Source organism: Scyliorhinus canicula, chromosome 7, assembly GCF_902713615.1.
Source record: "Scyliorhinus canicula chromosome 7, sScyCan1.1, whole genome shotgun sequence".
NCBI classification, from domain to species: Eukaryota; Metazoa; Chordata; class Chondrichthyes; order Carcharhiniformes; family Scyliorhinidae; genus Scyliorhinus; species Scyliorhinus canicula.
Genome location: NC_052152.1, coordinates 195,158,808 through 195,281,763, shown reverse-complemented (window position 1 = coordinate 195,281,763; position 122,956 = coordinate 195,158,808). Strand labels below are relative to the sequence as shown.

The 122,956-nt window shown below is 46.0% G+C and overlaps 1 pseudogene; it reads right to left on the bottom strand.

The window, feature by feature from the left end:
- Positions 1-1,651: 1,651 nt before the first annotated feature.
- LOC119969160 lies at positions 1,652-112,945 on the bottom strand (annotated as a pseudogene).
- Positions 112,946-122,956: the final 10,011 nt, after the last annotated feature.

The following is a 122,956-nucleotide window of genomic DNA, read 5'->3' as shown; positions in this document are numbered from 1 at the left end:
CACAGGGAGAGGGAGGGACACACACAGGGAGAGGGAGGGACACACACAGGGAGAGGGAGGGACACACACAGGGAGAGGGAGGGACACACAGGGAGAGGGGGGGACACACAGGGAGAGGGGGGGACACACAGGGAGAGGGGGGACACACAGGGAGAGGGGGGGGACACACAGGGAGAGGGGGGACACACACAGGGAGAGGGGGGACACACAGGGAGGAGGGGGGGGACACACAGGGAGAGGGGGGGACACACGGAGAGGGGGGGGACACAGGGAGAGGGGGGGGACACAGGGAGAGGGGGGACACAGGGAGAGGGGGGGACACAGGGAGAGGGGGGGACACAGGGAGAGGGGGGGGACACAGGGAGAGAGGGACACACAGGGAGAGAGAGGGACACACACACAGGGCGAGAGGGGGACACACATGGAGAGAGAATGACACACACACACACACACACGGCGAGAGAATGACACACACACACACACACACAGGGCGAGAGAATGACACACCCACAGGACGAGAGAATGACACACCCACAGGGCGAGAGAAGGACGCACCCACAGGGCGAGAGAAGGACGCACCCACAGGGCAAGAGAAGGACACACACACAGGGCAAGAGAAGGACACACACACAGGGCAAGAGAAGGACACACACACAGGGAGAGAGAATGACACACACACACACACAGGACGAGAGAATGACACACACACAGGGAGAATGTCACACACACAGGGAGAATGTCACACACACAGGGAGAGAGAATGTCACACACACGGAGAGAGAATGTCACACACACAGGGAGAGAGAATGTCACACACACAGGGAGAGAGAATGTCACACACACAGGGAGAGAGAATGTCACACACACAGGGAGAGAGAATGTCACACACACAGGAGAGAGAGACCATAAGATATAGGAGCAGAATTAGGCGACTCGGCCCATCGAGCCTGCACTGCCATTCAATCATGGCTGAGAGACACAGACAGAGAGAGAGAGACAGAGTTCCATTACTCCAGCTGAGTTGTTAGGGAAGGTGTCCTAGAGATTGGGACAACAGTGGCACAGGCAGAAATTGCAGAGCAGGGCAGCAATCCCCACTGCAGATGCATTTATTTCGTAAACAGAGAACTTCCTAATAGTCATGATGCTGTCAAATGCACTCCTGTATCCCTCCCACCACATTTCTGTTCATAAGAGTGGATGTTGATTTAATACACCAGCTTTTTAAACACACAATGTACAAGGGAACAATTTGTACCACATGGCAGACAGCCTCAATCCCCGCCCCCCCCCCCCCCCCCCCCCCCCCCCCACAAAAGGATGCTACTGCTTCAGGGGTTCTCAAGCAATGGGCCATTGTTCTCAATTAAAACCTCAGTAAATAAACTGGATTTATCCCCATAGCATCAGAACACAACCAAGAGCTGTACCCCAGAATGAGTTGTCACCTATGAAGAATGGTGGGGGTGATGGGTTGTCAGGAGGTGAAGAACATCTAGACCTCCATTTGTAATTTGACTACTTACATTTTACGCTAAGTCACACGAGGTTAGAGGGTGTTAACTACCTCTTGATAAGCAAACACGTGGTTTTGAAGCAATGTGGTGTGGACAGCGCTGATATACATTAGCAAGGCCCACACATTTTCTACTTTTTTTTTGTCGCGGTTCAAAATTGCATGATAATCCAGAGTCTTGGTCCTGAGCAATTAACACTTTCCCATCCAGTGTCAGCTTCAAGTATCATTAGTTCATATAGAGCACGAGTTAAAATGCAAACTACAGCTTTCTCTACAGTACTCCAAAATAATCGCGCTTCATCCCAAACCTATAAGATCATTAACACCCCCCCCCCCAGAAGCTCTCTGCATGCCCTTCAAGTGAAGCTAGCTCACCATGCAGAATTATGAGTAATTTGGTACTGTGAATGTATATCCAGCAGAGGTTTAGCCTGTCCCAAACTTACTTCACGTGTGGTTCTCAGCAATAGAGAGGAATCTTTCATCCCCTCAGTCCAGGACAGGTAACGGCCATCATCCTAATCACCATGCCTGTCCGGTCGCCATTCCTTCTCCCCCAGTTAATTTCTCCTCAACTCACTCCTCTCTCAGCCACCGTGCGCAATTCTGTATATAAAGTTGGCAAACTTAAATTTAAAAAAAAAATCCTAAAAGGCTCAATAGTCAAAGATAGGCATTAAACAAGAACCAGTATTCTTAAATTGGACAGATAGGAAAACATTTTTAAAATGTTATGAAATATGAAACAGTCAGAATGCAATACCATTTAAGATTACTCACGGATGTGACACCACACTTGCTACCAGACATCAGGAAGCCATTTTGGTAGAAAGCACACACGAAGTGACAGTGAACACTCACCAAAGGTGTATGGAGAGCTGGGTGACCAAATGCAAGAAATCTACAGAGCATGTGCTTGGCTAAATTAGCTAGCTAGTTAGCAGATAAAAGTTCTCCCCCCCCTTCTGTTGATCTCAAATTGAAAAAGCACCACCGTACACAAACCATTTAAAAAAAACCTTCTGGCTCTGACCAATCCTCCCTGGCCAATCAAAGAAAAATTACACTGCCAAAGTTTGAAAGAAAATAAATAAGGACCTCAATCACTTCTGTTTCAGATTACTGGGTCAGCTGTCCAGTTAGGCTACAATGATGTAGAGTTTTAATGGAAAAGTCACAAATACTGGAATTGTAGGCAAGTTCGTTCTGGTACCCTTACTCTCTCGCGCGCACTCTAACCTGAGTTGAAGCATTAAAAAGTTGCATGTCTCATAAAAACAAAAAGGAAAACCATTCACAGTTAAAAAGAAAAAAAATTCAACTTAAACCAGTGGACAAATTTAAATCAAGTCCCCTTACTCTTTGGTGACAGGGCCTCTACACTCAAGTTAACTTGTCTACTTCTGTTTCCCCAAGTCAAGCTGAAATGTTTTTTTTTTAATTTTATAAATACAACAAAATACATATTCACAGCAATAAAGGCCTCTTAAGTTGTCCTTTTCTCAAAATGGTTCCAAAGATCCGATATAATTATTTCGAGACAATTCAAATATTTATTCGATGGAGTGCAAGGAGCCTTTAAAATGCACGACGAGGAAGAAAGTACTAATTTAACAGCACACCGTTTAAATTAATTACAACTGTTAAGTAAATCAAACCTCCCAGCTGCAGATACTTCCCCATTGACCAAAAAGTCCAAAAGAAAATTAAACCTACAGCTTACAACGATGTGAGCCCCAATGGGCTTGAAGTTGCTGTTGGATGTTAGTTACTATCCAATAACTCTGTCTAAAAAGGATTTCATCTCAGTCACAGAAAAGGAAACCACTTTTTCTTCTTTAAAAAAAAAGGGTCAAGAAACAAGCACACAGCAGACTAAAAGGTCACTGCTTACCAAATGCTCTGGAAGCTACATCCACTTACTTTGACTGCTAGCTACTCTAGCGTGGGAGGTGTAGAAAATCACGTGACAGGTATCAGTACAGTTTCACAGTTTTTAAAATAGTGCTTTGGGGGTTGCTTCCCCTCCCTCAAAAAAAGGAATGTCGTTTTTAAAATTTCTTGATGGTCCATTTATGTACGTTGCAAAATTCAAGTGGAAAGGTTAACATCCCAAAATCGTTTTTGACCAATTAAACACTAAGAAACCAAATGGAACCACGCCAATAGTAGCCATTACAATACATCTCCCTCTTACTACTCCCCATTCTGTTAAAATAAATCCCATTTAAAACTCCCAGAGCAATATTTGGAGATTGAAAGACCACAACTGTTCGAACACATGGCTCGCAAGGCACTAGTCATACAGCACTCATTCCATCGTCCCCATCTCCAACACCACCCCCCCACCCCCACCCCAACTACTTCCTACTGGAGTTTAAAATCAAAAGGCCGTTGAATTTTAGCCAATCTTCCTGGCTAGAATGATCCAAAGTTTATTCCAATGTGATTTCTTGTAGGCCCAGTGAGGAAGGTTTCCTTAATCCCCTTCTGACAACTTTTTATTACCTGTAAGTAAAGTAGGAACCATTCCAAACAGTTAATTAAGAAAATGAATTTTAAAAACAAATTTCAGCATAGGTATTTAAATAGATCACAATCCATTTAAAACAAATGTAAAAGCAATTTATATTGGTGTGGGAAAGAATGCAATTCTCATTGCTAGCAGCAGAGCAAGATAGGTGAGGAATATGGCCGTAACTATCCCATCCAAGCTACGGAGTGTCGACCAATGCAACAGTGGAGAACAGATTTGGCCCGTTCCCATCTTTGGCCTGCAAATTTGTGCAGTCCCTGCGTTTCAGACCAGGCTCAGACAGCATTCCCTGGCTTGGTCCTCAAACTGCAGCACTCCCCAGACCCCACCCAGTTGCCAACTGCTCTCCAGATGCTCTGTGCCTAGAGAACATGCTGGGCGGTGTGCCCCCCTTAGAAACACAGGCAAGAGGGGTAGAATTGCTGCCTGAGAGCACCACATAGATGGAGTCTGCCAAATATGGCATTCAACCCAATCCACCCTTCCCCAAACAATTAATGCCAGCTCTGCCACTGCACATTCCAAATAAATCACATTCTTGTACAAATCACCCTTTTGGTGGAATTAAAACCTTCCCTTCTCACGTTAAATCCATGTATACAATCATTTTTGCAGAGTTAAAATTCAAACCATAACCAAATGCTCGACCTCGATTTGCGTTCCAGTTAGGTGGTTTAGGGCATAGGTCAGTGACAAATGTTAAAAGGTGAAAGCAAAATAAAAACCTCAAGAGAAACCACAGGATAGTGAACATTCAGTCTCCAGTTCAGGCCGAACAGTCACCGATTCTTCCCCAAGGTTCAGCAGTGACCAGTTTTAAGCAGGTGTACTTTGATTTTATTTTTAAAACAGGACTGCAGTTCTCAATTTAAAAAAAGTTATTGCAAGGTTCTAACAGTATAAATGCACCAATCTAATCAGTGCGAATATATATATATATATATATTTTTGTTTTGCTTTTCTTCCTCTTAAAACAGTAGCTACGGAACCACAGAGTTTTTCCTCGTTAGATAAAAATGTTTCTCCTCCTGCTCAGAGTGGCTTAGGCCGGGTCTCACTCAGCTTCAGCCACATCAATAGTTAAAATTCATAGTCTTCATCAGCCATATCAATGGCCCAGGCAAACTTCTCACGCTGGGTTTTGTTGTAGATCTTCTCGACCGGGATCTCCCACTTCTTACACCTATTAAAAACAAGGGGCGAGGCAGTGGGGATGGGGAGGGAGGGTGGAAACACAGGCAGAAATGGTCAACAAGACATTGGAGGGGCCTCAGGCTCTAAGTTCCAAAAAGTCCTTGTATTTTTTTTGTTGCAGTTAACACCTTGCAACGCAGCCAATAAGAGTTTTGAAAACACTTGAGTGAGTGCGCGAGCATTATGAGTATGTCCAAATTTCCTCTGCTATAAGCTATCGTTTCCCCACATCCCCTGTTCAATAAAAAGCCTCAAACTGTGACATTTTAGTCAAAATAAAGTCCTACCCAGGGACAAAGGTCAGCCGCCCTCCCACCCTGCCTAATAAAAATGTTGGCTCTTTGCATATCTGATAAGCCCCACATCTGGACCAAGTAGTAATTTAGTACAGTACCAGAAGTGCCACATGATCAAATGTCTAGATTTTGATTGAAATATTAAAATCAAATATCTCCTGCTCTGGAGCTCTGATCTAAGGCTTTATGGAGTGACATCCACAGCAACCATGATTACCCACAGGAATCTGGAGACCAGTGGCAAAGAAGGTGCAGTAGCAATGTTATTAAAGGAGGATGCGCAGGCATGATGGTGGTAACATTATTCCTTTGGTGGTGGTGGTTGGGGGAGGTACTTCTCAGCGGGGGCAGCCACCGACCCTCAGTATAGGGCTGCCCGCTCAAAATGGCAGCCCGATAAGCAGCAAGTCTGAGGAATGGGGACATTTTAGAATTTAACAAAAAAAAGGACACAAAATTTGATCAAGAGGTTGAAAAGAGTACAAGTGTAAAAGTGCAGGGAACGTAGAAACTGACCGTCAAAGCTTCTATAAATAGGTGAAGAAACAAAAGATTAGTAAAGATAAATGTAGGTCCCTTACAGTCAGAAGCCATGGAAATTATAATGGGAAACAAAGAACTGACAGAATAATTGAACACATACTTCGGGCTGCACAAAAGAGAGCACAAATAACCTGAGAGGGCGGAAATGAGGGAAATCAGTATTAGTAAGAAAATGATCCTGGGGAAATCAATAGGGTTAAAGGCTGACAAATCACTAGGGACTGAAAATGTACACCCTAGAGTATTAAAGGAAATGGCCCTGGAAACATTGGTAGCGTTAGTGGCCAGCTTCCAAAATTCCATTGACTCTGGAGCAGTTCCTAAAGATTGGAAGGTGGCAAATGAAACCCCACTTTTTAAAAAAAGGGAAGGAGGGAAATAAAGGGACAAGTTAAGACCAGTTAACCTGACATCAGTAGTGAGGAAGACACGAGAGTCTATTATAAAAGACGTGATAACAGAACATTTGGAAAGCGTTAATGGGACTGGACAAAGCCAGTATGTGTTCACGAAGGCAAATCCCACTTAACAAATCTACTGGAGTTTAATGCGGATGTGACTTGTTGAATAGAGTAGGGATAATCAGTGGATGGGGTGTATATGGACTTTCAGGCTTTTGAGAAGGCCCCTCATAAGAGGTTAGTGGACAACATTAAAGCACATGGGATTCAATGTTTTTGCATGGATCGAGAATTGGCCAAAATACAGGAATAAATGGGTCTTTATCCAAATGGCAGGCAGTGACTAGTGGGATAGCAGGGATCAGTGCTTGGGCACCAGCTGTTTACAACACGAGGGAACCAAATGTAACATTTCCAAGTTTGCTGATGACACAAAACTGAGCGGAATTGTGAGTTTGTAAAGTTGATGCAAGGAGGCTTCAAGGTGATTTAGACAAGTTAAGTGAGCGGGCAAACACATGACAGATGCAGAACAACATGGCTAAATGTGAAGTTATACTCTTTGGTGTGAAAAACACACAAGAGTATTTATTGAAATGGTGATCTATTGGGAAATATGGATTTACAAAGGGCCTTGGGTGAGACCACATCTGGAGTATTGCATGCAGATTTGGTCTCCCTTCCCAAGAAAGGATACACTTGCCATAGAGGAAGTGCAATGAAGTTCACTAGGCTAATACCAGAGTTGGCGGGACTGTCTTATGAGAGATTGCACTAGAGTTTTGAAGGATGAGAGGAGATTTGATTGAAATGAAAAAATGCTAACGGGGCTGCACTGACGAGATGCAGGGCGGAGGTTTTCCCTGGTTGATGCATCTAGAACCAGGAGACGCAGTCTCAGGATATGGGGTAGAGCATTTAGGATGGAAACAAGGAAACATTTCTTCAGTCAAATAGGGCAGTGACCCTCTTGAATTCTCTACCACTGAAGGCTGTGGAGGCCACTAAATGTATTCAATGAAGAGATGGATAATTTTAAAAGATTTTATTGGCATTGAGGGGTATGGGAGAAAGCGGGAACATGGCATTGAGATCAAGGTTCAGTCATGATCATATTGAATGGCGGAGCTGGCTCGAAGGATCGAATGGCCTACTCCCAGTAATATGTCTTTATGTAAGGAAGAACGTTTTGAGAGTCCCATCATGTTATATATGACAAAGAACTGAAAAAATTCTAATTTCCCTCCTTTAACCCCTCAGAGGAACCATCTAGAGATTTACCTCCCAGCTTAGGTCAAGAGACAGGTGATGACCAACTCATAGAATTTACAGTGCAGGAGGCCATTCGGTCTGCACCAGCTCTTGGAAAGAGCACCCTACTTAAGCCCACATCTTCACACTATCCCCGTAACCCAACAACCCCACTTAACCCAAGGGCAATTTAAATAGCCAATCCACCTCACCTGCACCCAAAGGAAACCCATGCAGACACGGGAGAACCTGACAGTGACCCAGGCCTGGAATCGAACCTGGGACCCTGGAGCGGTGAAGCAACTGTGCTAACCACTGTGCTACCGTGCCACCCGGTCACCAAACCCTCTACGCACCGATTTCGATCAAAATGAAGTTATTTTGTGCTTGATTAACTTACCCAGTAACTTGAGGATAAGCTAAACTAACACCTGCTGATCATCAAGGGAGAAGTTAGCGTTGACTGGTCTATTAGTTAGAACCCACAATTTTTAAATTAAATACATGAAAGCCATACATATACAAATATAATCAGTAAGCTAGCAACTGTGCAGCAAACCAATAATGGCCAAAGTAACTTACTAAATAGCAAGTGATAAGATGGGGGCAAATCAGTGCATCACTAATTTGGTGCCAACAGGATTATTAACTATATCAGTATCACAATCCTCAAGTTCTAACTTGGCCAAACTGCACAATGTTTTAAGTAGCTAACAAAATGAATAGCTTCAAAATAGTTTATCCAGAAGCCCATTTGGCCACATGAGTGGTGCGATTTGGGTCCCTGGGGCACAGTCATAGCTTCTGGGATATGGGGTTGATAAAACCCTGCCTTTATAGCAGGGTTATCAATCTCACTTGGATCTTTAGCTCCAATTGAACTCACCTTGCATACAAACCATAAAACCCAGGCCGACTTCCATCTCATTGTTCCTCAACATGGAACACACAGTGCAGGAGGCCATTCGGCCCATCGAGTCTGCACCAACCCACTTGAAGCGCTCACTTCCACCCTATCCCCATAACCCAATAATCCCATCTCACCTTTTTGGTCACTAAGGACAATTTAGCATGGCCAATCCACCTAATCTGCACGTCTTTGGACTGTGGGAGGAAACCGGAGCACCCGGAGGAAGCCCACGCAAACACGGGGTGTCTGAACATGCAGACTCCGCACTGGGAGTGACCCAGCGGGAAATCGACCCTGGCACTGTGAAGCCACGGTGCTATCCACCTGTGCTACCGTGCTGCCCATACTAACCGTCTTACCTCTACTTGGAAACCTACTACACCTGCTAAGAGTTCCAAACAAAAAAAAGAGGAAATCAAAATCACCTGATTAAGCACACAGGACAATTTAAAAAATATGCTACTTTTACAAAATACAAGACAGGCCGGTGTCAAAAAAATCTCTCTTGCGTGTCAATTTTAGCTAACAAGTACTGAAGCATTACGGATAGGCAAGCTCTGCTTTTACAGCCACCTCTTGCATTCAAGAGATATCTAGACAAATTCAAAGGATCATGTCCCGCTTAAGATCTTCCAGTGTTTCTTCTCTGGACCCAAGCCACAGAGTTGAACTCCTTTCTATGTGGAAATTCTGATGCAATTTACATGGCATTTCCTTTGAAGGCCATGCAATTTTACAGGTAATGCTCCAAATATTGGTGAGCTACACAACCTTATAGAACAGTACAGCACAGAACAGGCCCTTCGGCCCTCGATGTTGTGCCGAACAATGATCACCCTACTTAAACCCACGTAATCCGTATACCCATAACCCAACAATCCCCCCCATTAACCTTACACTACGGGCAATTTAGCATGGCCAATCCACCTAACCCGCACATCTTTTGGACTTTGCATTCAGACATTTCTCCTCACCCACAAACAAAGCCCAACAATTTCATAGCCAAGTCAATTTCTGATCTACTGACCACGCTTTGAACTAATGAATGAATGTTTGGTCCCAGCCAAACGGAACCATTACAAATGACTATAATGTTGTGTGCAAATAGTACGTTTTGCAATTGTGAAAATGCTCACACCCCAAGAACAATTTTTTTTAAAAAAGGACAATAATTAATGATATAACGCCGATGGAAAATGGAAAAGCACATGGCGCAGATAGTCTGATATTTTAAAAGCTGCCCAATCATTCATTCAGTCCGATACGCGCTCTACACTTTCCATAAAAACAATGTTGGGAAGCCACAGTTTGGAAGCAGTCACCTGTAGTATAGTCAAAGCCCAAGGGAAATAAAAAGCAAAATGATTTGAATTTGAAGACAGCATCCAAGCGGTTTCAGTCCTTTGATCTGAAAAAAAAAAAGGCCTACAAGCCCACCCACCAATGCCCACCCCACTTCCTGGTTGTTAAATCGATTTGGGGTTTCCATCTCCACTAGTCTTCTTGGGAACCCATTCGGTCATTGGCACCATAAGACAAATCCCTGATATGCTTTTGTTACCTCCAGACACAACTATTCCACTGTTTGCCTGGTAAGCTTCCCAATATCGACCCTTCCAAAACTTGAATTAATTGAAGAATTAATTGAAAACTTTGCTGCCTGTGGCTTTACTTACACCAAAGGTTCAATTCTCCCTGTGCTCGCTGAGCTACACTGGCCCCTGGTCTAACACTTAAAATGATCTTTAATTCAAATCCCTCTGCAGTCTCTCCCCTCTGACTCAAACCTTCTCCAATCCCGATTTTTCTGTCCTTTAATTCTTGTTTCCCCAATTTTCTGCATTCCACCCCAGTTGACTCTGCCTTCAGCTGCCTAGGCTCTCCACTTCACTCGTGTCCCGCTAGATCATTGCCATTTTGATCAAGCTTTTGATCCTCTTCCCAATTTTTAGTTTGGTGGCTGGGTGTCAAATTCTGTTTGTAACACTCCTGTGAAATGCTATGGGACATTTTACGTTAAAGGAGTTTATAAAAATGAGTGTCATCATTTATTTATTTTAATTTTATTTTTTTTTTTAAATTTAGAGTACCCAATTAATTTTTTCCAATTAAGGGGCAATTTAGCATGGCCAATCCACCTACCCTGCACATCTTTGGGTTGTGGGGGTGAAACCCACGCAAAGACGGGGAGTGTGTGCAAACTCCACATGGACAGTGACCCAGAGCCGGGATCGAACCTGGGACCTCGGTGCCGTGAGACTACAGGGCTAACCCACTGCGCCGCCCGAGTGTCATCATTTATGATAGATTTTCCCAAGTTGGTCCTTCAGAATCAACTTTTCTTCTGGATCAGTTGCTGCGCAGTCTCAAAAAGCTGGCATTCTATTGGCCCACTGCAGTCTTTTTAAAAGCAGATGCAGACAACTCCACAATAATTACAAATGTGGTTCCCATCACAAAATGGTATGGAACAACAGATGGCAAAATAAACCCATTCCAGGCGTACGCTCACCACCAAGGACACATATCAAACTTTTTCTCCCTTAAATCTAAAGTACCCAATTGTTTTTTTTGCCCCAATTAAGGGGCAATTTAGTATGGCCAATCGACCTAGCCTGCATGTCTTTGGGTTGTGGGGGTGAGACAGATAGTGACCCGGCGCCATGAGGCAGCAGTGCTAACCACTGTGCCATCCTCAGATACCAAACTGAATCATATTGGCATCTGGCATGAGAAGGTCGCATCAGGTTTCCTTCTAACCTAAACGTACTTGCTTTTCATAGCAATGACAATAACAATGCGTGTGACAACGGTGTAAATGACATGGCACAAGGCTGTTAGTTATTTAACCGAGCACAAAGCAGTTCTGAAAGAAAAGCATAAAATTCAGGGTCTCAGAAAAATCTTAATTTAAGAAAGCGACTGGTTGGCACAGCGCATGAAGATAATTAAGATCCTTGGCTGTGAGATTTCCATTTAGAAAGGATCCAAAAAATTATTTTCCTCAAATCTGGATCTGTGAATGTTCCATGACAGTAGGAAAACTAGGAAAATCCTTCAGGGACACAAAAAAAATCTAAAGTTGCAGGAAAGAGCTATTTGGGGCATTTCAAGTTTCAGATCTCCAATATGGAGCTGCTGACTCCCACCAGCTGACAACAGGTTTCCTTCAGTCCCTTTCTCATCAAAATGCCACCAGGAGAGGGTGCTGATCAACACCTGTACGGAGGAGCTGCATCCATCCTTCGATACATACTTCACCATGCCCATAAATCCTATTACTGGTTTACTCTTTATTCTGGTTACTGTTCTATACTTTCCTCCAGAAGAGCAAACACTCCAGTGTCCCCTGCAGTTGTTTATATGCCAAAACATCAGCTGGGAGGACCCGAGTGAATCAAACAAAAATAAGAGGCTTGCTTACCAGGCAATGCTGATCCGAGGATCCAGGTAGTTGAGTTTGGAAGTTCCAAGAGCTATCTGCTTATTCTCTTCCCGGTCGGTGGCCTGAACTTCCAATTTCATCAACTGATCTTCAAGCCGCTCAAGAGCTTTCTTCTTACTTTCCACAGATCTGAGTGGAAAAATAAGGAGACACGACTCATTATGAGGAGCTCTCTATCAAGAGCTCATTAATCACAATGAACAGCCCAGTTATGCTATCACTGTAACAAAGGACCAGAATGTTATTCACATCTTAGTGGGATCGGCCATACTATAGAAGCAGCAATGTTCATATAATCAGAAGTTATGTGAGTAAATTATAGCTAGTTAAGGATGGGTTGTCCAAATTGACCGCAGGGCCCATAACAAGCCCACAAAGGCCACAGTGAAACACAAATCTGCATTGTCTCGGTGTTTCATAGTTCACAAGATGGAACTCAAGATCCAGCTATTTTAAAAAAGATGGAAACAATTTAAATCCATCTGTGGCTTAATAAAAGGGTGCCTGGATGGGAATTGAATTGTACAATGTTAGTTGGTTGTTTTCCAATAAAGTAGTTTGAAACATTCTGAGATTGTGAAAGAACTTGCCTTTATACACAGCCTTTTTTTTAGCTCTGGCCTTCTAGGTACTATGGACTATAAATAACTCTGCGACCCAGAGAACAGAAGACATTTGGATACTTGAATTAACGAGCACGTCCATTGCAATGGCAGTGGGGAATTGTGCATTTGGGACTCCAATTCATTTACAAATGTTATGAGATCTTTATAGATCCTCGAAGGTGATAGGACAAACACAGCAGTTAGCAAAGCACATGGAATCTTGGGCGTCATAAATAGACGTTGGAGTACAAAAGAAGGGAAGTTGTGCTGAACTTGTACAAAGCCCTGGGTAGGCCACTATTGTGGCAAACTGGAAGAACTCACCTTCCGATTAGGACTTCTGGACTCAACATGGGTTCAACAACTTTAGACAATAAACCCCACTCCCCACTTTTGTAGTTTGTTGTCTTTCAGCTCCCTGGCCTGCCCCAACTATGCCACCTCTCCCCCACATGGCCACCTGTCCCTTGCTGTTCAGTTGTTCCCATTAACACCTCCTGCTAGCTCACCATAGGCACCCTTCATGGCACCATTAAAACACCCCGTTGTCTCATATCCATGACAAATTTGTCAACATCTCCTTTGCCCCAACCTCTTCCCCCTTTCCAACTACATAATTCTTTACATTTCGATCTCTCTTCAATTCTGTAGGAGGGTAGAGACCCGAAACCTTAACACTGTTTCTCGCCACAGATGCTGTCAGATCTACAGAGTGTATCAGCACTTTGTTTTTATTTCAGATTTCTAGCATCAGCAGTATTTTTCTTTTATTATTGTAGAACTGCGTTCATTACTGTCAGGGGGGGAAGAGTCCTTGAGAATTTGCAACGGAGATTTACTAGGATGGGCACAGGAATAAAGGATTTTGGCTGCAAGGTTAGGCTACAGAAGCTGGGATCTGTTCCCTTTGGGGCAAAGGGGCTTGAAGGGAGATTTGATACAGGTGTACAAGATTATGGAAGTTTTAGATAACAAAGAACAGTACAGCACAGAACAGGCCCTCGACCCTCCCAGCCTGTACCGATCATGATACCAACCTTGGCCAAAACCGTCAGCACTTCCTTGTACCATATCGCTCTATACCCACCCTATCCATGTGTTTGTCAAGATGCCTTTTGAATGGGCAGCACGGTGGCGCAGTGGGTTAGCCCTGTGCCTCACGGCGCCGAGGTCCCAGGTTTAATCCCGGCTCTTGGTCACTGTCCGTGTGGGGTTTGCACATTCTCCCCGTGTTTGTGTGGGTTTCGCCCCCACAATCCAAAGATGTGCAGGCTAGGCGGACTGGCCACGCTAAAATTGCCCCTTAATTGGAAAAAATTAATTGGGTACTCTAAAGTTTTTTTTTAAAAAAAGATGCCTTTTGAATGCCATTAATGTATATGCTTCCACAACCTTCCCTGGAAACACGTTCCAGGCACTTACCCTCTGCGTACAAAACAGCAAGGTAGACACAGAAAGGCTGTACCCAATAGGTGGTACAAGGGATAGAGCGTGTTGTTTGGGGGGGGGGGGGGGGGGGGGGGGAAGGAGGAGCAAAAGCGAGAGAGAGGGAAATAAAGAGAGAAATGGGACGGTTTAGATTTTTCTGCAGAAAGCTGGCATGGACCCAATGAGCTGAATGGCCTCATTCTGTGCCATTAAGACTTAAACGGCCAATCTGACCTTAATGCAGTGAATAGAGCAGTAGCTTGGCAATGGATGTTCATCAGCTTTGCCCTTTATAGGCCACTTACTTTCTACATCTTTCATCTCTTTTAACTTTATAGTCAGCTTTGGCACCCTTCAGCTCTCTCCTGGCTAGTCCGATTTGGTCTTTCTTTGCATCAATCTAGAGACAAAAGGAGAAAATATATGAATTCGTAAACAGAAAGCTCAGATCTTAAAAATAAATCAAAGGATGTTATCCAAAGTTCTCTCAGAGATGGAGTTAGGAGGAGGATGTCCAAAACCCATCATACTGGGGGGTAGGCCCAACAAGAATACTGCATATTCTCCTGGTCTCAAGAACATAAACTATAATTTCAATTTTCTTAAATTAAACAGCAAATATAAATTATTTTCAATGGTAACAGTGTATACTTCTAACTGTTCTCTGCAATATTTTAAACAAATCGGACATTAGTTACATGAGAAAAGCATTGGCAGTGCAGGAAGTAAGGCAACCAATGAACCAGGAAATGCATCAAATTTCCAGCTTATCAAGCAGGGTCTGATTAGGAGCCATCATAGAGGCTTCAAAATATACTATGGACATGTCCTCAGAACCAGTTTCCATCTTCAAGGTCAGCTGTAGGTTAAATATCCAAGTCCTCCTTCCATTAAGGTAACTAGCGGCACGTCGATTGATTAGTAGGCCAGCAAATTAAATAAGACTGCTATTCAGTTTATTAGCGCTGTTTAAATATATTTTAGGATTGGAGACCGCACACATTTCTGGTTACAAGCACTGTAACTGGCTTTGTTGCCCCGCTTGCTACTTCCCACCAATATGACTAAAGCTCAAACCACACTTTGTGGCGAACCTCAGTCATGGACCTGCTTCGTCTCATTTTGCAGTATACTTTTCACAATATCAAATAGAACCACCGAAGACTGACCATGCAATAGATTGCACTTATAACACAATAACAATCCCAAGATGCTTCACAGAACCAATCATCAATGAGCACAAGGATATTAAGACAGGTGATCAAATGTTTGGTCAAACAGGTGGGCTTAAGGAGAGGCAGAGGAGTAGATATGTTTAGGGAGGGAATTCCAGAGCTTGGTATAAGGCAGCCGATAGCCAATAGTGGTGCAATTAAAATTGGGATGTGTGAAAAGACCAAAAAAGTTGGAAAAGCACAGATTCCTCATAACTTGTAAAGAGATAGAGGAGTGGGGTCATGGAATTATAACAAACATGAAAATTTAAAAATGGAGGTGTTGCTGAACTGGTAGTGAAATTAAATCAACGAGCACAGGCGAGGTGTGAAAAGGAATGGGAGAGTTATAGTCCAGTTTTGGATGAATTCAAGTTTGCAACGGGTGCAAGGTTGGCCAGGAGAGTATTTGTGTTGTCAAGGCTAGAGGTAACAAAGGCTTGGATGAGGGCATCAACTGCAGGTGAGTAAGTCTTCTGGCCGATATTTCCTTTCCAAAATTCCTCCCATTTTTTTTTAAATCGGAGGTTCTTGCTGGGGTACAGTATCAGGAGCATCAGGCAGATCACTCTGGTGGCCATTCTTCACATGCCCGTCAATGAATGCTAACAGGCTACTTGACTACCAAGGGTATCATAACTGACAATATCCAATTCTCACCAAACATCCACATGGGGCATTATTGAACATTGGATGATAGCTGGAGAATTGACAGTGGTGCCAACTGAGATCACTTAACAGTGAAGCAGGAATACGAACTCGAGGTGAAAAGTAACAGATTATTTTAACAGCTACTTATTTTGCATAGGGTTTACGGGTGAGGAGGAAAAGGTCACACTTACTTTGGTCTGCAGGGTTTGCATCGACTTCTCAAATGTTTTTGGAGGTGCTCTCTGATGGTTACAAAGGATTGCGACTGCTCGGTTGGCACGATTGTAAGAAAGTATTTTTGCTGCAACATTTTCATCCGCTATAAATAAACAAGTCAGGTTATAAGCTGCTGTGCATCACAATAAAGTGCAGAAGCAAGATTGGTGCAAATACAGGACAACACAAATCAGTCTGCAGCCATGTTCATAACAGTAGACAGGGGAGTAGTGATATTGTTGCTGGACTAGTAATCCAGAGGCCTAGTGTAATAATGCTCTGGGGATTAGGGTTCGAATCCCACCATAGCAGATGGAAAAATGTGAATTCAATAAAAAGAAAATCTGGATTCAAAACTCTAATGATGACCATGAAATAATTGTCAATTGCCATAAAAACCCATCTGGTTCACTAATGTACTTTAGGGAGGGAACCCTGTTCTTCTTACCTGGTCTGGCCATGTTACTCCAGATCCACAGCAATGTGGTTGCCCTCAGGCATGGGCATAAATTCTGGCCCAGCCAGCGACACCCACATCCCATGAATGAATAAAAGGTAGAACATTAGAGTATGGTCCCCCCACTCTGCAGAATGGGTCCCCCATAAAAAATGTTGTAGTATGGACACCTCTTCCAAGTTTTAATGTTAATTATTATACAAATATCATTTACACCAAACATTGAATAAAAATACCATGCAGTGACTAAGGCACAGAGGCCACATCCCCAAGCTCTTATTTCTGTTTAATTGAATCATGGCTTGAATTGGGTGGGGAGGGGCCAAAAACAAAAGGATCTGAAATTCTTTTGAGAAAGAATTACATATTTGGTTTTTAAAATATTTTTTATTCCTCCTCCTTTTTCACATTTTCTCCCAAATTTACCCCCACCAACAATAATCAGCAACAAATATGTCAATCCCCATATCAATAACGATCCCACCAAACCCTAAACTTAGCCTGCATGTTCACATAAACAAATGACAGAAAGGAATCAGGGATTACCCATAGTCACCCTTAATACACACAGCCCCCCTCCCCCAACCCTTCCACCCACCCACTCCCCCCCCTCCCCCCAACTAATCACATTCATATGTTTTGGTCCTGTCCAAAGCTAGAGGATTACTGGAAGGAGGTTTTTAGGGTAATTTCTAAAGTGGTGCACGTGAAACTGGACCCGGGCCCCCGGGTGGCCATATTCGGGGTGTGGGACCAGCCAGGATTGGAAACTGGTGCGGAGGCAGATGTAGCCTTCGCCTCATTGAACGCCCGAAGGCGGATCCTGATGGATTGAAGAGCAGCCTCTCCACCCCCCCCCCCCCCCCACAACGTTCACACACATCTTCCACTCCCTCAAAGAATTGGCTCATCCTCGCCCTTGTGAGGTGTGCTCTGTATACCACCTTCAGCTGTATCAGCCCCAACCTCGCGCACGAGGTGTAGGCATTCACTTTCCGGAGCACCTCACACCAGAACCCCTCCTCCATATCCTCTCCCAACTCTTCCTCCCACTTTGCTTTGATCCCTTCCAGTGGTGCCTTCTCCTCTTCCAAAATAGCTCCATAAACCGCTGACACTACCCGCTTCTCCAGTTCCCCCTGTCACCAGCACCTCTTCCAGCAATGTGGAGGCCGGCTCCCCCGGCAAGCTCTATCTACTTTCTGGCAAAATATCGAACCTGCATCTAAATATCTAAATATTTCCCTCTGCTCCAGCCCATACTTCGCTTCCAGCTCCTTCAGTCCTGCAAATTGACCCCTAAGAAACAAATCTTTTAGTGTCTTAATCCCCTTCTCCTCCCATTTCCAAAAATTTACATCCCACCTCCCTGGCTCAAATATGTGGTTCCCCCGAATCGGCATTTCCCTTGACCCTGCCCCCAACCTGGTGTTGGCGAAACTGCCTCCAAATTCTCAATGAAGCTATTATTACTGGACTCCCTGAGTATTTCCCCGGGGCTATCAGGAGCAGTGCTGTTGCTAGTGCTTTCAGCCCCGACCCCCTGCAAAAACTCTCCTCCATTCTGACCCACTGGGAATCAACCCCTCTGACCCACCTCCGCACCTGCTCCACATTCGCCGCCAAGTAGTAATACATCAGATTCGGAAGACCCAAACCCCCTGCCTGCCTTCCCCTCTGTAGCAGCACTTTTCTAACTCTGGCCACCTTCCCTCCCCATATAAATGACGTAATCCTTCCATCAATCTCTCTGAAAAAAGCAGTTGGCAGGAAAATTGGCAGGCATTGAAAGATAAACAGAAATCGCGACAACACGTTCATTTTAACTGCCTATAACCGACCCGCCAGTGACAGGAAGACCATCTCACCTTGCCAGATCAGCCTTCACTCTCCCCGCCAAACTAGAAATGTTGTACCTGCGGAGCCCCCCCCCCCCCCCCCCCCCCCGGGCAACCTGCACCCCCAGATATCTAAAGTGAGTCCCTGCTCTATGAAAAGGCAACCCGTCCCCCGGTTGGCCGAGATACCACAAAATACTCAACTCGTGTGCAGATTTAGTTTGTACCCCGAGAAAGGCCCAAACACTCGAAGCATCTCCAATACTCCCCCTATCGACACACTCGGTTCTGACACGTAAAACAGCAAGTCATCAGATTATAAGGACACTATGCTGTATCCCCACCCCGCACTATTCCTTTCCATACCCCCAAACTTCTTAATGCGGTGGCCAACGGCTCAATTGTGAGTGCAAACAGCAGGTAGGACATAGGACATCCCTGCCTAGTCCCATGGTGGAGAGAAAAGTATCTCGAGCGGATGTTGTTTGTGCGGACACTCGCCCTCGGCTCCTTATATAGTAGTTTTACACAGTTCACAAATTTTGGTCCAATCCCAAACCGCTCCACTGCCATCAAGTACCCCATTCTACCCGGTCGAACGCCTTCTCAGCGTCCAATGCCACAACCAACTGTTTCCTTCCCCTCTGCTGGTGCCATAACAACATTCAATACCCTTCTAACGTTTGAAAAGAGCTGCCTCCCTCTCAAGAACCCTGTCTGCTCTTCACCTATCACCTTCGGGAGGCATTCCTCCAGCCTTCCCGCCAGCACCTTCGCCAATACTTTTGCGTCCACATTCAGAAGCGATATGGGCCTATACAACCCAAACTCCATCGGATCCTTATCTTTTTTTTAGCAACAGGGAAATCGACGCCTGCCCCAAAGCTTGTGGCAGCTCCCCCTTCCCTATCACCTCTTCAAATATCCCCACCATCAGGGGTGTCAGCTTGTCCGTGAAATTTTTATAATATTCCACCGGAAACCCATCCGGTCCTGCTACCTTCCCCGACTGCATCCTTGCAATTGCATCCTTTATCTCCTGTTCCACTATTACTCCTTCTAATGTAGCCCTGTCCCCCTCCCCTAACCTCGGGTACTCCAACCCATCTAAAAATTCCAGCATCTCACGGTCTCCACCAGGTGGCTCTGACCTGTACAACCTCTCATAAAATTTCTCAAAAACCTTGTTATCAGATCCAGAGCCACCACCAACTTCCCTGCCCTATCCCTCGCCTGAACAATTTCCCTTGCCCTGGCTTCCCTCCGGAGCTGACCTGCTAACATACCTGCCTTACATACCTGACCTGCCTTATCTCTATGTTTGTAAACTGCCCCCCTCAGTTGGCGCACCGTCTTCCTGGTAGTTAGTCGGTCAAAGCTCACTGTAGTTCCTTCCTCTTTTCCAGCTTTGCTGGGTCTCCAACTTCTGCATAACTCCTATCTACCTCCAACATCTCATCTATTACCCTCTGCCGTTTCAACCTCTCCCTTCCACCCTGGCCTTAAACGAAATCACCTCCCCCCTCATCACCGCCTTTAGAGCCTCCCAGACAACTGCCTTCGACACCTCACCCGTACAGCTGAAACCGACATATTCATCAATTACCTTTTCAATTTTGTCATTGAACACTTGGTCCCCCAAAAGTCCCACATCTAATTTCCATCCCAGCCTCTGCGCTACCTCCTTCTCCAGTACCATATCCACCCAATGCGGAGCATGATCTGACACTGCAATTGCCAAGTATTCCGACCCCTTAACCCCAGCCAGCAATGCCTTCCCCACCACAAAAAAGTCGATCCGCGAGTATACCTTATGGGACTGCTGAGGAAAAACAAGTACTCCCGTTCCCTCGGGTGCAGAAACCTCCAAGGGTCCACCCCTCCCATTTCCACCATTAGCCCAGCCAATGCCTCCGCCTGCCCCCCCCCCCCCCCCCCCACCCACCCGATGGGAACAGCGAGCGTGGCCGTGACCTGTCCTACCTTTGCTCCTGCACCAAGTTCCAGTCATCCCCCTCGATCAGTTCGTGTGTGTCCAAGTCGGGGATGGCCCCAAACGCCTTCTTCACGAATCCCACATCGTCCCAATTGGGGCTATATACACTTAACAACACCACTAACCTCCCCTCCAGTGCCCCTGTCACAATCACACATGTACCCCCCTGATCTGCCACCACCTTCTCCATCTGGAAGCATACTCTTTTGCTGACCATTATCACTACCTCTCGAGCCCGTCGTCAAATCCAGAGTGAAATACCTGATTAACCCAGCCCTGTTTAAGTCTCACCTGGTCCTTCACCCTCAAGTGAGTCTCCTGCAGCATTGCTACATTGGCTTTCAAACTTTCAAGATGCGCAAGCACCCTTGACCGGATCTCCTAAACCCTCACGTACCACGTGACTATTCTAACTGGGGGTCTCTCACCTCCCCCCACCGTTCTTATCCACCATCACCATACCACCGGACCCTGCCCAGTGAGTCTGACCTGCCCCTATCCACTATTAACATTGAACCCCATCCCCCCTCCCAAACCCCCTGCCCACATTTCCTCTCAGCATCAATCCCCCCCCCCCGCCGAAACCTGCTACCCAGGCTCCAATGTCCGCAGCCCTCCTCTCACCTCACCTCCGTTCACTAGCCGGCTTTAGTTAGCTAGTGCGGGTGGTCTCACCCACCAAGATATACCATCCTCTCCCGCCCAGTCCCTGAGAATCCAACCCATACAATTCACTAAACTAAGATATAACCGTCGCAACAAAGAATGGCAATCAACTCAACCAATAACTTGAACTCTGTAACAATGTGAAGAGAAGTAAATTACAATACACGTTGGTAGAAAGAAAGTTGTAGCATTTATACATTTTCCAGCTCCCCAATCACAGTCCACAGTCTCTCTTCCAGCTCTGCTCCTCACATCTGTCCCAAGCCTTCTGCCCTCACGAATGCCTCAGCCGCCTCTGCTATCTCGAAATACAAGTCTTTGGCATTATACGTCGCCCTCAGCTTCGCCAGGTATACCATACCAAATTGCACCCCCTTTTTGTACAGTGACGCCTTCACTCGCCTGAACACTGCCTTCACTCGCCCAAACGCCGCCTTCACTCGCCTGAACGCCGCTTGTCTTTTTGCCAACTCCACCGCCAAGTCCTGGTAGTTCTGAACTCCAGCACCATCCCACTGCACCTCACGCTTCTGCTACACCCAGCTTAACACCTCCTTCATGCAGGACTTATGGAAGCAGATAATTACTGCTCTTAGTGGCTCATTCACTTTGGGCTTCGGCCTTAATGACAGATGTGCTCGGCCCAGCTAGTACCAGGAGGGGTCCTCACCCTCCCCCATCAGTACCGCCAACTTCTTAGCGAAGTACTCTGTTGGCCTTGGATACTCTGTCCCTTCGGGCAAGCCCACAATTCTCAGATTGTGCCGCCTCGAGCGGTTCTCCAAGTCCTCGAGCTTTGCTCGGAGTCCTCTGTTGACCTCCACCACCCTCCGCAGCTCGTCCCCCATCGAGGTGAACTGGTCGGTATGCTGCGACATGGCCTCCTCCACTTCCTTCATCTTCTCGCCCCGCTCTCTCACCTTGGCCGATGTCTTTGCCACAGCTACCCTCACCAGGGCGATTGCCTCCTGCACAAATGACTTCAATGCGACCGCCGTCTCCTTCCTCAAAGCCTCCATGTGCCTCGCAAACTGCTTTTCCAGCTCCACCGCCGTCACCTCAGTCATCTTCTCCACAGTAAGTAGTCCGTCATCCGTCATCTTGTTAGCACTTTTGCTTGTCTTCTCATTCAACGGCGTGCCCGGCTTTCCTCCCTTCCTGAACACTGCTTTTCGCATCCCTTAACGGCTTATTATTTTTCCTTTCCCCCCCCCCACCCTTCTTCGATCCTTTTTAAAAATAAAATAGAAAAAAAACCGAAAAACATTGCTTCCTTCAAACAAAAAGGATTAAAAAAACTTTCACCAAATTTCTTTAAAACTTCTCCTTTTTTGTATTCCTCCAGAATTTCCCTGGGACCTGGCTTCAGTCTTCTTACCACATTCTACGCAGGAGCCATCCGATGTGGAACATCTCTCCTACATCACACCTTGGCTTCAGGCCTGCCGCCTCGGCCCCGTGTAGCCGCTCTGCCGAACCCACCGGGAGGGAGCTTTAACGCTTGGGTGAGGGAGGCAGGACCGACCCCGGAGAAGTTTAAATTTTGTTACAAACAGCAGGGAACCCTCCGAAAAAGACCGCGATATCACGGACCGGCAGGAGCTTCTTCTCAACGCGGCCGTTCCGCTCGCAATCGCCACCGGAAGGCCCCGCTCGCGAACGCCACCGGAAGTCCAAGAATTACGTATTAGAGCATTTATTATTATCTGTGGTGAAATGCAAATGCTTCTAAGCCAATTCAAATAGGTGGAATTATTAGTGTTCAAGGGGGTAGAAATATTAATTTCCCTCTTGTTCACCTTTAAATTAACATTTGCACCACACAAGTGCCAGGCAATGACCACCTTCAACTATCGCCCCATGACATTCAATTGCATCATTGCTTAAACCCCCCCACCCCCACTCCAGTTTCAACATCCTGGGGGGTTACCATTGACCAGAAACTGAACTGGACGAAACAAATAAATACTGTGGCTGCAAGAGCAGGTCAGAAGCTAGAGGTGTAACTCACCTCCCGACTTCTCAAAGCTTGCCCATCATCTACAAGGCACAAGTCAGGGATGTGTTGTAATACTCCCCACTTGCCTGATGAGTGCAGCTCAAACAACACAAGAAGCTTGACACCATCCAGCACAAAGCACCGCATTCAACAGTCATTCTCTCCAACACTGGCGCACAATGGCAGCAGTGTGCACCATCAACAAGATGCACTTCAACAACTCATCAAGGCTCCTTCCCAACCTGCAACCTCGGCCACCTAGTAGGACAAGGGCAGCAGGTGTATGGAAACACCATCACCTGGAAGTTCTCCTTCAAGTCACAGACCATCCTGACTTGGACCTACACTGCTGCTTCTTCACTGTTGTCGTGTTAAAATCCTGGAATCCCTCCTGAACAGCACGGTGGATATACCTACACCACATGGACTGCAATGGTTCAAGGTGTTGACTCACCACAACCATGCAAGGGCAATTAAGAATGGACAATAAACATGCCGTCCTTGCCAGCGACGTCCATGTCCCGTGAAAGATAATCTTTAAAAAACATCTATTACAATAAAGACTGTGGACCAATGCATTTGTATCAAATCACCTAAGTAACTTTAGCATACAATGCAGTTAGTGCATGTAATGCAAGATTACGTCCATACTAACAACAGACCATGACTGGATTTCATAACTGTGAAGCAAAGCAGGACTACAGCAGTGCTTCGCAAACTGTGACCCTATTTTAACTCACCAGCACCTGCTCACTTTAAAACTAATCAATGCTACTCCCAGTGTTGAACTGCTAAAAGCAGCCGTCAGTATTGTGGGTAGTTGCTTCCCATCGCAGATTTCTTTAGCAATTGGGGCAGGGACCAATGCACCCCACAAAATCCAGCCCCACACAAAAATGAAAATTTTTCTTTCCTGAAAGACCGTCTCAAAATATTTGTATATTACTCATGTTTCAGCCAAGTTCTCCATATTCCCTCCGCCAACTGCATTCAGCCCTCACGCCCCCATCAACTGCATTCAGTGCCCCCCTCAAAAACTGCATTCAGCCCTCCTCCCAAGACACACACTCCTCTCTTCCCAATGCCCCTCACTTTTACTCGCTCAACACCCCTCCCCACATTTAAATCAACAATCCTGTTCCCAAAATCACCATCTCCCATCCCCGGCAAAGCTGAACCCCCCAAAGCAGCAGAGAGCATCTATCCAGTGATTGCAGCAGAGGCCAGGCTGGGGCAATGCCGAGTGGAAGCTCCCCCAGGCTCTGTTCCCAGTCTCGTCGCTGGGAGATTTTCCAGGTTGAGATTTCTACTTGCGTTTGCCACTTTGGAGGCAGCAGCAGCAACAAAATAAATTTAAAGGGGTGAATTCCATTATTCAAAAATTGAAATTCCACCAAACAGTAGAAATTTCTGGTCCCCTGAATTAAGTGAGCCAAGCGTTGTCCTTGCAATTTAGGTTGTGTGATCGCTCTGCTGAATCACTGGTCTGGCAGCATTCCCAAGTGTTTAACCTCACCATCATTAGTGTTTGGACTAAATTTTTTTAAAGTTTGGTTAACTAACCAAAGCATTTCATAAAAAATAACTTTGTAGCCATCACATGATCAGAATTGATCACCCAAATGCAACAGGTCATTCTTTCACTGTCGCTGGGTCACAATGTTAGGGAACTCCCTCCCTAAAAGCGCTGTGGGCTGATCAAACCAGAGATTGCAGTTGTTCAAGAAGGCATTTCACCACCACCTTAGAGAGCAATTAAGGATGGGCAATAAATGCTGGACAGGCCAGCGATGCTCATATTCTGTCAAAAGGTAAAAAAAGACAAAGTCTGAATCTAGTTTTCTCCGGAATCAACTAAACTAGCGCAAAATGGTTTGCCCATTCCCTCTTCCAAAAGTTGTGTTGGCAAACTGGAGATGATGGTGTGGGAGGGAAGAGAGCAGCTCTGGCCTCTGGCATGTTGTCAACACACTTGGCATTGCAACTTACGGTTGGTCAGTTCCTTTAGCTGCTGCTGCAGGGTGATAGAAGCGTTGTAGGTACGGAATACTTTCGCAGTAAGTCCGTCCATTAGTTCCTGTAGATGCTTGTTGAGGATTGAAGTCTATATATACACAAAAAAAAACAAGTAAATCAGTAAAACTTTGTATAAAGCACCACTATACGACACACACCCACACAGCAACTTAAACTGTGTCCCATTACAACCTTCGCTGAAGGTGCCTCCGAAGCAGTGCGCCTCAATATGAAAACTGAGAAGGACTTGGAGCATTCTTTTTTAAAAACAGGCACACATCCATAATATAAAGTCTAGGTCTAACATGTCTGCAATGAGGGCACCAGGAATGCAGAGGAAGGGAGGGGGGGGGGGGGGGGGGGGGGGGGGGGGGGGGGGCAGAGATCAGCTGGGGTACGTGTACACAGGCTTTCAGCACCTAGGTACGTCACTGAAAACAATTGGGAGGGCAAATCTGGTTAACAAGATATAACTGAAACCCAGGTCATTCAGCGGAGATGCCAGATGGATCCCGCTTTGTGTGTTAATGGGGTGGAGGGGGAGAAAGAAAAATAAATAAAAGGTACACCTGAAACCTAGCTGTGGGCACTAAAATTACATTCCTTCAAAATTGAAATTGGACAACATCAGGAGAGTAAACGATAACTAATGGTGCCTTCCTTGTTTACCACATTTCTACGCCTCTCCTGCAAAAATAGTGACCACAATTCCAAAAAAAAACAATTTGTTTTTTAAAAAAGGGGACAATTTAGTGTGACCAATCCACTTACTCTGCACATCTTTTGGGTTGTGGGGGCAAGAGCCACGCAGACATGGGGAGAACGTGCAAACTCTACACGGACAGTGAGTGACCCAGGGCTGGGATCAAACCCAGGTCCTCGGTGCCATGAGGCAGCAGTACTAACCACTGTACCACCGTGCCGCCCACCACACATCAAAAATGTTTCATTGTCTATAAAGTGATTTGGGAATAGTCCAAGGGTGCGAAAGGTGGAATATAAATAATATTTTCCATAAACCAAACATTACCGACATACATTGTCCCACAATCCATTGTTCTTGACCAGTGGTAGTTACTGCTTACACAATAAAATCTCATTTAAAATTTAGTACCCGGGCCTAAAAATCTATAACTCGTCTCCCCCATTTCAGTTCTGCACTACAGAATCTACATTCCCAGCCGTTGAAGCAGTAGCCTGGAAATGACCATAATAATGAGGGAATGGTCCTTTCTCTGCAAGAAGTGTTTGATCTCTGCTGAACACTTTCCTAAAGCTACACCACCTAAGAGACCATGCATGCCAGTCGGATGAGGGAGAATAGCAAAAGATGCTCTACATCAGGGGTGGGCAAACTATGGCCCGCGGGCCGCATGCGGCCCGCCAAAGGTCTTTATGCGGCCCACCAAGTCATTAAAAAATAAAAATAAATATATTTTTTTAAGGTTAATGGGGGGGGGGGGGCTGTTGGGTTACTTACTGGTATAGGGTGGATACGTTGACTTGAGTAGGGTGATCATTGCTCGGCACAACATCGAGGGCCGAAGGGCCTGTTCTGTGCTGTACTGTTCTATGTTCTATATGAGGCGCCCAGAATCATAACCGGGTGAAGTAATTATTTTACTTAATATACTATGCGGCCCTTTAAAATTGTGAATTTCTGAATGTGGCCCTTGCACGGAAAAGTTTGCCCACCCCTGCTCTACATCAACCTTTGATACCAAATACTGGCGCTGTCAGCATGCCATTCTACCCTAATGAATCTTAACAGTACCGGATTTCCTTGCATGCCCCGCTCATCTTAACAGTACTGCTACTTACATTGAGTCGGTCAAAAAGGTCATCCTCAGGTTGCTTGTTCTCCATAAATAATTGAAGATTCTTGAACACCTGAGGTACACAAGGCAAGAATGAGGCACTGCAACTGTCACTTCAAAATCATAAACCCCTCAGACCAACTCCCTCCCACACCACGCATTTCAGACACTCTGCTTTTTTTATTTAGGCACTTTTATTTTACAGTTGATTGCAAAGATCCAGTTCTGCCAGTCGGATTCTCAATCTATCAAGGTTAAAATAGACTGCTTGTTTTGCAAATTCAACGTAAATGAGTATTCTGAGACACCAGTTTATCTAGGGTATAATCTTCATTTTAAGTAATGCTCCATATAGGAACACGACAATTCCAGACAGTAACAATATCCATATACAAAAATGTGTATCCCACAGGACCAGGCCCATACTTCAAATTTCAGGAGAAAAACACAGAAGCTCATTCCAATTTAGCAACTCCAGCCAAGTGCCATGTCAGACGTTAATGGAGTACAGGCTGTACTGTGCACTAGTACTGGGTGTACTATGGTAAGCAGAGATGAAAGTCAAATCTACAGGGGTGTAAGCTTCGTTAAAACAGACTGACAACAGTGAAAGAACAAGCAGATATTGTCAGGTTAACAACCATTTTAACTGGCTTTAAAGCTTATACAATACTTATAAGTGTGCAAGAACAGATGTACCCCATGTCAAAACTAGGACCAAATGTGTTGACAGCATTGAACTAAATAAAGCTCCCTCACATCCTCTAATAGATCTAAACCACAACAAAACTTTCAGTACAGAGTAGAATCAGGATGCACTTTGAAAGCACTGGCTTGTGTCATTAACATGTTATATTAAAACTTTAATCATTATAGTGATAGGGTATGGCCATGGGACAATTAACAGAAAAAAACATCTCCATACCACCCTATCCAAATGCCCAAATTACTCATTATAAATCTAATCATTGAGCTTTAATAGCAAGATAACAGGATGTATCTAACTGCTACAAATTATAAGAACACAGCGGCCTCAGAGCACACCTTTTCTGACCTTAACAGGAGGCCAATGGTGAGGTTTTGAATATTATTTAGGTATGGAGTACAAACCAAACTACTGAGTTCAGGTGATCCAGGAGTGAAATAATGGATATTTTGGAAGTGGGTGGGGGTGCAGAATGTTCCCTCCAATTTCTCTTTGCTGTGCTTGGCCTGTTTGTTGCACTAGGTGGTCACTTGAGATTGTCATACGTGCATATAGCCTTTTTGGCCTCGGTGGGTTCTGCCCACACACTTCAAGAGAGAACATTGGGGGGCAGCTAGAAACCAATAGGCTTTACTTCAGAATAGGTTTTGAAATAGATAATCTGCAATTCCAGACACACCACACATGCATTTGAGTAATACAAGATTAAAAGCTGGAATGTCAGTTTATTTATATCATTGTAGTAATATCACCAGACGTTGCTTTACTTCACTCCTAGGCCATAAAATGATCAAACTATTTATGGACCACAAAACATTAATTTAAAAAAGTTATTCCCAATTGTTGCCCTCTTCCTCCTCCGCATGCTGGTTTCCACACTGATCAGCAACACCCAAGAAGGTGGCTAAGTAAGATGCAGTACACAACAGCAGTGGGCCCTTTTGACTCCAAAAGGTCTCAAGGGAGTTCAATTGATTTCTCACCCGTTATCCATACTTGGCAACAGGGATCACTGGGCAACTATTAAGAATGGGGTCAGAGGCTGAGGCACCCATATTACCTCCCATCAGAGGTCAGCTACTTTGGCACTACACTGAATCAAATCCAATGAACCTTTGGCCTAGCTCAGCTACACGTCACCATTGATAACTGAGTTAGCTTTAGACGTAGACTATGAAGAAGGAATACAATGTTAGTGCCATCAAATCTTACCCTTTTTTCCACTGGCACTTTGTTGTAATATCGGATAGAGTCTTTGCCCAAAAAGTCAAATTCAACCATGTATTCCTGACCATCGAGCTCCGCGTGCAGATTGATGTGCTCCACTCGCAGGGAGCAACAACCCACTGTGTCTGCAGTCTCCCCTTCCTCCTTCTCATTCCCAGCTCTCAGAGCTAACTAAATTGAAAGAAAAGCAACAGATTCAGAGCCAACCGATTAGAGATGCAGAGGAAGAATAAAAAATCTGCAATTCAAGATCAACAAATCCATAATCCACTCTCAATATGACAGACTACACTTCGAAATAGTTCAGTGGTGCATCACACCTTTGGGGGCAGTTGCGAAAACACTATTTTACAGTAGCTTCATTGCAGTGTTAATGTAAGCTTACTTGTGACACTAATAAAGATTATTATAAACACAAGTCCCTACTTTCTCCTTAAAAAAAACTAAACACAAGCCAATTCTGGGCTGAGCATATAACATTTAATGTACATCAGAAGTCTCTGAGAAAAGGGCAGCTTTGCTGTTAAAGTCATGCAATAAAATATCAAGGGGGAAAACGCAACAAAGGTCCTGCAGGGGTCTAGGGTCAGAGTGAAGTGGTGCACGCCCTTCACTCTTCCTTCATCCTTGCCACTCATATCTACCTCTATTAAGGCAGGTAGCATGCACAACATGATCTCAGCCTATGCAGGTGGTGGGCAATAAAACTGTGCTCTATAAACAGGAATGGACTGAAACAGTTAGATTAGGAGGTTGATGCAGGTGATGTGCATCTCTGCAAATAAAAGCATGTAAAAATATCTATCCTTCAACTCTTATCTACTAAAATGCTCACCTGCAACAATTTCTTTCACTCACCTTGTCAATAAAGTACAGTGCGACAGCACGCTGCCGAACCTTCATCTCTTTTGACTTCCAGTCCTCCCTGTACTGTGCGCGTATCTTGTCAACTAGCTTTTTCAATGTCCGAGCAGTCTCATATTTTTGCCAATCCTTCTCCCCCTATTTAACAGAGCAAATCAGTCAATTTCTTCAAAGCTGTGGGTGTCTAATGGTGGTTCAACCAGCTGGTAAATGGTGCCCAAGAACTTGGGTCAGTATTTACAGGTAGTGCCAAATTATTCCATGATAATCAATGGTATGCAAGGCATCGAAAAAAACAGGCTACTTCTGAGAATCCAATTCTGTTTGCAGGTCATTAGTGACCAAGAACTAAGAATATAAAGCCCTTCTTTCCAGACTACCTTATATGTAACGCGAGGCACACTTACTTAGCAGGAAATTATTTGGATTAACATCTTAAAAGTTTAAAAAAATTCAATATATATTTTTATTCTTCTCGTTTTCATCAAATATACACGCAACACAAGATAACCAACAATAACAAATACAATAGCAATCCCCCAACATCATACAAACCCAAACCTCCTCCCTACATCCCAAATATAAAAGAAAAAGAAAATCCATGGTCATCCCATACATGATAAACAATATATTCGCACCCCCCCCCCCCCCCCCCCAATGTCCGATGGCATCAGAGTCTTGAAAGTGTATGATAAACAATGCCCATGAATTGTAGAACCCTTCCATCCTTCCCCTCAGCTTACTTCACCTTCTTGAGCGTTAAAAATTCCAGCAGGTCCCCCGCCATGCCGAGGCACAGGGCAGAGAAGCTGACTTCCACCCCAGCAGGACCCGCCTTTGAGCAATCAACAAGGCGAAGGCCAAGGCATCCACCCCGCACTCTCCTCCAGCCCAGGCCAATATCCTCCCTCCAATACCCCATCCAGTTTCAGACAGGACCAAAACATGTGAACATCGTTTACGGGGCTCCTCCCACAGCACACACACACATCCTCCACCCCCTCAGAGTCGGCTCACCCTCATGAGGTGCACTATGTATACCACCTTCAACTGTATCAGCCCCAACCTTGTGCATAAGGTTGAGGCATTCATCCTCCGGAGCACTTCACACCACAGCCCTTCTTCCATACCTTCCCCAATTCGCTTTAATCCCCTCCAATGATACCTTGTCCTCCTGTCCTCCAGAATCACCCCATAAAATGCCGACACCTCCCTCTCCATTCCCCATGCCATCAATACCTCCTCCAACAACGTGGAGGCCGGCGCTATCGGGAAGCTGTGAACCTCCTTCCTGGCGTAACCTCGGACCTGCAGATATCTAAATACCTCCCCCAACTCCTCCAGCCTCGCAAAACGGCCCCCCAGAAACAAATCCTTAATACCCTAACTCCCCTCTCCTCCCATCTCTGAAAACTTAAGTTTTAAACTGAGCACCTGATTTGTATTTTTATAAAATCCCTTGTACTTTCACTTGTTGGTTTCGGTGTATGATAGCAACAGATCTTCATAGATCACAACACTTGTTGCAGCAAGAGATCAAATGCAGTGTGCCAATGGCACAGTACAAAAGGCCAACATAAGAGAAACAAGCTCGTCTGTTTGCTGTTCATATTTCTGTAGTTGCTGCTTATCCTTCAAGCAGCCAGCATGCCCAGCACTACTTGCCAGCTTCTCAGTTCAGCAGAAAGCTTTTCCCAGCTATTGGCACTGAAATTGCCATTTAAAAAGTTGTGCTTTTATATTATCAACCAACAACTCCATTCTCTGGTTTCCTCTTACAAAATATCCAGAAGCTTCAGTCTCAGGTGCTCATTTACTTCACGTCAGGATTGCCTGAAAAATAATAACTCTTAGGGGAGAATCACTCAAATGCAGCACATCAAACTGCAGGTCTTCTGAATTGACTGGCCTCGTGTGTTCAGTCAGTCAGTCATTGTTTCAGGTGCAGGAGTTCATCGTACCTTATTCTGGAGCTGGGTTCCAGCATGATGTATTGATGGAGCCCTGGATGTTCTCTGTCCAGGACACTAGCCAAGTCACCTTGGTATCATGTTCGTACCTCCTTCCACTCTCTGGCCTGCCGGAGGTGATGGAATATTGAGTCCCTGGACAGAAAGGGGAGCTCAGTTACTGGTCAAGAGAATGCTGTTTCATCTACTCTTATTGTATGTTGAAAACTACAATTATAACAGATGCAGTCTGGCCTTCAGAATTATTTTTTTTTTAAAATACGTTTAGAGTGCTCAATTCATTATTTCCAATTAAGGGGCAATTTAGCGTGGCCAATCTACCTACCCTGCACATCTTTGGGTTGTGGGGGCGAAACCCACGCAAACATGGGGAGAATGCGCAAACTCCACACAGACAGTGACCCAGAGCCAGGATCGAACCTGGGACCTCTGCGCCCTGAGGCAGCAATGCTAAACAGTGCGCCACCGTGCTGCCTTCAAGAAAATGTTGACAAAAGAACAATCCAAAGAACGCACACGTTTAGTCTGCCAGCATTTCTAAACTGCAGCCAGCAACTTCTCCCATCTAATTCTGCATCAGTTATATCCCACCTCTGTAAGAAACTTATCAGCAGTGACTATGGATTTAATTTCCCGTTCTCTACTATCCAGAGCAGTCTTTCCAAAACAATCAAAGGTGAAAAATTCAATTTGGTCCATGGTTCAGGGCACAGTATTCCATCCTGCATTATCTGTTCTCTACCACACGAGGGAAGCACCAACATTGAGCAGCAAGTAAAGCCAGTGGAGGGGCTTTACAAGCAGAGGTAGCTAGCCAAACAACCCTGGCGTCTCCCCTACTTGCATGACTTATGATTGGCATCAGAATTGATCAAGGGTTGATCATTGAGCTGCTCACCGTCAGTCCTGCAAGCAGAATATATTAGTTGAGCATTTAGCTGGAGGGCTGACCTGAAATGCCACGGTGAGCCTAATATAGATATAGAATATGCAACACGACACGTCATGAAATGGAGCTCCACCTTGCCCCAATGCATAAAATTGGGTTACTTGTAATGCTTGAAGAAATGTTGGATTATTGCTCATTAACCTAAACAACCAAATGTGTCTCAACATCAGCCTTAGATTATGCAATACATTTTTCGGTTTGGATCTGGCTGCTGTAACTAGCCATGGATCAAACCTTGTAATTGCCGTTAAATCTCACACGAGGCCCAAAACGGGATTTCTGTTTGTAATAATTCCCACTCCCCTCCAATGACACAATCAAGTTCACGCCCAAAGACGCCAGACTGATATTTTATAATAAATGTTAATGTAATAGGGCTTAATGCCACTACATTCACCCTCACATCACCCACTGGTGTGAATCACTATAGGTTTCAAAAATGAAAACCCAGTCGTGACGACCATGCCAGGGGCACAATGTATAGCACCCCCCCTAGCCTCGGTGGTGAGAACATGGCCGAGCACTCCGATGCTTATAGGACAGGGGGTCCTCAGTCTCCATGGGGAGGGCAATGGTGGGCAGCATGGTAGCAAATGGTTAACACTATGGCTTCAAAGCTCCAGGATCCAATTCCCGGCTTGGGTCACTGTCTGTGCGGAGTCTGCACGTTCTCTCACCATGTCTGTGCAAGTTTCCTCCGGGTGCTCCAGTTTCCTCCCACAAGCCCTGAAAGACGTGGGGCGGAATTCTCCGCTCCCCACGTGGCGTGGGAGAATCGTGGGAGGGCCTCCCGGCATTTTCTCTTCCCCCCCACCCTCAGAAAAAAAAATCGCCGCTCACCGTTTTTCACGGCGAACGGCGATTCTCCGAGCCCTATGGGCCGGCCCTTTACGCCCGTTTCAACACGCCAGCAACCACACCTGGTCGCTGCATTCGTGAAACGGGTGCCAGATGCCTGTTTGGGGCATCTAGGGGCCCGATTGGCACGGGAGCACCACGACTGTGCTCGGAAGGGACAGGCCCGCGATCGGTGCCCACCGATCGTCGGGCCAGCGTCCAAAACGGACGCACTCTTTCCCCTCCGCCACCCGGCAAGATCAAGCCGCACATCTTGCCAGGCAGCTGAGGAGACAGATGGCCACCGCACATGCGCCGTCTGCGCGACGAAGTCATCCGCGCATGCGCAGGTTGCCGATGACCTCATAAATGCACCGTTTTGCGCGTCATTTCCAAAAGACGGAGGCCCACTCCTAGTCCCCCTGGTGGGGGTGAATTAGGTGCGGGGAGCGGCCCCGAGGCCGTCGTGAACCTCGGCCGATTTCACGACGGTCATCCCTGATTTTTATCGAGAGCGGAGAATACCACCCGTGCTGCAAGGTGAATTGGATATTCTGAATTCTTCCTCAGTGTACATGAAGAGGCGCCGGAATGTGGCAACTAGGGGCTTTTGACAGTAACTTCATTGCAGTGTTAATGTAAGCCTACTTGTGACTATAAAGATTATTATTATTATTAAGAGATTATTTTCTGCACAGATCTGGGGGCCCTTTAAAGATGGTGCGGGCCTTGCTGGGTCAGGCCTCATCCCACCAGTGACAGTGCAAACCACGCCTCCAAATTCTCTGTGCACTGAGTGCCAGAAAATTTGAGTGAAAACTCTGCTACCCATCCCCTCAAAAATATGATGTGAGCATCACTGCCAAGGCCAGTATTTATTACCCATCCTCAACTGCCCTCAAGGTGGTAGTGGTGAGCTGCTTTCTCGACCAGCTGCAGTCCATGTGGCATAGGCACACCTGTAGTACTGAGGGAGATTTTCAGGATTTTGACCCAGCAGCAGTGATGGGACGGTGATAGGTTTCCAAGTCAGGATGGTGAGTGACTTGAACGTGTTCCCAGGTATCTGCTGCCCTTGTCCTTCTAGATGACCGTGGTCCTGGATCTGAAAGGTGCTGTCGAAGGGGCCTTGATTCGTTCCTGCAGTGCATAATGTAGATGGTGCACACTGCTGTCACTGTGCGTTTCTGATGAGGTGCAAATCAAGGGTCTGCTATGTCTTGGTGTCGAGGTTGGAGTGCTGTAGGAGCTACACTTGGTGAGGCAAGGGGAGACCATTTCATCACACTCCTGACTTGTGCCGGGGACAAGTTTGGGAAGTCAGGAGGTGTGTTACTTGCTGCAGGATTCCTAGCCTCCGACCTGCTTTTGTAGCCACATTATTTATATGTCTAGTCCAGTTCGGTTTCTGGTCAATGGTAACCCCCAGGATGTTGTTAGCGGGGGATTCAGCAATGGTAATGCCATTGAATGTCAGGGAGCGATGGTTAGATTATTTCTTGTTGGAGATGTTGATGGGGCTGGTTTAGCTCACTCGGCTAAATCGCTGGCTTTTAAAGCAGACCAAGCAGGCCAGCAGCACAGTCAATTCCCGTACCAGCCTCCCCGGACAGGCGCCGGAATGCGGCGACTAGGGGCTTTTCACAGTAACTCATTGAAGCTCTACTCGTGGACAATAAGCGATTTTCATTTTTCATTTCATTGTCATTGCCTGGCACTTGTGTGGCATGACTGTTACTTGCCACCCCAAGCCTGGATACTATCCGGGTCTTGCTGCAGATAGATATAGAATTTACAGTGCAGAAGGAGGCCATTCGGCCCATCGAGTCTGCACTGACTCCTGAAAGAGCACCCTACCCAAGGTTAACACCTCCACCCTATCCCCATAACCCAGTAACCCCACCCAACACTAAGGGCAAATTTGGGACACTAAGGGCAATTTATCATGGCCAATCCACCTAACCTGCACATCTTTGGACTGTGGGAGGAAACCGGAGCACCCGGAGGAAACCCACGCACACACGGGGAGGATGTGCAGACTCCGCACAGACAGTGACCAAGCCGGAATCGAACCTGGGACCCTGGAGCTGTGAAGCGATTGTGCTATCCACAATGCTACCGTGCTGCCTTTTGCTTTTTGTATCTGAGGAGTTGCGAATGGTGAACATCAGTGACCATTCCTACTAAACATTATGATGAAACAAAGGTCATTGATGAAGCAGCTGAAGATGATTGGGCCTATAACACTCCCCTGAGGAACTCCTACAGCGATATTCTAGAAATGGAGATGATTTATCTCCAACAATCACATCATCTTTCTTTGTGCTAGCTATTGACTTCATTCAACTCACGGAGTGCTTCCCACCACTGATTCACATTGACTCCAGTTTTCCTTGGACTCATTGATGCCATACATCAGTCAAATGCTGCCTTGATGTCAAGGGCAGTCACTCTCACCTCTGGAGTTCAGCTCGTGTTCATGTTTAGACCAATTTTATAATGAGGTGAGGAAATGAGCAGCCCTAGCGGAGCCCAAACCGAGCATCAACGAGCAGGCTCTTGCTTTGTATGTGCCACTTGAGAGCCCCGTCGACAACCGCCCACCATTTTGCTGAGGAGGTTGATGGGTGGTAATTGGCTGGATTGGATGTGTTCTTTTTTGTTGGAAAAATGCCCTGGAATATCCTGGCTGGGGGCATAGCTAGTTCTGTAGTACAAGTCAACAATGCTATAGCCGATATGTTGTCAGGGTTCATGTATGCATCAATGAGTCAAAGCAAAACTGGAATCAGTGGTGGGAACAGTCCGCTGATTTAAGTCATACCTAGCACAAAGAAAGATAATTGTGATTGTTGGAGGTCAATCATCTCCGTTCCACGACATCACTGCAGGAATTCTTCAGGGGAGCGTCCTAGGCCCAATCATCTTCAGCTGCTTTGCAATATCTAATGTATTCAGCTGTTTATTGATATCACGGAGTGAACTGAATCAGCTGAAGACTGGCACCTGCGATGCTGTACACCCCAGGAGAAGACAAGGATGGATCACCCAATTGGCACTTTTGGCTGAAGATGCTTGCAAGTGTTTTCTGCCTCGCCTTTTGCGTGGATTGATGGTGGGAACCCAGCACGAGGAAGGGGATATTTGTAGAGCCTCTTTGTAGCCACCTAAGATGGACACTGGGCTACAAAATGGAGAACTGCTAAGGCTGCAGGGAGGGAAAAACAGTCTTAGCAAGGACAAGCAGTTTGCAGAAGGATAATTAGCATTCTGCACGTACAGAAACCAGTTTATGGCCAGTGGCAGAATCTCAGCTAAAGGTGTAAATGGCAACAACGATTTACATAGTAATGAGGTGATCCAGATCCAGGCCCACACAATAGAAACATTTAGGTATGGATGGATACTTTGAGTAGACGCCCAGACGAAACGGTACCATAAGTATCCATCACAAAGCACCATAGAGACCGCCCCACCCATCGAGAAGCGACCCTCAGAGTGGGGGGTTTGGAAATATCGATTGGGAGAAGACCCAATCGATATACAGCAGGTAGAGACCGCCCCGAAGAGGCACGGACTTTGGGGGGACCTATAAAAGTAAACCCCGCACATGGTCCGTTCTGTTGTTGCTCCGGCTTGCTGTTGGTTCCTGTTTTGCTCCAGCTCCGCTTTGCTGCTACATCGCATCCTGACTCCAGTTCCATCACCAGCCGTTGAGCCACCAGCCATCGAACTGTAAGTGTCACCACAACGATCGCTACGTGATCCAGACTTGCTAGACCCTGACGACCTTTAATATCGGAGAGTTGCAGACCAAGAACGGGACGAAGGCCTCGCTCCCTGACCTTGCCTGTTCCTGTTTAGATAAGTATTTTAGTCGTTTAGTTTAGAAGTAACTTAGTCTCTTTAGCGTATGCATGTGTATTTATTATATTTGTTATAATAAATATCAATAGTTTGAACTTACTAATCGGTGTACAGATTTATTACTTTGAACCTGACCTTGATATACTTGTGAGGTGTCTAAATACGGCACCTGGCGACTCCTGAGCAGAATTACATACACAGAGCTGTAGTAGTGTTAAGCACACGGCCTTTAAACGGAGGCATGTTAATACACTCCAATAAAACGCGTAATACACTCAAGTAAAACGTGCAACACTCTTTCCCTAGTTAGTTGCTTAACTGTCCATCAGTTTTCACAGCTGGATGTGGCAAGACTGCATAGCTTTGTTCTGAACCATTAGTTGTGGCATCACTTAGCTGTCTTTCGATGGTGCTTCCACTAACTGACATAAGCTTCACTAGGATGTCATCTCATTTTTAGATATGCCTGGTGTTTGCTCCGGGCATGGCCCCCTGCACTCGTCATTGAACCAGGGTTGATTCTCCAGCTTGGTGACAATAGTGAGTCGGGGATATGCCAGTCTATGAGGTTACAGATTGTGGTTAAATACAACTGTACTGCTGCTGATGGCTCACATGCCTCATGGATGCCCTGTTTGAAGTTGCTAAATTTACCAATTTGCAGTGGCAGTGCCCCGATAAGATATGGATGGATGCCCAGTGCAGAAGAGTGGGTCTGCTTTGTTTGAGTCATATAGAGGCAGATTTTCTTCCCTAAGGAAGATAGTGAACCAAATGGGTTTAAAACAAACCATAGTTTTGGGGCAACCAGATTATTAATATCTGAAATTGTTAGAAATTAATTGAAATTCAATTCCACCAGTGACTGTGGTGGATTTGAAGCCATGACCTCTGGATTACTGAACCAATGATATTACCACTGCTTCCTCCTCATTCTCACAGGCCATACTGGAAAATGGTTTTCTAATTTGTGAATGGGTCAAAATTAGGAGGGGCAAAAAACCAACTTATTTGAGAGACAGGGCATATGACAGATTGTCAGATGTATTTTATTGGCTGTAAAACACTTTGGGGACATGGAAAGAGCTCTATAAATGCAGTCGTAGGGTAGCACGGTGCGCAGTCGGTTAGCATGCGGCCTCATGGTGCCGAGATCCTAGGCTCGATCCTGGCTCTGGGTCACTGTCAGTGTGGAGTTTGCACATTCTCCCCGTGTTTGCATGGGTTTCGCCCCAAAACCCAAAATGGCAAGCTAGGTGGATTGGCCACGCTAAATGCCCCTTATTGGAAAAAATTAATTGGGGTACTCTACATTTATGAAATGAATAAATAATGCAAGTTGTTCTTTAGTTTGGGCAGGCTTTGTTCCTGCTCCATGAGCACAATCTTCCTGTGGTCATTCAACATACACAAAAGTGGCTGTTGGGAGACGTTTTGGTCCTTCGTGTTTTCACCCAGCACTCTCACATGCATACATTCTGCGGCAGGGAAAATTGCAAATGCAATTTCGGAACAAAAACACTAATTAGATTCATCATCTTCCCTGATTCAGGGATGACAGGAGAATTAAAGTAGCACTAATGTTACTCCAGTTTAGACCCGCTAACTCAGCAGACTGGGAGTCAAGCCTGCACTCTTGCTCATTTGAATGGCTGGGTACTGTACTGTATTGGGCTTGAATCTACCCAAAGGGTGACCGGATGATCAGGTAAAGACCTATCACAATTTTCTAAACACAACTCATCTAAGTAATGTTGTACTGCAAATGCCTGGGCTTCCCGCTTCCCCTCAGAGATACTCACTTACTACAGTTGATGATGATGTCCTGTGGCCTGATCCTTCTTTTCAGCATGCCCATCTTTGGGTGGTTACCACGGCCCAGGAAGAGTCCTGTGGTTCAATCCTGAAGTTTGCAATCCGCTCTTTGTGGTTGTCCATTATACAATACCCGTACTCCTGTAGAAAGCTTTCAATTATCTCCTTTCAATTTCTAAAATAAAGTTTTAAAAATTAATTCCAATAATACATCTTTTTTTTCTTTCAGTCTTTCCCTGAAGAGGTAATTGTTCACATTTGAAGCTTGAATGTGAACAATTGCCAAGATGGACCTGAAGGCACCATGGTCAAGTCTGATGCTTTCCACACAACTGTATCGCTTTAACCCTGCTCAGTGATCAGGAGGGGTGTACCAGCCCTGTTCAGTGTACTTATTTGTTCCATAGTGCAGAGCATAAGAGCTGAAGCTGATTATAGTGCCACTAACAGTGCTAGACTAACACAAGTGTTAGAAAGACAAGGGCAAGCAGATGCATGGAGCACCACCACCAGGGAGCTTCCCTCCAAGTCCACTCACCACCCTGACTTGGAAATATATCGCTGTCCCCCGACTATTGCTGGGTCAAATCCTGGAACTGCCCCCCCACCCTTCCGCGGACCCCCAAAAGGTGCTGTGGGTGCACCTAGGTCACATGGGGGCTGCAGCGGTTCAATGTGGTAGCTCACCATCACCACCGTCTCAAGGGAAACTAGGGATGGGCAATAGAAATGCTGGCCTAGCCAGTGATGCTCACATCCTAGGAATTAATTTTTAAAATGTGATTTAACCTGGTACCATGCCACATGGCACACATTCATCAACAGTGCTCCTTGGGAAGGAACAGACCTCAGTTTCTCTCCCCACTACAAACCAGTTTCTCTTCTTTGGACTTCTGCTTCCGAGCCTCAGACTGGGCCTTGAATATTCGTTTATTTCTTCAAAGTTGCATTTGTTGAGATCTGTTATTGTCGCCTTTCTTCAGGCTTCATTTCCTAGATTGAAGCGAAGCCTTAATTAATTCAATTTGTGTCACATGTTGGAAGACAGGGCAGAAAGTTTATTCTGGTGCAGAAAGCCAACGCTCATGGGGAAGAATTGAACTTATCACATGGCAGGTTTTAGAGTGGCACTGGGGGACTTGGGCATATATAATAATATAAATAATAATAATCGCTTATCGTCACAAGTAGGCTTCAATGAAGTTACTGTGAAAAAGCCCCTAGTCGGACACGTTCCGGCGCCTGTTCGGGGAGGCCGGTACAGAATTGAACCCGCACATCTGGCTTTGTTCTGCATTACAAGCCAGCTGTTTAGACCACTGTGCTAAAGACAGCAGCTACCAACCAACATGTAGGACAAAACCCAGCAACCCCACCCTAAACCCAAGGGCAATTTAGCATGGCCAATCCACCTAACCCTGCACATCTTTGTACTGTGGGAGGAAACCGGAGCACCCGAGGAAACCCACGCAGACACGGGGAGAACGCGTAGAACTCCGCACAGACGGTGGACCCTTTATAAAGCATATTCTTCAATCTATTCTAATGATTCTATGTACTTAGGGGGCTGTTTAGCACACTGGGCTAAATCGCTGGCTTTGAAAACAGACCAAGGTAGGCCAGCAGCACGGTTCGATTCCCGTAACAGCCTTCCCGAACAGGCGCCGGAACGTGGCGACTAGGGGCTTTTCACAGTAACTTCATTGAAGCCTACTCGTGACAATAAGCGATTTTCATTTCATTTCCTTGTTGAAAAGAATTCAGCCTCTTCAAGCATGATCTTCTGGAGCTTAAAGGTTGTCGATTCAAGCCCTCCGGAAACTTAAGCACAAAGTAAGCAGACACACTATTCCTCAAAGTACTGAGGGACTGCAACTTTTAATTAGTACCCCCACAATCCAAGGCTAGCCCCTTTCAGAACTCACCTTGCGCCAGTCTTTGAAGAAATTCTTCCTAAAGATATCTTTTGTAGTGTACTCATGATCGAGCATTTTACCAAAGAATGTCGCAACCTCTTCACACTGAGGGCTTCAGCTTCATAGGTTTCCTAAAAGAAAAGATTGAAGTCATACACCAAAAGACTGGGACTGGTGGAAGTAAGTACAGGTAGAGGATACAAACTGACAACAAATTAAGCATTGTTTCCATTCAAATCCAAGCTATTTGAGTGGTTCTGACTGTAAAATCCAAATGTCTACAGACATTAGAAGCATAATACTTTTAGTCCATATTGAAGCAACAGATAGCAACGTGGAGGTGCCCAGTATCAGCATCAAGCATACAGAACGTAAGGCAGCACAGCGGCTAGCCCTGCTGCCTCACGGCGCCGAGGCCCCAGGTTCGATCCCGGCCCCGGTCACTATCCGTGTGGAGTTTGCACATTTTCCCAGTGTTTGCGGTGGGTTTCGCCCCCACAACCCAAGGTAGGTGGCTTGACCATGCTAAATTGCCCCTTAATTGGAAAAAATGAATTGGGTACTCTAAATTTATAAAATAAAAAAAAACCGTACAGAACGAGCAGAGCAAAAGATCCCACAACGTGTCGCGCTGTCAGCCTCAAAAGAACAAGTGTTATGGCACCGGCATTTCCATTTCAATACCAACCGCTATAGGCCTGTGTTGGCAACATTCCCAGTGAGGAAAATGGAAGAACTTGCATTTATTACCTTTCACATCCCTCTATGACCTCACAGCACCACCCCCAATCCATTTTATACTCTAGCCTTATGACCCCCAAAGCTACCAGTAGTCCTTCAATTATGGCCTCTTCAGCAACCCAAATTTAATTACTCTAACCATTGGTAACTGACCACGGCTTTCAATTGCCCCGGTTTAAGGTTTAGGAATGTCCTCCTTAAACCCGTTTACCCCTCTGCTTCTGTTTTCACCTTTATGCTGCCCTCAAAACCTCTCTCTTCAAAGTATTTTGGTCACCTATCCTCGCCTCATATCTCCTTACATTGTTTAGTGTAAACATTTTGGTTTTAATTATATTTGCATGAATATATATATAATATATTATATATATATAGTTATATATAAATATAAATACAATTTATATTGTCAATGCACTTCACAACCATTGTAACTTTGCAGCATGGTCGCCTGAGTTAAAGTAGACAAGAAAATTGGGGACGTTTGATTTAGATTCTAGCCTGGTTATGAGCCGGATTGATTCTGCTCAAACCACTTTTCCTACAGTATCCTTATATCCTGCAGGAAGAGGATTTGAAGGACATCTCTGGCCACATTGGTTCAGAACTCAAGTTCAAGGGGCTGAAGATCAACAGTTAGCCCACTGTGCTACAGAGTTCCCCTGAGGACAAGGGATTCTCTGACCTGTAATGCTCACAAAGGGCCTTTATACAAATTACTGGAAATCTCATGCCAAAATCGCAACTTTGCAAAAATGTACTCAGAAATTAATAGATCCCAACTCTGCGCATCCCTGCCTCCACACAGCAGTCACTGAATCCTTGCTGTCAGGAGCACACAGATGCGAGAAAGGATGCACAGGAGGTACAACCGCATGTGCAGGGGGAGATGGGAGAAGAGAAAAGAGGAAGAGACATTTGGAGCCAATGTTTTGAGTATCACAGTGCCCAAGTCCACATATTTATTAAATAAACCTTTACAAAAGTATAACTACAGTAGTCCCCCCGTTATACCGCGCTCCGCAATACCGCGGTTCGCGATATACGGCGGGGGGGCTTATGGACCCCAACTGTCAGCTTCCTCTCCAGATCAAGTGAGCCGGCCGCTGAAATTGACACTGCCGGCTGCTCTCTCCCCCCAATCAGCCGGCAGTGTCATTTCAGCGGCCGGCTCACTTTGATCGGAGAGGGAAGCTGCTCTCGCACTGAACAATCAGCCGGCCGCTGAAATTGACACTGCCGGCTGATTGGAGGGAGAGAGCAGCCGGCCGCTGAAATTGACACTGCCGGCTGATTGGAGGGAGAGAGCAGCCGGCAGTGTCAACTTCAGCGGCCGGCTGATTGTTTCAGTAAGAGAGCAGCTTCCCTCTCCGGATCAAAGTGAGCCGGCCGCTGAAAGTGACACTGCCGGCTGCTCTCTCCCTCCAATCAGCCGGCAGTGTCAATTTCAGCGGCCGGCTCACTTTGATCCGGAGAGGGAAGCTGCTCTCTCACTGAAACAATCAGCCAGCCGCTGAAATTGACACTGCCGGCTGCTCTCTCCCTCCAATCCAACTTTTAAGTTGTTAAAAATGCAGCAGTGCTTGTTTTAATTAGATCCACGATGGGGTTTTAAATTTATTTTAAAATCTATGCATGCGCTTCCCATTGTGAGTCTAACGGGGGTCTGACCTCTCCCCCACCCCCCCGTAGACTCACAATGGGAAGCGCATGCATAGATTTTAAATAAATTTAAAGCCCCCATCGTGGATATCCGCGGCACGGATGCAACGCGGGTGGCTGTCTTGGACCCCACACCCGCGTTATAAAGGGGGACTACTGTATACTGCTTCTAATGCTCCTAATGGCTCACTAAACAAAAACAGAAAATGATGGACAATCACAGCAGGTATGGAGAGAACACAGAGCTAACGATTCACGTCTGGATGACTCTTGTCAAAGCTGGAGAGAACTGGGCAGCACAGTAGTTGTAGTGGTTAGCACTATGGCTTCACGGTACCACGGTCCCGGGTTCGATTCCGTCTTGGGTCACTGTCTGTGCGGGGTCTGCACGTTTTCCCCGTTTCTGCGTGGGTTTCCTCCGGGTGCTCTGGTTTCCTCTCAAGTCCTGAAAGACGTGCTGTTAGGTAATTTGGACAGTCTGAATCCTCCCTCCGTGTACCCCAACAGGCACCAGTAACTTCATTGTAGTGTTAAGTAAGTCAACTTGTGACAATAAAGATTATAATATTAACTGGAAATAGGGCCAGGCCACTATGGCCGACCGTAGTTCCTTCCCTGTATGACACCAACCAACCATTCAACTTTTGAGACTGGTCCCACTATTCAATTAGATTATGGCTGCTCTGAACTTCAACTTATTGGTCCATCTGGGCTCCGTATTCCTAGATTCTCTCACCATACAAAATTCTACAGAGTTTGGTCTTGAAAATTCCAACTGCCCAAGCACCCAGCCTTTTGGGGGCAGAGAATTCTAGATTCCATGCTGTGACTTTCCATTCATTTTCTGATCTTGATCTCACAGGCTCTGCCTAGAGTTCCTTCATGACACACTCCTTCCACCATTTTGAAACCACTCATGCATTTTTTTTCTGTGCAAAGAGTAATGATGTAAATGATAGCTGCTGCACGAAGATGAAAGCAGACCAATGGTATGAAGTAGGTCTGAATTAAACGTCAAGCCAGGCTCACGCCAAGAATCAGGAACGCACACAAACAACATATGGCCACCACAAACAATTGAATGGTCACAAAATTGTTTAAAAACTGTAGTGGAGGAAGGAGAATTGAATATCAGTTCACAACAGAAAATTGGCGACGTTTCTGCAAACCAATAAAGGCTGATTCAGCCCCCACTGCTGCTACTCCCACACTTCCTGCTTACTGAGGAATGACTCATCAAATCAGACCTTCCCATTAAAATGCTGTGAAGCAATTCAGAGAAATTGTTGTGTTGGGAACAAGTCAAGAGTCGACATAGGGCATGAACTGTCTCCTGGCCCTGATGGAATACATCCCAGAGTGCTAAAGAGATGGCTAGGGAAATTGCAAATGCACTAGTGATAATTACCAAAATTCACTAGACTCTGGTGTGGTCCGGGCAGATTGGAAATTAGCAAACGTGACACCACTGTTTAAAAAAGGTGGTACGCAGAAAGCGGGTAATTATAGGCCATGAGCTTAACTTCGGTAGTAGGGAAGATCCTGGAATCTATCATCAAGGAAGAAATAGCGAGGCATCTGGATGGAAATTGTCCCATTGGGCAGGCACAGCATGGGTTCATAAAGGGCAGGTCGTGCCTAACTAATTTAGTGGAATTTTTTGAGGACATTACCAGTGCCGTAGATAATGGGGAGCCAATTGATGTGGTATAATCTGGATTTCCAGAAAGCCTTTGACAAGGTGCAACACAAAAGGTTGCTGCATAAGCTAAAGATGCATGGCATTAAGGGTAAAGTAGTAGCATGGATAGAGGATTGGTTAATTAATAGAAAGCAAAGAGTGGGGGTTAATTGGTGTTTCTCTGGTTGGCGATCAGTAGCTAGTGGTGTCCCTCAGGGATCCGTGTTGGGCCCACAATTGTTCACAATCTACATAGATGATTTGGAGTTGGGGACCAAGGGTAATGTGTCCAAGTTTGCAGATGACACTAAGATGAGTGGTAAAGCGAAAAGTGCAGAGGATACCAGAAATCTGCAGAGGGATTTGGATAGGTTAAGTGAAGGGGTTAAGTGAAGTCTGGCAGATGGAATACAATGTTGACAAATGTAAGGTTATCCATTTTGGTAGGAATAACAGCAAAAGGGATTATTATTTAAATGATAAAATATTAAAACATGCTGCAGTGCAGAGAGACCTGGGTGTGCTAGTGCATGAGTCGCAAAAAGTTGGTTTACAGGTGATTGAGAAGGCGAATAGAATTTTGTCCTTCATTGCTAGAGGGATGGAATTTAAGACTAGGGAGGTAATGCTGCAATTGTATACGGTGTAGTGAGGCCACACCTGGAGTATTATGTTCAGTTTTGGTTTCCTTACCTGAGAAAGGACGTACTGGCCCTGGAGGGTCTGCAGAGGAGATTCACTAGGTTAATCCCAGAGCTGAAGGGGTTGGATTACGAGGAGAGGTTGAGTAGACTGGGACTGTACTCGTTGGAATTTAGAAGGATATGGGGGGGGGATTTTATAGAAACATATATAATTATGAAGGGAATAGATAGGATAGATACGGGCAGGTTGTTTCCACTGGCGGGTGAGAGCAGAACTAGGGGACATAGCCTCAAAATAAGGGGAAGTAGATTTAGGACTGAGTTGAGGAGGAACTTCTTCACCCAAAGGGTTGTGAATCTATGGAATTCCTTGCCAAGTGAAGCAGTTGAGGCTCCTTCATTAAATGTTTTAAAGATAAAGATAGATAGTTTTTGAAGAATAAAGGGATTAATGGTATGGTGTTCGGGCCGGAAAGTGGAGCTGAGTCCACACAAAAATCAGCCATGATCTCATTGAATGGTGGGGCAGGATCGAGGGGCCAGATGGCCTACACCTGCTCCTAGTTCTTATGTAACTGAAGGGGAACAGAATGTTGGTGCAATCTTTGACATCAATGTAGTCCACTCTTAACATCAAACATCCTAGTCATTCGCTGAGCTACTGAACCAGATAGACTGGAGTGGAGTGATATTTATTTTGGAGACTTTGAGATGTCAAATCATTTACAGATATCCAAGTCAACACCATGCTTTTGAAATAAGGGGAGTGATTTACCGGCCTTGTTGCACTCTTAGTGACCCGGCGAGGCAGTGGAATGACACGCGACGTCGCAATCTGGATTGCGCCTTTGTTGAGCAAGATCCAGGCAAGAATAATTTTTTTAATTTAGAGTACCTAATCCCCCCCCCCCAAAATGAAGGAGCAATTTAGCATTACCGATCCACTTAGCCTGCACATCTTTAAGTTGTGCGGGTGAGACCCATGCATAGACGGGGAGAATGTGCAACTCCACATGGACAGTGGCCTCCAGGGACCGGGATCGAAACTCTTACTCAGCGCCGTGCGGCAGCAGCGCTAACCATGGTGCCATGTGCAACCCCGAGACCAGAATATTTAAATTGAGCCATGTCCGCACCGAATTCTCCCAGCACCCGTGAACTAACATCCAGGTGCCGTTTAACACTGGTCCACACAAACGTGAATCTGGCGTAACGGCACATGGGGGGTGGGGGATTCCCAGGCCATTGTAGACCGCTGGTCAGGGACAGAGTAGGGTGGCCTCTTTGCAGCCACTTGGCACTGCCACCCTGGCATGCCAGGGGTCAGGACCTAAAGGGGACCATAAAGGATTGGGGTGGGGGAGAAATAAGGGCGGGTAAGAAGGGGCCTCAGATTTTTGGGGGCGGGCGAGGGCTGAAAAGAGGGCACCCAGTGACCCCCATAGTCCTCAAGCTCACTTAGAGATCAGGGCACACTTCCAAAACAGTAGTCCAATCTGCAAGGAGCCGGTCAGGCTGGCAAGCCTAGCTCCCAGTGATGAAAACATGTCTAAGTATGGGCTTGACCGGGAAGAAACTCCCCCAGGCCCAAATAAGGAGAAAGGCACGATCTACGGCATCACTGCGTCTGAAAAGCTGTGTGCTACTGCGCGAAGCCCCTAAATGAGTGGAGACCCCGCTCTTGGGATCTACCTGGCTCGTCGTGCCTTGCGTGATAAATGTGATCTCGCAAGATGCCGCAATGTGAAACCTGTAAATTGTGGGCGGGCCATCTTTTGGAAAAAACTACATATTAGAGCGATACAGCTAGTCTCATTTTAATACATAGTTCCCTGAGGCAACCAAGGCGTTGAGATCCAAACTCTTCTCTTCGGGGACCTCGGGCGACCGCCGTTCAGTGCTGGTCTCCACAAATGGGGACCAGATGTAACGGCACTCGTGGAGGTCTCCCTGGCAAGAAGGACTCCTCAGTGCAGGAGACAGGACTAAGTGCGGCCTTGACTGCCCGTTCCCTATTGAGGCCCCGTAATAAACCGGAGTGATGTCAGATAGTGCTGTGTTTCCTGGCGCTGCGAGCTCAGAGACATCGTTCCCATTTGGTTAAATCACATCCTGTGGTTGAATAGCAGGGTGGATTTCACCCACAAGGATGGCGAGAAACACTCCACCAACATGCGCAAAATGACACTGTGAAATGCTTTGGTTGAACTCCGCCCAAAATTAGGTGAACCCAAATTCAGGTATTTACTTATATTTATGGGGACTCTCTTAGATTGATTCTCTGCATCAGCAAGATCAGCACCCGGACAAAAATTTGAATTTTTAACAGAAGGAAAACACACTTTTATTTTAAAAACACAAGCTGAACGCCCTGAACATGAAGAATCCCCACAGTCAAGATTATTTCTCCCATTTAAATAGTCATGTAGCTTTTCCTGAATTGCAAGAGTGCCTATGCCAATCTCCACAGGTACCATATGGAACACACATCAAAACTAACCCAGAAAATCACAGAGTACCAGTCAAACAAGTCGGAGGATGTCTGCCCAAGTCAGGTCAATGTGATCTGGTTATTAAAGTCATTGCAACTACTATTATGGCTGTCAGAGCTACAATCGCATGAAATGAGACAGAATCAGGTCTGCAGGATGCAGTGTACCCCATTTATTTGGCTGTTGCTAGCTAATCTGAAATTGATAGCACCAGAAACAAAAGGCAGGCAAGCCCCACAACAGCTGCTGCAGGCAGAGTGGCCTTCAGCACAAAAGCAACTTTAAAACATGATGCTATTGGAAGTAGCTCATATTATAAGCTACTAATATAAATGTAACATTGTGGTCAACTCAAATACTTGGGCACTTTCAAAACTGAGACAGGTTTCAAAATTCCCGTAACACACTAAATGATTAAGCGCAGCCTGTGATCCAAAATGTTCATTAGTTTTGGATTAGAACCTTGTTTATACAAATCTGCTAAACCACATGTGCTCACGATGATGGTAGTGAACTCTAAACTTAAGTGATCACTGCGATCCATAATACTGGGGCTCTATACCTATCGAGCCTAAATGAAATAAGAGGGTTCAATACTGCCATCAATCTGAGCAATACATCTTGTGCACCTATAAAGCCAGGATTGGTGGTGATGCTTGAAAGGCAACACTGCCGTTTAAAAGTGACAAAAAAAAAACCCTAAAGTGTTGTATTATGTAAATTAGAGCGCTTGATGAGTAAAGATAGTGGTCAACACCACAGGAAATCAGTGATATCAACACATTTAGTCATGGAGGCAAAATTGATTATCTGCAATGGATTAATGACTTTTGAAGCTACAATTACTATTACATAATGGTCAGGTATTATTACACTGGAATGAAGAGGGTAAAATGCAACATCCGGAACTAAAACACTGGCAGTTACAAGCAAAAGATATTGTGAATCACAGTTCTATCAAGTCACGGCTGTAACTTTATCACAAATTGAATCAGCCATAATGCTTGCTCCACAAACTCATTTTGTTGTTTCTCAGTCACTCTGTCCCCGTTTACAGGAGGTTGCGACATCAACAAGAATTGTCGGCTTACCATCATAATAGAAGGTAACTTTATTTGGGAGCGGCTCATAAGGTGGAGCAAATACTGGGCCTTGGTGTTCCAGAAATTTCCACTTCACACCATCAGTGTAACGTTCTTCCTCCCACCTGCACAAGAAAGAAAATGAGACAGTGGTCAAGCAAGAGATTTCTCTGGAATACCAGAGTACATCTAGCAATCCTGGATCACATGGCAACAGTTAACGAGTAAACCAGCTCCCTTTCACCCAGTGAAACCTTTATCAAAAGGTTATGGTCAGTGTAGAAATTAAGCACCCCCCCCCCCCCCACCCCAAAAGATGTCTACAGAGTGACCATCGGCAGAATTGGTATAGCCAAGCTGAGTTTGTGCTCACCCACACATGTTTTCTGGCACCAGTTGCTAAATGGTTTCTTACAGGATCATTGCCAGGCTGGATCTTTCTCCCCATTTTCACCTCATTTTGCCAGCCCTTTGCACATGCGCAGCCTGAAATGACTGACACCTGCCTTGAACTCTTCGTGTCAACCAGCATGTGACGCTCTGCTTACGTATCTGAACAAAAATAGCCATCAATAATATAAATCAGAATGAGAAGAAACCCCACTAAGAGCTCTGCATTTCTGATAGAAATTTTTGAAATTCCTGGAGGAATTTCCAATGTCATTTCCACCCGCGAGTGTGGAATGAAACAGTCCAGCAAAATTCATGAAGAAAAATTTCTCTATTTGAAGAGAGAAGACAATGTGGATTTACAAACAACGTGCAGGATTCCAACGTACAAAGCTGTCTGTGTCTAGAGTCCCAAATTTAATATGCCGCACAGCTAAGATACAAGTTCTCAATTTCGCGCGCCATCACTGCTGTTTGATTTCTTAAACACTTTCAATTTCCCTTGCACACATCACAATTCATCTCTTGACTTATCAAGTGAGTGTCACCGAATTTTCAGAGCACAAAAATAAAGGAGTCTTTAACCAGAAACTGCACATTTCATTCATGAAAGCCAACGAGCAAGGGGAAAGGAAAACAAATTGGCCACCCCCCATCCCCCCCCACAAACTGCCTACTCCTGCTAATTAATCAAATGATTGTGAAAAGTTCCTGGATTTAATCAGTTCCATCATACAAGCCACACCATGGTTGTTGTGTGTCATCATTGGTCAGTGCGTAGACTCGAGAAAGTGCAAACAAGAGGCAGGTGTGGAAATGTTTTAGATTGTACTCACAGAGCCACCCCAAACCCACAGAAACACTGACAACAAGCCCTCAACAATATAGCTTCATGTGGTCAGAAACCAGAGACCTGTCATTGACTTTTAACTGGGGCGAATTTCTTTGCATCGTCCAGCTTTTGTTAACATTCTAGTTTAAGGTGGATTGACAAACCAGTCGGAGGCGACAATTAAAGAACAAATTATGTTCTGGATTACGTCAACTGAAAGGGAAGCATATTTAGATTCAATGGCCTGAATAGCACGCTCTGAAAACGGGAGTGAAATGCGCATGCACCAATGCATTATCAGGCACGAAGAAGTCACGTCATCTTCCCGGTGTCATTACATCAGATATTGAAATAATATGGTTAGCAAGCAGGAAATCAGGAGCCTGTTCGCGTAGTGCAATTTGAAGGCTATAGGCTAGATGTGCTCATTAAAGAGGCTATCGACTGCCATAATATGTGCAGAATGGAACACTCAGTGGGATTTACACCAGCAGTATTTCCCATTTTCTCATCAGGCACGTCGCAGTGGTGGGCTATCCGAGGACAAAGAGTTAAGGATTGGCTGTTCCAAGTGTTCATCGGCCACTGCAACTGCTTCATGGAGGAAGTGGGTTTAAACTGACATATCATGATTTTATGAACTCAAGATCTCATGCAGATCTGGTCAACAGAAGCATTAATGGGAGGCATTGGGAGCAAGTTGCTTCAAACCACTGTACAGGGATTACAAACTGACAAACCTTGTTCCATTTAAAAAAGTATCCATTCTCGTGGCTGGAATCAGATTGAAGCTTCGGACATGTCATATGGCATAAAACTACTCATGATTCAGCACCATAATGACAGTTTGAACAAAGTTGACATCAGATCGATGGTTTCGTAGGGGCTCTGTGATAATGGAGAAACAGCTACATCGCTGTAGCAGATTAAAGGGAGTTTCATGTAATTCTCCAAATGCAGGGTAACAAAGTCTAATATTTCCCAACATTCATATTCCTCACTCTGATCACCAAAAACAAAGTTAGGCACTTTAAATTGGATCACTTTACCGATGGAGCAGATCCACGGTGATGCCTCCAAAGATTAAAAGCAGCAAGATTCCAGCATCACATTAGAAAAGCTCGGAGAATCACCACTGCACAAATGCAGGAAACCACGAGGCCAGCAGCAAGTTAAACAAACACGATCCTCGGTCTTAAGGAGCTTGCGCTCAAACTCCAAAGTCTGGTTATATCCTTTTTTAAAAAATTTAGTATACCCGATTCATTTTTTCCAATTAGGGACAATTTAGCGTGGCCAATCCACCTACCCTGCACATCTTTGGGTTGTGGGGGCAAAACCCACGCAAACACGGGGAGAATGTGCAAACTCCACACGGACAGTGACCCAGAGCCGGGGTCCAACCTCGGCACCGTGAGGCAGTAGTGCTAACCGCTGTGCTACCGTACTGCCCTTGGTTATATAATTTTGATACCGAAACAGAGTCATTTCCTCCTGTTTACTAGGTAATCGCATCACACCACAGACTGTTCAATAAATAAAATATGCTATTATACAGTGCCTTTCAGACAGGAAAAAGTCCCAAAGTTCTTCACACGAGCGTAAATCAAACAAATATCATTGCAGAGAAGACACAGGGACAAGTTACTAAGAGCTTGGTCAAAGTTTTCAAGAGTGTCATTTTTTAAAAATAGTTCTCCATGTGAGAGAGTCACTGTCAAAGGCAGCCTTTATTGCCTATTTCTAGTTACTCTGGTGATGGTTGTTCGGAGCCATCTCCTTGAATGCAAACAAGTGATTTGTTGAGCCATTTCAGAAGGAAGTTAAGGATCAACCAAATTGGAGAGACAGGGAGCAGTGTCAGGTCCCAACACTAAAAGTCACAGCCATTAATAATAGGTACGGGAAGAACAAGTGCAAAATTGGAGAATGCTTATCTTCGAGAGGAGAATTAAGGGGTTACAGAGATAGGGAGGAATAAGGTCAAGGAGGGATTTGAACAAGTTGAGAATTTTAAAAAGTTGCAGCCAGGCTGGGAGTCAATGCCAATCAATGTCCAACGGGGAGTGGGCAACCAGGTCTAGGTGCACAAGTTAAGATACAGACTGATGAAGTTTTATGGAATTTTAAAAAACATTACATCACAACTGACAGATGTAGTCAGGCCTGAAGTTATGGAAGATAAATTAAAAATCTTGACCAACCAACTTAACAAAATACTGATAAATGGATGTTGAGAGATAGAAAACTACACTATGTTCCTGCACTGGTTCCTGTCACCGTAGAGAGTTGTATGTTAAGAACAAGCCTAATGAAACCCAAACAGCTTTTCATACTACTCTTAAAACAAGAGCCTAATGAAAACACTTCCTTCTCTTCAACCACTACTTGCGTCGTAACCACTTTAACTCTATAATTTAAGCAAATAAACAGGAAGAAAGGTTCAATGGTTTGGGATGGGGGGGGCATAGGGAAGAGACATCAGCTAGGCAGCAAATCAGTGGGTGAGCCTGAAGAGAGAAAAAAATCACTTCACTCTAAGCATCAAGGTACTCTAGGATTTTCCCAGCAAGCATCCAGTTACAGAATTACTGGAGCAAATAGGCCATTGATCCTGGTTTGACCGAGTGAGAGGGAAGGAAGTAAGAAGCAAACTAAATAAAACAACCCATGCAAAATGTTGTAGAGAACCTCACCATTTCCATTTGTCTTCCTCCTCTTTCTTTTTCTTCTTTCCTGCCCAGAACTTTCCACTTTAACTTTGGACTTTTTGTTCTTTGTATCCTACAAGAAAAAAAAAAGGACTCAGTGATAGCATAACACTGCCAGAAACCGAAAAAGATAAACTTTCAGAGTGGGATCTTCCAGTCTCGCTGACGGCGCACCCTTGCCACGGGTTTCCCGGCAGCGTGGGATAGATTTAATAGGAAATCCCATTGACAGTGGCAGGACCAGGGTCATAGTGAAGGCTTCAGTACCTTGGGGAGGGGAAGATAATCACACAGCAACATTATACTACATAGAAGGAAAACTTGCATTAAATGTAGCACCTCGTCATGCCTGTCAGATTGTCAATGTGCTTAACATACAATTAATTGCTTTGAAGTATTGCTAGGGGCAACAGGATGAATCTTAGGGAAGATAGAAGGTTCAAAGAGTAATAGAAGAAGCAAACAGCAGTTCAGAATTGGAGGGATCAGAATGGAAAGCAAGGCAGAGTAAGATGTGTTTAGAGTGCATGTCTAAAGGTCCAGTAATAAGGTTGCCAAACTGCATGCACAATTAGATACAAGGAATGATATAATAAAGACCTGGCTCAAAAAGGTGAATCTAACATTCCTGGTTACAGAACATTCAGAAACAATAGGGAAAGGGAGCAAATCGGTCAAAGACATTCAAGCAATTTGGTTAGAATTAAGGAACAATTGACGAGCTACTGTAGACCAGAAATAATGCAAAGATGATGGAGGAGCAAATCTGCAAGCAAATTACAGATGGAAAAAGTTCAGAACAATGATAATTGTTCAACTATCTCAAAGTAGACTGAGGTAACAACTGTGTAAAGGGAACAGAGGAGGAATTCCTAAGGTATATGCAGAAGGCTCTTCTTGAGCAGTACGTTTCCAGCCCAATGAGGAAGAAAGCACAACAGTTCCAGGGAATGAAGTGGCACATGCCAATGGGAAAGCATTTGGGAAAATTTGGTCATTTCATCAGGTTTATAATAGTTATGGAAAAGATTTGGGGGGCGTGAGGAAAATCAAACATAATATTAGTGGAAGGGCTAATTTAAGAGAATTGTAAAGGGATACAGGTGGATTGGAATCAAAGATTAGCAGGTAAAACAATAAATGGGCAAAGGAAAGTTTTAAAAGATGATTCAAATAGACTAGACACATTCTCACAAGGAGTAGAAGAAGAACAAACAAACCAAGCTTCCTTGTTGACTGAAGAGCTTAAAAATGAAACAAAAACTCATTATAATAGCGTGTTCAGGGACTGAGTATAAAGCTGAAAACAAAGAAATGAGAAAAGGCAGTACGAGAATAGATTACCAGGTAACTCATAACTAAAAAGTATTTTATAAACATATAACATAGTAAATGGGTTGTCAAAAGAGTGGGGCTAATTAGGAATTCAGGAGAGGATTAACTTAAAGATTATTATTGTCTTTTGGAGAATAGGGCATGGTTGATGTTATTATTTAAAAACAAATTAAAGTACCCAATTAATTTTTTCCCCCAATTAGGGCCAATTTAGTGTGGCCAATCCACCTACCATGCACATCTTTGGGTTGTGGGGGTGAGGCCCACGCAAACATGGAGTGAATGTGCAAACTCCACACAGACAGCGACCCCCGGAGCCAGGTGAGCCACCGTGCCACCCCTAAAATTCTATCTAATAGCAGATAGTCAGAGGACACACATTTTAAATAGGTAAGAACCAAAGGTGACACAAGGGGGATGGGAAGTATCCAAAGTAATTGATTCTGAAATGCACTGAAAGGATGCTGGAAACAGATCATCAGATTCAAAAATAACTTTCAAAATAGAATTGGATAAATACATGAAAGGATTTCAACAGAATGAGCAGGAGAATGGAACAAGTTGCAGAGTTCTTTGAAAGAGCTGGTTCAGGTACGATGGGCCAAATGACCTCCTTCCATGCTGCATTATTCCATGCACCCACCATTTTCTATGCAGAGTGTCACAAACAGCAGCAAATTAGATGAATGATCAATTATGTTTTCGGTGTCATTGTTTGAGAAGTTTACCGAAACAACCAAACATTTAAGTATTCCTCTTCTGAGCAGTGTCACTGAACTTGAACATCTACATCAACAGGGAACCCCACAGGAGAGTAAAATCTCCTGGCGCAGTACTGAGAGAAAGCAGCATTGTTGAAGAGACAGCCTCAATTTAGTGTTGAAATCATGGAGTGAAGTTTAAATCCACCACCTTCTCACTCCGGAACATGCGGTAAAAGGGAGATTGAAGTAAAGGGAGCGAAACATACTCCATCTATCACAGGCAACACAAAGGGAGCAAAACATGCAGCACCTATCACAGGCAAAACCGATTTTAGTGAACAAATCGATTCCCTGTAAATGTTTCCTGTAATAAGGCTAGCGTTTCACGATGCAGACCACAAGATTGGAAACTCACTATGAACTCCAGTTCAAGAATAACGGAAAAACATTTCCCCAACATGACAAATTTCATTCAACTTTTATTTTAAATTCAGACGTAATGAATTCCAGGGGGTAAATTAGCATATTGCGTCAGTTTTTCAGATTTATACTCTTATGTCCACTAGCTATTATTGGCATTAGTTCCAGTCACAAATCAGCTCAACAAACAGTTCCTATTACCTATGTGGCTATTTCCTGAGTGAACAAATTTTTATTTTTATTTCCTCAGCCCTAATACATCCAACCAGAATCTTCAAAATGTTGAAAAATGATGCAGTTCCCACTTAGAAATTCAAGAATCCACCAAACCTGTGGAAGTTTTTCCACGTGTTTAAACTAAGAAATGCCGTTGTTTTAGATTCCTCCTCCATAATCTCAACCAAGCTCCAAAACCTAGGACATGGCTCCTCACCCTGCAACTTTCTGACCCACAGACCACAATCAGTAAGAATAAACAAAACCTCCTCCATGATAGTCCACCTGGGCCCCGCAAGGCTGCGTAATTAGCTCCCTACTATACTCCCTGCACATACAACTGAGTGCCAAAATTTCTTTCCAACTCCATCTACAGGTTTGCTGACGACACGACCATAGTGAGTCAGATCTTGAACAATGAGTCTGAATACAGGAGAGATAGAAAACCTAGTGGAGTGGTGCAACGACAGCAATCTACCCTTCAATGCCAGCAAAACTAAAGAGCTGGTCATTGACGTCAGGAAGCAAAGTACTGTACAAACCCCTGTCTGCTTCAACGGGGTCGAGGTGGAGATGATTGACAACTTCAAATTCCTAGGGGTGCACATTACCAAAAATCTGTCCTGGACAACCCATGTCATAATCTACCACCAAGAAAGCACAATAGTGCCTATACTTCCTCAGGAAACTGAGGAAATTTGGCATGCCCACACTGACTCTTACCAACTTTTACAGGTGCACCAGAAAGCGCCCTATATGGCTGCATCACAGCCTGGTATGGCAACTGCTTGGCCCAATACCGCAAGAAATGTCAGAGTCGTCAACATAGTCCAGTCCATCACACGAACCTGCCTCCCATCCATTGACTCTATCTATACCTCCCGCTGCCTGGGGAAAGCAGGCAGCATAATCAAAGACCCCTCCCAGCAGGCTTATTCACTCTTCCAACTTCTTCCATCGGGCAGAAGATACAAAAGTCTGAGAAAACGCACGAACAGACTCAAAAACAGCTTCTTCCCCGCTGTTACCAGACTCCCTAAACAACCCTCTTATGGACTGAACTGATTACTACACTCCTGTATGTTTCGCCAAATGCAGGTGTCTATGTATTTACGTGTACCTTTTGTTGCCCTATTATGTATTTTCTTTTAATTTTCTTTTTGTGTACTAAGTGATCTGTTTGAGCTACTCGCAGAAAAATACTTTTCACTGTACCCGAGTACATGTGACAATAAACAAATCCAATAAGAGATATTTCAGAAATCGAGTGGCCACGCCTAAAAAAAAAAATAACTTGACCGGTGACGAAAGATGCACATCAGACATCAGATGCCAGGTTTCAGGTCCCGGGCAGGAAAGAAGTAATAGAAAAGGAAAAATAACAAGAATACACCAGTATATTCACACAAACCAGGCGTTCAAAAAAAAAGTCAATATTCAAAATCACTTCCAGTACTTCAGAATGTTCTCCTGTGTTTAAATACTTCAAGACGAATTAATAAATATTCACCAAAATATCACTTCAGATGTCACTTCCTCTCAAATCCTTCCCAAGATTTCAATATGGACCCAAGTTGCTGCTTGAAGATGATTAGGCATTTTGTGACCTATTTGCAAAATAAAAATTGCCTTCATAAAGCATGATGGACCCTTTATCAAATCACAGCTTCAGTGGAGTGTCTCACCAAATTAGGAGCCATCAACAGCAGGAACTTTTTAGCAAGTTTGTTTGCTTAAGGGTCATTAGAAGAGGACTGAACTCTCTATCCTTTCAATGAGCCATAAAAAGCATTCCCATTAGCATGAAACAACACTGGAACACAATTCAGTTTAGAATAATTTACACAGCACAGAAACCACAAAGACCCACAAGAACGTTTAAAGAAAAAAATAATACTTACCATTTCAGATTTTCTTTTTTTGGCCTTCTTTAGATCTTCTAATTTAATCTTCTTGGGTTTAAAATCAACACTAGGGCAGACAAACAGATTATATTCATGAGAACTTCCCATTTTCTATCATAACCTTAACAAGTAAGGTTCAGGACAATGACAATGCAGCAAAATGAAATCCTGACCCTATACAATTTATAGCGTGCCGTTTCAAGCAGAACAGACACCATTCCCATCCTCTTTATACAGCTTAGTCCAAAACACTGCTGCAATTTATATAAAACACGAGTGTGCTGATTACTGCTTTAATCGAAGTAGTGACAAATCGGGGAGATGCACGCTCTTCTTCTTGCCATCCACATGCTCCTGACCATGCACCCTCCCAATTTTATTTAGCCTGTTCAGTTTTCCTTCACCTCCAATTCTAGGTACTCTTTTTAGTTTCCCTCTCACCGAGTCACCCACCGAGATAGCTGCAGTAGGGCCATGGACTCTTCTCATGGGTGGGACTGAGTTAATATTTTGGCAAATAGGTTGCTCATGATGAGCATCACAGCCAAGCACAGCCTCCAACACACGTGGCCTCTCATCTTGCTCTGGAACACAGGGCGTAATTCTTAGGCTTCATTGTGCTCTCACTCGAACAAAATTAAGCTGGTGAATAGCGGGAGGCCGATAACGAGAACCACGGCAGTCACCAAACAGCTTGCAATGCAATCGGCCCGCTCCTGTAGGCAAAATCTGGATATCGCGTTAGCGTGGGGGGAAACCAATTATCACCACTTAACCCCTATTTCCATACAACTAATGGGAGCGACCCCAGATCCAATGGTCTCTCGTCATTCATCGACCTCCCCAGCAAGTGGTCACGCTGGTGCAGATTAGTATTCCTTTTGAAAAAGGGCGAACCTGGCAGAAGGGCTTCTGAGGGGAGCGGAGGAGGTGAGTAGCCACCTTTCCTCAGAGGCAGAGAGCCTGGGGGCACTGGGCCTGCCGCCCCAGTGCTTGGCACGGGGTTTGGAAACCCATGACTGGGGCCAGTGCATGGGTCAACTGCATGTGGCACCAGCATGCCAAGCCCTGGATCATGTGCACCCGTTCCAGGGACAACCACAGCCCCTGCCCGTCTGCCCCACTGATCACCCATAACCCCCACTGACTGCCTAGGCCTGTGTCCGTGTGGCTGCAGGCTATTGTTATTAGGGGATTGGCGATTGTGGTTCAGTGAGCACTTCATACAACCCTAGTGAATTCCCATGGGTAGGTGGGCCATGTAGCATGTGGGGGTCATTGCCTAGTGTCCCAATCACACCTTGATGCATGGACACAGTGCTTAAACACTGCAGGAGGCGACACCACACACGTAGCAGCCAACATCGAACAGCCAGAAGATGGGACAAAGTTCTGGTGACATGTCCACGGTGAGTAAGTGCTACGGGGAGGGGGGAGATGGGCCAAGGGTTCAGAGGTCGGCCCACATAAGGGAGGAAATTGACAGAGGCGTCATACTGGTTGTGCTCCAAGTGTTTTTAATGTGTCACACAGTTCCTACTCCCACCACCTCCTCATCCCCTACCTGCCTCCCCCCATATGCCTCCTCCCTAGTGCCCTCAGTGATCAGCATGCATAACCTTCCTAGCTCTAATGCTATGTCTAGCTTTCTACCCAGGATACACATCTGAGGTGGAGGCAGCCAGCTGCTTACCTCGTCCCGTGGTCTTCGATGCCTGTCAGGCGTCCGCTGGGCCAAAGGACCCCGGCGCACTTGTCGACGGCATATGCACAACCATGCCACCCTGTCTGTGTGCTGACCTCGAGACAGTCTCATCAGAGGGGTGGAACTCGGGAAGCTGGTGGCCGTCGCCACTCTGTAGCACGGGTCAAGGTTGGCACCCCGCTGCCCTCCTCCTGGCCAGTGCCCATAGGGCCATGTGGTTCACCTTCAGACAGAGGGGCAGCTGATTTGAGCCCTGGCTGCCCTTGCGTCACCTGGCTCTGCCAGCCCTGGTGGCTTCCGGATGTCTGCACTACCGTGTCGATGCCTTCAGTGATTGGGCCATGCTCTGCAGTGCCTCAGCAATGCCCACCTGCGACTGGGACAAGCTGTGGCCATTGCCACCTGAAAGCGGGACTTGTCCCGCAGCACCTCGTCAAGGTCAGCCTGGTACCAGGTAACATCCCCCAGCGAGTCAGACATTCAGCCATAGCTGTCACTGACTACGCAACGTTTTGGACACCTCCACTAATGGTGCCGATGTCCTGCACCAGGCTTTCCACTGCGGTTGCCACCCTAGCAGTGTTGGCCTCGGTGCCATGCCTTGCCGGCAACATCTCCGGCGCCTGTAGCTTCTGGGACTCTATCGGCTATGGACCTAGAGTGCTGATGTCATCCCCCTCTGAATGTCCTGACTGCACCCAAACATCTCCATCAGCTCCAGGTAACCCTGTACCCTGTACCAGAGGCTCAACATCAGGCTGGGGCCCAGCTGGGTCCTGGGATCCAGCAGACAACAGATTGCTGTCTCTCTGTGGGTTCCTGCTTCCATCTGATGGGCATCAGCAGCTGTGTGGTGTTCACTGTGTGGTGCCCAAGAAGCCTGACAAATGTTTCCCACCGAGCAGTGTGTATCTGTGCTGGTGGAGGGTGGGGATGACAGCTGTTGACACCTTGATCAGGTCATCCTGAGTTCTCCTCCTGAGAGGGAGAGGGGGCCACCCGGGATGGTCCAGCGCCGTCGGCTTGAGGACCTGCGGGAGAATGGAAAGGTGCTCAGTGGGAGCGATGGGTCAATTGGTAAAGAAATATAAGCCTCGCCAGGTCCACATCACTGAATCTTGAGGCCGTTCTTCTTGGCGCCATGGCTGCAAGCTGACTGGGGTTGAATGTGCAAGTGCTGCTCGACCTCGTTAGCGGGGGGGCTGGCGAGCGCGGTCCTGGTGAATTGGCTGCCGAGCCTTCATTTGCCACAAGAAGCCCATGGGGCCTTGTCAAGTGGTGCAATTAAGGTTGAATAGCATTGCCGGCCTCGCTGGGCCGAGCGCCGGAAAGCCCGCAGCAGTTACCGCTCGCTACCACGCTGAGAAATCTTCCCGGAGAATCGTGCCACAGGTCCTAAAGAGTGAGCAGAGAGGCACCCCTACTCAGCCCTGGGTAGCATCAAGTGCACAACTAGCGGTGACAACCACAGACAGAAACTCAAGAGCCAAAGTTCCTGTGGTTCTGTTGGGACCTGCAACTGTTAACTTGAGTCGATCCTGTTAGTTCACCAAACAAATAATCAACACAGTCAAGGAAAACAACCTATTCCTGTGCCATGCAAGCCATCATCTCCAGGAAAGATTGAGATTGCAAAATATTTGTTAACGGGGTGTGGGCATTACTAGCAAAGCCTAGGTAGGGCACAATCCCAGCCCTGGGTCACTGTCCATGTGGAGTTCACACATTCTCCCCGGGTCTATGTAGGTCTCACCCCCACAACCCAAATGTGTGATGGGTAGGTGGATTGGCCACGCTAAGTTGCCCCTTAATTGAAAAAAAAAAGAATCGGGTACATTTCTAGCCAAGCCACCAGCACTTATTGCTCATCCAAACAACTGCAGTACCAAGTTCCTGCGGGGTGAGTGTTTTAGGACTTCAATTAGACAAGCACTTCAGGTGCAAATAGGCTACAGAAGCCAAGTGAGAGGGCAAAAAACCTTGAACACGATGCAGACTTTGTGCCTCTATGAACCTTCAGCAGCCAACTCCCAGTGTCAAGAGGGTATTTTTTTTTTTTTTAAACATTAAAGGCAGTTCAGAAAGATCATAGAGAGAGAATCTTGTCCTTCAGAGGAAAATCTCTCATTTTAGGGTTTCAGTGTTGACTCAGATACTGTCAACAGCCAGAAGGGCATGCTGCACACTCCAAAGAACTGAGCACAAATTCTGGGCCGACTCTCCAGTAAACAGAGATCTAGTCTCTTGGATACGTCTTACAAAGGCTCCGTCTAAATTCCCAGGTCCCTGGAGCTGTGAGGTAGCAGTGCTAACCACTGTGCCACCGTACCACCCACGGTATAAATAGAGCTGGCCAGTGTGGTACCGGCTAGAGAGAGAACCCACTGAATTACTGCTGCTGTGTAAATACTGTTACTTTCTGTATGACTTGACAAACTCGTGCTGGATTGTGGCCCTCACAAAACTATCCATATAATAAACTAGCTATTCTTTGTATTCCTCAAAAACTAGCACCACACAAAAAATTATCACACCATCTACTTGCTCTCCCTTCCCTGCACCCCTCCCACCAAATGGAGCATTGCCCTCCCTCTACTGCACCCCACACCCCAACTTCTACACTTTTAATGATCTCTCTAAATTTTCTTTGCAGTGCATGACCGCATACCCAGTATATAAAGTACCCTGCAGGGTATATTCATGGTTGCTGCATGACCACACACAGCTTACAGCTCACCCAGGATATAGGGAACACGCAGGTCTTGAAGGAGGAAAACTTACTCATCATCTTCACGGGCTCTCTTCACTGGCTTTTTTTCCACTTTAATGGATGAGGTGTAATCATCATTTGGCTCTTGCTTTATACGAGGTGGGCTAAAGGATGTTAAAAGCAGCAACAAAAAAAAACTTTCAGTTCTTCTATACACGCTAGTTGTACAATTCATAGAACTGACTGCCTTAAATAACCACCCACCGCTGAGAAACACCCACCCTTGAGAAACGACTGCCAGATTCTAAACTCCTGCTAGTGCTCATGCAGCCAGACACTCGAGTTCAGATTAATCCTGTTTCAGATGAATCTAATTCATCCTAATATAATTCCACAATACCATGTAGGAAATTTGCTGGCATGGTCACATGGCCTTCAACCAAGTGACCCCTCCAAAAAAACTTCATGTCAGATTCCTGGAGTACACCCACTTCAAAATGGACAGTCCACCGCACAATCGTATTTTGGTGAATTGGGGTTGAAACATTAAAATGAAAAACAAAACGTTTAACATATCTGCTGACTCATTTTCGCCTGTCATCCATACGAGTTACTCTCTTCCACCCGCTCATCACTTCCGAGTTTCCAATAATTTTTGCCTTCTTTAATCGAAGCTCAGTTAGTGGTGAGCTTGAATTCTAAAAGCATCGAGCTAATCACACTTCCCCACCCCTCGCCCACCCATGACTTAAGGCTGACAGAAAAGAGACCCTTCCTTACCTTGTGAAGCCATTTTCCTTTTTTATTCTATCTCCAGAGCCACTACTTGAAGAATGAATCTTATCCTTTTAATAGAAAAGAAAATGCTGTTATGAAGCACACAGGTTACCACCAGGGAGTTTTCTTTGTAAGCTTCTGAAAAATTATTCAGTCACAGAGATATGGGTATTGCAAATACTTATTGTCCATCCTGAAAAGGCGAGAGCGAGCCACCTTCTTGAATCTCTGCAGTCAAAGAACCAAAAGAAATTTGCAGCATTGAAAGAGGCCATTCAGCCCATGTGTGTGCTGTCCGATAAAGAAACATCTAGCCTAATTTCCTTTTAAGGCACTTGATCCTTTGCCTTGTAAGTTGCCTGACTTCAAGGGCAGTCCAAATATGTGGTTAGGTGGATTGGCCATGCATGATAAATTTCCTCTCGTAGTGCTCAAAGGTTAGGTGGGGTCACGAGGGAGTGGGGCCCTAGGTTGGGTGCTCTTTCAGAGGGTCGGTGCAAACTCGATAGGCTGAATGGCCTCCTTCTCCACAGTAGGGATTCTATGCATATCCAAGTTGTTGGTTTAAAATACTGAAGCTTTCTGCCTCTCCCAACCTTTTAACCAGCGAGTTCCACATTCTCATAACCCAATGGTTTAAAACATTTCCCGTCAAATCCCCTCTGCATCTATTAGGGACACCCCGATCCAATCTAAATCACTCATCATTTTATACTCTTTAATTAGGTGTGCCCTCAGCCTCTTTTCCAAAAAAACAATTGCAGCCTTTCCAAACTTTTCCCATACTTAAAATCTCCAGTCCAGGCAGTATCCGCTATAGCCTCTTGGTTCAATAAGTGACCAGAACTGCATACAGTACTCAAGCTGTGCCCAACTAATGTTACATGCTAGCATAACCTCCCTGCTTAATAGTCCATACCTTGGATAATAAAGCAAAATATGCTACATGCCTTTATGATCTTGCTCAATATGGAACTCTTTACTCATGCAATACATGTGGTGTAGGTATTTCCACAGTAATGTTAAGTAGCGAATTCTACCATTTTGATCTAGGGAGAATGAAGGAATGACAATGATCTTTCCAAGTCATTGTGATACATGACTCAGTGGGGAACTTGCAGGTGTTGTTCTTCTTTCTAGTGGTGGTAGTCACAGCTTTGGGAGATGTTGCTTCTGCAATGCATCTTGTAAAATGCTGCACATGGCCACCACCATACATCGGTGGTCGAGGGGGTGTATAAACTAAGGTGTTAGATGGAGTTCCAATTAAGTATGTTGCTTTGTCTGCGATAATGTAAATCTTCTTGAATGTTGGTGCAGGTGCATTCATTTAGGCAAGCTGAAAGTTAGGACAGATAAACAAATACCTTGGTTTTGTAACCACTTTATTTATGTGGCTGTTCCAGTCAAGTTTCCAGTCAATGCTGACATCTAGAATGTTGATGGCAGGTGAAATTCAACAATGACAAGCCATTGATATTGGTGGGGTGACAGATAGATTCTTTTGTTGGAAAGGATTACTATCTGGTATTTATGTGGTACGAACATTACTTGCCAGTTATCAGCCGAAACCCAATGTTGTCCAATACAAGCACAGAGTACACTATTATAAAGAGTTGTAAAGGGGGCACAGTGGTTAGCACTGCTGCCTCACAGTGCCAAGGACCTGGGTTTAATCCCGGGCCTGCGTCATTGTCCGTGCGGAGTTTACACATTCTCCCCGTGTCTGCGAGGGTCTCATCCCCACAACCCAAAAAGTGTGCAAAGTAGGTGAATTGGCCACGCTAAATTGCCCCTTAAATTGAAAAAAATTAATTGAGTACTCTAAATTTAAAATAAAATAAAGTGTTGTAAAAGGAATGAAATGCATCCCCAATTTTGACTTTATGATGGCGAGATGGTCCCCAATGAAGCAGCTAAAAATGGTTGGGCCTAGGATATTACCCTGATGAACTCCTGCAACAACATCCTGGTGCTGGAATGATTGGCCTCCAACAACTTCCTTTGTGATAAGTATGACTGCAATCAGAGAAGATTGCCATTTTAGACCTATTCTGCCTTTCGTGGACAGGAAATATCCAGGCACTTTTCCACTTTGGTGGATAGGTGCCAATCAAAAAGAAAAAAGCATTCGTACGGTCCAGAAGGCCGAGAGCAGCAAAAGCTTTTGAAGAATATAAAGAAAGTAGGAAGGAATTGAGCAAGGAGGACTAAAAAGGGGACAGAACAATGCCAGCAGCGAGGGTTCAATTACCGTACCGGCATCCCCGAAAAGGTGCCGGAATATGGCGACTAGGGGCTTTTCACAGTAACTTCATTGAAGCCTACTTATGATAATAAGCAATTATTATTAAAAGGGGGTCATGAAAAGTTCATGGCAAACAGGATTAAGGAGAACCCCAAGACATTTTAAACACATATAAAGAACAAGAGGATAGCCAGGGAAAGGATTGGCCCACTAAAGGACAGAGGAGGAAATGGAGCCAGAGGAAATGGTTGAGGTATTAAATGAGTACTTTTCATCAGCATTCACCAAAAAAAGGACTTGGTGGATGATGAGTCAGGGAAGGGTGTGCAGATAGTCTGGGTTATGTCGATGTCAAAAAGGAGGTGGTGTTGGGAGTCTTAAAAAGCATCACGGTAGACAAGTTCCCAGAGTCTGATGGGACCTACCCCAGAATACTGAGGAAGGAAATTGCTGGAGCCTTGACAGAAATATTTGTATCCTCATTGGCTACAAACAAAGTCCCAGTGGACTGGAGAATAGCCACTGTTGTTCCTTTGTTTTTAAGAAGGGTAGCAGGGATAATCCAGGAAATTCTAGGCCGGTGAACTTTACGTCAGTGGTAGGGAAATTATTGAAGAGGATTTTCGCACATTTGGAAACAAGCGGACTTATTAGTGATAGGCAGCATGGTTTTGTAAAGGGAAGATTGTGTCCCACTAACGTGATTGAGTTTTTTGAGGAAGTGACAAAGATGATTGATGAAGGAAGGCCAGTGGATGTTGTCTACATGAACTTCAGTAAAGCCTTTGACAAGGTCCCTCATGGCAGACAGGTACAAAAAATGAAGTCACATGGGATCAGAAGTGAGCTGGCAAGATGGATGCAGAACTGGCTCGTTCATAGAAGTCAGAGGGTGGCAGTGGAAGGGTGCTTTTCTGAATGGAAGAGGGTGACTAGTGGTGTTCCGCAGGAATCATAGAATTTACAGTGCAGGAGGTCATTCGGCCCATCGAGTCTGCACCGGCTCCTGGAAAGAGCACCCTACTCACGGTTAACACCTCTACCCTTTCCCCATAACCCAGTAACCCCACCCAACACTAAGGGCAATTTTGGACACCAAGGGCAATTTATCATGGCCAATCCACCTAACCTGCACATCTTTGGACTGTGGGAGGAAATCGGAGCACCCGGAGGAAACCCATGCACACACGGGGAGGATGTGCAGACTCCGCACAGACAGTGACCCAAGCCGGAATCGAACCTGGGACCCTGGAGCTGTGAAGCGATTGTGCTATCCACAATGCTACCGTGCTGCCTCGATGCTGGGACCTTTGTTGTTCATAAAATATATAAATGATTTCAAGCAAAATGTCGCTGGTCTGATCAGTAATTCTGCGGATGACACAGAAGCTGTTTGGCACAGGGCTAAATCGTTGGCTTTGAAAGCAGACCAAGGCAGGCCAGCTGCACGGTTCAATTCCCATAACAGCCTCCCCGAACAGGCGCCGGAATGTGGCGACTAGGGGCTTTTCACAGTAACTTCATTTGAAGCCTACCTGTGACAATAAGCAATTTTCATTTCATTTTTTTCATTTCATTTTGGTGGAGTTGCAGATAGTGATGAGGATTGTCAGAGGTGGAGATTTGTGCTTAAAATGGCAGCTGGAGTTTAATCTGGACAAATGAGAGGTAATGCATTTTGGAAGGTCTAATACAGGTGGGAATTATACAGTAAATGGCAGAACCCTCAGGAGTATTGACAGGCAGAGAGATCCGGGCATACAGGCCCACAGATACTGAAAGTGGCAACGCAGGTGGATAAGGTATTGAAGAAGGCATATGGCATGCTTGCCTTCATCAGTCAGGGCATGGAGTATAAAAATTGGCAAGTTATGCTGCAGCTGTACAGAACCTCAGTTAGGTCACACTTCTCAATTACTTGGGGACATGGGTTTGAGGTGTGAGGGGCAATGTTTAGAGGAGATGCGCAGGCAACTTTTTCTTTGTTACACAGAGGGTGGTGAGTGCCTGGAACATGCTGCGGGGGGGGGGGGGGGTGTGATGGAAGCAGATATGACAGCGGCGTTTAAGAGGCACTTTGACAAATGCATAAATAGCATGAGAATAGAGGGATGCAGAAGGTTGGAGTGTAGACAGGCATCATGATTGGTTGTACTGGATCATATTGAGTAGAGATGCAGCTCGTTCTGGAGCACAAGCCTTCAACATTACAGTCACTGTATTGTTTTGATCCATAGCTACAGCCTGTGTGCTCAGTTGTTTCTTGATATCTCACATATTGTGAACTAAACTTGGGAGACCAGGGGCGGAATTCTCCGACCCTCCGCAGGGTCGGGGAATCGCCCGGTGCCGGCGTAAATCCCGCCCCTGCCGTGGCCAGAATTCTCTGGCGTGCCCCCCCGCAGCGATTCTCCGGCCCGTGATGGGCCAAAGTCCCACCGCTGTCTGGCCTCTCCCGCCGACGTAGTTTAAACCACCTCTGTGCCGGCAGGTATGGTGGCACGGGGCGATCGGGCCCCAGGGAGTGCCCCCACGGTGGCTTGGCCCGCAATCGGGGCCCACCGATCGGCGGGCGGGCCAGTGCCGTGGGGGCACTCTTTTTCTTCCGCCGCCGCCACAGCCTCCACTATGGCAGAGGCGGAAGAGACCCCCTCCACCGCGCGTGCGCGGACTCACACCGACCAGCGAAGGGCATTCGGCCAGCCCCGACGCCGATCGGCGTAGCGCCAAAGGCCGTTGGCACCAGTCGGCGGAGCGGGAGCCACTCCGGCACGGGCCTAGCTGCTAAAGGTGTGGAGAATTACACACCTTTGGGGAGGCCCGAGAAAGCAGACAGCCACCAGAGAAATTGCACAAATCAGGGATACCAGACACACATTAGAAACAGAACCAGAAAAGCTTAACAAAACCTTCAAGGTCTTCTACCAAGTGCTGTACACCTCAAGAGCCCCCAAGTGGGGAGTCTGGGATGAAACGGTTCCTTGATGGACTGGACATACCAGTCGTGGGGGAGGGCAGAAAACGGGGCCTGGAAGCACCACTAGCACTGGGAGAGATCATGGTCAGCATTTAGCTCCATGCAGGCGGGGAAGGCGCCGGGACCAGACGGGTTCCCGGCATACTTCTACAAACAATTTGCGACAGCACTGGCCCCACACCTGCAGGAGACGTTCACAGACTCGCTAGCGAGGGGCACACTGTCACCTACGCGAGCACAGGCCTCAATCTCGCTGATACCTAAGAAAGATAAAGACCCAACGGAATGTGGGTCATACAGACCCATCTCACTGCTGAACGCAGATGCCAAAATACGAGAAGACTGCGTACCAGAGGTGGTCGCAGAGGACCAGATGGATTTTGTCAAAGGTAGGCAGCTAATCTCGAACATCAGGCGCCTGCTGAACGTGCTAATGACCCCATCCGGGGAGAGAACACCAGAGGTCATCGTCTCCCTAGACGCGGAAAAGGCCTTCGACAGGGTCGAATGGAAATACCTCAGAGGTACTGGAGCGGTTCGGGCTTGGAACAGGGTTCACCTCCTGGGTAAAGCTCCTATACAACATTCCCATGGTGAGCCTACGGATCAACAACACCAACTCCCGATACTTCCAGCTGCACAGGGGCACCAGACAAGGATGCCCACTGTCCCCGCTGCTGTTCGCTCTAGCGATCAAACCATCAGCAATTGCTCTCAGAGCAGCAAAAAGCTGGAGGGGTATCCAAAGGGGCGGCAGAGGGCACAGAGTCTCACACTATGCAGATGACCTGCTCCTCTACATTTAGGACCCACAAAGCAGCATGGACGGAATCATTGCGCTCCTGAAACAGTTTGGCGCCTTCTCGGGCTACAAACTCAACATGAGCAAAAGCGAGATCTCCCCGGTACACCCACAAGGAGGGGGGCAGCACTAACAGGACTGCCGTTTAAACAAGCCCGACACAAATTCCGCTACCTGGGGATCCAAATAGCTCATGACTGGAAAGAGATCCAAAAATGGAACCTCACCAGTAAAAAAGGACCTTCAAAGATGGAACATACTCCCAGTCTCCCATGCGGGGGGAGTCCAGACGTTGGGGGCGGGGGGGTGGGTCCGACAGAAAACAAAATCCAGAGGGGCATGAGCCCTCCCAAACCTACAATTCTACCACTGGGCGTCGACGGCCGAGCGAATAGATGGATCAAGGAGCCAGAAGCAGAGTCGGTGCGTGCGGAAGAGGCCTCCTGCAAGGAGACCTCCCTCCGGGCCTTCGCCACGGCAGCACTCCCATCCCCACCCAAAAAACACCCCAGCAGCACGGTGGTGATAGCCACCCTCCAGTCCTGGAACCAACTACGGCAGGAATTTGGCCTGACCAAAAAGGTCGGACAAAGCTCCGATCTGCAACAATCATAGGTTCACACCAGTGCTGACTGATGCCACCTTTAAAAAGTGGGGACAGGACGGAGGGACACTGAGTCAGGGACCTATATACGGGCGGAAGGATCGCAACAATGGACAAACTGACAGAGAAATTCCAGCTAGTCAGGGGGAACAAGCTAAGGTACCTGCAACTCAAAAACGTCTTACGAAAGGAGACAAGGACGTATCCACAACCGCCACGACAGGCACTACTGGAAGAGTTACTGGACACAAGCATCCGAGGTAAAGGAAACTGTAGCGACATGCATCACCGATTGGTAGAAAGGGATGACACCGTACTGGACGCAACAAGAATGAAATGGGAGGAAGACCTGGGGATTGAAATAGGGTGGGGACTCTGGAACGAAGCACTGCATTGGGTCAACTCCACCTCCACGTGCGCAAGGCTCAGCCTGACGCAACTAAAAGTGATACATAGAGCCCACTTAACAAGAACCCATAGGAGTAGGTTCTTCCTGGACGTGGAGGATAGATGTGAATGGTGCCAAGGAGGCCTGGCCAACCACGCCCACATGTTCTGGTCTTGCCCCAGACTTGCGGGGTACTGGACAGCCTTCTTCGAGGCAATATCCAAAGTGGTGGGGATGAGGGTGGAGCCATGCCCAAGAGTGGCGGTCTTCGGGGTATCAGACCAGCCAGATCTATTCCTGGGAAGGAGGGCAGACACCCTTGCCTTTGCCTCCCTGATCGCCCGCCATAGAATCTTGTTCGGCTGGTGGTGAGCAGCACCACCGAAAGCTGCAGACTGGCTGTCCGACCTCTCAGAATATCTCCAAATGGAGAAAATCAAATTCGTCATCCGAGGGTCAGACGACGGCTTCCACAAAACGTGAGAGCTGTTCACCCAATTCCTCTGGGACCTGTTTGTGGCCAACGAACAAGCAACCAGCTGGTTTAGCACAGGGTTAAAGAGCTGGCTTTTAAAGCAGACCAGCAACACGGTTCAATTCCCGTAGCAGCCTCCCCGAATAGGCGCAGTAACTTCACAGTAACTTCATCTGAAGACTACTTTTGACAACAAGCGATTTTCATTTCATTTCAGGTAGCCAAGAATCAGGGGAAAGTAGCCGAGGCGGGGGAGGGAGGGATAGGCTGTGGGGTGGGGGGGTAGCAGCTAAACCTAAGAGGAAAGACAGGCGAACCACAGGAGGAGGGGGAGAAGGGGCGGAAGAGGGAGGAGAAAGTGAACAATAAATGAAATGAATGAAAATCACTTATTGTCACAAGTAGGCTTCAAATGAAGTTACTGTGAAAAGCCTTTAGTCACCACATTCCGGCGCCTGTTCGGGGAGGCTGGTACGGGAATTGAACTGTGCTGCTGGCCTGACTGGGTCTGCTTTAAAAGCCAGCTATTTAGTCCAGTGTGCTAAACCAGCCTCAGTCATAGAGGGGAACCAGTGAGGTGGAATGGAGCAAGGGAATGACAGCCGGAAGGAGGGCACTGGAAACAATAACAAACTTGGCAGCTACAGGAGCAGAGAACAAGGAAAATCTGGGCGAAAGGCGGGACAAACGGCTGAAGCGGAGTTGATCGCGAGACGACAATGGCAGCGAAAACCGTCCGGGAGAAGCAAGCGACAACACCAACACCACATTCATTCGCGCATTGCCCTCTGTAATTGGTCTGTAAATGTTTCCCCGGTGCCCAAATGTATATGTACCCGCCCCCCCAAAGTTTCTCCCCCCTGCCACAAACAGATGCCTACTTATGTGCTAAAAACAATATTGCCAATTGTACAGAGCTGCTGTTGTTGAGTTAGCACATAATACCCCCAGTTATTTGATTCTATACTTTACTTTTGTTGTTGTTTGTTGTGAGTGTCCCCTTCTATGTATGTATATATATATATATATATTATATATATATATATATATATATATACACACACGTATTCTATTTTGTGTGCATAACGGTAAATATACTTTGTTCAAAAACCCAACAAAAACATTTATTAAAAAAAGCATTGCTGCCTCAAATCGCCACGGTCCCAGGTTCAATCCCGGCTCTGGGTCACTGTCTGTGTGGAGCGTGGGTTTCGCCCCCACAACCCAAAGATGTGCAGGGTAGGTGGATTGACCGCAGTAAATTACCCCTTAATTGGAAAAAATGAATTGAATTAAAATGAATTGGGTACTCTAAATTCATGGGGGGAAAATAATTTGTGCCATGAATTCAGTTATTTTGTGCCAAATACAATACTGCATTGGAGAGCCATTAATTTTGCCTTTTTACCATTACCCCCCACCCTCAACCTCATTTGTTATTTTTTTGTAAAAAAAAGTTTGTATGCTGTCCCTTCCTGTAGCGTGGTCTTTTATTTATTTTATTTTATTTTTTTTAAATGGAGCACCCGATTTGATTTTCCCAAATTTAGCATGGCCAATGCACCTGCCCTGCACATCTTTGGGCTGTGGGCATGAGACCCACGCAGACACTGGGAGAATGTGCAAACTCCATTCAGACAGTGACCCAGGGCCGGGATCGAGCCGAGGTCCTCGGTGCTGTGAGGCAGCAGTGCTAACCACTGCATCACCGTGCAGCCCTTTTCTTTTGAACTTGTGCCGAGTTTCATCATCATTGAGGATGGGCATGTTCAGAGATTTCTCATTCCATTAGTTGTTTTAAATGTTGATTATTCACAACGGTGTGGCAGCACTGTAGAGCTTTTATTCAATCTGCTGGTGATGGAATCGCTCTGTTTATAGTGATATGTTTCTCCTTTTTAGCAAGCATACAACCCTAAGTTGTAGCTTTACCAGGTTGGCACCTCACGTTTAGGTGAGCCTGGCAAGCTCTCCGACACCCCTCATTGGTTAGTCCCCTAGCTTAATGGGACTGGTAAAAAGAATGTGGTATCCGCCAACTCATGAAGTTAAAAGATTGGTGGAATACAATACTGCAGCAGATGGCCCACAGCTCCTCATGGTTGCTAGTTTTAAACTCTTAGATCAGTTCCCAATCTATTCCATCTAGCACAGTGCAAGTATCACACATCATGATCCACGTTAAGATGACTGTCTCGACAAGGAAATTGCAGTGGACCCGCTACCAAAACTATTATGGACGGATAAGTCTGTGACAGGAAGAATGACGAGTTTACCCTCAATGAAATGTCTGTTGGTTGAAAAAAATGATAATTGGCTAATGATCAGCTAACTCAACTCCAATACCTTTTCCTCCTTCCTTTTCTCCTTGTCCTTATGCTTGTGTTTGTCAGAGCTTCCATCTCTGTGCTTTACTTTGTCTTTCTCCCTTTCTTTATCTTTGTGTTTCTTCTCCGATGAATCTTTGTGCTCACTGAAACAAAAAAAAGGAATGTGACATTGGGATACAAAACCAAAACTGCAGGTTTACATGATGGACAAGGTACATTGTTTTTGCCAACTTTCTCCCCTCCTTCTCCAATTGCACCCACAAGTTCTTAGTTGATAGCCCAAATAATCTGCCCAAATAATCAATTAAGTTATCAAGTTAGTAAATAATGCAGGATTCATCCAGCAAAGCCTGGCATTTTAGATATACTAAATAAAAACACTTGGACAATTTTAATCTAATGCAGAAGTCAGCAAACGGACATGATTGTGGCAACGGCTGGTATCACATAATTGCCAGATTTTATTTTCTGTTGAAGTCAAGAGTAAACATGCATGCCATCCCTTTTCTGCTTTTTTCCCCACCAAGCCAGTTGGATAAGTTTAACCTATGAACAATGACTAAGAATGGGAGTGTTCGGAGAGTAAATGCTTCCACCTCATGTGCGAGGTTGGGGTTGATACAGCTGAAGGTGGTATACAGAGCACACCTCGCGAGGGCGAGGATGAGCTGTGTCTGTGTGTGTGTGTGTTGTATGTTCATATGTTGTGGTCCTGTCCAAAGCTAGATGATTACTGGAAGGAGGTTTTTAGGGTAATTTCCAAGGTGGTGCATGTGAAACTGGACCCGGGTCCCCAGGAGGCCATATTCGAGGTGTTGGACCAGCCAGGGTTGGAAACGGGTGCAGAGGCAGTTTTATAGCCTTCGCCTCGTTGATCGCCCTAAGGCTGATCCTGTTGGGATGGAGAGCAGCCTCTCCACCCTGTGCCCTGGCGTGGCAGGGGGGGGAGGGGGGGGGGACCTGTTGGAATTCTTGACTCTTGAGAAGGTTAATTTTGAACTGAGGGGAAGGACGGAGGGGTTCTACAAGTCATGGGCATTGTTCATTATGCACTACAGGAGCCAGAGGCCGAGTGGGTGCACGCGGAGGAGGCCTCCTGCGTGGGGACCTCCCTGGGGACCCTTGCCACGGCAGCACTCCCATCCCCACCCAAAAAACACTCCAACAGCCCGGTGGTGATAGCCACCCTCCAATCCTGGAATCAACTGCGGCAGCAATTTGGCCTGACCAAATTGTCTGACAAAGCTCCCATCTGCAACAACCATAGGTTCACACCAGCACTGACTGACGCCAACTTCAAAAGGTGGAGGCAGGATGGAGGGACACTGACAGTCAGGGACCTATACACGTACGACAGAATCACAACACTGAACGAACTGACAGAGAAATTTTGGCTAGCCAGGGGGAACGAGCTACGGTATCTGCAGCTCAATAACTTCTTACCGACTGACAGAAAGGTCCGACACCGTACTGGACACAACAAGAAATGGGAGGACCACCTGGGGATTGAGATAGGATGGGGACTCTGGAGCGAAGCACTGCATAGGGTCAACTCCACCTCCACGTGCGCAAGGCTCAGCCTGACACAGCTAAAAGTGGTACATAGAGCCCACCTAACAAGAACCCGTATGAGTAGGTTCTTCCCGGAGGTGGAGGATAGATGTGAACGGTGCCAAGTAGGCCCGGCCAACCATGCCCACATGTTCTGGTCTTGCCCCAGACTGGTGGAGTACTGGACAGCCTTCTTAGAGGCAATGTCCAAAGTGGTGGGAGCGAGGATGGAGCCATGTCCGAGAGTAGCAGTCTTCGGGGTCTCGGATCAGCCAGATCTATTCCTGGGGAGGAGGGCGGACACCCTTGCCTCTGCCTCCCTGATCGCCCGCCGTAGAATCCTGTTTGGCTGGCGGTCAGCAGCACTACCCAGAGCTGCAGACTGGCTGTCCGACCTCTCGGAATCTCTCCAAATGGAGAAAATCAAATTCTCCATCCGAGGGTCGGACGACGGCTTCCACAGAACGCGAGAGCCATTCACGCGACTGTTCCGGGACCCGTTTGTGGCCAACGAACAAGAGGAAGAATAGCCAGGTAGCCAAGAATCAGGGGAACTCAGTCAAGAATCGGGGGGGGGGGGGGGGGGGACAGGAGAGGAGAACCAGCGGGATGGGGCAGGGAAACGGGAGCCGGGAACGAAGGCACGTGGTGCCAAAACGTGCATGACATCTCCAGGAGCGGGGAACGATGAGGTTGGGGATGGAGGACGGGAGGAGCAGAGGAGGCGAGCGGGGGGGACGGCGACGAGAGCCGTCCGGGAGAGGCGGGCGACAGCGGCATGCACCAAGAAACGCACCAAGAATCACAACTGCAGCGCAGCATGGTTGCGCAGTGGATAGCATTGCTGCTTCACGGCGCTGAGGTCCCAGGTTTGATCCCGGATCTGGGTCACTGTCCGTGTGGGATTTGCAGTCTCCCCGTGTTTACATGGGTTTTACTCCACAACCCAAAGATCTGCAGGGTAGGTGGATTGGTCATGCTAAATTATCCCTTAATTGGAAAAAAAATGAATTGGGTACTCTAAATTTGTATTTTAAAAAAAAGAATCACAACTGCAAAATTCCAACTGTGAGGGCAGCACGGTGGCGCAGTGGGTTAGTCCTGCTGCCTCACGGTGCCAAGGTCCTAGGTTCGATCCCGGCTCTGGGTCACTGTCCATGTGGAGTTTGCACATTCTCCCAGTGTTTGCGTGGGTTTCGCCCCCACAACCCAAAAATGTGCAGGCAAGGTGGATTGGCCACGCTAAATTGCCCCTTAATTGGAAAAAATAAATTGGGTACTCTAAATTTTTTTTTTTTTAAATCCAAGTGTGCATCACTGGGCAGAACCTCAATTAAGAGACTTCTATGAGCAGAAGTTGGCTCCGATTCCAATGGTGATTCAGAGTGACAAAGATCATGCATTGCAGAAATCAATGATTAGATAGAAAGCCACATACCTAAACATGACAATGACACAAAGATGGGCAGCATTGTGATCAGTATAGATGGAAGCATAAAATACAAAGAGATGGACAGATTAACTGAATGGGTAGAAATTTGGCAGATAGAGTCATAGAGGTTTACAGCATGGAAACAGGCCCAAATTGTCCATTCTGCCCGGTTTTTAACCACTAAGCTAGTCCCAATTGTCCACATTTGGCCCATATCCCTATATATTCATAACTATCTAAATGCTTTTTAAAACATAATTGTACCCGCCTCTACTCCTGCCTCTGGCAGCTCGTTCTAGACACTCACCAGTCAGTGTGAGAAAAAATTGCCCCTCTGGACCCTTTTGTATCACTCCCTTCTCACCTTAAACCTGTGCCCTCTAGTTTTCGACTAGATGTAGGAATTTAATACGAGATTATCCATCTTGGATCAAAAAATGTTCGAATAGGGTACTTTCTAAATGGTGAAAATAAATAGTCCAAAAGAGACCAAGGTACATAGATCTTCAAAATGTCGTTATGATTGTGTCTGCTATGGCTCAGCTAGTAGCACTTCACCTGAATCACAAAGTTCCAGGTTCAAGCCATGACTCAGAACAAAAACCTATACCAATGGTCCAGTGGAGCATTAACAGAAAGCTGCACTGTTGACCGTGATATCTTTTGAATGACATTAAACAGAGGACCCATCTGCCTACTCAGGGGGGTGCAAGATAATCTCATAACACGATTTCAAAGAAGAGCAAGGAAATTATCCCATGTGCCCTGGCCAATATTAATTAGGTTGGCTGCCAGATCACTACATTTCAGAAGCATTCATTTAGCTGTAAAGTGCTTTGAGACAAATGGTGGTTATGAAAGGTGCTAAATCAATAGAAGTCTCTCTTATTATAAAAAAAACGCCATTAACAAGTATGTGATCAAGACTGCCGCGACCGATCACTCCTTGACCCTGCCGACACCTGTACGCGGGTCGCTGTCCAGTTAGAAAACCCTGGGCTTGGGGAATGTTGCCAGGTCTCTGCTAGTACTAGCGGGGGCTGGGCCTTCTGCAGGAGGCGCAGCTCCTTCTCAAGGACCAGGTTAGGTTAAGGAATGGGTAGGTCGCGCAGGTTTTCCCCTCGGGGTTTCATTCAAAATCAAAGGGAGTAGCGATTTTAATGGGCAAAAAAAAAGGGATTTGAGAGTGCGAACATGGTGAGGGATCCAGGTGAGAGATATGTGATTGTGAGTGGGGCATTGGAAGGGGTGCCAGTGATGTTGGTAAACCTGTATGCCCCAAATTGGGATGATGTGGGTTTTATGAGTGGGTTGCTGGCAGCGATCCCTGATTTGGACACGCACCATTTGATCATGGTTGGAGATTTTAACTGTGTCCTAGAGCCGAGGCTAGATAGGTCAAGCCCCAGGTCAATGGGTAGGGTACAAATGGCAAGGGAGCTCGGCGGGTTTATGGAGAGGATGGGTATGGTGGATCCATTGCACTTTCAGAGCCATGGGGAAAGTGAGTATTCATTCTTTTCACAAGTCTAGAAGGTGCAATCCAGGATCGATTACTTTATAAGTGAGCCGGGAGATTTTGATGGGGTGGAGGGTGCAGAGTATGCGGAGATAGTTATCTCGGACCATGCGCCCCACTGGCTGGAGATTCAGTTTAGATGGGATGAGAGCAGAGGCCAGGGTGGAGGTTGGCAGATGGAAGTTTTTGTCATACGGTGCGGGCAGCGATTAAGGAGTATGTGGAGTTGAATGAGAATGGGGAGGTGTCGGCGGCCATTTTATGGGAAGCACTGAAGGCAATGGTCTGGGGGAAAATTATTTAGTTTAAGGCTCGTGCGGGTAGAGAAAGGAGGGAGGAAAATGACTGTCCCGTGAGCGAGATAGTGGATGTGGACAGGGAGTATTCAAGGGTGCCCACCGTGGAGGGATTGGCGAGGAGGAAAATGTTGTAGGGGCAGCTTGACAACAGGATGGGCGGTAGGGCAACTGCGCAGGGCAAGAGGGGTGCAATACGAGTATGGGGAGAAGGCGAGCCGCATGCTAGTGCACCAGCTGCGGAGGCAGGCCGCGTCCAGGGAAATATTGAAGAGACGGACTGGGGATGTGGTGTCGGAAACGGGGAAGATAAATTAGGCATTTAGGGAGTACTACCAGGGACTGTGCGAAGCGGACCCAGGGGGGAAAAGAGGAGGGGGACATGAGGCAGTTTCAGGATGAGCTGGAAATTCCCACGGTGAAGAAAGCAAAGAGACAGGCATTGGAGGAACACCTGGGTCGGAGGGGAGGTGCTAGATAGTATCAGGGGTATGAAGTCGGGGAAGGCCCCAGGCCCGGATGGGTACCAGGCGGAATTTCATAAGGAATTTGTGAGGGACCTGGCATCATATCTGTTGGTCAAGCGCTGGAGAAGGGGGAGCTGTGGAGATGATGACGCAGGCAGTAATCACACTAATCCCGAAAAAGTGGAGTGACCCAGTGGAATGTGGGTCATATAGGTTCATATTACCATTTAACACAGATGTGAAAGTATTGGTGAAGTTGTCGGCGGGGAGGATGGAGGATTGTGTCCTGGGGTGATTGCAGAAGATCAAACAGGCTTCATGAAGGGCAGCACGGTGGCCTAGTGGTTAGCACAACCGCCTCACGGCGCTGAGGTCCCACGTTCGATCCCGGCTCTGGGTCACTGTCCGTGTGGAGTTTGCACGTTCTCCCCGTGTCTGCGTGGGTTTCGCCCCCACAACCCAAAAATGTGCAGAGTAGGTGGATTGGCCACGCTAAATTGCCCCTTAATTGGAAAAAATAATTGGCTAATCTAAATTTATAAAAAAAAAAACAGGCTTCATGAAGGGCGGGCAGCTCGTGAGTAATAAGACAGCTGTTGAATATGGTAATGAATCCGTCGGGGGGCTCTTATATTGGAGTTGGTGGTGTCCATGGACGCAAAGGCATTTGATCGGGTGGAGTGGCAGTACTTGTTCAAGGTTTTGGGAAGGATTGGGCTGAGATTTGTGGCATGGGTGCGGTTGATGTATGTGGCACCAAGGGCGAGTGTGAGGACAAATAATATGAGTTTGTGAAGCTTTGGTTTACACAGGGGTACGAGGCAGGGATGCCCTCTGTCGCCATTGCTGTTTACACTGGCCATAGAGCCTTGGCGATTGCTCTTAAGGATTCGGCGGAGTGGCAGGGGATTATGAGGGGACAGAGGGAGCATCGGCTGTCGCTCTATGTCGATAACCTGTTGCTGTATGTTTCAGATCGGCTGGAGCATGGGAAGGATTATGGGCCTGCTGGGGAGGTTTGGAGGGTTATCGGGGTATAAACTTAATATTGTGAAAAGCGAGGTTTTCCCGGTGAATAAGCTGGGACAGTGGGCTAATTTGAGGGGAATCCATTTACGGTAGCGAGGGATCGGTTTAGGTATTTGGGGATTCAGGCAGTGAGGGAATGGACGGGGTTCCATAAGTGGAACTTAACGAAGCTGGTGGAGGCCGGGGGCATTTCAGGAGGTAGGTACACTACATTGATGTTGGCGGGGAGGGTCCAAGTGGTGAAAATGAATATCCTTCCGAGGTTCTTGTTTATTTTTCGGGTTCTCCTGATCTTTATACCAAAGGTCTTTTTTCGGAAATTGGACATAATCATTTTGAACTTTGTATGGGCGGGGAAGGTGTCACAGGTCGGGAAGACCCTGCTAACAGAGTCAGAGGGGGGTGGGGTTGGCATTGCCGAATCTGCTTCATTATTATTGGGCAGCGAATGTGGATACGGTGTGGTGGTGGTGGGAAGGAGAATGGCTTAGGATGGAGGATAAATCTTGTAAGGGGTCCAGTTTGAGGGCTATGGTGATGGCAGCATTGCAGGAGAGGGTAGAGCTGCCGAGGGAGATCGAGTTCAGGTACCTGCAGGTTAGGGACTTTGTGCGAAAGGTCTGGGGGGGTTCCCGAGGTTGCCAGGGTACACCCTGCTGAAGTGACTGTTGCTTCCGGACGTGGAAGAAGAGGGAAGAACTGGGGATATATACAAGGGGCTGGGGAAGCAGGGAGGCGAGCGGGTGGTGACAATCAAGGAGAAATGGAATGGGGAGATCAATTGGGGAGTATGGAGTGAGGCACTGCGGAGGGTAAACGGGCCCTCCTCCTGTGCAAGGATGAGTCTGATACAGTTTAAGGTGGTTCACAGTGTAAATATGATTCGGGCGAGAACGAGTGGGTTCTTTCAGGGGGTAGCAGATGAGTGCGAGAGGTGTGGGCGGGGGCCAGCGAATTATGCGCACATGTTTTGCGATTGGGAAGATTTTGGGCGGGAGTGTTCGCAGTCCTCACCAGGATAGTGGGGGAAGTGGTGAACCCGAACTCTTTGGTAGCGATATTTCAGGTATCAGAGAAACCGAAGCTCATGGAGAGGAGGAAGGCGGATGTAGCGGCCTTCGCCTCTCTGAATGCACGGTGGCAAATTTTACTGGCCTGGCGGTCATCATTGCTACCGGTGGTGGGTGACCTGTACGACTTTCTGCGGTTGGAGAAGATAATGTATGAGTTAAGGGGCTCTGTAGAGGGGGTTGAGAAAAGGTGCGGGATGTTTGTCATAGAATGTACAGTGCAGAAGCAGGTCATTCGGCCCATCGAATTTGCACTGGCCCTTGGAAAGAGTACCCCACCCAAGCCCAGACTTCCAACCTATCCGCATAATCCAGTAACCCCACCTAACCTTTTTTTGGGACACTAAGGGCAATCGCCAATCCACCTAACTTGCACATCTTTAGACTGTGGGAAGAAACCGGAGCACCTGGAGGAAACCCACATAGACATGGGGAGAACGTGCAGACTCCGCACAGAGAGTGACCCAAGCCGGGAATCGAACCTGGGACCCTGGAGCTGTGAAGCAACTGTGCTAACTACTGTGCTATCGTGACCGTTTTTGAGGAGCTGTTCGTTGCCGGGGGGGGGCAAACAATACTTACAATCTACTTTTTTTCCTGAATGGCTCAAAATTGTATAGGCTGGGGTAACACTTCACACCATTACTCAAAGATGGAGTGAAAACCCCATTAGGGTAATTAATACCCAATCAAATTCATGAGAGACACTGAGTGGGTGCTGAAAAGGCATACTGGGACAGGTTGGAGGTAACTGGGTTACTGATGGTGGGATAGTAGGTGTTGCGATGAGGAAAGATGCAAAGGAGAGAAACTATCTCCTGCACATTCAGCATTCCTTGATTCTCTGCCCTCGTTTCAGGCAAAGAAAAATGACCTAATTTGAAATGGTGGTCATTCATCAACACCACTATGAACCGCTCGAGATCATTGTTTTAAAAAAAAATAAATTTAGAGTATCCAATTATTTTTTCCAATTAAGGGGCAATTTAGCGTGGCCAATCCGCCTATTCTGCACATCTTTGGGTTGTGGGGGTGAAACCCACGCAGACACGGGGAGAACATGCAAACTCCACACGGACAGTGACCCAGTGCCGGGATTCGAACCCGAGTCCTCAGCGCCGTAGGCAGCAATGCTAACCACTGTGCCACGTGCTGCCGCCGAGATCATTGTTAAGTTCAGTTAAAGCATTAAACCACCCCTTTTACTGATAATGCGTAATACTGCATGATGCTAAACGCTTTTCACTAGTCAATGGTCTCACTGACAAGTGCCTCAATTTAAAATTTTCCCTAAACATTTCCCTTACTAAAATAATCAGCAACACTTCAAAAGGGGATTGCATAATGAACTACAGCGCAAGACAAAAGTGGTTGCAATATCTGATGTTGGCATTCTTTCTGTACCAGTCAGAAAGCCATTAACACACTCATAACCTAAACGGAAAAGTAGAGGGAAAGCTGCCATGCTAGCTTTGCTCTGAGAAAAGGTGCCCTCAGCTTTTCAGCACAGCCTCAGACGTGGTGCCATTATTCCCATTTCATTTCAAATTTCAAATGCAGCTAAGATTTTTCCTTGCCAGCATACTACTCGGTGTTGCCAGCTCGGTCAGCCTGTTCCAACAGTCTATCAAGTTCTAAAAACAGTGCTTCATTGACATTCGATCATCCTCCCAGAATCCACACGGCTATCCTCGCAGACTGCAGCAGTTTGTCCATCAAGCCTAGATTCTGGAATAGAACTGGTTAGCTCCAGAAACAAGACTGCAATGAGAAAACTGTTCAACTGATAAAACCTGGCCCCTACGCAACTTTAACACTCCCATTTGACAACATATGCAATCTGTCCAACCATAATGGTCTTACCGTCAGTATTTTAACAGTAAGTTAATTCATATTATCTACATGAATAAAGAATTGGGGTATCCTTCTAAGTTTATATTTTGCTAACTTATATTCATTTCTTCTGATTCGGATGGTCCAGTAGCAAAATCAGGCTGAATGGCCTCCTTCTGCACTGTAGGGATTCTATGACAAATATTGTGATCACTCTGGGGTTCGATGGTCCTGCTTGGATGGGTGGGATGGTCCACTTACAGGAAAAAGGGATAAGTACATAGAAGTACCAGTTTCAGCTGTGGCTCACTGGCAGCACTTTCCTTCACTACAGTTGCAAGGTTCAAGTCCTGTGCATACAAAAAAATATCAAGATTGACATTAGTGCAGTACTGAGGGATTGCTACACTGTCCGAGGTGCTGTCTTTTGGATGAAATGTTAAACCGAGACGCGGTGTGCCTGCTCGACGGATGTAAAAGATCCCATGGGAGTATCCTGAAGAGCAGGGAAGTTATCTTCTGTGTTCTGGCCAATACTTATCCCTCAACCAATATCACAGTCACAGGCTATCTGGTCATTATTGCACTGTGTGCAAAGTAGCTGCCTATTGACATAAAGCGCTGTGAGATGTTTGGTCGTTGTGAACAATGCTGTATAAATGCACGTCTTTGAGTCAAGAGACCGGATGACCATAGTTGATTTCCAAGTGAGAGTAGGCAGGAGAAATTAGACAATCTTCAACATGCTGTTGTAAGAGGGAAGGAGCTGCCAGTTGGGGGAAAAGAAAAATCAGGTCAGCCAACAGTACCCAGAGTTCTCTGCTGAGCCCTGGGTACCTTCAGTACACCAATGATGCAGTGCTGCACTGCAAAGACACCTTAAAATCAAAGCTACAGCAGCATTGTAAAATGCAGCTTTATTATTTATTTATTTATTTATTTAAAAAAAGGACAGCAGAAAAATGCAGAATAAATATGCTTAACAAAAAAAGATTAAGTATCAAGATACCATGGATAAAAACGTTAGAAATAAATTAAAATTCAAGACGATTCCATGCCTATAAATAGTTTTCATGAATTCCCCTTGATTACAAAGAGGTTAAGAGAGCAAACATAAAAGTGAGAAAGAGGACTGAACCCCAAAAATCATTTGAAGCAGGATGCCAAGTGTGAGATGGGACCCAGAGAGATGATAATGACAATTTAGTAGAGGACAAAAGGAATGAGAAGAAAAGCAAGGTACCTCGGATGCTGGAAATAGGGAATTTGAAAATGTTTAAAAAGGTCTGACAGCATCCATTTTTGATCAATGACCTTTTGTCAGAACTAACTTAATTAATACTGTCAAGTTGGGCTACAGTGATTGGGTACAGGAAAAATCCAGATTTGGAGAAAAAACACAGCAGAGACCCCGGAACTTATACATCAGGGTTCTTTTTATTAATCGTGGAGAAGGATAGCATGGTGCCACAGTGGTTAGCACTGCTGCCTCACAGCACCAGGGACCCGGGTACAATTCCAGCCTTGGGTGACTGCCTGTGTGGAGTTTATACAGTCTCTCCATGTCTGCGTGGGTTTCCTCGGGGTGCTCCGGTTTCCTCCCAGAGTCCAAAGATGTGCCGGTTAGTTGACTGGCCATGCTAAATTGTTCCTCAGTGTGCAATGGTTAAGTGGGGTTATGGGATTGCGGGGTGGGGCCTAGGTAAAGTGTTCTTTCAAAGGGTCAGTGCAGACTCAATGGGGCTCCTTCTGCACTGTAGGGATTTTATGATTTACTCAGTTTGAAAAATGGTCATTGCAATGTTCATTATTTTTAACAACACCAGGTTAAAGTCCAACAGGTTTGTTTCAAATCACTAGCTTTCAGAGCACTGTTCCTTCCTCAGGTGAATGAAGAGGAAGGTGTGTGTGTGTGAGAATGTAATGCGACATGAATCCAAGGTCCCTGTTGAGGGTGTACTCATGTGTGCGGAACTTGGTTATAAGTTTCTGTTCGGCGATTCTGCGTCGTCGCACGTCCTGAAGGCCGCCCACCAGGTACGTGGTACACACTCGTCTGACTCGGCCAACGTTGTCTACCTCATACACTGCAGGAAAGGATGTCCCGAAGCGTGGTACATTGGCAAAACCATGCAGACGCTGTGCCAACGGTTGAACAGACAGCACGTTATAATCGCCAGGCAGGAATGTTCCCTTCCAGCCGTGGAACACTTCAGCAGTCAAAGGGCATTCAGCCTCTGATCTCCGGGTAAGCGTTCTCCAACGCGGCCTTCAGGCAATTAGTTGAATATTTTGATAAGTGTCTGACAAGATTAAATGAATTATCTAGATGTAGAAAATAATTAAACATCATCGATATGGATTTCAGAAAGGAAGATTGCCCTCAACAAACCCCGGAGTTCTTTGAGATTACATATTGAGGGTAAGGAAAATGGCAGTGGATGCAGGAAAAACATGCTTTGAAAAAGCAGTTGATAGGAAAATGGTGGAGAAGGTGAAGAGGAATGGAATTAGCCAAACTGTGGCAAATTGGATTTTAAAAACTGGTTAGTAGAACTGGAAAAGGCTTTATGGACAGCTTTTTCCAATGGTTCAAAGTTGGTGATGATATTGCACAGGATTCTGTTTTCGGATAATTTCTGTTCACATTAGTGATTTGAATATGCAGTCAAATGGGATGATGTCCAAGTTTGCATTCTGGGGACGTTAGGTAAAAAAAACTGAAGACCAAGGATGCAGCAGGAATTAATAATGGACTGGGTGGCTGGTGAAATTCAAAGTCAGTAAAACATGAGACAGTCCAAAAAGTGATAATTATGCATTGAAAAAGAGAAGAGGGCAGCACGGTGATGCAGTGGTTAGCACGGCTGCCTCACAGCACCGAGGTCCCAGGTTCGATCCTACCCCGGATCACTGTCCGTGTGGAGTTTGCAAATTCTCCCCGTTTTTGCATGGGTTTCACCCCCATAACCCAAAGATGTGCAGGGCAGGTGAATTGGAAAAAATGAGTTAGGTACTCTAAATTCAAATAAAAGAAAAAGGGAAGGAAAGATTGATAATGTGGAAGAGCAGAGGGACTTGGCACTCTGGTTCACAAGGCATTAAAATAAACAGCTCAAGTGGGTATGGGAGGCAAGAGTCAAGATAAATATGAGTGAGAGCACCATGTCCTCAAGAGTCAATGATTTACATATATGGGGAACCATTAAATGGGGAACCATTAAAAGGAGAACAGTGCAGTTTTCGGCTCAACAGTAGAGGAAAGAAGAATATAACAGATTAATTTGGATGCTCAGGGCAGCAAGGTGGCGCAGTGGGTTAGCACTGATGCCTCACAGCACTGAGGTCCCAGGTTTGATCATTCTCCCTGTGTTTGCGTGGGTTTCGCCCCCACAGCCCAAAAGGTGTGCACGGTAGGTGGATTGGCCACGCTAAATTGCCCCTTAATTGGAAAAATGAATTGGGTACACTAACTTTTTTTAAAAAAATTTGGATGCTCAACCGCAAGTTAAATACAGTACACTTATTATCTGACATGCCAACCAAAATTCTGTACTACTGTATCGGAATTCCTTTCTTTTTTAAAATTTAGAGTACCCAATTCATTTTTTCTAATTAAGGGGCAATTTAGCATGGCCAATCCACCTAGCCTGGTTTAGCTCACTCGGCTAAATCGCTGGCTTTTAAAGCAGACCAAGCAGGCCAGCAGCACGGTTCGATTCCCATACCAGCCTCCCGGGACAGGCGACTAGGGGCTTTTCACAGTAACTTCATTGAAGCCGACTCGTGACAATAAGCGATTTTCATTTTTTTCATTTCATCTTTGGGTTGTGGGGCCGAAACCCACGCAAACACGGGGAGAATGTGCAAACTCCACACGGACAGTGACCCAGAGTCGGGATCGAACCTGGGACCTCAGCGCCGTAAGGCCGCAGTGCTAACCCACTGCGCCACCGTTCTGCCCTTACTATCAGAATTCCCGACCTTCCCCTCATACGAATCGTCACTTTACCAACCGGGAGCAATTACAAGGTTATCTAGAGCCCAATCCTGTATACTGCCAATTTATATTTTAATATACTACTGAAGATTCAAAGTAAAAAGAAACACTTCCTCATTTCCTGAGTAATTGCATAATAGTTCATGCTATAAATACTGCACTTTATCCCAGTAGTGAATTAAATTCTCTGTTAACCGGCATTTTTGATTAGCACATTCCCGATAAAGATTTTACCATGCGAGAAATTACTCAGATTGAGAATAGAGTAAAATTCCTTTGTTTAATGGGATGTAACCCAAATTTTAAAAACATTCATGGAATGTGGGCATCACGGGCCAGCCGGTATTTATTAACTATCTCAAACTGCCCTGGAGGTGGTGGGGAGCTGCCTTCTTAAAATGCTGCAGTCCAGGTGCTGTTAGGGAGAGAGTTCCAGGATTTTGACCAAGCGAGTAAAGAAACAGCAATATACGAGTCAGGATGGTGAGTGGCTTGGAGGGGAATCTCCAGGTCATGTTCCCATGTATCTGCTGCCCTTGTCCTTCTTGGTGATAAGAGATCACTGGTTTGGAAGGCGCTATTGAAGGAGCCTTGGGGAGTTTGGTAGTGCATCTTGTAGATGGTACACACTGCTGCTACTGTGCTTCGGGATGGACGGAGTGAAAATATTTGAGGTGGTGGATGGATGCCAATCAAGCAGACTGCTTTAGCCTGGATGATGTCGAGTCTCCAGGCAAGAGAGAGTGTTCCATAACACTGCAGACTTGTGTTTTATATGACGGACAGGCTTTGGGGAAATCAGGTGTTGAGTTACTCGCCATTCGATTCTCAGCCTCTGCCCTCTTCTTGAAGCTACATTATCTATACGGCTAGTCCTGTTCGGTTTCTGGTTAATGGTAACACCCACGATGTTAATAATAATAATTTTTTATTGTCACAAGTAGGCTTACATTAACACTGCAATGAAGTTACTGTGAAAAGCCCCTAATCGCCACATTCTGGCACCTGTTCGGGTACACGGAGGAAGAATTCAGAATTCCCAGCTGGTACGGGAATTGAACCCGCAATACTGGCCTTTTTCTGCATCACAAACCAGCTGCCTAGCCCACTGAGCTAAACCTTGATAGTGGGGGATTCAGCGATAGTAATGCCATTGAATTTGTTTCTAAATTTAGAGAACCCAATTATTATTTTTTTCCAATTAAGGGGCAATTTAGTGTGGCCAATCCACCTAACCTGCACATCTTTTGGGTTGTGGGGGTGAAACCCACACAGACATGGGGAGAATGTGGAAACTCCACATGGACAGTGACCCAGGGCCGGGATTCGAACCCGGGTCCTCAGCGCCGCAGTCCCAGTGCTTGCCATTGAATGTTAAAGGGGGATGGTTGGAATCTCTCTTATTAGAAATGACCATCGTCTGGCATGTGTGATACTGATGATACTTGCTACTTGTCAGCCCAAGCCTGGATATTGCTGCTTTTGTGCCTGGATCACTTCAGTTTCCAAGGAGTTGCAAATGGTTCTAAACCTCATCAACGAACATCACCACTATTGACTGATGGGGCGGTGGGGTTGGATGAGAAAGTCAGTGATAATGTAGCTGAAGATGGTTGTTGGGATCAGGTGTGACTACAACCAATGGAAAGTTCCTCCCCCGCCCCCCATTGATTTCTCTGGCTCCTTAATGCCATACTTGGTCAAATGCAGCCTTGATGTCAAGGGCAATTACTCTCACCTCACCTGTAATTTAGCTCTTGTCCACATTTGGACCGTGGATGTAATGAGGCCAGGAGCTGTGTGGCCCTAGCAGAACCCAACCTGAGCGTCAGCAAGCAGGTTATTGCTGAGTTAATCCACTGCCGACGACCCCTTCCATCACTTCGCAGATGATCAAGACTAAACTGATTTGGTAGTAATCATCTCCATCACCAATAAAAAGAGTGATAAAAGGATATGCAATCAGACTCCTTGTGCGACAGATAATAGATTGGCTGGTCTGACTTCAGTTTAGTTATTTCCTGGTTCTGGTCAGCGAGCACGGAAGGGGTTTGAGGTCTTGTGGTTTACACTGTCCTAGCTTAGATTTGCTAATGATTTTGATCTACACATGTTCTACTGTCCAATGTGTTTGGCATTAGCAACAAGATTCAACAGTCTTTTGGAAACACATTCTCACCAGCCTATGAAGCAGTGGCACCTGTGTAAGTTATTGAAACTAGCAAATGCAGCTGAAGCAGAGGGAAACACACATCCAGACACAGCTGCAAACAATACAAAAGTACAAGAGCTATAGGTACCAGAGGGGTTGTTTAGCAAAGGGCTAAATCGCTGGCTTTGAAAGCAGACCAAGCAGGCCAGCAGTACGGTTCGATTCCCGTAACAGCCTCCCCGAACAGGCGCCGGAATGTGGTGACTAGGGGCTTTTCACAGTAACTTCATTTGAAGCCTACTCGTGACAATAAGCGATTTTCATTTCATTTCATTTCATTTTCATATATCAGCGCATTCATAATTTAGCAAGGCTACAAATCATCCCCTCATACCAAGGAGTCAATGGGCAAAGTGATAGCAGGACTCTGCGATCTTCCACTGTCAACTCTGGGGATATATGACTGCATTACCTTGAGACTTGTCCAACATAACACTGCCAAAGAGTAGGCTGAGAAATTCTGTCGTGTGGGCTTCACGGTGGATACACAGTCATGATTCATCATTGATGAAATCGCACCACCTTGCCACAGCACAATGTACCAATGTGGAGCTAAAACTGGCGTATGTCTAGTATCAGCTGACCTGCCCACATTTTTGGCTGTACATTTGGGTGGGATGAAGCGGGGTGGAGAAGATAGGAAATAAATGGAAACTTTAATTAAGCAATTTTTTAAAATGAAGAGTTATTTAAAGTGCAATATCTGCACAAAACAGCTTTTACCTGAATTTTTGTGACAGATTTCAAGGTTTCAGTTACTACTGGGCAAGAGCAGATTAGCAGCCAGGCCTGCGGCATTTCACTGTCGTTTTTTTAATAGTATGCCAGGTTACCCCCAAGTCCAGAACAGACAGGGTTCAAATGCCACTTACGACAAACCAATTTCAGACAAGCTGAAAACATCACTACTGGTTATTTCCATACAGCTGAAGTAGAGACAAAGCAGTCCCACAAGACAAACCTCAACCCACAGCAGGCCTTCAAACCCTCTCCTCTTTTTTAGTAAAGCTACAAATCAATGTAATTCAAAGAGTATGACAGAGGCACACATATTCAAATGACAGCCAAGCTTTGGGTCAGATTTTCAGTACACGATGAGCCTCTTTCTGTGCCATAATTAACTCAATGACTGCATAACTTCCTTCAGTTTTGACCCAATTAACAAATAAACAAACATAAAAGATAAAGATAAAGTAGCTGGTTCTTAAATTCCCTCCAAAATGGCCTAATAAGCCACTTGGTTGTACCAAACTGTCACAAAGTCAGGAAGGAATTAAACTGAGGGCGGCATGTGGCACAGTGGTTAGCACTGGGACTGCGGCTCCGAGGACCCGGGTTCGAATCCTGGTCCTGGGTCACTGTCTGTGCGGAATTTGCACATTCTCCCCGTGTTTGCGTGGGTTTCACCCCCACAACCCAAAGATGTGCAGGTTAGGTGGATTGGCCACGCTAAATTGCCCCTCAATTGGATAAAAAATAATTGGGTACTCTAAATTTATATTTAAAAAAAGAAGGAATTAAACCAAAGTGGGTCAATTCTAATAGAATGAAATCGATGTGACCAAGGGAACAGAAACAACAATGGCACACTCAGCCCTGTCAACTCTGCAATGTCCTCCTCACCAACATCAGGAAGTTGGTGGCACAATTGGGAGAGCTGTCCCACTGACTAGTCAAGCAACAGCCCGACAGTCATGCTCACCGAATCATATGCTACAGGCAATGTCCCAGATACCACCATCAAAATCCTCGGGTATGTCCTGTCCCATTGGCAGGCAGACCCACCAGAGAAGGTAACACAGTGATAAACAGTCAGGAGGGAGTTGACCCTAGAGTCCTCAGGAATGGGATACTGAACCCATAAAGTCTCATGGCATCATGTCTACATAGAGTCATAGATATGGGCAAGGAACTTCCTGCTGATGACCATCTATTGCCCCGGCTGCTGAGTCAGTACTCAATGTTAAACATAAATTGGAAGAAGCATTTGACAGTGAAAAGGGCATAGAATGAACTCTGGGTGGGGCACCTCAAGTCCATCACCAAAAGTGGCTTGGTTGCACCACTTGCTGGGACAGTCCTGAAGGACAGCTGTTAGACTAGGTCTGTGGCAGGTGGTGAGGGAGCGAACAAGGAGGAAAAACATGCCAGATCTCACCAACATGCCCGTTGCAGATGCACCCGTCAATTACAGGTAGGAGTGACCAGGAAGGAAATTGTGGAATTCCAATCTTCACACTGAGGATCCACAGTAGTTAGCACTGTTGATTCACAGCACCAGGGTCCCAGGTTCGATTCCCGCTAGGGTCACTGTCTGTGTGGAGTCTGCATGTTCTCCCCATGTCTGTGTGGGTTTCCTCCGAGTGCTCCCGTTTCCTCCCAAAGTCCCGTAAGACGTGCTATTGGGTCATTTGGACATTCTGAATTCTCCCTCTGTGTACCCAAACAGGCGCCAGAGTGTGGCGACTGGGGGATTTTCATGGTAGTGTCATTGCAGTGTTAATGTAAATCTACTTGTGACAAAAGATTTATTATTCGGGGGGGGGGGGGGGGGGGGGGGGGGGGGGCGGTGGCACAACTGTTATGTTAAATGGGATAGATTTTGAACAAATCTAACAAGTCAAAGATGGGAATCCATGAGTTGCTGTGGGCCCTCAGCAGCAGCATTTCACCACACTCTGCAACCTCATGGCACAGCATATCCCTTACTCTATCATTACCATCAGGCCAAGGGATCAATCCTGCTTCATTAAAGAATGCTGGAGAGTATGCCAGGAGCAGGGCTAAGCATGCCTTAAATCGAGGCGTCAACCTGGTGAAGCTGCAAGAGTTGAAGTGGGGAGGTGAAAGTGACTGATCAAAATCCAAGAACTCCCAAAAAGCACTGTGGGTGTACCTGCACCTCGGTAGTCCATGTGGTTCAAGAAAGTGGCTCACCACTACCTTCTCAAGGGAAATTAGACATGGGTAACAAATGCTGGCCTAGCCAACAACACCCACATCCTGTAAAAGAATGAAAACAACAAAATTCAAATAGGGACTTCCAGTGGTGGCATGCAAGGAGAGGCCGCACACTAGGTGGCTCCCGCAAGGGTACTCCCTTTCACCCAATTTCTGAGGGTTTCTTTGCCTAAAATTCCAAATAATCAATGGTATAAGGTGCCTACCGAAGGGAAATTCCCAGAAGGGCCAGGGCAAAGAAAGCTTAAGATAACACTTTGTTAACGGCATCAGAGGCTTCTCGGGGCTTTTCAATGGAGGCTGCTGCTGAGTCTCCAGCCACTCCACTAGCGGCGGAGATGCTTGCCAGCGTCTTGCCGATGGAATTCAATAAGCAATGGCGGGCTGTGTCCTAGGACCTCTAAGCTGATGGAGGATGCACCGGCTCCCATTCGGTAGTTGTGGGAAAAAAAACAAACAGATGGTAAAAGCACATGTCGCTGTGATAAATGTTGTGGAGGCAGCACTCTCAAGCATTACCAGATTGCCTCTTTGGCATTAAAGATGTCCCTGATGGCCGGTGTAAATAAAGCATTGAGGGCCAAGGTGGATGATCTGGAGGGCTGCTCTGGGAGATAGAATATTAGAATCTTGGGGTTGCCAGAAAGAATGAAAGGCCCAACTCCCACAGAATACTTTTCAAAGATATTTGGGTAGGGGGAAGGGTGGATTCACATCCCCCTCCTGCGCTAGATCGAGCCTACCAGTCACTCCGGCAGAAACCCAGTCCCAACAAACCACCACAAGCCGTTATTGTGAGGTTCCACCGCTTTCAGGGGAAGGAACGCAATGTTTTACAGGGTTTTCTCGGTGTCTTTGGTTTGGTCATTACTTTACATTACCCTGGGTGGAGCCACCCTGCTCGCACAAGAGTTAGCTAGTGGGAGTGGAGTAGTGGAGGGAGCTGTTGGTCATTACATTAGTTTGTTTTTAGATAATAAGCTTAGTGTTTTTGTTTTGATTGGGGTTAGGGTTAGTAGGAGGTGTTAGGGGTTGTTGTTAACTTTACAGTTATTTGCATGCAAGGCGGGCAGGGATAGTTTGCTGACAGCGACAGAAGATTTACTATATTGTGCATTGCTGTGGAGATTGGCGGCCATCTTGGGTGGGCCAGGTGCCTGTGCTCTCAAAGCAGTTGCTGGCTGAACCTTTTTTGGTGTGTGTGGGGGGAAGGAAGAGAGAACTGCTGATGTGGTACTTCTGCAGGAGACTCATTTGCGGGTGAGGGACCAGACTAAGTTGCGGAAAGGGCAGATGAGTCAAATATTTCACTCAGGCTTCGATGGTAAAGCTCGGGACAGCTATTATTAACAAGAAAAAGGTTCAATTTCCAGCCAGGACGATCTTGGTCGATTCTAATGGTTGACATGCAATTGTTAGTGGGTCTTTGTAGATCCTGCTCAATGTCTATGAGCCACATTGGGATGTGGGTCCCCCCCACCCCACACAATCAGGTTTACTCACAGATTGATTGTGTAATGGCTAGGTCTCTTCTCCCATGGGTGAACAAGGTGGGGGACTTGGTGATTGTGATTTCAGACCATGCTCCATATTTTGTGGATTTAGTCTTGGAGTCGGGACCCTTCCAATGCCCGCCATGGAGGTTGAATGCCTGTTGTTGGCAGACAAAGGATTTTGCATACACATGTTCTCCACCATTGGGGAGTATGTCAAATTTAATGAAAGTGAGGCTATCTCACCTTCTATGCTGCGGGAAGCCCTTAGGTGGTCATTAGGGGGTAGATAATTTCCTACAAAGCCCATGTGGAAAGGACTGCAAAGATGGAGCAGCAGAGACTGGTGGACTCGCTTGTTCCCACCTCTGAGTTTCTTGCAAGTAGGAAAAAGCTACCAACACAATTTAAATTACTATCAACATGTAGGGCAGCGAGTCAGCACTAACGCTCAAGGTGGGCATTTTATGAATACAGGGAAAAGAACAGTAGCTTGTTAACTCATTTGCTAAGGCAGCAGGCTGTTTCTCAGGAAATTATACAGCTAAGGGCCTCGGGTGGCAGTTTGGGTTCTGCCCCATCTAGTCAATGTGGCTTTCAAAACATTCTAAAGGGACCTCAATAGATGGGGCTGGTCAAAGTGAGGGATGTGTTTGGAGGAAGGGTTCGCAGTCTGGAGGAGCTAAGGGAGAGCCGCCGAGTGGGTGCGAGTTCAGGTATCTGAAGGTTAGGGACTTTGTGCGAAAGGTCTGGAGGGGGTTCCCTCGGTTGCTGGGATATACCCTGCTGGAGCTACTGCTGCTTCCGGATGTGGAAGGGGAGGGAATAATTGGGGACATATACAAATGGCTGGGTGAGCAGGGAGGCGAGCGGGTGGTGAAGATCAAGGAGAAATGAGAAGGGGAGTTGGGAGGGGAGATCAATTGCGAGTATGGAGTGAGGCACCGTGTAGAGTAAACGGGATCTCCTCCTGTGCAAGGATGAGCCTGATACTGTTTAGGTGGTGGACCAGGTGCATATTTGCTCACAAAAGGTGCTGCCACTGCGGTTGGAGCCCTGCTTCCCAGAGGTGATCGCGGAAGGTCAGATAGGCTTCACCAAGGGTCGGCCAATGTCAGTCAATAAACGTAGGCTGTTAAATATTGTGTCCCCTGCCCCCCCGTGCTTGAACCACAGGTGACTGTGTCCATGGACGGTGAAAAAGCATTTGATAGTGGGTATGAGGTAAGGATGTTCACGGTCTCTGCTTCTATTTGCTTTAGCAATTGAACCACTGCCCATAGCACTAAGATCTTCCAGCAAGTGGCAGCAGGGAGCATAGGATGTCCTTGCACGCAGATGATCTGTTTCTATATACTACGGACCCAGTCACAATGGATGAGATAATGAAGCTCAGGGTGTTGCCTTTTCATTTGGCCAGATCTAACTTTCATTATCTGGGAGGCTCATGATTGGGCCTCGCTCAATTATATAAAATTATAGTAGTTTGGTGAAAGCTGTCAAATCTGACTTGCAGAAGTGGAATAGCCTCCCCCTGTCCTTGGCGGGCAGGGCTCAGGCTATTAAAAAATTAATATTCTCCTGAGGTTTATATTCAGTGTCTCCCCACTTTTCTCCCTACATCCACTTTGTTAAAGTTCACAAGTGTCCTCTTTTATTTGGGCGGGCAAAATCCCAAAATCCATAACGGCATTTCGCCAGAGGGATAGGCAGTCGAGTGGTTTAGCTTTACCCAATTTATTTAATTATTGGGCTGCCAGTTTGAGAAGTGCTGGGGTGGCTTAGATTTTAAAAATGTTTTACATTTAAAGTATTCAATTATTGTTTTTTCCAATTAAAGGGCAATTTAGCATGGCCAATCCACCTACCATGCACATCTTCGGTTGTGGAGGGTGAGATCCATGCAGACACGGAGAGAATATGCAAACTCCACATGGACAGTGACCCGGGGCCAGGATCGAACCCAGGTCCTTGGCGCTGTGAGGCAGCAATGTTAACCACTGCGTGCTGCCCTCTGGGGCGGGTTAGTGGCCAGAGTTCCACATTGCAGCAAATGGAGGAGGGTTCTCGTTGGGACTCTAGTTACTGCCTAGCTTCTGTTCTCTCCTGCGAGATTTTCTTTGAATCCGGTGGTGGTGTCTACCCCGAGGATCTGGAAGCAGTTCAGACAGCATTTGAAATTTAGCTCAATGTTGTTGTTGTACACCATTTGCAGGAATCATCTTTGTGCCGGCGGGCTTAGACTCAACGTTTGGACAAATTACCTTGGAGAGAGAAGAGTTGCCTGGGAAGGCATGTTGATAGATTCCTGTTACTGGTCAAATGAAGCCTTACAGAAGACTTGGCAACTTCAAACTTTCCTTATACATTGGACATATTTAGATGACATTGGATACAGCATCTTTTCAGTCTAGGTACCAGGGATGCCTCACTTCCTGAGTAAATCAAGGGCTCCAGCACACCATATGGCATATTCTGTTTAACTATATTCAATAGCATGATTTATTTTTAAACCGATTAGCGCTGCACAAAATAAATATATAAAAGAGGTCACCATAATAAGGAACATCTTCTCCCTGCACTAAAAAGGACACAGCTTTCCAAAAAAAACAAGGAATAGATTATCATCCCCATGCTTTTTCTGTTAACCTGGCTGAAGGCTCTTTAATATTTTTGATCATTAGTGGGCCTGATTTTGGGTACTACCATCCTCCAGCACTTCACCCCAAGGTGGCTTCTTACTTATAGACCGGGCTGGACAAAGTGTCAGGAAGCTATTCAAGTCTGGGAGATATCACATGGGAGCTGGCCCTTACAAGCAAACATTTGTGCATACTGGCACACCAACCGGATTCTCTGGTCAGCAAAGAGGAGCCACAGCCAATTCCCCCCCCCCCCCCCCCCCCCCCCTTGTTTAGCTGACTTGCTGTTGCTTTATCCGTGCATCCTGGAAGAAGTTAGCCATCTATAAAATAATAAACGTGCAAATGGGAAAGCAGTGATCAGACTGCATAGAATTAATGAAGCACAGGTCTCACTCCATCCAAATTAGTTCAGACTAGGTCACAGTTTCAAATTACAACCAAACATTTGTGCTCAGAGCTCTCATTAAAGGGAGAGAAGTTGAATTTTGATATTGAAATTCACAGTCTAATACCCCGTGGCTCAATCATTTAGCCAGCAGCTAAGCATATAGACTAACAATATCACAAGATCAACCACTGAATACATAGAACATACAGTGCAGAAGGAAGCCATTCGGCCCATTGAGTCTGCACTGACCCACTTAAGCCCTCACTTCCACCCTATCCCCGTAACCCAATAACCCCACCTAACCTTTTTGGTCACTAAGGGCAATTTATCATGGCCAATCCACCTAACCTGCACGTCTTTGGACTGCGGGAGGAAACCGGAGCATGCGGAGGAAACCCACACAGACACAGGGAGAGCGTGTAGACTCCGCAGACGGTGACCCAGCGGGGAAATCGAACCTGGGACCCGTGCTGCCCATCTGAAATTAGCAGAGGTCAAGCACCATCCGTGCAACTGCACACATCTCCAGCCTCACTATATAAATGTGAAAAAATGCCATTAAAAATAAATCAACGTTCCTGCAGATCTTGGACCATAGTGAAACAAGTTATTTCTTCAGAGGAATTCTGAGACATGTTATTTTCCAGAAAGGGACATTTATTCCCAATAATCCCTCAATGCTTGCTTGGATGCCCAATTCAAAAATGGAAAACCTCTCAGCCTTTTGATTAGAATATAGGAACAAGACGATGACATTCCACCCCACGAGCCTGTTCCACTCTTACTTAGGCCATCGGTGGGCTGATCTGCAGCCTATTTTCATACCTAGGGTATCTCCTGTAACCTGCCTATAAAAAATTATTTCTACTTTAAATTTACCTAGCCTCCACAGCTTTTTGGCATAAAGGTGTTCCCAATTTGCAGTACACCGTGTAAAGTGTACTTCTGACAGCACACCTAACAGCCCTAGAATAATTTTAAGATTAGGCCCCACTATTCTGTTACCCCCCCCCCCCCCCCCAACCAAAAGAAGTAGCTTCCTTGATCTATCTACCAATTTCTTGAAATAATTACAAACACCTCAATTAGATCACCCCTTAACCACAAATATTTAAAGAATTACAAGTTCAGCCTATGCAGCCTTTAACACCTTACTCACAGCAGAAATGGTTGATCCTTTGCGTAAAGCAAAACACCCAAGCTTCCCAGTACATTGCACCCTTCCCAGTTGGATCTCAATATTGGAGTTCCTTCACCAGAGTATTCCTATCACCAAACGGACAGTAATCAGTGCTAACAACTGCAGTTCCATAGAGCAAAATCCAAAGGAGCCTCATCTGGAATTTGGTGCTCAAAAGCTAAAGTAAATTCCCAGCCTCGCCCTCTTTTTTTTATTTTTTGCACCTACACTTCCATTTTTGGGTCAGCACAAATGACACTTCATATACCATACCCTTCTCTGCCAATCATTGTAAATGGCTTCAGAATGCTAGCTTTATTAAAGTTTCACTACAATCATGTCAATTCTCCAAACCACAGATGAGTGTTGCTCTCTCAAATTAGCCAGAGTGAGAGAAAAGGGACACAGCTCCTCACACAACTCGAATAATGTACTAAGCGGAGTGGCTTTTGTTTGCTAGAGTATATCAGTGGTATCGCGACATTAAATAACCAATGGGCAGTGCTCCCAACAAGATAAAATATTTGTAACTTTCTGAGGACCATTAGGGACACTTGAAATAATTTCCAAGTTGGAACTTGCTGGTGCCAAATTTCCTACAGAAATGTAGTACAAACACGCTCATTGCTACACTTGAAAAGAAAGTTGCCTAGACTGCCCTTAATGGCACAGCAGGTTAAAAAAAAGTAGTCATGCAGGGGAATAGAATACAAAGAGTTTCTTCAGCTTCAATCCCAGCCTGTCCAATATTAGAAGGAGGTACGGTAGCACAGAGTGCGCAGTATGGTAGCACAGCGGTTAGCACCGTCGTGTCATAGCTCCAGGGTCCCAGGTTTGATTCCCTGATTGGGTCACTGTCTGTACAGAGTCTGCACGTTCTCCCAGTGTCTGTGGGTTTCCTCCCACAGTCCAAAGATGTGCAGGTTAGGTGGATTGGCCATGATAAATTGTGTCCAAAAAAAAGGTTAGGTGGGGTTACTGGAATAGGGTGGTGGTGTGGGCTTAAATACTCTTTCCGAGGGCCGTGCAGACTCGTTGGGCCAAATGGCCTCCTTCTGCACTGTAAATTCTATGATTCTAACCAATCACATCAGCAGCAATTGAGATGTTACAATTGAGTGGTTCTCATGGATGACAGGAGTGTAGGGAAAAGCAACAAGAATCTCTTTGCCCCAGTCAATACAAAACATCAACTGTAGATGAGATGAAGCTTAGCTTCAATGTTTACATCTTTAATAGCCAAATGGGCATTCACTTTGACACTATTAGCAGTTCATTTTGAGTAACAGCTGCTAATATGCCCACAAGCCCAGACAAGAGCCGGCTCTTACAATAAAACACAGGAGGGCAGCTCACTGTTGGTTCAACAGTGAAGGGGCCGGTTTAGCTCACTGGGCTAAATCGCTGGCTTTTAAAGCAGACCAAGCAGGCCAGCAGCACGGTTCCCGTACCAGCCTTCCCGGACAGGCGCCGTAATGTGGCGACTAGGGGCTTTTCACAGTAACGTAATTGAAGCGTACTCATGCCAATAAGTGATTTCATTTTTCATCAACAGGTTAGACTGCACTGTGGAATTGCCAGAGATGTTCAAAACCAGCTCAAAATGTGGACACATGAAATTAACAGAAGAGTGATTTTACATTCTAAAGTAGGTGTGTACAGGAGACAAGACACAAGTTGTTTTTTATTCATTCAAGGGAGGTTGGTGTCACTGGTTAATCCAGCAGTTTCATTGTCCATCCTTAAAATTGTACTTCAGAAGATGGTGGTGAGCTGCCTTCGTAAACCACTGCAGTACATGAGGTGTAGATACACCCACAGTGCCATTAGGGAGGGAGTTCCATACTTTGACCCAGTAAGAGTGAAGGAAAGGCAACACATTTCCAAGTCAGGATGGGGAGTGGTTTGGAGGGGAACTTCAAAGTGTTGTTCCCACCAGGCATTGCATTAATGGCACATCAAGGGCGGCATGTGGCACTGGTTAGCAGTGGGACTACGGCACTGAGGACCCGGGTTCGAACCCCGGCCCTGGGTCACTGTCCTTGTGTAGTTTGCACATTCTCCCCAGGTTTCACTCACAAGCGAAAGATGTGCTGGTTAGGTGGATTGGCCACGCTAAATTACCCCTATTATTCGGTACTATAAATTTATTAAAAAATTAAATGGCACATCATATTAATTTTTGTTTTTAACTTTAGAATACTCAGTTAATTTTTAACAATTAAGGGGCAATACGGTAGCATTGTGGATAGCACAATCGCTTCACAGCTCCAGTGTCCCAGGTTCGATTCCGGCTTGGGTCACTGTCTGTGCAGAGTCTGCACATCCTCCCCGTGTGTGCGTGGGTTTTCTCCGGGTGCTCCGGTTTCCTCCCACAGTCCAAAGATGTGCAGGTTAGGTGGATTGGCCATGAGAAATTGCCCTTAGTGTCCAAAATTGCCCTTAGTGTTGGATGGGGTTACTGGGTTATGGGCAAAGGGTGGCGTGTTAATCATGGTTAGGGTGCTCTTTCCAGGAGCCGGTGCAAACTCGATGGGCCAAATGGCCTCCTTCTGCACTGTAAATTCTATAATAAAATTCCATAAATTAGCATGGCCAATCTACCTACCCTGCGCATCTTTGGGTTATGGGGTCGAAACCCATACAAATGTACAAACTCCACACGGACAGTGACCCAGAGCCGGGATCAAACCTGGTACAATGCTAACCACTGTGCTGCCCTCATCGTATTAATATTAACACATCAGCTTTCAGGAGGGGTTACCAGCCATGGGAACCACATGCGGAGATTTCCTTTTTTTGCTTCCAAATAAGGGGTAATTTGGAATGGCAAATCCACCTACCCTACACATCTTTTTGGGTTGTGGGGGTGAGACCCATGGGGAGAATGTGCAAACTACACACAGACAATGACCCAGGCCTGGGATCGAACATGGAACCTCAACGCCGTGCTAACCACTGCGCCACCTGTACATGCAAAGATTTCCACTTGTAATTCCTCCTCCTTTGCGACTATGTTATCAGGTATTTTAGAGATCACAGAACTTTGTTACCATAAGCTCCCCAAGATTTTCTGTGGGGCCAACTGAGATGCGGGTTAGCAACAAAAACAATCAATACTGTATATTTATACCACGCCCTGAAGGCACTTTCACAGGAGCCAAACAAAATCAGATCAGGTGACCAAATCTTTGTTCAATCTTTGGTAAATTTTAAAGGTATGTCTAAAAGGGCACGAGGAGCAGAGTCGATGACTTCATATTGAGGGTAGAAATTGGGAGACCAGCTCTACTTTGGAATAGTCAAGTCTGAACAAAGGCATGAATGATGCTTTCAGCAGCAGGTAAGATATGCATGGACAAACTCAGTGGAAATAGGTAGTCTTAGTCATGTGACACGAATATGCAGTCATAAGCTAATTTCAGGATCAAGTAGACACCAAGGTCATGAGCAATCTGGTTTAGTCTCACACAGTTGCTTGGACAGCAGAGTTGGAGCAGGGACCCAAAAACAATGGCTTCAGTCTTCCCAATATTTATATGGGAGGAAATTCCTGCACATCCGGTACTGGATGTTGAATACGCAACCTGATAGTTTAGCATCAGTGGAGGGTGGGTTGAAAGAGGTGGTGGTGAGGTAGAGCTGGGTGTCGTCAGGGTACATGTGGAAACTAACACTGTGCTTTTGGATGATGCACCAAGTGGCAACATATAGATGAGAAATGGTAGGAGGCAAGGATAGATACTTGGGAGACACCAGATGTGTAGGTGCAGGAAGAACCGTCATTGGAATGCATACCCTGGCTACATGAAGTAAGAAGTGAGACCAGTCCCACCCAGCAAGGCAACAGTGGAATGGTGTTGGGAGGAGGCTAGTGTTATCAACCGGGTCAAAGACTGCAGGCACATTGAGGAGGGAGTTTATCTTTCCCACACAGAATGTAATTTGTGAGTTTGATACTAGCAGACTCAGTACTGCAGCAGGTGCAGAAGCCAGATTAGAGGGATTCCAACATGAGAGTTCCAGGAAAGATTGGGGAGGCGGCAACACATTCAAGGATTTGAGAATAGAAAGTGAAATTGGAGATCAGGCAGTAGTTTTGAAGGATGATAGTATCAAGGATTGTATTGTTTTAAGAAGTGCGGATGATCTAAGGAGAGCAAGACAACATCCAAGGGAGGCAACCATTACCAATAAGGACCAGTTTAGCTCAGTGGGCTAAACAGCTGGTTTGTAATGCAGAACAAAGTCAGCAGCGCGGGTTCAATTAACGTACCGGCTTACCCGAACAGGCGCCGGAATGTGACGATTCAGGGCTTTTCACGTAACTTCATACTTGTGACAATAAAAGATTATTACTATTATATCGGCTAACATGGGGACCAGAATGGGAGATTAGTTGGCCAGCAGTTTAGTGGGAATAAGATTGAGGAAGCAGGAGGTGCGTCTCGTAGATACGATGACCTTGGAAAGGGACGGAGGGGAGTTTAAAGACGACGATCAGGGTAGAGGTTAGCATTAAATTAAGTTTGGCCAGGTGGGTTAATGGAAGGGAAACACCCTGCAGGTACAGCAAATAAATCAGAAAATCTTGATTTTAGTGACAAAAGAATCCATGAGTTGCTTGTGTTTATTGTTGGAGGAGAGGACAGAGACAGGAGAGGAATGAATACAAGACAACGGTTGCTGTAGAGAAAAAACACACTAAGAGGTGGTAATTAAAAAATGAATTTGCCCGACAGAAGTTCAGAAACTAGAAATATATTTAATTCCAACCCGTTACCCCTACACAAGAGGTGGTATGTTTTTCAAACACATGTGCACCGCATATTGGGAATTTACACATTACACAACTTTCCACACAATAAAATGAATGGATGAAAATTGCACTGGTACCAACTAACAAATTCTAAATTTGTGCTCCCACTGCACAAGGTACCCCCAACCAAAGCTCTACCCCTACAGGCTTTGCCAGACATGATAAATGTACAAACCTGAAGTAATTTAAAACAGTTCATTAATAATCATGAGCCATGCCAAATCATTGTCTGGTATATCACCACTTGCTTCCTAAGCACAATTTTCATCCTTTCTTTTCCAACGCTTCTATTACAACGATTATTATTCCACAGGACCTTCAGCACCTCAACAAAGGGGGCATTCTTTATGTGAATTCATATTGGTAACCATCTGCTTATTCAACTTGGGACGGTATCACAGCCAAGGTCCAGCCTGCTACAAGTTCACAAAAAAAGGGAACTATAATTGGACACTAGCCCGGAACAAAAATAAAACAAAAATCATAATTTTCTGTTGCTGATTGCTATCCAATGAACGTTGTAATAGCAGTTATGGACAGAATTAAAACTGGCTGTGACTTCCCCCACAATTAAATAGCATGCCTGCATTCATCGCACATTTACTAGGAAGGGAAAGACATATTGGAAAAAACAGTGCCCAGGAGACAGCCAGATCATCTCAAGAGACAGTCAATTTGTAATCATTTCTAGTTCTTTCATTAGCTCCCGATGCAAGGTACTTGCTTGCTCAGATTTACACTGTAAAGTTTCAATTCCAGTTCACACACAAACAACACTTCATGGCAGAGACAAAGTGCACAAATGATCAAAACTACCTGTTGCTATGATTCTTAGAGCTGGAGGAGCTGTGCTTGGATTTCTCACGGTCCTTGTCCCGATCCTTTGACTTGTGCTCCTTATGTTTGTGCTCTTTATGCTTGTGTTTCTCTTCACTTTTGCTGGACTTGTGAGAATCTGCAAGTATGCAGGGAAGAAACAATTGTCTGTTGTCATTTCGGTTTGCTTTCTTTTTGCACACAAAGTGAAAAATCTTGGAAATTATAAAGATTATACAAACACAAGTGTCCTTGCAATTCTTCATTTTAAAGCAAACCATGCTATAATACCACACTCCGCAAATTGACATCCATCAAGACTTGCCATTGAAATAGCTGTCACACCAAGATGCCTCCTTGTCTTCTGAAGCGGTCATCTTTTGCACTGGTTACCCTCTGGCACACTTAAGCAGGATTTACTGGCTATTGATTGCCTTCCCTGACCAATAGGATCCAGTGCAACTCCCCTACTGAAAGCTGCTAACTCAGTTCAAACTACAGATCAAATCAAGGAAATTATCGGTCTGTGCCATCACAGGAATCCAAAATGAATCTTGTATACAATTAGCAAATCTCAAGTAGTTTTGTTCATTTAATATAGTAATATAGAATCTGGGGAACTACTCTGAGCTTTACAACCAATGCAGGAGGTAGCCACATGCAAGGTAATTATTAATAAGAAATTATAGATCCAGAATTAAATAAGAGTGACAAAGATTCAAAGCAGCTAATGGCAAATTTAGGCCTGATACCAGGAAGTTCTTCATATAGACTGGACACTTGGGGATCTTGAACCCCCAAGAAGCAGTTGGATACTGTTTGAAGGGATGAGAGCTGCTTTTGAAAGACAAGATAAAGTTTGTTTTCCTCTTTATTCTTTCAGGGGATGTAGGTGTCATTGGCAACCATCCCCAATTAGCCTTGAACGGAGTGGCTTGCTAGGCCATTTCAGAGGGCAGTTAAGTGTCAACCACATTGCTGTGGGTCTGGAGTCACTTGTAGGCCAGACAAGGATGGCATATGCCCTTCCCTAAAAAGGATACTTGTATGCCAGATGTTTTTTTTTATAGGTTCATGGTCACTATTACCGAGGCTAACTTTCAATTCCAGGTTTTTGCCATGGAGCGTGAGTGAATGTGGCCCTACAGATTAAATTGGGCAATTGACTGCGACATTGTAAAGGAAGAATAAAGAAAGCAAAACCTTTATTTTAAAAAAAAAAGGAAAACACGTCAAGAACTGCATAAATCATATACAGGCCTAATATACTTTTCCTGAAATCAGACACCTGTCCTGAACATACTGATCAAACCAATCTTAGCACCGATACAGTAATAGCAAGTCATATCAAGGTCAGCACCATTTTGTTGCACGCACTCAGTGGTGTCATTCAAATAAAGCAGGAAGGATGTTCACAAAATAATCTCATGGAAGATATGGTGCTCCTCATTCAAATTTTACTGCAAAGACTGAACGCAATCTGGCCTTCTGGTTAACAACATGCAATACAATACTGTTGGGCAGAAGAGAAACAGGCTCTCAATACTTGTATTGATACAAGAAGGATTCAGAGATAAATGCAAATCTATTAGTCAAAACTGGTATTTATTCAAGCATGTTCTAGATTATTTAAAATGATCCTGGATTGGCAATATTCCAAGTATCCAGAGGAAGTAACAAACATTGCCCAAAATTTGGCTTTACAATAGAAAAACTTGCACTATTGCATGGGAAATCAACTGGTGTGTGCAAACCCAACTGTTGCTGTTTTCTGGATTGGGGTGGGGGGGCACCATTTTGCACATGACTAAACCATAAATCATTGTAAATTTGAAGTCTTGGAGCAAACCCAATCAAAGCAGACATGTACAAACTAAACAGCAACCATAACGAAAGACCAGTACTACAAACATGAAATGCAGATAATACAGTAGCTGCATTATAATGCTGGAGCTATTGTTAGAACGGGATTTTGCTCAACTACAGCTGGCATCCACAGTTACAGGCTCAGAGAGTGCGGAAGAGAAAACTGGGAGAGCGGCAGAAGGAAAAACACTTCACTCTTTCAAGGATTACTAGCAGAGACCAGTCATTCCATCGTATATCAAACAGAGAATGAAACAGGGCCCAGAATGAAGCATGAAATGCAGCTTCCATTCTGCCTTGCACAGGTTCCAAACAAGAGTTAAAAGTCAAGGGCAGCGAATGTGTTTCTGCACGAGCATAATCCAAATGAGAGAGACATGGGCTCATTGAACATACAGTGCAGAAGGAGGCCATTCAGCCCATCAGATCTTCACCAACCCACTTAAGCCCTAACTTCCACCCTATCTCCGTAACCCAATAACCCCATCTAACGTTTTTGGTCACTAAGGGCAATTTATCATGGCCAATCCACCTAACCTGCAGATTGTTGAACCAGAGCACCCGGAGACGTGCAGACACGGGGAGAACGTGCAGACTCCGCACAGACAGTGACACAGCGGGGAATCGAACTGGGACCCTGGCGCTGTGAAGCCACAGTGCTATCCACTTGTGCTACCGTGCTGCCCACATTTGCTCGCCGCTTTGTATATCTTCTTGGTTAACAGGGGAAGGAAAGTAATCACCTTCACTAACTCCACTCCTTTCCAGATCCCTGGTTGCTAACAAAAGATAAATTGATAACTTCAGAAATTGAAGATAAACATAACCCTGGTGAACTACTGGCAAGAATCACACAAATGGATGACCAGCCCCAGGTTCAATTCTAGTCGTGTGCAGAGATAAGAAAGTGAATTCAGCTTGGCCAGCTAAAATTCACTTCAGTCTCTTTACCAGAGCAGAAACTAAGATTCCTCCACCTAGTTTCAGTGCACTCTGCTGGAAGGTACACCCACATGATCAGTCAAGAACAAAATTGGATTTGACTCGAGGGAAAACCTGCCCAAGACAAGTAAGGCTGTTGACGGTGCAAATGTAAAGAATGGCTACCTGTGCAAGTGCACAAGGGTGCCTGGTGTCTACGGAATGGCAGTCAGTGCCATCAAGGATACTGAAATGAATGAAAAATGAAAATCGCTTATTGTCACAAGTAGGCTTCAAATGAAGTTACTGTGAAAAACCTCTAGTCGCCACATTCCGGCACCCTGTTCAGAGAGGCTGGTATGGGAAATTCTATTGTAAAACAAAAATGAAGCGGATGGAAATCAGCCGAATGTGGCAACCCCGCGCGTGGGCAACAGTCAACAAAATGGCTCATGGGCCACACTCCGAACCCAGATGAGCCGCATGAAGCCGCCATACCACAGGCTGCCCACCGATGTTGTATGGGGTTGCTGATCAATAAAACAGCCCTTACCCACAGATCCCTACTGTTTAATATAGAAACAAAAGCCAAGGTACCTTGTCAAACTTTCAAAATAAAAAACTGAAAATGTTGAAACACTCAGTGGATCAGGCAGCATCTATGGAGAAAGTTAACTGTTTTTTCCTCTCTCTATTGATACTGCCAGAACTGTTGAGCATTTTCTGCTATTTCAGATTTCCAGCATCCGCAGTATTCAGTTTTTGTGAAGAGCCTACACTGATGGACACTCAAATCAAGACAAAACTAGTTCTATTCCCCAGTCTATACTGGGTAAATGATGTTTAGAGCAAACCAACAATGTAATTACGTACTTCTCTGGTGCCAAATAGCTAATTGATCACTCATGCCCAAAGATCAGACCCTTCAAGTGTTTGGATTTAATCAGTTTGAGTTTGTTTTCATTTATAAAAAAAAGTGTTTCCCAAAAACGTAAGCATCACATGAAAAACATCAAACTAAATCAGCAGCTCCGGGAGAGCAATCAAGAGTCCTATTTCTCATTGAAATATATGGAATTCTGTTAGGGCAGGACAGACTGGATGCAGGGATGATGACCCCAACTTGGGGGTCTAGAACCAGGGGACACAATCTCAGAATAAGGGACAGCTCATTTAGGACTGAGAGGAGGAGAAACTTATTCACTCAGTTGCGAAACTGTAGAATTCTTTACCTCAGAAGGCTGTGGAGACCAAGTCATTGGCCCACCGAATCTGCCCTGGCCCTGGGAAAGAGCACCCTACTTAAACCCACACCTCCACCTTATCTCCATAACCCCACTTTATTTTGGACACTAAGGGGCGATTTAGCATGGCCAATCCACCTAACCTGCACATCTTTGGACTGAGAGAGGAAACCGGAACACACGGAGGAAACCTACGCAGACACAAGGAAAAAGTGCAAACTCCACACAGACAGTCAACCTAGGCCGGAATTGAACCCAGAAGCTATGAGACTGTAGTGCTAACCACTGTGCTGCTAGATTTATAGAAACTAAAGGGGTATGGGGAAGAGAGCAGGAATATGGCATTAAGATAGAAAATTAACCATAACACTGAATAGCAGAGCAAATTCAAAGGGCTGAATGGCCTACTCTTGCTCCTATTTTCTATGTCTCATTTCACTATTAATATCAGCAATGTAGAAAGATCAATTAAAAATCAGCCCAGAAAAGCTATTATGATGAGACTCCAGCGGGCCCTTTCTCGACATTAAGTGTTATAGTTTATCCTAAGCTATATGGAATGCTGCACTGCTGCTTCATGGCGCTGAGCACACAGATTCGATCCTGACCCCAGGTCACGGTCCATGTGGAGTTTGCACAATTGCCCTGTGTTCCAAACAGTTCCAATTGCGTGGTTCTCATCCTCACAACCCAAAATATGTGCAAGGTAGGTGGATTGGCCACACTAAATTGCCCCTCAATTCGAAACAACAGAATTGGTACTTTAAATTTATTTTTTAAAAGCCATGTGGAATGCTAGATCAGGACATTGTTCTTTCCTCTTCTCTCCCTAACACTAACTTTCTTTCACGTTGCATCGATGCTTTACATATGACACTTACATGGGTTAGGCAAATTATTGCTCATCTTTGTGGTCCTTCTGCTAGGTCAAAAATCCACTCCTTAGTCTTTCACAATCACATATTGGCCAAAGCTTTCTAATTCCCCATCCAAATATATAAACATACAAATTCAGAAGAAAATGAAATGAAAAATGAAAATCGCTTATTGTCACGAGTAGGCTTCAATTAAGTTACTGTGAAAAGCCCCTAGTCGCCACATTCCGGCGCCTGTCCGGGGAGGCTGGTACGGGAATCGAACCGTGCTGCTGGCCTGCTTTAAAAGCCAGCGATTTAGCCCGGTGAGCTAAACCAGCCCCTGAAGAGCAGGCCATGCAGCCCCTTGAGCCAGCTCAGTCATTCAACAAGATCATGGCTTGTCTCATCGTGACCTGCTAGATTTGTGCCTCCTCCTGATAACCTTCCAAGGGGTTTTGACTGCCTTGTTAGTCAACTCTCTACCTTAAGAATAGTCACCTGTCTCTACTACTCTCTGGGGTACAGCTTTCTAAAGATTCACAATCCTCCCTCCTCATCTCATTTTTAAATGAGAGACTCCTTATTTTTAAATTGTGTCACATTTTAAAATGTGAAGTTTTGGAAAAGCTTTGACAAATTTGCATGGCATTACGTAGACAAAAGTAAATCTGGCATCAAACCAGGTTTAGAAAAAGTTATTAGAATGGATAACATTGTTCCCGGTGCAGCACTCCACCCATCCATTATAATGTAGGTGCATTAACACCCACAACGGGCTGTCACTCCCAACAGTGGCACTACAATTAATTATATGGCCTAACCGGCAACCTGTCATCAAAATTAACTGGATCAAGATTGCTACCAAGATAGTTCATGTTGGAGGGCACTCAAGCCTGGAGTACAGAAACTATTACTTAACCTCCAGAGTTTATAACAAGCTTTAAGAAGTTGAGATGGGAAGAGAAAGACTTGACCAGATCTAAAATTTGTCCTTGCTAATGATTCAAATCATACACAATACAATAAAAAACAAAGTGAAGATTAAGTCTTCAAAAATCCAGTGGGATACTCTCATCCCACGTGAAAAGAGTTTTACTTCCAGCAAGCAGAAGACCTGTAATCTGGCCTGATGAATAACAAGTTAACATCCAATGGGGAACTAGCATGGATGGGAATAGAGTAGGCCAACCCCATCCCAAATAATCATAGCTGCTGCTCCGTCAGTAGGGTCACATAAAAGGAAACAAACCTTCCTTACAGAAAGAGTCCAGCCCATAAATTGCTGGATGTACCAGACCAAATCAGTGGATAAAGAATAAGGTCAAGCAAGCAAACAGGAATAAAGTCAGTAAGTTAGTCCCTCAAGCCTGTTCTATCATTCAACAAGATCATGGTTGATGTGCTTTTTAGGTGAATTGGACATTCAGAATTCTCTCTCTGTGTACCTGAACAGGCGCCGGAGTATGACGACTAGGGGATTTTCACAGTAACTTAATTGCAATGTTAATATAAACTTACTTGTGACATGAATAAAGATTATTGAAGCACTCTTGGGTAAATGACCATACCTAACCAGTGGAAACAACGGCTTACCACCAAATTTCTTCTCCAAAAAGCAACTGAGCCGCACAAAAAAAGGTCAGAGATTTGAACTCTGACCCTTGCATTTGGTTCATTTCACCTCAAAGAACTGTCCCATTTCTTAGTTTTGAATACCAGACAGTGACCCTGCTTGGAAAATGTGCGTATGCAGCGACTGTATGTCATTGTGTCCCTTGATGATGTAACAGCCCAGGTTCACATGGCAAGTACAGGCACTTAGCTCTCTACTACCTCCCCTGTTAACATAATTGGAATGGCATCACAGTATGATTCACTGATTCAAGGAGCAAATTAATAACTCTTATAACAGTCTAGCTCCCTCTTTAGTCATAGTTAGTAAACTGACAGCCTGGAATGGACCGAACTAAATTCAACCAGTTAAGTCCCAGCTTTGATTTTCAGTCCTTTTTCAGCGAACTGATCTGAATCAGAATAGCTAATAACTAGCTTCAGATCCCCCATGGCTGTGAGGAACGGCAGATTCTATAACTTATCATTCAGTGATTCCTGCTGGAAGGAACACGTGGCATAACTGGTCAGATCAATTTTTACTGCACACTCCCCAACCTAATCTCGGCTTATTCATGAAGATGACACGAGTGTAAAACCCCAACATCAATTAAGTCAGATCTCACAATAAGCTGGCAATTCCAAAAGGAAGAAAACCCTTCAAATTATATCTTAAACATTCCAATTATTCAGTAATGACAAATTATGCAGAACTTAGTGCTTTCGGTCTACTGAGCAGAAGCTTGCTAGGATCTTCATGAAACCGATCAAGAGGAAGAAATGCACGGTAACAGGTGACAGTGAGGGGGGGGGGGGGGGGGGGGGGGTTGAGCCCCCCCCCCAATCGCCATCATGCATTATTAGTCAGTGACTATGTTCATCACAGCATCACTTTCAGGGATTTCAGCTGAATCTCTGAAATATTTGTGTTCCATGATGGCTGTGGTAAATGTAGCACTGGATGCATGCAGAACAGACCAAGATCATCTCAGGACCAGTACTCAAATTAGGGAGAGAAGGGAAGTCAGACAGGGTTTCTGCATCTGATCTCTATTCACTGACATCTGCTGAAAGGTTTCCCACAAAAGAAATGGATTGATCTTTGCTGTGATTTCCCCTAGGCTAGACTAGTCTTAACAATATGGTCGCATAACTGAAAGGCCACATAAAATACTAAAGAGGCATTAGAAATGTGGAATCACACCATGAGTCACTCTTTTCATAAGAGAAATTGAGAAGAGCCTTGAATTGGAATCCTGCTCAATAGTCATTCATTTAACTAGTAAATTTGTATTCAGAGAACTAAGTTTCTCAAACCTCAAATACCCTGCTCTTCAAATGAAATTCAAAGTCAAATCTAATGCATCACTGGGGTAATAGCACCTCATTGATCATCAAAATTAAATGAGATGCACATTGGCAAATTGAAAAATTCTGGAAAAACGTTTTACTCTGTTCTCTAATATTTTACAATTTACATTTTTGTAACAGCACCCAGGCAGCTCCTGCTCTCCACTTATTTTTAAAACAGTCAAATGCAGTTTTTACAATTAGACTCAACTCTGCCCCTCTGCCTCATTTCCTTCTTGAAGCATTTGACCATGCAGCCCAGTAGAGCAGGTTGCCATTTGACAGGGTGGCTTTGACACACTGAAAATCCAAACCTAGTTTCTATTGGGTAATTTGAATTTTTAAAACAGGAAGATGTTGCATTTAACTCATAATTGGTAGATTATTTCACACTAAAAAGGAGAGATACTTTAACTCAATGATATGCAGAGAATGTAACTAACAGAGTCCATTAGCAGCAATTCACAATTCTAACAGGATCACTTTCAAAATTATTAACAAATCTAAGTTGCACGCAAGTTTCCATTCTTTATATCCCGTATTATCATATCATCTACAGTTCTAATTATATCAACCGTTCCAAAGTGAAAACTTTTAACTCGATCAATATCTGAAAATCATTATCACCAAAGACAACATTATTTTAAGCCTCACAATGTGATCCTTTCTGAATATTATTAGGTAGTGCAAAATGGAATATAACTGATCACAAAGCTAATCAAAATGTGCCTCATCCCCTCAGTCAGTTTCCCCAGACTTCCTGGAGAAAGGAGGAAAGCAATTAAAAAAAAAACATTAAAACAAGCCACTTAAAAAGATGCATGTTTTTTTTTAAAACACATCCAAACATGTCGCTGCTCCCGGCAACATGGCAAAGCTAACATTTATATGTGCAAAGATGGGACCACCACTATTTTTTGAAAACGAATCTGCGATGATCGTTTCATTTTTTTTAAAAAAGCAATAAACTCTAGGGCACCTTCTGGAATATGTACACCAGTCTGGTGACAACATAAAAATAAAATTAACAGCATGACCTGGAAATGCAAACACCAAATTCCCCCCAACCCCCCCACAAGAGGTAGAGGGGGGGAAAGCAACAAGAATTGAAAACTTAAATTTAAAAATATTGTTATTTAGTACAGATATAGATTTTATATACATACATATATATATAAAAAATATGTATATATAACCTTCACAACGCTGCCGCCATGTGAGTGGAAGCATTGCTGCTCCATCACACCAAAAAGAGAAATCAGAATGCAAAGAGAGAATCTGCAGCAAATAAAACAATTTCTGCTTTTTAATTTTTTTTGTAAATCTTCATGCCAGGGTTTTTTTTCCCCCATGTGTGTTTGTCGGTAGTTCCTCAATTTTAAATGGCCAGCAGCAGCCAAAGCAAGCAAGCACATTGTGCTGCTTCCTCCCAGCGCCTGTGAGCCTCGCTCTTACCGACAGTCACTCAGACAGACAGAGAGAGAGAGAGAGGGGAAAAATAAAATGGCGCAGAGACTAAGTCCTAACGGCCGAAAAGCCGGCCTTCCCCTCGCCGCGGCGGCCCGGCCGAGGGCGCCAGCGGCCCGCCGGCGGGCGGACGCCGGAGTCTGGGCGCGGCGGCGGCGGCCGATGGCCAACGGGGGGTGGCGGGGCGCCGGCAAGGCGGTCATTTGGGGGGCCGAATCGAACAATAGGGCTTGTGGGCACGTCGACGGGACTTAGTCTCTGGACGCCATGTCTGATCCTCTTGTTCTCTCTCTCGTTCTCTCTCTGTCCCTCAGAGAGGAGGACGGGGGGGGGGGGATTTTTTTTTTAGGGGGGGTGAACGGAAAGACACAAGTTGACCAACATTTTTCAAAAAAAAAATTTTTAATAAATAAATTTCCACCTCAAAACTCACCGTTCAGACGAGAATCCGTGTTGACCTGCGACAGGAGAAGAAAAATCGAGTCAGAACTTTTCTTTCCCAAACACCTCCCCCCCCCAATCACTTTAAAGTCATTCACCGTCAAGGGAGGGGTGACATTAATTTTTTTACACGTTTCAAATCGGTAAACGGTTTTATTTGGGTGGGGGGGTAGTGAGTCGCTCTTGCAAACCGGACTGGCGGTTTACAGGCCTGTTCCACCTACCTGCGAGAGGTGATCGACGCTCATTTTGGAGTTTTTTTTTTAAAAACCCCCCCACCCCAGTCCTCCTCCTCTGTCCTGGCTGATGGTGGTGGCGTTTGTTTGCGCGATCTTTCTTTTTCTTTCTCTCCTCCTCGAGGGTCGACTTGCTCGCACGCCAAAGACCTGCCTCGGATTGAGCTGCCCCGGCTCCTTGTGCAACGACTAAGTCCCGGTTTCGGCGGACTGCGCATGCACGTGGCTTCAACTCGCAAGGCCCGATTTACATGTCAATTGCTGGGCTCAGCCGCAAGAGCGCCCCCCTCTCCCCTCTTGCCCCACCTCCCCTCTTGTCCCCACCTCCCTTGTCACTCTCCCCCACCCCTTGTTCTCCCCACCCCCTTCTCACCTGTCCCCCACCCCCTCCCCTCTTTTCCCCCACCCCCTCCACTCTTTTTCGCCACTTCTCCCCTACTCCTCCCCTCCCCTCCCCTATCCCCTCTTCTCCCCTCCCCTATCCCCTCTTCTCCCCTACCCCCTCCCCTCTTCTCCCCTACCCCCTCCCTTCTTCTCCCCTACCCCCTCCCTTCTTCTCCCCTACCCCCTCCCTTCTTCTCCCCTACCCCCTCCCTTCTTCTCCCCTACCCCCTCCCTTCTTCTCCCCTACCCCCCTCCCTTCTTCTCCCCTACCCCCTCCCTTCTTCTCCCCTACCCCCTCCCTTCTTCTCCCCTACCCCCTCCCTTCTTCTCCCCTACCTCCTCCCCCACACCCCCTCCCCTCTTTTCCGCCACACCCCCTCTCCTCTTCTCCCCCTCCCTTCCTTGGCACTCCCTCCCCCACCCTCCCTTGTCACTCCCCCCCCCCACCCTCCCTTGTCACTCCCCCCCACCCTCCCTTGTCACTCCCCCCCCCTCCCTTGTCACTCCCCCCCCCCTCCCTTGTCACTCCCCCCCCCTCCCTTGTCACTCCCCCCCCACCCTCCCTTGTCACTCTCCCCCCACCCTCCCTTGTCACTCTCCCCCCACCCTCCCTTGTCACTCTCCCCCCACCCTCCCTTGTCACTCTCCCCCCACCCCCCTCCCCTCTGTCCCCCCCACCCCCTCCCCTCTTTGTCCCCCACCCCTCCCCTCTTTGTCCCCCCTCCTCCCTCCCTTGTCACCTCTCCCCCACCCCACCCCACCCACCACCCCTGCCCCACCACCACCCTCCTGGAGCATCAGACTCCGTCCTCCCAGACACAGACAGAGAAAACTTTTTTTTTGCAAGGGCTGAGAATCAGCCCTTGGTCCCCCACCCAGAGAGAGAGTAAAAAATCTTTTGCTTCTAGTTGTTGGAAAGTTGGGGGAATACAAGGGAAGCCCACCCAATAGAAATTTTGGCACTCACACACACCCAGACTGACCCCCCCTCCCCAACACACACCTCACCCGATGCACACCCCCTTTCAGAGACCCCAATAGACCAGCTTCACAAAAGTTAATCCAGCAGCCACATTCACCAAGACAAATGATGTCACAGTGCTTTCTGCTGATGCCGGTGTTTCACCATCATAAAAGCAGGATGTCTTGCACCAGAGTTTTAATGACAGTGGCTGTACATTTATATGGAGCCATGAAAGCTGTAAATGTTTCGAACAGTGCTTTGCATGGGCGTAATCAGGCGGAAAGTTTTAATGCCAGACAAACAACGGCATGGGTGGCACAGTGGCACATTGGTTCGCACTGCCACCTCACGGCGCCAGGGACCTCGGTTCAATTCTGGCCTTGTCTACGTGAGTTTACACATGTGTCTGCGTAGGTTTCCTCCGGGTGCTCTCATTTCCTCCCACATCCAAAGATTCACAGGTAATGTGGATTGGTCTGGAGGAAAGCGAGTTGGAGAGACGGGGAGGTCTAGGGAGGGAATTCCAGAACAACTCGGGCAACTGAAGGTGCGGCTGTCAATAGTAGAGCAATTATTATTGGAGATGGCAGGAGGCCAGAATTAGAAGTATCTGAGGGTCGTGAAGCTAGAGAAGATTGCCGAAAAAGGGATGGGCGAGGAGAGAATGTTGAAAGCATTGCAAATTTTCAAATTAAGATGTTGTTTGACTGTGGGCCAATATCGATGAACGAGCACACGGCAATCGGGGAATAGGCCCTGGTCCCAGTTTTTTTCTTTTCAAAATAAATTTAGAGTACCCAATTCATTTTTTCCAATTAAGGGGCAATTTAGCGTGGCCAATCCACGTAGCTGGCACATTTTTGGGTTGTGGGGGCGAAACCCACGCAAACACAGGGAGAACGTGCAAACTCCACACGGACAGTGACCCAGAGCCGGGATCGAACCTGGGACCTCGGCGCCGTGAGGCCACAGTGCTAACCACTGCGCCACCGTGCTGCCTTGGCACTGGTCCCAGTTAAGACACAGGCAACAGAGATTTGGATAGTCTCAAGTTTACAATGTGAAAGACCCAGTCAGAAGTCCAGTTTGGAATAATCAAGTCTCTGTATGGGGTTAATTAATAATCTAGTTGTAAAAGAAGCTTTAGAGATGAGTGACCAGAATATGGTAGAATTTTACATTATGTTTGAAAGTGAGGAAGTTCAATCTGACGCCAGGGTGTTAAAGTTGGATAAAGGAAATTATGAAGGCATGAGGGACGAATTTGCTGAGGGAGATTGGAAAACATGCATTGAAAGGTATGACTGTGCATAGGCGATAGATAAGTCTTCAGAGAATTATTACATAGTTTACAGCACCTATACATTCCTTCAAGATGCAACCCCCCAAAAAATGCCAGTCGACCATGTCTGACAGAGGAAATAAAGGATTGTATAAGATTAGAAGAAAAGGCTTATAGACATAGAACAGTACAGCACAGAACAGGCCCTTCAGCCCTCGATGTTGTGCCGAGCAATGATCACCCTACTTAAACCCACGTAACCCGTATACCCGTAACCCAACAATCCCCCCCATTAACCTTACACTTCGGGCAATTTAGCATGGCCAATCCACCTAACCCGCACATCTTTGGACTGTGGGAGGAAACCGGAGCACCCGGAGGAAACCCACGCACACACGGGGAGGATGTGCAGACTCCACACAGACAGTGACCCAGCCGGGAATCGAACCTGGGACCCTGGAGCTGTGAAGCATTGATGCTAACCACCATGCTACCGTGAGGCCCCTAAGTTCCCAGATGTAGTCGTATATCTGAAGATTGGGAGGTTTTCAGAATCCAGCAAAGGAAGGCCAAGAAACTGATAAAGAAAGATAAAGCAAGAATTATAAAAATTGACTGTATAAGCTTTGCAAGCATTTGGCAAAGACAAATATGGGTTTTGTTACAGGTAGAGTCAGGAGAATTCATTTTTTTTTTTTCCTAATTAAGGGGCAATTTAGCGTGTTCAATCCACCTAGCCTGCACATCTTTGGGTTGTGGGGGCGAAACCCACGCAAACACGGGGAGAATGTGCAAACTCCACACGGACAGTGACCCAGAGCCGGGATCGAACCTGGGACCTCAGCGCCATGAGACTGCAGTGCTAACCTACTGAGCCACCGTGCTGCCCGAGTCAGGAGAATTCATAATGGGGAATAGCGAAATTGTAGAAAAGCTAAATGATTATGTTGTGCCTGTTTTCACTAAGGAAGATGCCGGAAATTGCCCAGATATAGAGATCCAACTGTGCTGTACTGTTCTATGTTCTATGTGATGAGGGAGCAAGAGGAGTTTAAAGAAATTAATATAATTAAGAAGGTTGTACTGGAGAAATTAATGGGACGAAAGCCGATAAGTCCCCAAGACCTAATATTACGCATACCAGAGTGTTGAGAGTGGTTGCTATAGAGATAGTGGATGCATTGGTGATCATCTGCCAACGTTTTATACATTCTGAAATGGTTCCTGAAGATTGGGAGTTAGTAAATGTCACCTCACTATTTAAGAAGCGAGGGAGAGAGAAAACAGGGAACTACAGACCTATTAGCCTTACATCAGTAGTAGGGAAAGCGCTAGAATCTATTGTAAAGGATGTGATAAGTGGACACCTGGATAATCATGATCTGATTGGGCATATAGGCACCATGGATATATGAATGGGAAATTATGTTTGACAAACTTGTTGGAGTTTTTTGAGGATGTTACTAACAAAATTGATAAACCAGAGTCAATGAACATCGTCTTGGATTTTCAGAAGGTTTTTGATAAATTCCCCACAGGAGGTTGATTTGCAAAATAAAAGCACATAGGATAGAAAGCAATATACTGGCATGGATTAAGGATTGGCTACCAGACAGAAAACAGAATAGGAATAAATGGGTCATTCACCTAGGCTGTGACTAGTGGGCTACCGCAAGGATCAGTTCTTGGGCCCCAGCTGTTCACAATATATATTAATGATTTGGATGTGGGGACCAAATGTAATATTTCCAAGTTGATGGATGGTACAAAGCTAGTCAGGAATGTGCATTGTGAGGATGATGTAAAGCGGCTACAGGAGGATTTGGACAAACTCAAAAGTGGGCAAGGACATGGCAGATAGAACGTAATGTGGAAAAATGTGAGGTAATCCGCTTCGGTAGAAGGAACAGATGTGCAGAGTATTTCCCAAATAAAAAGAAATTAGAAAGTGCACAAAGGGACCTGAGTGGCCTTGCCCATAAGTCACTGAAAGTTAACATGCAGGTGCAGCAAGTTATTAGGAAGGCTAATGAAGTGTTAGCCTTTATCACAAGAGGATTTGAGTACAGGAGTAGTGAAGATTTGCTTCAATTGTATACATGTTTGGTTCGACCACACCCAGAGTCCTGTGTGCAGTTTTGGTTCCTTACTTCAGAAAGTATAGTATTGCCGTAGAGAGGGGGCAGCATGGTGGTGCAGTGGTTAGCACTGCTGCCTCACTGCGCCGAGGTCCCAGGTTGGATCCCGGCTCTGGGTCACTGTCCGTGTGGAGTTTACACATTCTCCCGTGTTTGCGTGGGTTTTGTCCCCACAACCCAAAGATGTGCAGCGTAGGTGGATTGGCCACATTAAATTGGATTGGATTTGTTTATTGTCATGTGTACCGAGGTACAGTGAAAAGTATTTTTCTGCAAGCAGCTCAACAGATCATTCAGTACATGGAAGAAAAGGGAATTAAACAAAATTCAAGAAAATACATGAGAATACATAATAGGGCAACACAAGATGTACAATGTAACTACATAAGCATTGGCATTGGTTGAAGCATACGGGGTGCAGTGTTAATGAGGTCAGTCAATAAGAGGGTCATTTAGGAGTCTGTTGACAGTGGGGAAGAAGCTGTTTTTGAGTCTGTTCGTGCGTGTTCTCAGACTTCTGAATCTCCTGCCCGATGGAAGAAGTTGGAAAAGTGAGTAAGCCGGGTGGGAGGGATCCTTGATTAGGCTGCCCGCTTTCCCCCGGCAGCGGGAGGTGTAGATGGAGTCCATGGATGGGAGGCAGGTTCGTGTGATGGGCTGGGCGGTATTCACGACTCTCTGAAGTTCCTTGCGGTCCTGGGCTGAGCAGTTGCCATACCAGGCTGTGATGCAGCCAGATAGGATGCTTTCTATAGTGCATTTGTAAAAGTTGGTAAGGGTTAATGTGGACATGCCGAATTTCCTTAGTTTCCTGAGGAAGTATAGGCGCTGTTGTGCTTTCTTGGTGATAGCGTCGACGTGAGTGGACCAGGACAGATTTTTGGTGATGTGCACCCCTAGGAATTTGAAACTGCTAATCATCTCCACCTCGGTCCCGTTGATGCTGACAGGGGTGTGTACAGTACTTTGCTTCCTGAAGTCGATGACCAGCTCTTTAGTTTTGCTGGCATTGAGGGAGAGATTGTTGTCGTTACACCACTCCACCAGGTTCTCTATCTCCCTCCTGTATTCGGACTCGTCGTTATTCGAGATCCGGCCCACTATGTCGTATCGTCAGCAAACTTGTAGATGGAGTTGGAACCAAGTTTTGACACGCAGTCATGTGTGTACAGGGAGTAGAGTAAATTGCTCCTTAATTGGAAAAGAAATGAATTTTGTACTCTAAATTTATTTTTAAAGTATTGCCGTTGTGGGAGTGCAGCAAAGGTTCACCAGACTTGTTCCGGGGATGGTTGGAGTGTCTTATGAAGAGAGATTGGGAAAACCAGCCAGTATTCTCTCGAGTTTCAAAGAATGAGAGGTGATCTCATTAAAACCTTCAAAACACTTAAAGGAATAGACAAGGTAAATGCAGGGGAGATGTTTCCCTTGGTTGGGGAGTCTTACAGAATTGTGCTGGGGGCACAATTTCAAAATAAGGGGGCTGTCACTTAGGACCGAGATGAGGAGAAATTTATTTTCACAAGGGTTGTGAATCTTTGGAATTCTCTACCCCGGAGGGCTTTGGATAGTCAGTCGTTGTGTATGTTTACGGAAAAGGTTGATAGATTTCTGATTAACAATAACGTAAAGGGTTATGGGGATGGATAGTGGGTGTGAAAGGCATAGAGGTGTCCGATCAGCCATTATAATATTGAATGGTGGAGCAGGCTTGATGGGCTGAATAGCCTACTCCTGTTCCGATGTTCCTATGTAACAAAGGTATGGATGAGGCCTGCAAGCACAGGAGTAAGGGGTGAATGTGGCAGTGGGAGTTAGGGTGTAGGATATAGGCAGCGAGTTTTGGATGAACTCAAACCGATGCTAGCTGGGAGGCCAGTCTGGAGAGGTTTGGATGAGGCTTTCAACTGGAGCTGAGTGATATTGCAGAGGAGGAAGTGAACCCTCTTGGGAATGGAACGTATATGGAATTGAAAGCTCATCTGATGATGAAATAGGCTGATGAAGCTTCAAACAGCCTGATTCAGTCTGAGAGAGTGACCTGAAAAGAAGATGGAATTAGTAACTTAGGGAACAGAAATTGGGGTAGGGGCTGAATACAGTGGTTCTGGTCATTCTAGTGTTTGATTGGATCCAGCCCTGGATAGTAGACCAGCAGCCTGAGAAAATCAAGGCAATGAAGTAAGTGGTCAAGAGAGGTGGTGAAGTGGAGTTTGGTGTTATCAGCGCACATGTGGAACCCGCCATTTTGTTTTTGGGTGATATCACCGAGAGCCAGACTGTAGATAAGGAATAAGAGGGGACCATGGTGGAATTTTTTGGGGACTCCAGGTGTACTGACTGAATGCATGGCTCATCCTAAAATGAATGCATTTTTAGTCAAAAAGTGACACTGAAAAGATATAGGCAGCGAGTTTTGGATAAACTCAGTTTCAGAAATCAGTTTAAAATCAGTTTTAAATGATCATGTTCAAAATATAATAATACACAGATTTGTTTAAGATAAGTCAGATGATACCCTGATTTATGCCTCTCAACAGGCAAGGTATTATTCAGCCATTGATCTAGGATGATCATCATAATGCAATTTCACTGTGATCTTTTGTAACATAACGCAGAGTATCGAAGGAAGATAGCAGGAAAAATTGAACGTTGGTAGGTGGTATGTAAGTGGTGCAGATGGATTGCACCCAAGAATACTCGAAGGTTTAGTGGAAATAGCAAAGACTCATGTACGCGAAAGTAAAGATTCTATAGAAAAGTAAAATAATGCCTGCAGGCTACAGATGTGATTCTTAAAATCAAACAGGGGAGACCATGGTTAGATTAATGTCAGTGGTAGGAAAGATATTAGAACCTTTGTCAGAAGGTGGGATGTGGGCAAATCTAGAGGTGGAGAAGGTGATAAAAGTAAGTCAACATGAATTTCTGAAAGGCGGGTCGACACGGTGGCGCAGTGGTTAGCACCGCTGCCTCATGGCGCCGAGGACCCAGCCTGGGGTCATTATCCGTGTGGAGTTTGCACATTCTCCCAGTGTCTGCGTGGGTCTCACCCCCACAACCCAAAGATGTTCAGGGTAGGTGGATTGGCCATGCTAAAATTGCTCCTGAAGTGGAAAGAAAATAATTGGGTACTCTAAATTTAAAGGAAAAAGAAAAAGTAGATAAGCATACTGATGCACCATCGATTGCACGTGAGGTGAGTGATTTACCAATGTCAGGCTTTAATTAACTAGAACACAGCCTGGCGATCGTCTACAGTGGAAAGGGACGATCGTCAGGCTTCTGAGCATTTATACCTAGTTGATAGAGGCGTGGTTAACTCAGCCTCTCGGCCAATCGGTCGAGAGGCACATGACCGACCAGGGCCAATGGTAAGCCGACGTTCTGGCCCAATGGCAGACGAGTATGCAGATCATATCATCACATTCACCCCTTACGGAGAAGGAAGGCGGGCGGGGGGGGGGGGGGGGGGGGGGGGTGTGAACGAGACCCGGGGTGGGGGGGGGAAAGAACTGATGATATGAGTAGCCGTCGGGAGAATAATTTTCTCTCCGTACCCTTGTCGAATTTGGGGGCTTGCCACTGGCCCAGACATAACAATATTTACAAAAGGAAGTCCATGGGACCGTAGAACTCTAGAAGGATTCGATCAGTCGTTTGGTGGTCCTTGACGTCCTGGCCGAGCGCCGTAGTGGAGGAGGTGTCGTCGGATCGGCTGATGGTCCTGCTGATGTCCTGGAGTCCGGGAGCGATAGACTTCGAGTAGTCTCCGTCACCTGAGCTGGCCGCGGAGACGCCATGGATGAGGGATGGGGAAGCTGAGTGGGGTGCTGGGGTGAAAAAGGGGAGGGGGTTCTGTGGTGGGGGGGGGGCTGCACGCCGGCGGGTGCCAGGTCCCGGAGGGAGACCGTGTCCTGCCGACCGTCGGGGTGCTCCACATACGCGTACTGCGGGTTAGCGTGGAGTAACTGGACATGCTCCACCAACGGGTCGGACTTGTGCACCCGCACATGCTTCCGGAGCAAGATGGGTCCGGGGGTGACCAGCCACGTCGGGAGAGGGGATCCGGAGGACAACTTCCTGGGGAAAACAAGAAGACGTTCATGAGGTGTCTGATTAGTAGCAGTACAGAGCAGTGAGCGGATAGAGTGCAGCGCATCGGGGAGCACCTCTTGCCATCGGGAAATAGGGAGATTTCTAGACCGGAGGGCCAGTAGTATGGTCTTCCAGATGGTACCATTCTCCCGCTCAACCTGTCCGTTACCCCGAGGGTTATAGCTGGTCGTCCTGCTAGAGGCGATGCCCCTGTCGAGCAGGAATTGACGCAGCTCGTCGCTCATAAATGAGGACCCCCGGTCGCTGTGAATGTACTCGGGGTAGCCAAACAGGGAGAAGATGGAGAGGAGGGCCTTAATGACGGTCGATGTGGTCATGTCGGGACAGGGAATGGCAAAGGGGAAGCGGGAGTGTTCGTCGACAACCGCCAGGAAGTAAATGTTGCGGTTGTTAGAGGGAAGGGGCCCCTTGAAGTCAATGCTGAGACGTTCAAAGGGGCGGGATGCTTTGATCAGGTGTGCGCGCTCGGGGCGGTAGAAGTGCGGTTTGCACTCGGCGCAGATGTGGCAGTCACGGGTTACTGTCCTGACTTCCTCGATAGAGTAGGGCAGGTTGCGGGCCTTAATGAAGTGGTATAGGCGGGTCACCCCTGGATGGCAGAGGTCCGCGTGGAGGGAGCGGAGGCGGTCTATCTGCACGCTGGCGCAGGTACCGCGGGACAGGGCATCGGAAGGCTCATTGAGCTTCCCAGGACGATACAAGATATCATAGTTGTACGTGGACAACTCGATCCGCCACCGTAAAATCTTGTCATTTTTGATCTTGCCCCTTTGTGCATTATCAAACATGAAGGCTACTGACCGTTGGTCTGTGAGGAGGGTAAACCTCCTGCCGGCCAAATAGTGCCTCCAATGTCGCACGGCTTCGACTATGGCCTGGGCTTCCTTTTCCACAGAGGGGTGGCGGAGTTCGGAAGCCTGGAGGGTTCTGGAGAAGAAGGCCACGGGTCTGCCCGCTTGGTTCAGGGTGGCCGCCAGAGCTACTTCTGATGCGTCGCTCTCGACCTGGAAGGGGAGGGCCTCGTCGATGGCGCGCATCGTGGCCTTTGCGATGTCCGCTTTGATGCGGCTAAAGGCCTGACAGGCCTCCGTCGACGGCGGGAAGGTCGTGGTTTGCATGAGGGGACGGGCCTTGTCCGCGTAGTTGGGAACCCATTGGGCGTAGTATGCGAAAAACCCCAGGCAGCGTTTGAGAGATTTGGGGGTATTGGGGAGAGGGAGTTACATCAGGGGGCGCATGCGTTCGGGATCGGGGCTTATCACTCCGATACGCACTACGTAGCCGAGGATGGCTAGGCGGTCGGTGCTGAACACGCTTATCCTTATTGTACGTGAGGTTAAGGAGTTTTGCGGTTTGGAGGAATTTCTGGAGGTTGGCGTCATGGTCCTG